The 143,484-nt window shown below is 44.1% G+C and overlaps 4 protein-coding genes and 1 pseudogene across 4 annotated transcripts; 3 read left to right on the plus strand and 2 right to left on the minus strand.

Moving 5' to 3' along the window:
* Positions 1–4,950: 4,950 nt before the first annotated feature.
* On the plus strand, positions 4,951–5,650 carry LOC119821554 (annotated as a pseudogene).
* Positions 5,651–8,072: 2,422 nt separating this feature from the next.
* On the plus strand, positions 8,073–15,030 carry Nudt19 (nudix hydrolase 19). The gene is made up of 3 exons (XM_038340797.1): positions 8,073–8,877; positions 10,468–10,675; positions 13,705–15,030. The coding sequence occupies exons 1-3, from the start codon at positions 8,194–8,196 to the stop codon at positions 13,914–13,916; spliced, it is 1,104 nt and encodes a 367-aa protein (XP_038196725.1). The 5' UTR covers positions 8,073–8,193; the 3' UTR covers positions 13,917–15,030.
* A 9,860-nt stretch (positions 15,031–24,890) lies between these two features.
* Tdrd12 (tudor domain containing 12) lies at positions 24,891–94,772 on the plus strand. The gene is given in 35 exon segments (XM_042055614.1): positions 24,891–24,914; positions 33,037–33,069; positions 33,071–33,152; positions 33,155–33,195; positions 36,481–36,617; positions 38,439–38,558; positions 43,915–44,099; positions 46,802–46,923; positions 49,193–49,216; positions 49,218–49,250; positions 49,252–49,384; positions 53,409–53,503; positions 54,039–54,115; positions 55,840–55,920; positions 63,138–63,198; positions 63,535–63,642; positions 67,084–67,269; positions 69,140–69,296; positions 69,724–69,851; positions 71,658–71,849; positions 71,989–72,117; positions 72,854–72,971; positions 73,621–73,760; positions 73,919–74,139; positions 80,845–80,944; positions 82,052–82,239; positions 82,898–83,108; positions 85,994–86,086; positions 87,874–88,046; positions 91,587–91,696; positions 93,235–93,298; positions 93,379–93,492; positions 93,579–93,732; positions 93,816–93,882; positions 94,511–94,772. Coding segments are annotated over 35 exon segments (3,996 nt in total). The 3' UTR covers positions 94,606–94,772.
* A 2,426-nt stretch (positions 94,773–97,198) lies between these two features.
* On the minus strand, positions 97,199–116,187 carry Slc7a9 (solute carrier family 7 member 9). Its single transcript, XM_038340072.1, has 13 exons — positions 116,149–116,187; positions 115,673–115,784; positions 112,946–113,093; positions 112,402–112,644; positions 111,866–111,991; positions 111,415–111,514; positions 110,402–110,446; positions 109,744–109,867; positions 108,708–108,811; positions 101,800–101,896; positions 100,769–100,918; positions 98,989–99,163; positions 97,199–97,263 (listed from the first exon to the last, which is right to left on the minus strand). Exons 2-13 carry the CDS (start codon positions 115,757–115,759, stop codon positions 97,199–97,201), a joined length of 1,464 nt encoding a protein of 487 aa, XP_038196000.1. The 5' UTR covers positions 115,760–115,784; positions 116,149–116,187.
* An 8,204-nt stretch (positions 116,188–124,391) lies between these two features.
* On the minus strand, positions 124,392–124,801 carry LOC119821478 (40S ribosomal protein S25). Its single transcript, XM_038340527.1, has one exon. The coding sequence runs from the start codon at positions 124,785–124,787 to the stop codon at positions 124,410–124,412; it is 378 nt and encodes a 125-aa protein (XP_038196455.1). The 5' UTR covers positions 124,788–124,801; the 3' UTR covers positions 124,392–124,409.
* Positions 124,802–143,484: the final 18,683 nt, after the last annotated feature.

Genomic DNA, 143,484 nt, shown 5'->3' on the forward strand with positions numbered 1-143,484 from the left:
CACAAAGGTCCTTGCCTTAACCAATAGCACTAGGGGAAATAGAAATGTTAACCAGGCGAGGAAAACATGTATAGCCTGTTTTCTACCCAGAAACCTGGGAATGGAGGTAGCTAATAACCCCGGTAATCCCCGGTGCTAGCTGTAGGATCCTTCAACCAGGACAGGAGGTGGATAATAGTCTAGGTGACCTCTGCATTATCTCTGTGGCCAAGGGCTCCCCCAAGCAGGGAGAGATCGTTAATGTCCTAAGTGGACCCCAGTGACCTCTGTGCTATCTGTATGACCAGGGCCACACCAGATTCCCTGTAGGCCTGTTGAGATAACACATATAGCCTGTCTCTAGACCCCATCTGGAGGGACGAAGCAGCTGTACTTTTGAGAAGAGTTTTTGATGTAATTAGGCCTCCTCATGCCCAGGGGATGGTTGGTCACAGCAGGAAACTTGTTTGTCTAGATTGTACTTTACTTAAATATGCCTAAATAAACTGGCCAGTGTTTAGACTCTGTAAGTTTGAACCGACACCAGCTACTGCGTCATTGTTAAACTGGATTGCCTTCTTGCCACATGCAGATGTTACTGTAGCCATGGCGTTTGTAGGAACCCCCACAACAATAACAGAAATGTCTGTGGGCTTGGTTCAACTTGGGGCTGAAAGAAGGCTCACGTGGACCTACGGAAACAGCAGCATGGCCTGATTGAATTCTTTCCTGCTTTCTTATCAGAGTTTTATGAATGTTCAAATAGTCAAATAGGACCATTTTTCATTGTGGGGGGAAGTTGGGAAGATCATTGGAACAGAATGAACAATCCAGTAGTAATTTTAACTGTGAGGTGAGCAACTGTTGTAAACAAAGCCACTCGCTCCCTGGTGACCTACTGGCATACAATTAACAGTAACGATCATAAAGAGTTCCTGTGTGTACCTATTGTTGGGCCCTCAGATGCTGGCAGCCAGCCGTCACACTGCTGAGCAGGGTCGGACACTCTGGGAAAGTGTGGTTAGGTGGTGTGGGAGGTTCTTCTATGTATGTGTTGCTTTTATTGGTTAATGAATAAAGAACTGCTCTGAGCATATGGCAAGAGCAGGGAAAGCTAGGCTGTATGCTGGGAGAAAGAGGGCAAAGTCAGAGAAAAGCCACAGAGCCACTGGAGACAGATGCTGGGAACTTTACCCAGTAAGCTACAGACATGTGGTGATTACACAGATTAATAGAAATGGGTTAAATTAATATGTAAGGAGTAGCCAATAAGAAGCAAGAGCTAATGGGACAAGAAGTGATTTAATTAATACAGTTTCTGTGTGATTATTTTGGGTCTAAGTTAGCCATGCGGCTGGGAACCAACAAGTAGCCTTCCTCCAACAGTTAGGTGTGGAGACAGATTCAAACACTTGCCAGGCTTCTGACCCTAAGGAAACCATGGTGATCTGTCTTTTCTTTTCTGGAGTTTTCCCTTGAAGCCATAGGTTTTCCCTCTACTTTTCCTGAATTCAAATACTTCATAACAAACATCCATATTTGCTAGTTTGTTGTATCAACTTTACTGCTAGGGTTATTTTGGGGTTTTGTTCATAACAGTTATGTATATAGAATTCCAAGTTGATCAAACATCTACATTATTGCACTTAAATGTTGAGCCAAGTGTTACAGAGTCTTTAATGTTTTCTTATTGTTCTTAGATAACGGTTATGGCTGGGGTTCTAGCTCAGTGGTAGGATTCTTGCCTAGCATTTGGGAAGCTCTGGGTTTAAACCCCATTGTTGAGAGTAATAAGCTAGACAGTCTCATTGTTTTTAATCCACTGTGGTAGCCAGCTTCAAGGATATGACCTGGATAGCTCCATCTTTCCTGCCTTTTCTGGATCTGACCAGTATAACCAGGTGGAGAGAAGGAGTGTGGCTCCTGAGGCTCTTAAAGGCATCAGAGCCAATGAGTCCCCAAGACAGCCAATCAGCCAAATGGAAGGACGAATGTGTTAAGAAAACTGAGTCTTCAACAGTCATTGAGTTACCAAAGAATGAGACCCAGGCCGGACCTGGATGACCATGCTGATCATTCTCATAGAGGTTATACTGAGTGGGAACACTCAACCAAATGTTCTCAGATCCTTACCCACAGAAGGTTTAACAAATGCTTATGGCTTTTGTTGTTGTTGTGTTCAAGACAGGGCTTCTCTGCAACTGCCCTGGCGTCCTGGAACTCACTTTGTAGACCAGGCTGGCATTGAATTTAGAGATCTGCCACTTCAGTCTACCACGTGCTGGATTAAAGCTGTACTGGTTCAGATCTGATGTCTGGGTTGAAGGCTCACTAGTAAATGTATTTGTTGCTTCTTATAGATGACCTAAGTTCAGTTCCCAGAATAATCCACTTTGGACAGTTCACAATTGCCTGTGATTTCAGGTCCTTGGAGATCAGATATCTCTTCTGGCCTCCGAAGGTACATGCACTATGTGCAATTCACACACACACACACACACACACACACACACACACACAATGATTTTTAAAACCCCCAGCTTGACTGTGCTGGTGTACATCTGCAACTCTGTAACTTCAGAGACTGACGTGGGACGATCCTGGCCTACATGACAAGATATTGTCTCTGAAAACCACAGGCCAGCAATGCAGTATAGAGGCAGAACACTGCCCAGCATGGCCAAGGTCATGGGGAGGACCCCTAAAACAACTAAAATAAATACATAAACATCACTTCTGCTGCTTGGCTCAGTACTCCAGGGCTTGCTGAACTTGCTCTGGAGTGACTGGAATCTGGGAAAAACCAGCTGGTATCAGAACAAACATTAAGAGCCACGAAACCACAGAGCCATTTTAGTGAATGTGCCCTTTCTTAAAACACTTATTCCCTTGTACAAAAGATTAGTCACCTGTAGTAATCACTTTCTACCTTATTGGCTTTGGCAAGTATGACACAAGGAAACCGACGAAGTTTTCAGTGTCTCACACATAACGTTGTACACTTGAAGAAAGGTCACCTCAGTCCCTTCTGTCCTCTCCTTTGATTGGCATAGTCAATCAATCATCACGCTGTGTGTCACGCCTGTTTCCGAAACGTACTTTAAATCATTTCCTTATTTCCTATTCTACCATTCTGCTCACTGAGGCGGGTCTCTTATCTAGCATGGTCTGTGGGCCTAGCCAACTGAGTCACCGGGCATTTCTCAGTATGGCTGTTTTAAAGACGCTGGTGCCATCCAGCTACCACAAGAACTTTTTCTTCTTCTCTAAATGCAGGGGGCTGGTGAGATGGCTCAGGATGGGTAACAGCACTTGTGGCCAAACCTGATGACGTCAGGACCCACACCATGGAAGGAGAGAACTCACTCCTGCAAGGTGTCCTCTGGGCTCCACATGCACTCAGTGGCACTTGCGAATATAAATAAGTAATAAATGCAAAAGAACATAAAGTTCCCACACCACCTGGATTCTACGATAGATTAAGAAATGACTTTCAGCCGGGCGGTGGTGGTGCACGCCTTTAATCCCAGCACTCGGGAGGCAGAGGCAGGCGGATCTCTGTGAGTTCGAGACCAGCCTGGTCAACAAGAGCTAGTTCCAGGACAGGCTCCAAAGCCACAAAGAAACCCTGTCTCGAAAAACCAAAAAAAAAAAAAAAAAAAAAAAAAAAAAAAAAAAAAAAAAAAAAAAAAAAAAAAAAGAAATGACTTCAGATTAAAATTCCTGCAGCAGTGCCAAGAGCATCAGTTTAGACTTGGGTAGGCTGTTGACTAAAAAGCAGACGGCAGATGGCAGGGGTCCTTCCTTCCTCCCCTAGCGTGCCTTTTAACCTGTGGCCCCATTTTTCTGTTTCTGGAGATGCAGGTGAAGGAGCAGGACGAACTCCATTTTGAGAAAGAACTCCATTTTAGACAGGGCCTCACTAGGGAATGAATCCAGCTCAGCAAAGTCATAAACATTCCCAAGAAACTGTGCCAGCCCTGGTCAAAGTGCCTCACAAGGGTGTCCAAATAACATCTTGCTTCAAACGCCCGTGGAGGTATCTTATTAACCTCTGTTTTTAAAATTCTTGTCTGCTGACTGTCACTGTTTTGAAATTCCCCTATACCCCAACCAACGAATTCAAAAGTTGTATACTTTTACCCAATCCTGAAACGCCAAGGCTTGTGCCACTCTGATTGTGTTTTTTTCCCTTTAAAAAGCCCTTATCCTGAAGCCTAGAGGCCTTTCATCCCCACCTGATGTGTCTGAGTGTCAGATTAAAGTCCGAGGTAGCTAGTTTGTAATCAGTTAACCCCAATGTGTTTGTATCCATACTGGCTCTGTGATGGCCTTATTTGGGAGTCCCACGAAATGGGCACAACACAGTCAGTACACAGGTACCTGCATCTTTAGATGTGATGTTAACAACAAGTTAACTTTAAAATAATGGCAGTCGTGCACACCTTTAATCCCAGAGTTTGGGAGGCAGATCTCTGTGAGTTCAAGGCCAGCTACAAAGCTGAGTTCCATGAAACCCATGGCTATATAATGATACTTCTTCTCAAACAAACCCTAAACCAAAAAGATAAAAAAAACAAATAAACAAATGAAAAACCATCATTAAGCCGGGCAGCGGTTGACGCTTGCCTTTAATTCCAGCCCTTGGAAGGCAGAGGCAGGCAGATCTTTGTGAGTTTGAGGTCAGCCTGGTCTACAGAGCAAGTTCCAGGACAGCTAGGACTGTTACACAAAAAAAACCCTGTCTTGAAAAACCAAACCCAGAGAGTGAGAGGCTCTTTTGTTCGGCTGAGGGGAGGGCGCTCAGCTTGGCGTTCGACTGCGGCCGCATGGCTTTCTGCTCCTCTGGGCGCTACTCCCTCGGGCCGCCCGACGCCACGCGCTAAGAGCACCGGTACCAATTCTTCTCGGACTCTCGGGCGCTGCTACGAGCAGTAGTTTACCCTTTACACAGGAAAGCTGGCTGGTGCTATGGGAGAAAAACAGAACAAGAAGAAAGTGGAGGAAGTACTAGAAGAAGAGGAAGAGAAATATGTAGTGGAAGAAGTTCTCGATCGACGATGTTGTCAAGGGCAAAGTGGGATATCTTCTAAAGTGGAAGGGGTTTCTCAGATGAGGACAAATACATGGGAGCCATTAGAGAAGCTGGACTGCCCTGACCTTATTGCTGAGTTTCTACTAGTCACAGAAAACAGCTCACGAGACAGACAAATCAGAGGGAGGCAAACGCAAAGCTGATTCTGATTCTGAAGATGAGGGGGAAGAAAGCAAACCAATGAAGAAGAAAGAAGAGTCAGAAAAGCCACGAGGCTTTGCCCGGGGGTTTGGAGCCTGAGCGGATTATTGGAGCTACTGACTCCAGTGGAGAACTCATGTTCCTGATGAAATGGAAGAACTCTGGTGAGGCTGACCGGGTCCCTGCCAAGAAGCCACTGTCAAGTGCCCACAGGTTGTCATATCCTTCTGTGAGGAAAGGCTCACGTGGCATTCCTACCCCTCAGGGGATGATGACAAAAAAGACGACAAGAATTAGCCCTCTTGAGTGCCAGCCCCTGTCACCTTCGACTGTGGGTTCCAAGTGGGGAGGGAAGGAGTTCTACTTGTCTTGACACCATAGAGGTGGCTTGAGAAGATGTCCTTTGAAGAGCCAGCATAGTTTCTGTGCCCTGCCGCAGCCCAAGTGCTTTAACTCGTTTCAAGCTGTATAGTTTGCACACCCATCCCAGTGGAGGGGAAGGGGTGTTTCAAGGCAACCCCGTTCTGTGCTTTGCTAAGAAAGCGGAGGGCCTTCCATGAAGGACAAAACCTGCAGAACTGGGGTGTGGGAGAGCAAAGATAGTGTCTGTCTTCAAAGGGCATCTCCACAACCCACAGCCTTCTTCCCAATAGTGTTAACTGCATTTTTACAGCCTAGCATGTGTGTAGTTTTTGGCTATTACTGGTATATTCATTAGGGGTGGGAGGGTTGGGGCAGGGAGGAAGGGAGATGGGTAGAATCATTTTGGTTAAAATTTGGGACCTGATTGGGGAAATGGTGAAACAGTAGAAAGAACAGCTAACTAATCATTTGGTTCTATGTCAATATTTTGCCTTTTCAAAAATTACATTGGCACCATTAATGAGGATTGAGAGACTTAAAAAATCTGTGAATGCTGAAACCTACAGCCAAGGTGCTCCCTACCTGAGCTCATTGTGGCCCACAAAGGACAAAGCCAGTTCCCAAGTTACCAAAGCTGCCATTGGAAGATGGAAACTGACTGAGGAGGGACAGTTTTATTGGAGAGTATAAGCAGGCATTCTGCCTTAGAGGTGCTAATTCCTGAAATTGGAGAAAAAGAACTTTCTCCAATTACGAAGTTACAATATCAGTTTGTCCATCCAAGCCACTGGCTCAAGTATTGCAGAAGGGCCTATGGGAGATGGGAGCATAGGGCCTGCACTCTTAGGGTGGAAACTCTTGGAGCCTCTGTTTTTTGGTGTGGTTTTTTTTTGTTGTTGTTGTTGTTTTGTCTTTGTTTTTTTGGGTTTTTTTTTTTTTGGTTTTTGGTTTTTTTTTCCTCAGCTTTGAACCCTGAAACTGCTTGTGGCAGGTTCAGTTACTGACAGCACAAATTCCACTGAGTCAAGGGTTGAATGACTTCACAAGCCCTGGTCTCAGGAGATTAACTTTCATATTGGGGTAGTGGTTCATTTGAAAATACAAGATCTTCAGATTAACTGATGTCCAAGATCCTGTCTTGAATCATGAGATCCATCAATTTCTAGTATTGTCCAGACCTGCATTTAGAACTACATTGTAAAATCTTTTAAAGCATGTGTTAGATATATGTGAAAATTTTGTTTAAATGTAAACTTCATACCATACTGTCAGTTTTGTTTTAATAAAACTATAGATTTATATTTAAAAAAAGAAAAACCAAACCAACCAAACAACCAAAAAAAACCCATCATCAGCAACAACAACAACCCCACTGTAGACAGGCATGATGGTTCACATTTTTAATTTGTGTAGCCTTGGCTCTCCTAGAACTCTCTGTGTAGATCAGGCTGGCCTGGAACTCACAAGAGATCTGCTTGCCTGTCTCCCCAGTGCTGGGATTAACAGCAGACACCACCATTGCCAGGCTGATTACATTTGTAATTCCAGCACTTGGGAGAGTTCAAGACCAAGTTGGGCTATTTACCCATTCCAAGCCAGTCCCTAGGTAAGTAAACGTTTCTAAGACACTCAGCAGGAGAAAAACCTTTTTTAAAGAGTTACTTATTCTTATTTTTTTGTGGGTGCCTGCCTGTCTGTTCTTGCATTATGTGGCTGCAGTGCCCACAGAGGTCAGAAAAGGTCGTAAGATCCTTTAGAACTGGAGTCACACTGCTGGGAGCTGAACTCAGGAGCATCAAGTGCACTTGGCTGAGCCCTCTCTCTAGACCTCCAAAACCAATAAATCTGTGATCAGTTAGGATGGCATTTGCAAGAGCTGATGACTGAGGAGATGTAAAAGGGGAGAAACAAGCTGTTTCCAGAAAGTAGCCATGCTGTTCTTAGGAGTGCAAGTCTTTCGGCCAATTAAAAGTTAGAAAGGAGGGGAAATATTGCTAGGCTAGGATTCAACATCTCCCATGAAAAGGCAACTAATCACACTATCTAAGATGCTTTCCCCAGGTCCTCGGGAGCCCTGGCAATACAAGCAAGCATCCATAACTGAAGACAAACTGCCCGAAAGGACAGGGACTCACCAATGACATTAAAACCTACACAACAGCAAATTCCTAACTAGGCATCTGGTCCACCCACTAGTTTCTTATTTGTATGCTTCCCATGAATTTGCCAACACCGATCTGTTCCTGGAACTTCCTATTCCAATGCTATACAGGCAACAGACCAGATTATCAGGGGACAAAGTTGTAGTCACTAGAGTTTAGTGGGAAAGATTCATTGCTAGATTTTGGTTTCCATTCAACACCCTTCCGCACTCCTTCTCTCCGCTCCAGCGCCCTAGGATGATCACCCTGTCCTAGTCGCGGGCAGGTAATAGCAGCAGCTGTGGTCGGGTCGGACTGACCCTTTCTAACACTCTAGGTGGTGCTCTGGCGCGGGGATCATGCTCCTCCCACAAGCAGACGCGTGGGAGCCTGGAGGCCGTTCTTTCTTAAGCCGACGAGTTCATCGGGTTTCCGGAGAGCGCTCCGCGGTCTGGATCTGAAGGCCACCTGACCATGAACGTCCCGCTGCGATCCGGCCCGAGCTCCTGGCGGCGGGCAGGCACCGTTGTGCTGGCCGCCGCCCGGGGCGCGCGAGGTCCCGCCGCCCGTCAGTCCGCTGACGGCTTCCGGCTGCTGCTTCTCCAGCGCGCCCAGAACCAGCGCTTCATGCCGGGCGCGCACGTCTTCCCGGGAGGTGTGCTGCACGCCGCCGACAGCTCGGCCGACTGGCTGCGACTCTTCGCGCCTCGGCACACGCCGCCGCGTTTCGGCCTGGGCCCGGCGCCGCCTTCGCAACCCCCTTTTCCGGGACTGTTCCACGACGACGCCGGCGCCGGGGCGCTGCCTGATGATGTCGCGCTGCGCATCTGCGCCATCCGCGAGACCTTCGAGGAGGCTGGGGTGCTGCTGTTGAGACCGCGGAGCTCGCCGCCCGCTTCTCAGGAGCCTGGCCTGGCGCTGCCGCCTCCGCCAGGCCTGGGCGACTGGCGCTCGCGCGTGCGCAGTGACCCGCGCCACTTCCTCCAGCTGTGCGAGCACTTGGACTGCACGCCCGACATCTGGGCTCTGCGCAACTGGGGCGGCTGGCTCACGCCGATCGGGAGCGGCAGTCGCCGCTTCGACACCTCCTTCTACCTGTGCTGCCTGCGCGAGACCCCGCGCGTGGAGCCCGACCTGACCGAGGTGGTGGGCTACAAGGTAGGGGCCGCGAAACCCGCGGGCTGCCCTGAGCATCACCGCAGACCAAAGGCGTGACCTTGACGGAGATGTTCAAGGATTCAGCTCTCACCCTGTGGGGTTCTCAATGCGGGGACACTCTGGCTGATCTTCCTCTGCCTGTTCTGCAAACTTCACAATGATTCATTCGCTTCAGTCCCTAATCGTTGTAATTCGGTTTCTAGAACATATTACAAGATTTCAGCCCCATCAACTTTCTACTCTCCTCTGCCCCCGCCCCCATTTGTATCCCTAGCACCAGGCACAGTTAAGTTTCAGGCGTCTTTCTTGCATTTGACATGTCTTGGAGTTTTTGATTACATGTTAGCATTTTTTTAAAGTTGTTGACTGCTGAGTTTTGTTCTGTTCTTTTAAATAGTGTTGCACTTTTTCCGGCACGCAGTTAAGTTATTAGAGATTATCCTTTTAAGGTATGTTTTAAATGGTCTGGGGGGGGGGGTGGGACTACAGTATATTCTAGAGCTAATTTAGCTACACTTCCATTATGTGACCCTCTTCTGGCCCCTTGAGTGCCCCAGTGCTGGCGACATTTAATTAAGGCTTTCCCGCTGTGGGCAATACGCTGCTGGAGAAAATTGGAAAAAAAATCTTGGCTCCAGGTAAGCATGAAGTTTAGTCGGGAACCCCCCCAGGTGGCTGCTCCTTCCTCAGAAGTAACCATCGTCTCGGCTATCATATGGTTCTACTCTGTGCACTAAAATGTAATAGAGTTTTGGGGTTCAATTTTGTGTAGACCTCCTCAGGCACACTGCTCACCCAACACTACCCCACGTGATCCTCCAGATTCTGATCTGTGTCTGCTTGAGTCAATAAGACTTAGATGTTGCTCGGGTTCCCCCACTGTTCTGTGGTCTGGGATGACTTTACACAGAAGCCCTAGGCGAGTGGTAGGTCTCACTAGATTCTCTTATTCATTTGCTTACAGTTCGGCAGTTTTTGGTGTTTGGCAATAAATTTTATTAAGTTGTCATGTGGTGCATGAGTTTCGTTCTCAGGGCTGAAAGGATTTTTTTCAATTATTTTTTACTAATTACCAGCATTCTAACTCTCATTTAATAATTATTAATGTTTTTAATATTGTTATTATTTTGCCCTTCAGCATGCCTGCAGCTGACCATGGAGGCCAGAAGAGGGGGTTGAATTGTCTAGGGTTTGAGTTATGGGTGGTCGTGAGTTGCCCAGTGTGGTGCTGGGAACCCACCATTCTGTTCCTCTGGAAAGGCAGCGGCTGCTTTTTTTTTAGTCACTGAACCATCTCTCCAGCCACCAATTCTTTCTTTCTGAGACAGGACCTCACTATGTTGCCCAGGCAGGCCTTCATCTTCTGGACTCAGGCAATTTTCCTGCTTCCACCTCCTGATTAAGCTGGCCAGTAGGGACTTGGCAGCGTCCAGGCCTCAGAATGTCCTCAGGCTCCCTGAGAGATCTAGCAAGGCCTCCGGAGGATACGTTAGTTTTCCCATCTAATAGGTCTCATATACCCATCTAGCAACCTCAGACCCGGCCAGTGGTGGGGGAAGACTCACAAAGCTGCTTCCTCTGTCCCTACAGTGGTTGTCTCCATCAGAGGCAACGGAGTGTTTCCTGTCCAAAGAAATCTGGCTGGCGCCACCGCAGTTCTATGAGATGAGAAGACTTGACACTTTTGCCTCTCTCTCCGCTCTGTACAGCTTTTCCTCAGCTCGCCCCTTCGACATAACTGAGAAATGGCTGCCGATAATCCTCTCCACTGCTGATGGCTCTGTCATGCTCTTCCCAGGTGAGGCGGGAAGTGCCAGTGCTCTTGTTAGTGCCCACGTTTGCTCCAGCCAGGCTGCCAGCAGAGGTGGGGGGATGCCTGTTTCACAGCCTATGCCTGTGGGTGTGGCCAACATTTGGCTTACAGGCGACATGTATCCCCTGATAATTAGCGTGCAATCCAACACAAAATCATAAGCTTCTTTAAACCATTGAGTTTTTTGATTTTTAAACTTTTTGTTTTGTAATTTAGCTGTGTGGTTCTCAGACATAAGCTTTGTAATATCAAGAGGTTTGCCATGCTTGGTGGAATATTAATTAAAAGAAGGGGAAAGTCCTAACATACACATATTATCTAGTTTCGTTCTGTTTCTATGACAAATATGATGACCAAAAGCAATTATGGGGAAGTAGGGGTTTATTTCGGATTATGGGTTATGGTTCATCATTGAAAGAGGCGAAGGGAGAAGCCTGAAGACAGGCTTCCAAGCATTACACAGAGCATTGCTTTCGACCAAGGAACGCGCTTCACAGCCAGAGAGGAGCATCGGGGACCCTGGAGAATTCAACTGACTAGCTGGCTCACAAAGGACTCTGGTTAGCGAGATTTATTATTCCATCTGGGACTCCCTGACTAAGGGATGGTGCTGCCCACAGTGGGCTGGCCTCATCTACATGAAATAACATTCAGGACAATCCTCCTCAGGACAGTATGATCTTGGCAGTCCTTCAGTTAAGACTCTTTCTCAGGTGACCATAGGAAGTACGGTTTTTGATAATTAAAGCTAACTGTAGGACACATAGTGTTTATTTTTTTATTTATTTTTGAGACAAGGTCTAACTATAGATCTTAGGCTGACGTAGATCTTCCTGTGTATCCCAGGATAGCCTCAAACTTATAATTCTCCTGGGATCAAGGATGTGTCAGTGTGTACAAACCCATGTTTATTATAACGAGGAAGTCTGAATTTATAAGCTTGCATATATATATATATAACTCATGGGTTATCTCACTTTAACTTTGGTTTTCTGAGACAGTGTTTCTCTGCTTAGCCCTGGCTGTCCTGGAACTCACTCTGTAGACCAGGCTAGTGCCAAGTCACTTTTACATTTTTATTTCAATTATGAGAACTTGTAAACTGTTAGCTCATTTGAATCAGGAGATTTGTTGATGGTCAGTTACAGCTTGGCAGACACTGATTCGTGTTGTAGCAGGCAGGCACTATGTGACTGTCATATTTCATATATGCCTCTTCAGTTTCAGATAATACCGATGAGATTTGTCACTCACCCTACAGAGGGACAGTTTAGCAGCTTTGAAAAACAAAGACTTATTTTTATCTGGTATATCAGTGTTGCCTACATGTATGCATGTATGCACAGCACCTGTGTGCCTAGTATCTGCAAAGGTCAGAGGAGGACATCAGATCCCCTGGACCTGGAGTCGTGCGTGGTAATGAGCTGCAAATGTGGGTGCTAGGAACTGAGCCCAGGTGCTCAGAAGAGCACCTAGTTTTCCTAACCCCTGAGCCATCTCTCCAGGCACTAGCAGTTTTCCTATAAGGAGCCATGGACTCTAACCTGAAAAACCTATGATGCAGCTAGGTCAGGCCAACTCCATGGTTCCCTGATCCCTGAATCAAAAACTAATGTGGAGCTGGGTGGGGGTGGTGCAGCCTTTAGTCCCGGCACTCGGGAGGCAGAGGCAGGAAGATCTTTGTGAGTTCAAGGCCAGCCTGCTCTACGGAGCTAGTTCCTGGACAGCTAGAGCTGTTACGCAGAGAAACGCTATATCGAAAAACCATTAAAAACAAAAACATCCCAAAACACCTAAGGTGGAGAGTGATTGAGAAAGACCTCCACACCTGTATACACACACAAGTAAATAGAGGAAAATTTTTAAAATGAGCAAAAAATAGATTAACCTTATCAGATCATCCCATATCAAAACATCAAAAATGTTATTAAGGCCAACATTATATTTAATAGGCTAAAGAGAGTCATGAAGTAATCCAGAACTTAGAGGGCTCATGGCTGGGCATGTGACTTGGTGGAGTACTTGCCTAGCTTGCGTCAAGGCCTCGGTTTTTATTCCCAGTGCTGCTGAAATATGTGATAAAATAATTATGGTTTACAACAGAAACACTTAGAGCCATCCATTGTGATGTGCCCCAAGAAAATGCTTGTCTCAGGGGTATGCATGAGTAGGGATATTAAAATCCTACCAAGAGTTTGAATCCCCTGAACCGGGACGAAGAGCCAGGCATGGTGGCAGGCACCTGTAACCCCAGCATTGGAATGGTGGGTGGGAGGCAGAGACAGGCAGATCTGTGCCTAGCTTGTGATGTTCCAGGCCAGTAAGAAACCCCATCTGAAACGAAAGGTGGAAAGTTCTGAAGGAACAATCCCTGAAGTTGTCCTCTGGCCTTCACGAGATCTCACGTTCCTGAAATCGCGCATGCTCACTTGGTGGAGGGAGAGACCCAACTCTGGCAGGCTGGTCTCTGACCTCTACTTGTGTGAATACACATACCCACATGTGCACACATGCACAAGCGCACACACACCTCTCTCTCCCTTTTTCTTTCTTTCTCTCTCAAATGTAATAAAAACCTGAAACTGGGTAAGAAAGAATCTCAGCAGTTCGAGGCTATGCTGGCTGGATCTGGGTTTGGTTTCCAGCACTCATGTCTGACGTTGCATGCACACACACACACACACACACACACACACACCATGGATTAACAGTAATCACAGAATCTGGTTCAGCTCCCAATACCCACGTCAGGCAGTACACATACATGGGTTAATAATAATCAGAGGATCTGGGTTTGGTTCCCAGGATCAGGCAGAGCACACACACACATACCATGGATTAATCATAAATTTAAAAGTAAATTAAAAGTAGCAACAAGAAAAACTAACTAAAAAAAAACCTAACTAAAAAGCTTCAACATGAAATACATACAAAAGACACTGGTTCGTGTCGTTGATATATTGGGGTAATTTATGAGGCGGTGTTTGTGGAAGTGAAGTTTTGCTGTTTTTCAGGCGATGAACTGTACGTGAAGGATGCGGCTTTCTTAGAAAACCCGATGTCTACTGACAAGAAGACGGAAGAGATCTTGAAGGGAGGCAAAGTAGTTAACCGACTGGTGCGCCGCAGTCTCCATCTCTATGAGCTCTACGTGTCCCTCCTGTCAAATGAGCGCGTGTACCCTGAGAACTTTGCAGCGGACGCGAGCCTAACCGCCCGTTTGTAAAGCTGCTTGACTTGCGAGGGTCGCCTGAACTTGCCTAAAGCAGAAGGGACGTGCCTGTGAACGGGACATCGAGGTGTTGCCTGTGTCACGCGTGTTGTGGGCTCCCCTGCCAGTCCTCAGGCTACACAGCAAGCCGTGTATGAAATGTATGAACTATTAACAGCCTTGTTACTAAGATCAATGCTTTCTGTCTTATTAGCTTAAACATTTAAAAAGGGGGTCTCCTGCTGTCGCCTTTTGTTGTTGTTGTTTTTGCTTTTCCGAGGCAAGGTTTCTCTATATAATAGCCCTGGCTGTCCTGGAACTCACTCTGTAGACCAGGCTGGCCTTGAACTCCCAGATCTGCCTGCCTTTGCCTCCTGAGTGCTGAGATTAAAGGCGTGCCACCACTGCCTTCCCGTTCTCCTTCTGTCTTTTGACTGCCCCACGTGTTAGCAAGTTTCCTGATGTGCGGTAGAGATTGAGTCCTGGATCTCTTAGACTCTGGGTAGAAATTAATTCAGGGGTACCTAATTAGATGCCATTATGGTTCGAATGTGGGACTTCTGCACATGGTTCATAGCTGGTAGCACTGTTTTGGTAGGTTGTGAACACCGAGGGGCAGGCTTTAACCAGAAAAAGTGGGCTGCTGGCACGGGTGGGTCTTGAAGGATTGAGTCCCACCTCTGTTCCAGAAGAATTCCTGCTTTCTAGTCTGAGGAGATGTGAGCAGGCTGCCTCTGGTCTCCGCTTCCATGAATGTCGCATTGCCTTCAGCACCATGACACCGGCTGAAATAAACCCCTGCTCTCTAAATTGTCTCTGTGAGGCATGTGATCATAGCAAGGAAAGCAGTAATGGAAATAAACAGTGGTTGAGGCATCCTTCAAGAGTGAGGTCATGCTCTCGCCATGTATTTAACTTGATATTTAACATACAGGCCCGCACCTTAATCCCAGCACTGGGGAGGCAGAGGCAGATGGATCTCTGTGAGTTCAAGGCCAGCCTGGTCTAACAAGCAAGTTCCAGGACTGTTATAGAGAAACCCTGTCTCTAAAAAAACCAACCAAACAAACAAAGAAAAACCCATACAGTATTTGTCTTAAAACCAAGTAGCATTCATTTTGACATCTAACATTTTGACATTTGACATTTTGACAACTTTTCCAAGTTGTCCCCTGCCTCCACACATGTGCCGTGGCATGTGTGCCCTCACACACATCATGCACACACAAACACACACCGTAAGACCAGCCTTTGTGCACTTAGGAAGTGGTTAATGAATTCAGGAGGTTGGAGAGAGAATGCTAATTTCACCGGGTTTTAATGTGTGTTTAATGTGGGTGATTTCTTTTTGACTTTGTTAAAGATGAATGATCTTTACTGACTAAAGGCAATAAATGATAGTTAAGGCACAATCTGTTTTGTTGTTGTTGTTGTTTGCTTTGCTTTGTTTTTTTTTTAAAGACAGAGTCTCTACAAAACCCTGGCTGTCCTGGAACCCACTGTGTAGGCCAGATGGCTTCAAACTGACCAGAGATAACACCTACTTTATTTTATTTTTTTATTAAACTTCTTTCTATGCTGGTGCACACACATGAGTTTGTGCCACGGAACAGTGGGGAGGGCAGAGGGCACACACACGTGTGCATGCCCTGGAGGGCAGAGAACAACTTACAAAAGCCTTTCTTCTTTCCCGCTGGGTGTGGATCTGTCTGATTAAGCTCAGGTCCCACACTCTTGCCAGGCCATCTTCCTGATCCCCTGTCTCCCAAATTTTAAAGACTTAGGAACCATACAGAACACAGGCTGATGCCATGGTCCAGCAGGTCAAGGCACTAAACCGCACATGCTCAGTGACCTGCTTTTGGTTCCCAGAACCCACGTAAAGGCGTGAAGAGGGGACCTACTTTTCCAAGTTGTCCCCTGCCTCCACACATGTGCCGTGGCATGTGTGCCCTCACACACATCATGCACACACAAACACACACCGTAAGACCAGCCTTTGTGCACTTAGGAAGTGGTTAATGAATTCAGGAGGTTGGAGAGAGAATGCTAATTTCACCGGGTTTTAATGTGTGTTTAATGTGGGTGATTTCTTTTTGACTTTGTTAAAGATGAATGATCTTTACTGACTAAAGGCAATAAATGATAGTTAAGGCACAATCTGTTTTGTTGTTGTTGTTGTTTGCTTTGCTTTGTTTTTTTTTTAAAGACAGAGTCTCTACAAAACCCTGGCTGTCCTGGAACCCACTGTGTAGGCCAGATGGCTTCAAACTGACCAGAGATAACACCTACTTTAGCCTCCTGAGTGTTATGATTAAAGGTGTGTGCACCACACCCTGGCAGGACACTGTTTCTGTTGGTAGATCTTTGTGTTATATGTCGTGGTAGATTTAAATTTTCACAAAATGTCTTGATTTTCCTGCTAACACAATAAAGGCCAATAATAACTAAAGCTTTTTAAAATAGTGTTTTGTTCCTAAGGATGTGTGTGTGCACACACGCGTGTGCACATATGTGTCTGTCTGCATAAATTTATGTTTATGACATGGAGGCCAGAAGAGAGCACTGGATCCCCTGGAACTGGAGTTACTGATGCAGGCCGCCAAACCCAAGTCCTCTGGTGTGGGGACACAAACCCAGGTCCTCTGCAAGAGCAGTAAATACTCTTAACGGTCAAACCATCTCTCCAGCCGTTTCTCTGTGTTGCTTAACCCCTGTTAGAGGAATAAGAGAGAAGAAGAGCATCGAGTCTAAGCTTGTTCCACACGTTCTTAGCTTGTTCAAGTCTGGAAAGGTTTTCAGTTGTCGCCACTGAGGAGAGGGTGATACTGCCAACTAGTGGACAGAAAGTGCAGGTACCGTAGGATAGACTGCCGTGTACAGGAGAGTGCCCCGCAAGAGGTAAATTACCAGACCGGGAGTAAAATCTGATAGGCCTGGTGCTACAGATCTGTGATCCTAACTACTTGAAAGGCTGTGGCAAGGAATCAAAAGTTCAAGGTTTGCCTAGGTTACAAAGTGAGTTCAATGGATCTACACAGGAAGGTGAAAAAGACAAGATCTGAGTAAATCGGGAGCGTGGGAGTCACGGGAGAGGGGAGGAAGAAAGGAGGGGAGGGGATAAAAATGCATAGTTCGATAAAAACAATTTTTTAAAAAAAGTGATTTGAAGACCGACTTTGACAACCTAATGGCCTTGCCTCAAAAGTGTAACAGACGGCTGAGAAGCTTGCCCATAATGTGCGAGGCTCTGATTTTGTTTGTTTGGTTTTTTTTTTTTTTTTTTTTTTTTTGAGACAGGGTTTCTCTGTGTATCCCTGGCACTCCTGGAACTCTTGTAGACCAGGCTGGCCTCGAACTCAGATCCGCCTGCCTCTGCCTCCCGAGTGCTGGGCTAAAGGTGTGCGCCAGCACTACACGGCTCACCAGGCTCTAACTTGAATATGCGGCACTGAGAAAAAGAAAAATGTCAAATCTATGGTTTTTTGTTTTTTTTAATAGAGTCTCTTTACAGAGCCCTGGCTGTCCTGGAAGTTGATATGTAGACCAAACTGGTCTTGAACTCACAGGGCTGCCTGCTTTTGCCTCCCAAGCGCTAGAATTAAATTTGTATGTTTTAACTCAGTGTTGTGTTTGTGCATATATGTCTCTATTGGTGTATGTGTGCGTGAGCGGAGTTCCCCACAGACCCAGAAGAGGGCGTTGGATCCCCCTGCTGAGTTTTTGGAGGCTGTGAACCATTCCATGGGGATGTTGGGAACTGAATTCAGGTCCCCTGGTCCTCTTAACTGCCAAGCCATCTCTGCAGTCCCAAATTTATTTTTTTAAGTAAGTGGTCCCAATATGTAAATTTGAGATCCATAGATAATAATGTTCTAAGTGGCTTTGCAGTCTACAAAAGTTCTTCTGATTGGTGGCCTTGAGCACAGTGTTCACGAAGGGAGTAGGCAGAGTGCCTTGGCCTAGCACAGCCATTTTGACTTCAGACTCCATTTTACCTGTAGAGTAAAATAAAGTTTAGGCTCCCAAGCCCTAGGGGAGCTGAGAACTTTCCAATGGCTGACCAACCTCCTCTCTAAACTATAAAAATAGTTGTCATGCATCTTTAGTTCTTAAGAAACATGACTCTTCCAAGCCACAGAAGGAACAAATGAATCTGGTTGGGCTGAAAGGCTTGCATTGTATATGGGTTGACAATGATGGAGCACACAAGGAAGCCCCTAATCTCTAGATCCTGATTGGTAGAATTTTTAACTGTAACTTGGCAGCACATGTTGGTAGATTTTATACTTATAGACCCCACTTCTGCCCCTACTCAGGGCTGCCAGGAGAAACGAGGTGGTGATTTGCTAATGTGGCCAATTATTGGTCTTTGGAATCCACAAGTGTTGTCTCTCTTCCTCCTCGTGTCCTGTAATGGGCCAGGTGTAACAGTTCATTCTCAGGGAGCGTTACTCCTGGAAGGGACCTCAGTGAGTTCCATCATTCTGTCATTCTGTAGTGGGGAAGTCGAGAAACAGATGCATATAGCCAGTTTCCACCCTGTCTGAGAAGAACTTGTATAGTAGCCCAGGCCTATTTGTGAAGTCACTGTCTTCCCTGGTAATTTTAGTTGCCCAAGAAAACTACAACTGGCTTTGCTCATAGAAAAGATATATAGGTGTGCTTGTTTCTTGATAGAAGGACTCCCTATGCGACCCAGGCTGTCCTCGAACTCCCAGACTCCAGAGTGTCCTCCTGCCTCTGCCCCTGAGATCTGGTGTCACAAGAGTGTGCATCACGCCTGAGGTCTCCTGTTATGTCACAGTCTTGTGTAGCCCAGGCTGACCTTGAAGTTGCTACGTAGCCAAGAATGGCCTTGGATTCCTGATCCTCTTGCCTCGGCCTCCTGAGCGCTGGGATTACAGGTCTGTGCCATTGCTTGCTGAACTCATTTTGTTTAATCTGAAGGAAACTTGTTTCCTACAAGGAGTCATTCTCAGAAGCTCACACAACTTCCTACGTGCAGAAACTGCCTTCTCCAGCGGCCTCAAATAGCAGCTGCCGTTTTAGAATCCAGATCATGTTCATTACTCTTATTATTCATAGTTCTCTTTCCCCGCCTTGCTCTCACAGAGCTGCACCTGCCTCTGCCTCTAGAGTGTTGGAATTAAAGGTGTGCGCCATCAAGCTGGGTCTCAGTTGGTCTTTCTTATCCAGTCGGCTGCCTGGACCTTGCCCTGGTGGATTCTAGGCAGATGCTCTACCACTGAGCTACATCACCAGACCTCTTTACTTTTTCTTTAGAAAACTTCTTGAGAAACGCTCTCATTTTGCAACCTTGGCAGGTCTGGAACTCAACAGGTAGACCAGGCTGGCCCCAAATGCACAGAGATCTGCTTGCCTCTGCTTCTCAAGTGTTGAGACTGAAGGAATTGCACCATCAGACCCAACAACAACAAATTATGTGTTTGTGTGTACACGTGTCTGTTGATGTGTCTGTGTGTATATATGTTTACACATGTCTGCTGATGCATGTGTATGTGTCCATGAGTCTGTCAGTATGTGTGTGTGCCTGTGTGCACACGCGCACTTGTCTGCCGATTTGTAGAATCCAGAGGTTGATGTTAGCTATCTTTCTCAATTACTCTCCGCTTTACTTTTTGAGACAGAGTTTCTCACGGAACCAGTACCACTCACCAAGACTGGCTGACCAGCAAGCTCCAGAGATCTCTGCCTGTCTCCACCTCCCCAGCGCTGGGGTTATAGGCACTGGCCACCGCATCCAGATTTTTACACATGCTGGGGGTCCAAACTCAAGTCCTTATGTTTTTCATTCTGGGACAGGGCTCAGCAAATTGTCTGGGCTGGACTTGAACTCATTCTGTAGCCCATGCAGACTTGGAAGTGCTCATCTCCCTGACCCAGCCTCCTGAAGAGCTGAGATACAGTACTTTGCCATCAGGTCCAGCTTGGTACCATACGTCTATGGTTGATAATCTCATAGGTAAGAATTGGGAAGATGGCCCAGTGCTTACTTTAAAATCCTTATTGTACAACCACGAGGACCTGAGTTCATATCCCCAGAACTCCTGTAGAAGTTGGACAACTTGGTCTCCTGTAAATCTCCATGCTGGGAGGTAGAGACAGGCAGATCATGGGGACCAGTTTAACACTAGCCCATGTAGCCGAGGTAGTGACTACTAGGTTCAGTGAGAGACCCTGTCTCCTAAAGTAAGGTGGGTTACCCTGGCTCAGCCTTGCCGTTTGAGATTAGTACAGTCTCCAGCTTTTGTCAGAGAAACCTCTTATTGCAGAGACCCCCAGCTGGCCAACGCACAGAGAAAAGGGGATGATGGAGAACTTGGTCCTCAATGGAACCTTTATCTTACCCTCTCCCCGGCTCGAACACTGTAGAAGAGGGGGCAGAGAGAATGCAAGAATCTACAGCTGGGGCAATGTGCAGCCAAACAATGTCCTTTGAACCTGACATCGCCGTCATATTTGTGAACTCAGTGCAGCTGTGGTTATCTGCTCACAACTGGGCCTGCCGGCATCTCCTCATGGGTGGGTGGAGGGCCTTCCTGAGGGACTATTGGCAATCAGTGGTCGCTGGGTGATGTGGCGTCATTTTCCCCAGTGGCGTAGCGTGCTCCAGTAAATACCTCGCACCCACAATTGTGCAAATAATTAACTCAGTGGGCCACACACAAAAAGCCAGGAAAGTGGGATGGGAGTATGGGTTCAGATGACTAAAATTCATTGTCTATGTGGTGGTGGCAAATCTTGGTTGTCAACTTGACAGACCTGGGAGAAGGGAACCGCAGCTGAGGAACTGCCTTTATCTTGTTGGCCTATAGGCATGTTGGTGGGACTCTCTCAATGGGTTGTTGATGGATGAGGGCTCAGCCCACTGTTGACAGTGCTACCTGGAGCACCTAGTCCCGGGTTATGTAAGAAAACTAGGTGAGCGGCCTGGGGAAGCAAGTCACTAAGGAGTGTTCCTCCATGGTCTCTGCTTCCATTCCTGAGTCGAGTTCCTGCTTTGACTTCCCTCAGTGATGGACTGTGGAACTTGTGAGGCAAATAATTCCCTTCCTCCACAAGTTGCTTTTGGTCATGTTGTCTATGACAGCGACAGAGAGAAGACTAGAATGGACATGGGGAAAAGGGTCAAATAACAAAAGATATGGAAAAAAGCAGGAAGTGATAAGAGGAAGACAATCCGATGTCAATCTCTGGCTGCCATGCACACACGCATGTGCACGCGCAAGCGCGCGCACACACACACACACACACACAATGTGCCAGGTGATTGTATGGTGATTATACAATTCTACCTATAGTTTCAGAACCTACGAGACTCAGCTCAAAAGGATGCTGAGTTTGAGGCTAACTTGGTCTACATAGTAATTTCAAAGCCAGGCTGGGATAGTGAGACCTTGCCCTAATAATAAAATAACCAGATTTAAGGAATGAAAAGAGACGTTACAAATGTCCAAAATCAGAAATGGAAAAGCTAGACAATATATGTAAAATGCTGATGGGGGAAGGGTGTATATACTTAATTATCAGTTTCATGTAAAAGCTATAGATATATCCTTTGTATGTGGGCTCTGAAGATTCTCTATTGTAGCATGAATGATAAAAACCCAGAGACAGATACTGGGGTTCAAGCTGAAGATCAGAAAATCAAAGCAGTCAAGCCACTGGAGAGTTCTTACCTCTACCAAGGCTCAAGGGGGCAATCCTGTCCTCAATGTGACTGCAGATTTTGCAATATCTTCACCAAACCTCAGTCTGTCCTGAGTTCTTTTCTCCTCCTGCCTTATATTCCTCTCTCTGCCCAGACACATCACTCCTGTCTCCCTAGTGCTAGGATTAAAGGCCTGTGACTCCCTAGTGCTGGGAACACCTTTGTGTGAGTTCTGTTTCTCTTTTTAGACAGATACAATCTCGTGCAGCCCAGGGCGGATTTGAGTCCTGGGATTAAAGGTGTGTGCCACCACTCCCTGGCCTCCAGTGACTTAGTCTGCACTCCGATCTTCAGGGAAGCTTTGTTTTTTAAAAACACAAATAAAATATTACTCTATCTCAAAAAAAAAAAGTCATGGATAGAAATTCCACAGATAGCTGAAGGATTAATCAAACAAAAGCTCTTTTAATAAGACATTTATATTTTTATGTGTATGTGTTTACGTGCACCGTGTGTGTGTGTGTTGGGGGGGGGGTACCCAGAAGGAGACACTGGATCCCTTACCACGAGTTACAGGTGTCTGAGAGCAATCTGATGTGGGTGCTGGGATCCTGACTTGGGGCCTCTGAATGGGCAGTAACCATTCTTAACCACTGAAGCATCTATGCAACCCATTCAAACTCCTGCAATAGAAATGTGCATGCAGTAGAAACCCTGATAACAAGCATAGAGATCAATCAAATAGAATCAGTAAGTCCGAATAACTATGGATGGCTAGAAACCACTGCAACTATTTAAAAGAACTGAACCATTAGCCGGTTTTTAAAAGAGCTCAGATTTTTCTCTCATAACTCATTCTAGATTGCATTTTTATTGAGTGTCTATGACAGGGACAGGAAAGGGTTTGAGAGGAAAGAGTTGATACTTTCATAGAATGTTGATGTTACACAGAACAGAAAAATACATGGGCACGGTGTGATGCAGACAGTGGAGAACTAGTGACTGGATCCCCAGGGTCAGCTCCCTCTATGATACTCTTTTTAAATTTCTATTATGATCCCAGGCATGGTGGCACACACCTTTAATCTTAACGCTTGCCGAGGGAGGCAGAAGCAGGTAGGTCTCTGTGAGTTCGAGGCCAGGCAGGGCTGTGCCGTGAGACCCTGTCTCAAAAAGACAAAGAGGAATTGTTGTTATTGTTGCTGTTGTTTTGAAACAGGGTTTCACGGACTTGCCCTGGTTGGCCTAGAACTACCCAAGAGACGCAGGTGAGCCTTGGATTCACAATCTTCCTGCCTCGGCCTCTGGAGTGCTGAGATTACAGAAGTGTGTCTTCACAGGCAGCTTGCAGTTGTCTTGACCGTTCAGGGTCATGTGCATATAAATTTAGCTTGGATAAGTCATGTGGAAAAAAACTGTAAAGCATAATCCCATAGCAGGGGACCTGGTCAAAGGAGAAAGCCAGTAACCTGTGCTGTAAACAGAGAGGCCGTTTGTTTTCCCCCACCTTCCTGAGCCTTTAAATACATGTGTGTGGGTCCTTCTGAAATCCACCACAGCAAACTGTTGGGCCCTTCCCCCTGGGATGTCTGTTTATTCCCTGCTGACCTTTGCTAGCAAGTACATCTTGCACCTCCTGGCCTAACCAAAAGCTTCTTGTTCTGTTTAGTTGTTTACTGATTCAGCCCTTCAATACCACGAACTTCCAAACCCTGGGTTTTTCCACAGTGCTGCAAGCACGTATGTATAGACCACGTTCACCCTTCAATAAATGGCATTCTCTTAGCACGAATGACCTGTTGTATGATGTTTCTCAAAATCCTTAGCTCCTCGCTCACAACTCTGTATTGCAGTAGCGCTGGTGCTACAGCAAACCATGTGTGTTACTTTTTTTTTTTTTTTTTGAATCAGGTTCTTCTTATTACGCTCCAGCTGACCTCAAACCTGCAATCCGGCCTCATTCTTCTGCTGCTGGGATTATAGTTGTAAGCCACCGTGCCTGGCATATTTGTTCCTGTGTGCCTGTACTTGCAGATGGCAGACGAAAACCTTGTGTCATCCCTTGGTAGACATCCACCTTGGTTTTGCACATGTATGTGTGCACATGTGCAATGTGCACACACACATGTGAACACAAGGAAGCCAGCACACACTAATTGTAGTCCCTCAAGATGGGGTCTCTCCTGCCTGCCTCTGTGCCCCCCCCATCTCCCTCCCATAGGGGAGCTAGAATTAAAGGCGTGCGCCACCACCCCAGGCTGGCTCCCCAAGTTTACTTCTGAAACTGGATGCCAAACACGACTCCCCCCCCCTCCTCCAATTTCCACACCTTCTTGAAACCAAGTCTCTTTGCCATCTTGATTCTCTTACCAGAAGATGAATACGATTGAATACGATCTGAAAGAATTTTGTTTTCCAGCAATCAACCATCAAAGAATTCTTTTGTAAAACCAATTGGGTCTGCCACCTCTTGAGAGTCGTGGTTCCTCTCATCTCATCATTCCACTTCCTTTTGTTTGTTGGGGATGTCCGAGAGAGCATTCATTGATAGTTAACCTTCCCTGTGCTGTTGGGTGTCCCTTGTTTCACAGTGTGATTGATCACATTGAACTCAACGCTGTATCTACCCATTCTAAAATGAGATGAGAAATTGGGAGTTTAAAGAAGCCCCGTGTTACCACAACAGTGAAATACAGGTGTGGGCAGACCCCGGCTCAGGTGGTGGGGCCTTTTCCGGAATGTGGTCAGGTGGAAAGGATGCCAGGAAGCCACAAGACCTGATTAGAAAAGCCCGCCCTGGCTGCAAGCCCAAATCAGGTGTTGACATAGGAGAGATCCAACAGAAGCTCTGTGATGGAGGATAGAAGCTGTCCCAAATGGAGTGGAGCTCAGGCCTTCCTGGCAGGCAGTACTGCTAAAGACTTGGCTTGTATGCAGCCAATCCTTCCTGGGTGTAGGGGAGGGGGCCAAGAAAGACTGCAGGTTTCACTGGAGCAGAGGGACCGCCTGGTCTTCCTAACCTTGCAGTTTCACCGCCCCTCCTCAGGGCGGCGCTGTACGTAGACAGGCCGTTATCCAGGCCGTTGGCGCGCAGGTGCTTTCTATCCCTCTGGAGGCTTGTGCGCAGGCGCAGGGTGAGCAGCACGGGCCGTTAAAGGTGCGTGCGCGGACTTCGTCTAGTGCAGAAGTCCCCAGGCCGCGTTCAAGTGTGCTTGTTTTCCTTGGTGAGCTGTTCCCCTCAAAGAACTGCCTTGCCAGCCTGTGTGGTTGGTGTAAGCGACTCTGCAAGAGAAGGACGAGGAGGCGTCGGCGGGATGCTGGAGGTCCTGGTGCTAAAGGTGAGGAGCACCCGCCGCCTTCCTCGAGGCGCGTTTCCACGTGTGGCTGACATCTTACCTCCCCCTCCCCCCAGCCCAGGTGCCCGAGGCTCACTTTCAGATAAGCAAGTGATGCAGTTGCACCCCCCCACACACACCCGTAATGTAGGTTGCAGATGTGGCGGCAAATGCTAATAGCTTTGAGCTATCCAGTTTATGAACTGGTGGAGCACGCAGGAAAATCACAGGACGTTCCAGGCCAGCCTGGGCTACATACTGAGAACCTATCACATAGACACTACCTCCCCCAAATTAAATATTCACTGGTGATCTGCTCTGTTACAACTAAATTTTTTATGTAAACTTTGACCGTCTAACCAAGGTATATTCACGTATTAACATTTGTGGTTATTGCCTATGTGGGTGTGTATGTGCCATGGTTCACATTTAGAGGTCAAAGGACAAGTGACCCAAGGGTTGAACTCGGGTAGTCAAAGGTGCCTTTTATTGGATCATCTTACCGGCCTTGCTTATTTTATTAATTTGTTTTGGGGTCTTAGTCTGTAGCCCTGGTTTGCTGGGTACTCCCTACATAGACCAAGATAGCCTTGAACTTAGATCCACCTGCGTTTGCCCCTCCAGTGCTCGGATCAAAGTCGTGCACTACCACCCCCAGTCATCTTTAAAAATCTATTTTTTATTATGTGTCTGGATGTGTACACATTGAGTGCAGGCACCTTAAGAGCTGGAGTTCCAGGCAGCCATGAGTCACCCGATGTGGGTGCTGGGAACTGCCGAGAATTGAATTTGGGTTCTCTGCAAGAGCAACCAACCAACTACTCACTTTTAACCATGGAGCCATCTCTGCAGCCCATCAGGCATCTTTTCACGGGATGAATTGGCCACCTTACTGGGTTCAGAGGGAAAAGGCCGTTTCAGGCCCTCGGTTTTTTTTTTTAAAGTGGTTCAAGCTTATGGTGTGGTGGTTGATTGAGTCTTAGAAACCCTCTTTACACTCTGAAGGTCAGTCCCTTTCCTGCTAAGTGATTTGCAGGTTTTTTTCTCCCATTTCATGGTGTGCTGGTTACTTATAATTGACACAGCCTAGAATCATCTGGGGAGAGTTTCTCAATGAGAAGTTACCGAGGTCAGGTTGGCCTGTGGGCACGTGAGTGTGATTGTTTTGATTGCTGGTTAATGCGGGAAGCCCCATCCCACTGTGGGCCTCTGCATTCGCTGGACCTGGCATCCTGGATTGTATGATCAAGAAAGTTAGCTGAGCCAGGCGGTGGTGGCGCACGCCTTTAATCCCAGCACTTGGGAGGCAGAGGCAGGCGGATCTCTGTGAGTTTGAGACCAGCCTGGTCTACAAGAGCTAGCTCCAGGACAGGCTCTAAAGCTGCAGAGAAACCCTGTCTCAAAAAAAAAAAAACCAAAAAAAAAAAAAAAAAGTTAGCTGAGCAGAAGCAAGCAAGGACCCAGTCGCACGTTCTCACTCTGCTCTTGACTGGATGTGATGATCCAGCTCCTTCTGAGTTCCTGCCCTGTCTTCACTTCCTGCATAACGAGCCGCAGAAGAAACCCTTTCCTCCCCTACATTGTTTTAGGTCAGGACCATTTATCACAGCCACAGAAAGGAAACTAAGACGTATGGACTATTTATTGATGGACTTCCTGGAGGCAGAATATACAATTTTGATCAGTTATTTTCCTTTTGTTGCTGTTTCATATCCAAGTAGCCAAATATAACATGAAGCTTTTGTATTGTTTCCATCTAAGAGTTTATAGTCATACATCTCATAATTAGGCCTTTGATAACATTTTGAGTTTTCTTTCTTTTTTACATTTTTTATTGTGTGGGTGCATTCATTTTCATTATGAGGAGGCACATGCCATGGTGTATGTGACAAACTTTTTTTATTTATTTTATTATGTATACAATTTCTGTCTGCCTGTATGCCTGTAGTCCAGAAGAGGGTACCAGACCTCATTACAGATGGTTGTGAGCCACCATGTGGTTGCTGGGAATTGAACTCAGGACCTTTGGAAGAACAGGCAATGCTCTTAACCACTGAGCCATCTTTCCAGCCCCTGTGACAAACTTGTAGAGCTAATTCTCCTCTTCCATGTTTGCATGGGTTTCAGAGATTGAACTCAGGTGCCAGGCTTCCCCAGCAAGTGCCTACATCTACTGAACCTTCCTGCCTGTCCCTTGAACTAATGTTTTTATATGGTGCTCATAACATCATTCTTTGGCATGAAATATTCAGTTTCCCAATAATGTTTTTGGAAAGACTGTCATTTCCCCATAGAATGATTTTGGTACCTTTCATCAACTATTATTGGACCACATTGTACAGGAGTTCATCCTGGGCTTTTTATCCTTCTGGTGTGTATGTCTATAATTGTAACAGCACCACACTGTTTGATTATTGTAGTGTTGTAGTAAACTTTGAAAGCAGGTGTGAGTCCTTCTAGCTAGTTTGGCTTTGATACAGTGCTTCCAGGTAGGACTGGCTTCTACCTGCTTCAGTAGCCTAATCCTGCCCACCACCCCATGTGTGCTGTGGCTACAGGCATGCACTACCACGTTCCGTCTTATGTAGTGCTGGAGATTGAACCTAGGACTTCATACATAGGTAGGCAAGCATTCTACTAGTTGAGCTACGTCCCCACCACTTAAGCTTTGTTGTTTTTAGAGGTTTGTTGGCTACTTAGGGTCCCTTAAAATTTTATAAAAAATAAATAAAAAGCCATTACGATTTCATAATAAGAATTGAATCTGTAGTCAATTAACATTTTAATTTATATCAATGTTAAATCTTCCAGTCGACAAGTGTGGATGTGTTCTCATGGTTTTTTAAATTATTTTTTATTTTATGTACATTGGTGTTTTGCCTGCATGTATGTTGTCTATGTGAGGGTGTCTGATCCCCTGGAACTGGAGTTACAGACAGTTGTAAGATTGCCATAAGGGTGCTGGAAATTGGACCCCAATCCTCTGGAAGAGCAACCAATGCTCTTAACCACTGATCCATCTCTCTAGCCCCAATTTTTTTTTTGCTGAGTCAGGGCTTCTCTGTGGCTTTGGAGCCTGTCCTGGAGCTAGCTCTTGTAGACCAGGCTGGCCTCGAACTCAGAGATCCGCCTGCTTCTGCCTCCCAAGTGCTGGGATTAAAGGCGTACACCGCAGCCCTCATTTTTTAAAGAAAGGATCTCACTCTGTACCCCTGGCTTGCCAAGAACTCATTCTGTAGAGCAGACTGGCCTTGAAGTTAAGGAGATGTCTCCCTCCTCGGAGTGCTGGGACTAAAGACGTCTTCTGCCTCCCCTGTGTTTTTGTGACTGTCTCTTTCATCATTGTTTTATTGTTTTCATAGTAGTTGTAATATAGCTTTTATAGAATCCTTAGGATTTTCTATGTAGACAGTCATACTTACAGAAAGTGGCAAGTTTATTTTTAGTTTTTTGGTAGTCTTGTCTTACAGTATTATCTAGCAGACTCCAGCCAATGTTGAATGAAATAGTATGTACACCACTATTAGATTTTTATTTCCTATATTTTACTTTCTGTCCTTTGATATAGATCCCATTGGTAAATACAGCTGGATGCCCTGGCACACTCTTGTAAGCCTAGCACTTAGGAGATAGAGATCACTCTGCTGTAGCTAGTTTGAGGCTAGCTTGGGCTAAGGGAGATCCTGTCTCAAAAGCCAAAACACAACAAAGTCCCATTTCATAACTAAGCTTCTTTAGACACTAGCTATTGTCTGGTCCTTAAGTTCTTGAGCAGACTTGTAAGCTACTTTCAAGTCCTTGCCATTAAATATCTAGGTGGCGGGGTGTCCTCCCTCTGTTCCTTTCTAGGAACAGAGCTCTGGACCTTGAGGGATTAGGCAAGTCGCTGTCTAGTGACTTTTTCTTGGCCATGTGTTATAGTTTCATTCTTCATATGTGTAATACCTGGCTTTACTGGATTTTGTTTTGTCCCTTATTATATTAAGCATGAAGGTGACAGTTTTGCTATTAATTATATAACTATAGACTAATCTGCAAATACCAAAATCAAAAGGACTGCTGTCTTCACCCCCAGTTTTATAAAAAACCTCAAACAGCCAACTATAGTGGCACACACCTTTAATCCTAGCACTCAGGTGGATATAGAGGCAGGTAGATCTTTGTGACTTAGGGGCCAGCCTATTCCACATGGCCAGCTCCAGGCCAGTCAGGATGCATAGTGAAATCTAGTCTTAAAATAAATCCTTCACCAACCCCACATCGGACATAGGACTGATCTCCAAAATATACAAAACTCAAGGAACTTGATAGCAAAAGAACAAATAATCCATTAAAAAGAATGGGGTACAGACCTAAACATAAAAGTCTCAAAAGACGAATCTCAAAGGGTTGAAAGACACATAAGGAAATGCTCAACATCCTTAGCCATCAAAGAAAATGCAAGTCAAAACAACTCTGAGATACCATTTTACACCTGTAATAATGGCCAAGATCAAAAACAATATTGACAGCTTATGCTGGAGAGGATGTGGAGTAAAGGGAACAGTCTTCCATTGATTTTGGGAGTGCAAAGTGGTACAGCTGCTTTGGAATCAGTATGGTGATTTCTCAGAAAATTGGAAAACAATCTACCTCATGACTCAGAAATACTGCTATTGTGTATATACCCAAAGAATACTCAATTGTATCACAAGGACATGTGCTCAACTATGTTCATAGCAGCATTATTTGTCATAGCCAGAACCTGGAAACAACCTAGATGCCCCTTTACTGAAGAATGGATAAAGAAAATTTGGTACATTTACATAATGGAGTACTACACAGCAGTAAAAAATGACATCTTGAAATTTGCAGGCAAGTGGATGAATCTAGAAAAAACATATTAAGTGAGGTAAACCAGACAAGAAAGACAAATATAATATTTACACATAAGTGGCTTTTAGACTTAAAGCAAAGAAAAATCAGCCTACAGTCTACAATCCCAGAGAAACTAGACAACAAAGAGGACCCTGAGAGAGACATACATAGATCTACATAGGAAGGTAAAAAAGATGAGATCTCTGAGTAAATTGGGAGCTTGGGGTCATGGGAGAAGGTAGAAGGGGAGAGGGAAGGAAGAGGGAGAGTGGAAAAAATGTATAGCTCAATAAAAACAATAAAAAAGGAAAAAGATCAGCTTAGTGGTAGTGGTGTTACACACTTTTAATCCTAGCACTTAGGAGGCAGAGACATGCGGATCTGAGTTTCAGGCCAGCCTGGTCTACTAAGTGAGTTCCAGGACCGATGTCAAAGCAACAGAGAACCCTGTCTTGAAAACAAAAAAAAAAGTAAAATAAAATGTTCAGAAGAGTAGAAACAACTAAAACTTATATCTATGCTCTCTGGTGTGTAAAGATTCAGAGTTGTGGTGTCTTGTTGCTTCTAGTCCCTCTCAGTAGACAAAGGTGGGACATGCATTAAAAAATCAATGGTGGTTTTAATCGGTTGTTTTTAATTGAAATTATAACTTTTTCCAGTTTTCTAGCTTATCTCTAAAAAATACTTTGTGCAGTTTTTAATTTTCATTTGTATGAATGGCTGTTTGAATAAGGATGGCTTCCATAGGCTCATAGATTTGAATGCATCGTCACTAGGCATTATTTGAAAGATTAGGAGGTATCGCCTTGTTGGAGGAAGTGTGTCACTGGGGATGGACTTTGAAGTTTTCAAAAACCCAAGCCAGGTCCAGTGGCTCTCTTCCTGCATCCTATGGCTCAAGATGTAGAACTCTCAGCTTCCTTCTCTATCACTGTGCCTGTGTGCCATCATCCTCCTGCCCTGGCCCTGATGATAGTGGTCTAAACCACTGAACTGTAAGCCAGCCAGATTAAATGTTTCCTTTCCAAGATTTGCTATGCTCATGGTGTCTCTTCACAGCAATAGAACACTAAGATAGTATGTATCTGGGTGTATACTGTGTGTGATGGTGTCCTTGGAAGCTGGAAGATGGCATCAGATCACCTGTAAGTTACAGGTGGTTTTGAACTTCCTGGCTTGGGGTCTGGGAATGAACTCAGTCCCCTGGAAGAGGATCAAGTGGTCTCAGCTGCTGCTTTCTCTCCAGCCTCTTGTAGGTCTTTTTAATTCCATTTTAATTTATTTTGTGCATATGTGTGCTGCAGCAGGCATATGGAGGTCAGAGGACAACTTAACAACTTGTGGAGGTTTCTCCTACTTTTGAGTTCCAGGGATCAAACAACTCAGGTCTTCAACCTTGGCAGGAGACACCTTTATTGGCAGAGCCATCTCACTGGCCTGGTTTTTAAAAATGATAATATATAGCAAGGCATATTTAGATAGCTCTGACTTGAATCTTCTACTCTACTCTTCCTTTCCCCAGGTAATAATTTATATTTGTTTTGATTTATGTTATCCTTCCCCAGCTTTTCTTGAGTGTGGCGGGGCATCATGTTAAGACTGGGGTCCAGGGCCTTGCCCATGTTAGGTGCTTGCTACCACTGAGCATTCCTCGTCTCTCTCCTCTCTCCCTCTAGCCCACTTTCAAGATATGGAATCGTAGCTCAGACTAGCTCTTGAACTCACCGTGTTGTAGGTACAAATGATGTTTAACCCCTGATCCTCCTGAGTGCTGGGATTACAGGTCTATTGCCAACACATCCCATTTTATGACATGCTGGAGATTAAACGAAAATGACATGCATGCTAGGCAAGTGTTACCAACTGGGCTACATCTCCAGCCCCTATTTCCCTGTTGAATAAATAAATGTTCACATGCAGTGCATCTTATGTGACTTTGGACTTAGCATGACTGCGGTGACGACGGAATGAAGAAAGGATAAAGACACATGAATGTAAAGACTGAGATATGGTGGGCTGTGTGCACTCTGAAGGAGCATCACCAAGTATGCAGTGAGTTCATTGAGTGCAGCAGGAGCATGAGGGGTTAGCTAGTCTCAAAGGAATCTTTGTATCAGAGCCATCTTGAGTTGCAGTCATGAAGAAGCTGTAGTTGCTAGTTTTATACGCACTGCCACATCCACAGTCCAGCCAGAGGAAGGCTTTGCTGATTCTCATGACTCTGAGGCATTGGTGTCCTTGGCATGCCTGTGCCCATGTCAGCCATACACATTCACATAGGACTTCTCTGCTCCTTACAGACTCACTCAGCTTCCTTGGCTCCGCAACACTTACGGTCTTTTTTTTGTGGTTGTTTATGTTTTAATTTTTATTTTCTTGGTTGTTGTGCAGGTTTTTTTTTTGAATTTTCTTTTTTTTTCTCATGGTTTATTTTTTAATATTAAAAATTTCCATCTCCTTCCCTCCTCCTCCCCCCTCCCTCCCCTCCTCCTCCCCCTTCCCTCCCCTCCTTCTCCCCCTTCCCTCCCCTCCCCCTCCACCCATACCTCCCCGTTGCATGTTTTTTTTGAGACAGGATGTCTACATAGCCTGCCTGTCCTAGAACATCATTCGTAGACTAGGCATGGTCTCAAACTCACTGATCTACCTCTGCCTCCTGAATTCTGGGGTTAAGGTGTGCTACACCACCACCTCCAAGCAGGTTTTTCCTTTCTTAAAAAGGGGTTATAAATATGTCAATAGCTTGCTTATGTATATCATGTATATTTTTGAAATATTAGAATAAGGGCATCTGTTTTGCCTTTTAGGGGGGGTAGAGTTTGAAAAAGGTGTTAGATTCATAGTCCTCGATTGGCTTCAAACTTGTGATCCCCCTACCTCGGTTTCCTAAGTCCTACATGTGTGTTGCCATGCTCAGTATCCTATTTGGTTTTTTAATTGTACACATAATTAAGAATTTCTTACCTGTGCTTGTTTGTGTTTGGGGATTTTATCTTCAGTCTGACGGGGTTTTTTTTGTTTTGTTTATATATATATATATATATTTTAAGACAAGGTCTCATTATATGGCTCTGGTTGTTCTGAAACTTACTGCGTAGACCAGGCTGGCATCAAACACCAGCTTCAGACTAACCATTTAAGACAAAGGTGCTTGTCCAGAATTAGTTAGACCACTTAAGGTTAGACACAGTTACTGTAATTTAAGGGTTTGTATCACATGGCTCTACTTCTAAATCATACATTATTTTGTCTTCTTAAAATACTACAGATTGAAGATCCAGGTTGCTTTTGGGTAATTATAAAAAGGATGTAGTCAATTTTTAGAACAAGAAGTCGACTATCAAAAACTGAACAGTGCCATGAATGACTTCTATAGCAGCATGTGTCAGACATAGAAATAAAGCCGTTAATGCTGGAAGAAGGGCAGGTATGTGCTTTTCTTACTGTTGCCAAGACCTACATGTGCCTTGACCTCAGTGGTTTAAAACAGCATTCAAAATGCAGTGTTCTGGACCTAGCTGGTGAACTGCCTTAGCAACTCGTATCGTCATTTGGTGTTTGTTTGTTTTGTGCAAGGTAGAACCTAGTCTGGAAGAGGATGGTTAGGCCAGGTTGTCCTGCTGTGTGAGCTCCCGGGATCCAAACTCCATTGGCCTTGGCAGCAGGGACTTGACTAGCAGAGCTGTCTCCCCGACTGACTTTAGAAGCGCGTGGTGTGAGACAACACAGGCTGTCTTCCTAGGACCGGACACCAGAGTGTTCTAGACCCACATAACAGGCAGACACATGCTCAGCATACAGGACATGGGATTTTAGTTACTGTTGGTGCTTCCTTTTCTCTTTTCTTTATTTTTTGTTACCTAGACTTGGGCAACTTGAGTTCTTCATTCTACTTGTTCCATGTTGTGGCCCCTTCTGTGTTTCATACAACATAAACTCCATTGTACACAGTCTGGCCCTCTCGTCGGGCCTTTTTCAGGAAAGTGGACTTTTATAATACATGATAGGAACACATTTATAAGCTTGTTTTGAGTAAAAAAACTAGAAAACATTTGCGTCCCCCCCTTATTAGTAATGATGATGTCTATTTTTCATGTAACACTAAATGCTAGCTTCAGAAATGAAGCTAGATCAGTTGGTCTTAAGATGTGTGTGCGCGCGCATGTGCATCTGTATTAACTTCCCCTTTTGTCCTTTGTTTGGTGTGGGCCGATAGCATAGTTAAATGTTTTGGATAGATTTGATCTCTTTCCCTCAATAGCATTTCTATTGTGCACTTCCTGTTGTGTTAATTTGGGAGATGAGGACTGACTTGGGAGGTGTTGAGATGCCGTAGATGGATACCGTCAGCCTGGTCCCCATGGCACTGCCCAGTGTCTCACTCGCCCAGCTCTCACCAGCAGCGGCCAGCACTGCCTACACCTGCTCTTTCATTCGTGTTTTGACATAAGATTTTTCCCATTCTCTCTGCATTCTGAATTAGGCTTCATGAAGCCAAAAGTAGAAACTTTTCCTTGTTTATAACTAATATGAATAGTTAACTGGGTGTAGTGGTACACACCTTTAATCCCAACACTTGGGGGAGAGGGGAGGCAGAGGCTCTCTGAGTTCAAGGCCAGAGAGCCAGGGCTAGAGAGACCCTGCCTCAACAACAACAAAAGAGAAAATAAACAATTTGTAGTGTAAACACTTAATGAAGTTTTTTTTAAATGTATGAGTGATATACAACTTTATGCCAGAAGAGGGCACCAGATCCCATTACAGGGTTTGTGAGTCACCATGTGGTTGTTGGGAATGTGAACGCAAGACCCCCCTTAAGAATGAATCTTATTCTTAAAAATTTTTCATCTTAGTGATTGGTGCCAGTTACCATCCCCTTTGCTATTGAGTCTTCTCTATATTTCACTTAACTTTATTTTTGTGCTAGGGATTGGAAACCAGAGCTCCATGCATGCTCTGAACGTCACCCCCCCAGCTCCTCTGTAACTTTACAGTACCATTTGATCTCTGTGGCTTCTTAGTGCTTCCTTTTCTTTTTAAAAGCAAATGTGTCTATTAGAAGCCCCTTGATCCAGGGGCTTCGGTGCCACTTCCCCCAGAAGGCACGTGCTTCTGTTAAAGCTGCTTCTCTGCATGTGGGCTGACAGAAGAATAGGGCAGCAAGGCAGCAGACAAGAGTACAATTTGTGTATGGCTCAAGACATGGTAATCTTACAGGATCCTGGCATTTCACATCCATGAAATAGGATAGGAGCCCAACTCAGGCTGCCTCATGTGTTTCTCTAGAAGAGGCATGAAGAAGGCATGTTTTTATAGGGAGGTTGTCACCACCATAAAGGTGTGTTTTGGATACAAGGATTGAAGCTGGGTTTCTGCATATAGATATATTATTGAGCTACAACCGGCTCATTTGTGGTCAGTGTTATTCTTGGTAGATTGCTGTAGAATAACAGTTTCAAATTTCCCTGGCTGTGGAAGTTAACTGTGCCTTAGATTTTGACATTCAATAGAAGTGCCCTTCATTCTTTGTCAGAATTTCTCTCCAGCCACTGATGTTTGAACTGTATGAAGTTCTTGTGGAATACTGTACTGTTTTCAAACTTCAGTTTGCAGGGTGGCTTTGTGAAAGCCTGTGCTTAGCATATGGTTTGCCTGGCTGTGGGCTGCCAGTCAAGTAGCCTGTGGCTTGGTGATAAGGGCTGTCACTTTATCAACGGTGATTCCTTTAAGAGCAGCTGCAGGCATTCAGAAAGTAGTTTTTGAAGACTCAGTATATGGTAGGCAATGTACATTGACCAAACACCAGAAGACAAAGTTCATATGGGTCGTAGATCTAGGGACTGTTATGCAAGTCAAAACCAGACATTAAGATGTGTGAGGCCACGAGGAAAAAGAACCTGGGGTTGAAGTTTCCAAGAGCCATTTGTAGGCTTTGTTCTCTGACTGAAGAAAGAGCAGTGCATTTTAACTTGCATGTTGTACAGACAGCCTGGTCAATGAGCTGCCCTGCTAAGACCCCAGTGGAGAGCTGAGTTACTGCAGAGTTTAATTTACAAGTTAGGTCTAGGAATTATTGGCAACAATAATAAGCTAACATCATGACAATATACTACAATAAAAATCCACTCTAGGGCTATTTTTAGGTGATATGAAGGATGTTTGAACCAAGTGCTTCAGTCCTATGACAGCAGGCCTGATGTCCAAGACAGGATGACTTCTAAGTAATTAAGAGGCCAGTACTGTGGCACACACCTTTGATCCAGCACTCAGGAAGCAGAGGCAGGCGGATCTGTGAGTTAGAGGCCAGCATGGTCTACAGAGGGAGTTCCAAGATAGCTCCAAAACTACAGAGAAACCCTGTCTCAACCCCCCTTCCCCAAAAAAGAGACCGGTACTATTTACATAGTAGGTTTTGGGGCAAGTGAGCACTTCATGTTCTAGGCTCAATGGCGCAAGATGATATAAAATTTCCTTATGGTACTTGGTGCAGAGGATAATTAAAATTATGAATTGTTTACTTCTGGAACTTTCATTATTGGACCACAGTTAACTGTGAGCCACAGAACTGTTATGAAAAGGAAGTACTGTAGTAAGAAAACATTTCCTGAAGTCTTTCCTGACAGATGGAGACCCCTGCAGCTCTCTGCTGTAATGATCTGAGGGACTTTTTGATGTGTCTCATATGTGACTGAGATTTGCTTTCGTTTTGCAGGTGTGTGTGGTATACTGTCAGGAGCTGAAGTGCTGGTGCAGGGCTGTGATTAAGTCAATCGTCTCTTCCGCAGACCATTACCTGGCAGAGTGTTTCCTTGTGGATTTTGCCAAGTGCATTCCAGTAAAATCCAAAAAGTACATATCTGTTAATCTTGCCTCATCTACCTTAAGGAGACAGATAGCAGTCTTAAAGGAAAATGTCAGCAAAGAAAATACATGAATATTTTTTTTTAAAGAATTTTAAAGCTATGTTTCAATTATGAGTACATGTGTGGTTGTGTATGTCTGTGTGTGTGCACCAGAAGACCATTGGGTCCTTGGAGCTGGAGTTCCGGGCAGTTGTGAGCCACCTAATGTGCGTGATGGAACCAAATTCAGGACCTCTGCCAGAGCAGCGCATGCTCTTACCTGCTAAGCTATCTCTCCATCAAAGTCAGTGTCAGTTTTTAAAGGAAGGAGAGACTTGGAAGCACAGGTGGTCAGAATGGGGCTCTTAGGAGGCTTCTGTTCTGAAAGCATAAGGCAAGCCTTTGTCTCTGCATCTCTTGGTGCCTATGCCAACTCCTAGTCTGTTCCCTTAGCTTGCTCATGGACACAGGAGGTTCTTAGAGGGAGAGAGATGACTCAAGAATGAAGCTGCCAAGAGGTAAAAACTTTTTGTCTCATAGAAGAGAAGGATGTAGACCAATGTAAGGGTACACAGGGCAGAGTATGCATGCATACATTCATGGTTAGCCTGCATAACACAGGGAGGGCATGACCATCTCTTCGGGTACAACACAGGAGCCAAAGGTCTACTGGGCCGGCTGCTCCAAGTCTGGGACTGATTGTTATAGTTTACTAAAACTAATAGGCCAGTCTTTGTATTTGTGCCAACCTTTCCAATTTCCATCCCAGAGTAAAAGTGGTCAGTTAAGTAAATATAAGGGCCCTCTTCCCATGAATAGGGCGCTTAACAAAGGAGGCTAGAGTTACATCAGTGGCATGCGACAAATGGGACATGAGGTTTACAGAGCACAGGAAGAAAGCAGCTTGTGTCCACAGCTTTACAACTTTGATGGTTTTGTTTGGTTTTTATTTAGGACAAGAGAATTACATGATGAAAGAGCCATGTCATTCAGCAAAGCCACCATTTTCCCATCTCCCTAGATAATAAGCCTGTGTGTTTGTCTATGAAGGGAATGAATGGTGGGGACCAGAAAGAGAGCCAGTTGATATTTGAAATGTCATAGGATGTGACCAGTAGTTTGCCTGAAGAAAAATGGAGTAAAGATAATTTATCAAACCCCAGCCTCCAGCTCTAGTGGCGTCAGTGTCTGTTTACAGAGATTTGTGTGTGTACGTTGGGGTTGATGGCTAAGCCACAGTGCACACAGGGAGGCTAGGGGACTGCTCACAGGATCGGTGCTCTCCTTCCTTCTGAGACCATGCGGGTGTCTCAGGCTTGGCAGCAGGTGTGTTGGCCCTCTGATGTACCCCACCTGCCTTATGGTATTTTAAAATCTGAAATAGCCAGGCATGGTGACGGTGACACATGCCTGTAATCCTAACACTTGGGATATGGAAGCAGGCCTGTCTGAACTATGTGAGACCTTGTATAAAAGAATAAAAATAAAAATTCTATGTAAAGTTCTTCCCAGGTTCAGTCGTTGTTCAGTATTCCTCACCGTTTGTAGCCTCACTGGACATGTTTTTTTTGTTTTTGTTTTTTTTTTTTTGCCTAAACCTCCTGTATCATGGAACTTTAACAGATTATTTATGTATAATATTTAGGACATATTAAAAACTCCTGCTCCTTAGGGAACAGCTTAAGGCCCCTGGTCAGGTGTCTCTAAGATTGTTTCTATATAAGAAAAGGAATAATTGTTTCCTATATAAAGTATATTATGTAAGTGCACTAAATAAATTATGTATGATTTTTACTTATAATAGAATTATTTGTATTTTACTTTTAAGCATCCGAGTCGCAGTAGAATCCTTTATGCAGCTTCCTTATAGAGCAAAAAAGTTCAGACTTTATTGTACCAAGCCTGTGACATTGCACATTGACTTCTGTGAGGACAGCGCTGAGATTATGTAAGTACAGCGTTTTTTTGACCACTTAAAATGTTGACACCCCTTTAGTTCTGTTTCCACCATTTGTTATGAAGAACACAATCAGAGAAAGTAAAATCTAGTTAACTAAAAATCAATTCCATAGCCGGACGGACAGTGGTGGTGCACGCCTTTAATTCCCAGCACTCAGTAAGCAGAGGCAGGCATATCTCTGAGTTTGAGGCCAGTCTGGTCTGCAGAGCAAGTTCCAGGACAGACCTCAAAGCTACACAGAGAAAACGCTATGTTAAAAAAAAAAAACCAAATTGATTCCACTACTTGCATCCGTGTTTGAGCCAATAGCTCTGTAATACCATGGGTGTGTGGCATTGTGAAGTCACTGTTTTGCCTCCAGATTAAATCTTAACTAAACGATCGTGACAGAAGACAGGCTTATTGAATAAGGGGATAGGATCTGATGTCTTGGGTATCTTAGAAATAAAAGACAACAGCCTGCCACAAAAATACTTGAATTTTTTACACTTTCCCTCCCAGTATGCAACATGGGAAATGAGATAGAAGGCAATGAAACATCATGAAAGAACGAACTTGTGCTGATTTCAGGTGTTTGAGTGTAAGGATGATAGCAGTTTATTTCATATTCAAACAAATTGACAGTAATTTTACAGAGCACTCTGGTTGTTTCGGGGATGAATAAAGTAGGCTGTTCTAATGCACAGTTTTTGTATGTGGGGGGCTCTCCAGTCACTTTCCTTTCTTTTGAGTGGATTTGGATACCACTTAGCTTCATTTGCCAACAAGGTGAGTTATAAGTTGCTTTATCTCTATGAATTTTTTCTAAAATTAAAAACAGGGAAATTAGGATGTTGTGATAATTAAAGGAAATATAATAAGCCACGTGTGGTGGCATATTCCTGTAATCACATTCTCAAGGCTGATGCGAGAGGACTGCTTGTTGCCTTGGTGATACTGTGAGATTTGGTCTTAAAAAAAAGCAGAAACAATACAAAACATAAGAGAATTCACTGTAAGTTCTGGTAACTGCAGTAGTGAAAATGAGTATTTTCTATTGTTATCATTTTTTATTATGAGAATTTTATGAGACCTTGTTACCAAATTAAACCAAACTGCTTTGAAAATGACCAAGCCTCCTTGAATGGTATTTTTTCCCACTTTTACTGAAAATAGAGTTTTTTTCTCACAATACATCCCAATTAGAGTTTCTCGGTTTCTCCTCTCATCCCCTCTATCCAGATTGTAGCGAGAATTCTATTGGGTCTTAATAATAAAAACCCTGAGTCAGATACTAGGGGATAAATGCTGAAAGATCAGAGAAGCAGGAGTAGCCAGCCCCTAATTTTACCCCTACTGATCCTCAGACCAAATGGGCAATCCCTTTCCTAGGAATCCTTAGACTGAATGCAGGAGAGCCTGTCTCTACTTCTCTAGTGCTGGATTAAAGTTGTGTGCCTCCCAAGTGCTGGGACCAAAGGTATGAGAATGACCCAAGGCTGTTTAATCGTTCATTGGAATCCTGTGGAAATGTTAGATTAGGAGATTTAAGGAAGTGATAGTCTCATATGGCATGCATTCACCTTTTGTAAAGCAGGTATTAAACTGCTTGATGTTGTTCACGTTGGTTATAGAAGGAAAAGTAGGACATGGTTTACAATTTTCTTGTTTGTTGCTAAGTGATGGAAAAATCATTTTTTTAACCTATGTTATTGACATGGTGTTTTTTATGAAATTTTGAGGACTGAAGAACAGTTTCCTATTAATAACGGATTAATTTCATCATTAACCTTTATTAGAGGATCTGGCAGAACCGTATGGGATCTGATGTGATACACACACCACACACACACACACACACACAACACACTTGTATGGGATCCGATATGTGATATATATGTGATAATTCCTATTTCCAATTATTTCTTCCCTAGCTGTGGAACAGGAATTTCAAAGCACCGCACCTGAAGTGGGTGGTGGGCCAAGTGGGCCGGCTGTAGACTGTTGGGGTCGTCCCAAATGTTGATGCCAATTGTAGGTAGAAGTATGTAAATCCATGAGAGCCTGAATAAAAGACTATCGATGGAGGTTGATTTTGGGGGTTAAGCTCATTAAACCTCTCAGTGTCCAGAGCAGGATGTCTGGCCAGGGAGAGGAATCTGCAGTGTAGAACAAGCTGGCTGTCTCAAGCATGTTTCCTTTTGCATGTTTCTTTATTCCTTGGGGGAAGAAGAAAGAAAAGGCCATTCTCACAAGGCTTTCAGTTTGTATAGATATACAGGGCAAGTTAGCAACTTCATATGTGATTACAGTAATATCAAGCATGCATTTCAGAGTCCCAAAAGCAGGTAAAGGAGGCCTCTTACATCTCAGAGGGAGGGGGAGGCATGGCTGTAAAGCTCCACGGGAGATATGGGGAGGATTAATTAAGGATGGGACTTTAAAACACTACAGAACTCTAAGAAGTTTTCATGCACTTAGGGTGTAGCTAAAGTTTATGATTAACTGTAAAAATGCAGCAGCACTGCCATACTTTCTGAGCATTTCTCTTTCTTCCCTGGTGGCTGGGTAATCCAGCAGGGTAGACATAGCAACCTGTTTTGACTCCAGCAGGGTGCCTGCCAGTACCCAAGTGAGAATTTTTCTCTGAGGCTGGTTTATCTTCTTCTGCGACTCAGGCCCCTTTCCTGTGTCTCTAGGGGGTAAAGGTATAGGCAGTTAATTTCCTGGGCTATGGTCTTATGTTAACTGAAACCAGGTGAAGGGTAAATACAGAATATTTTTTTTGCCAGCAAATCATAACAGGATTTATTACTCAAATTGTCCCCTTTTGTTTCATTCTTAAGCAATACATTTACAATTTGAAAAGATAATATTTTACTGATGTTAATATTCAACTCATCTTGTTTGAGCATCAGTGAGATGGCTCAGTATGAAATGTCTGGGTGTGCACACTAGAACCTTCTCCATGGTCACCATATGAAGATGGCCAAAAGAAAAGATCCCATAAAATTGTCTTCTAGTCTCCATACATCTGCCATGGCCCACAAACCCAGAGTCACCTTACAGACACATAGAAAAGAATTTTTTTTAACATAAAATTCATTGCTGCTCTATTATCTGGAATCAACGTATAGTATGTTTAGAAGGCAGTACTTCAAGATGAAGTGACCAAATGAAAAGTCATGGAGACAGGAACAAGAAAATAGAACAGTAAATAATATATACATATCTATAGCACTTCAAGCTATGTTATGAGATATAGAGGTTGATTGCTGATTATTCTATTTTAGTACATATCAACCAAAGAAATCATGCTTTGAATATGCATATGAGGTTATTTACGTTTCAGATTCTCTAGTATTAAGTCTTTTCACATTAATGTCATTAAAACATGTTATATCACAACATAAATGACACAAATTCACATCCATAAACTTTTACAGCTGGATTAAGATATTCAATGTAATTGAAGAGCAGTGTGAAATCTCACAGGGTTCCATCATTATTTAAATTTGTAGAACTTTACTTCATGCGTTTGCAGTACAAAGTAAAAGGCACTATAATCTACGGGCAGATGCTGATACTGGCAGCATTTCTTCTCCATAATCAATACTCGTGTAACTTAATAATGGATGTTCACTGAAGATGTTGCCAAATTCTTTATAGTTAGAATCTTTTCAGTGTTTTTGCACTTCCTCAAAGACTACTGTAATATGAAATTGTGTAGTAAAAGCTTATTCTTGTAGAAAAACTACCATAAAATAAAAAAACATGCCACACTGACTCTAAGGTGTCTGTACAGTATATTTTCTTCTCATGAATTTGAAGACTTCTGATACATGCAAAGGCTTTTCAACATTAGTTACATTTATAGAGTTTCTTTCCTCTGTGTGTTCCTTTATATTTTTGAAGATTACTGTGAAAGGCATTACTACACTGATTTCATTCCACAAGGTTTTTCTCCACTATGTGTTCTTTTATGCCTTAGAGGACTACTGTGATATATAAGGCTTTATCACATTGATTGCATTGATAATTTTTCTCTCCATATGTGTTTTTATTTATTTGGAGAAGATTCTGGTATTAAAAGGCTTTACCACACTGATTACATTCATAGGGTTTCTCTCCAGTGTGTTTCTTTCATGAATTAGAACATTATGATATGCAAAAGCTTTACCACACTGGTTACATTTGTAGGGTTTCTCTCCAGTGTGTGTTCTTGCATGTATTTGAAGATGACTGGGACGTGTAAAATCTTCACCACCTGATTACATTCATAGGGTTTTTTTTTTTCCAGTGTGTGTTCTTTACTGTTGGGAGCAGTGAGACCCCAGATCCTGAATTTCTTGTAATCCCCTGATCTAAATGCCTACAGCTGCTCTGAGCACGAGACCTTCAGGAGTTCCTGATGACAGGAGAATGGTTTCTGGTGGGTTTGACTGGGGCATGGCTATCTCTATATAATCTGCCCATGAACACAATAAAGGGGCATTCTTGGGAAATTCAAGGATGACCCCTGTCGCTGTCTCTCTGTCTGTGTGTGTCTGTGTATTTTACCCTCCAGCCCCTTGCCGAATCTCGCAAACTGGGTGCCAGCGCAACCAAACACAGACATGGGAAATGACTCCTTTTGGGAGAGGGGAACCAACGTCACAAAGTTCCTAAGGAAATGCTAGCTTTTATCTAACCACCAGAAATCTTCCTACAGTCCTGGTTGGGCCCATTTTTGGATATTTGGACTGCTTTATGGAGTTTGGGAAATTGGAGTTTCCTCTGGAAGCAACAGGAATGAGCTTTTTTTTTGTTCTTTCTAAGCCCCCCCTTTGTCCGACTTTTGCAGTGCCTATATATCTTTCTCCAGCATTCTTTGTGAGAAGTATACTAAAGATGTAGACTGAGCAAGCTGGTAGAGATGAAAACCAACTGGGGCCAGGGTAACTAGAGCCTGGAGTGAGGGCCACCCAGAGAGTGTAGCTGACTTTTCCAGGGCTGACTCTGGGGTTGGTTGATCAGTGTGTGGTGCCATTCTCTATGGCAGCCAATGATGGATGGTGCCACACTTGGCTTTCTCACCAAAGAACTTGGACTGTGTTTGGGGGAAATGGGTTTGTTTGCAGGTAACTCGGGACAGTGGTTGGTGATAGGAGGTGTCATACGTTGGAATGGGGGGGGTGTCATCTCAGGCAGAGCTGTGAAGATGGCATTGTCATACATATCTGGAATCTATACCCTGAAGCAGAACTGGTATAAGCTCCTTGTATGCTTGATTGTGTGGGAAACACCCATCATCCAACAATAAATGGCAGTGGTATATTAGCATAGGCTTTTTACTTAATGAAATCACACCTGTTTTGCTGTCCAGACCTGCCACAAAATGGGACAGTGCAGCTATCCAGTACTTTCAGAACATTCTAAGAGGTAAGGCCAGGGGTGTTACACACTGCTTTGAGTTGATACATGTGGTAGCTTACACTTCTGTTGCCAGATGTCTGAAGATCCACATGCATGGGTGTGACCCCCTTCATGGTGCTCCTGAAGTTACATTGAGTATGCCCCTATAATTTTACAGGTGGGATTTGGATGTCAGTAATTGTCAGTTGAAATTAAAACAACAACAAAAAACAAACTGGCTGGTTGGTTAGAGCACCCTCTCAAAGTAACAGTCCCTGCCTCTCAAGAGTGCTTTTAAATGCTGAGGGCATACAAAGTGAATGTGTGCATATTTTCTTGATCCAGCAGTTATGAAAAGCCGGCTTCTTTCACTGAGCAAGGGATTAAGTGTACTTTTGTTTAACAATTATTGTTGCTAACTTAAGCATGTTTGTCGACGGGACCTTTGCAGATCTGTCAGCAAAACCTGGGATTTGAAGACCTTAAAGAATGGGGTGGACTACAGTCTTAATGCTATAAACACCTTACTTCAGTTTCAGTATACATTTATACACAAATGTAGCAAAGAAACCAGTAACCCAAGGAAGATTTCTGCTCAGAAAAACATAATCAGAAAAGCATGCAGATAATCTCCAGTGAACTTTCATACTGAATTTTAACAGAGCAGCCCTTTTCCCAGAACTTCCTCAGCACAGACCAATTTAGACACAGTTGCCTGGCACATACCATAGATTGTATCTGGGAAAGCACAAAAGCAAGCTGAAAGCCATATCCAGATTTAGGGTACACTGACCAGATGGGGTTCTATAGCTCTGTTCTGACATCCAACAAAATGTTTTATAAATTGAATGTGAATGTCTCAGAACAGTTCAGGGAACAGATGCACCTGAGGTAAAGGCTCTGCCCCTTTCCCTGGCGTCTCTCCCAGTTCCCCAAGGCATGCCTACATGGGTCATCCTTTTGACTGTGCTCTGACACTGTTTATGTTGTCCTAACTCATGTCAGCATCCTGTGCTGGGCCTACCTTTTAGGACTGTTCGGAAGTCTACGTGCCTGTGAAAAGCATGTTACTGGTTACCTAATGAAACTGTGCTTGCCTTAACAAAACTTAATGTCAGCTCACTTGTATGTCTATTTATTGCTGTTTAGAAACTACCCAAGTGGGAAGCAAAACTTTGTGCTGTGGAAGAAGAACCTTGAGGTTACCTTTATGCAACAATAAAAAATGAAAAAGTAAGTAAAAAATTTGGGGAGGACAGGGTTGCATTCTGGTTTTAGTTTTTGATGATAGTCTTATATAACCCAGGCTAGCCTTGAACTTTCATTGTTGCTGAGGATGATCTTAATTTTTTTTGTTATTTTAACCATTGGAATTGGACAAACAAACAGAGGGAAAGAGCCCCGAGAGAAGGTACATGAAACAGAGACTCACTTGTTCCCCACGCTCAGAATCCCAAAACCTTAAACTAGAAGTAATAATATATATGCAAAGGAACTGGTACAGACCTATGCAGGCCCTGTGCATGCTGCCTTAGATCGTGAGTTTTGCTTATGTCTGAATTTTAGAGGGCCTTGTTTTCTTGGTGCCTTCCATCCCCTCTGGCTCCCTTATACTCTTTCTGCCTTCCTTCCTCAGGGTGCCTAGAGGGGAGAGGCTTGTTCCAGGTCTGTCCTCACTCTTCTGCAGAGTAGCCAGCTGAGTCGTGTATTCCTCTCCAGCAGGAGGAAGCTTCTCAGATGGTGTTGAGCAAGGCACTGACCTATGAGTAAAGCAGAATATCACTAGAGTCATTTGTTGCAATTTTAAAAAGACACACTAGCATTTGGTTTTCCCTAGATCCTTAGGCTATCTAGTGTCAGGTTCTTGGTCACCCAAGCACTGGATGACTTTATACTCTTCATTTTGCCTCTACCCCCAAGTGCTGGGCATTACAGGTATGGGGCCATCATAGCTGGCAAGATTTGTATTTTGAAAATGTTTATCCTTATTTAAAACTTTACTTTAAATAGCACAGTGGGAGTTGTTTTAACCTTTGAAGGTCTATCTTACAATATAAACTGGTAGGACTGTTCCTTCAGTCATTCATCCCATGTCTTTGTATATGCACTAGTGAGGGACAGACAGACACCTGGGGGGGGGGGCTTGCAGGGGCTAGTACTCATCTACCTTTCAGCTGCATTCCTAGCCTCTTCTGCTGATTATTAAAAACATTGACCTAAAGCCTGGTAGTGGTGGCATATATTTAATCCCAGCACTCTGGAAGCAGAGGCAGCGAGATCTGAGTTCAAGGCCTGCCTGGTCTCTAGACTCCAAGACAGTCAGGGCTATACAGAGTAACGCTGTGTTCGAAAAAGCAAACAAACAAAATTGACCTAATCATTTTTTAGACAGCATTTTTAGTTCTTTATTTAGCGTGTGTGTTCATCGTGCTTGTTCATGACTGTATATGGAGGCCAGAAGTCAGTGTTGTTTTACCCTGTTGCTAGCCTGTTCTGTTTGTTCAAAACAGGGTTTCACTGTATCCTGGCTGTTCTGGAACTCACTATGTAGATTAGACTGGTCTTGAAGTTACCGAGACCTGCTAGTGCCTGCTCTCTGCCTCCAGAGGCTGGAATTAAAGGCGTGTGCTGCCACATCCAGCTGGAATTGTTCTTCTTCAGTGTCTTACAGTTTTCATTATGGAGGTCTCTTCATCTCCCTTGTTAGGTTTTCTCCTAGGTTTTTGTTTGTTTACTAATGAGACCCCCCCATTTCTTGGTGAGCTTGTTTTAAATACATAAAATGTTACTTGTTTATTAGTTGGTTTTTGTGTGTGTATGGTGTGCATGTTTGGATGTACAAGCATACCTGTGTGCAGGTCCATGTGTGTATCCATGTGATTGTAGGCCCAGTGATACTGTCTTTGTCGCTCTCCACTCTGTGAGGCAGGGTCTTACACTGAGTCCTTGGTTCATTCATTCTGGAGAGTCTAGCAGCCAGGTGGGCTTGAGGATCTCTGCTGGGGTCACAAGTGGCCGCCATGCCTGCCTAGCTTCCACTTGGATTCTAGGACTCTGACCTTCTGGTCCTGAGCTCGTATGGTAAACATCTTATTCACTGAGCTCTCTCCCAGCACCTGCCCAAGTATGAGATTCAAGAGTTTTTGGTGGAATCATTTAAGGTTTTTATTTTTTTAAAAATATTTATTTATTTATTATGTATAAAATTTCTGTCTGTGTACATGCCTGCAGGCCAGAAGAGCATGCTTGCTCTTCCAAAGGTCCTGAGTTAAGGTTTTTATTTTAAGTATAGGATCATTCCATCTGAAAACAGGGATAATTTTCCTATATGTATCTTTTATTTTGGCCTTTCTGCATCCTTTTTTCTCTTGTTTTATTGCTGTGTCAGAGTATTCTAGGGCTACCACCTTTTTTTTTTTTTTTTTTTTTTTTTTTTTTTGCATATTGAGACAAGGTCTCATTTTGTAGCCCTGGATGACTGGGAACTCCTAGAGGATCTGCCTGCCTTTGACTCCTAATGCTGGAATTGAAGGCGTGAGCACTCCATCAGCCTTTCCTTTTTTTTTTTTTTTTTTTTGAGACAGGGTTTCTCTGTAGCTTTGGAGCCAGTCCTGGAACTAGCTCTTGTAGCTCAGGCTGGCCTCGAACTCACAGAGATCCGCCTGCCTCTGCCTCCCAAGTGCTGGATTAAAGGTGTGCGCCACACCGCCCGGTTGCCTTCCTTATTCTTACACAACTATCTCTGAACTGTGAGGAAATTATTCTTCATAGTCATGGTGCAGCTATTTTTATCAATGCCAGTATCTGTCCACAGGGATTACCACAATTACTAATCTGCATTCCTGTGGGAAAGAAACTTGTTAGTACAGCCCAGATAGAGTTCTCAAGAGCTGCTCAGTTAGTCTCGTCCTCCTACTACTCCTTCCCTGTATCTGACTGAGTTCACTAGTGACCTTCCTTTGCTTATTTTATATCCTGGTAACCAGTTGTTTTAATTTAAAAATCTATGCAAAGAGAAGTCATGCCATACAACAGGACTCACATAGGAGGTTTATTGGAAGAGGAGAGAGAAAGGGCAGGGATAGGGTGCGTGGGGTTGGGGGGGGAGGGTAGAAAGAGAGATTCAGGAGATGGGCAGGGCCCACTTTAAAAGGGAGCATAGCGAATGTGCACAGGAGGTGCTCTTAGTAGCTACAGCTGAGGACATATCCTGTCAGGACCCCAAGGGCAGGCCAGTACGGATGCCTGAATATTAACATCAGTCTCATAATACATTTTTAGAATACATTCTCTAGCCCGGCAGTGGTGGCACACACCTTTAAATCCCACTTTAATGGGAGGCAGAGGCAGGCGGATCTCTTAAGTTGGAGGCCAGGCTGGTCTACAGAGTGAGTTCCAGTGACAGCCGAGGCTACACAGAGAAACCCTGTCTCAAAACAACACTCTCTATTAACTTGCTTTCTTCTTGCGTTTAAGAGCAGGCCCCTCTTCTGTACCATGTATTGTAGTCTGGTAGCTGACTCTGACTTTGAGTGGTGAGGTGAGGTGATAGGGGTCCATCCGTAGCAGAGGGTGTTTAGTAGATGCACATGGTCACAATTGCTCAGAGATGCGAGCCAGCAAACGCGTCTCGGGTTCCAAAGGGAGCACAGTGATCCTATCCTTTCACTCGGGTACAGTAATTCACGACACATCCGAGTCGCTGCATCTCAGTCCCCTGTCCCTCATAAAGACTCTTCCTCTGTGGCGACTTGTGAGAGCTTACTAATGCAATGTCCTTTTCATTTGTCTGTTTGGTTTTTGTTTTGTTTGTTTTTGAGACAGGGTTTCTCTGTGTAGCCAGGCTGTCCTGGAACTATCTCTGTAGACCAGGCCTGCTTCTGCCTCTCAGGTATTGGGATTAAAGGTCTGCGCCACCACTGCCAGGCTAAGCATTCAGTTTTGATGGGATCTAGTTTTTCAGTTTTCCCCTTGTGTGCTTAGTGTCCTCCCACCAAATCTGTACCTGGCCAGATGGAGTTAGCTCCCTTTTCCTCCACAGTACATCTGATCTCATGCAACTTCTTACTATTTTCTCATGAAAATCATTAGGTCATAGCTAACATAGCAGGAACCAAGAGCTGTTTCTGTCAGATTATGCTCCATAAAACATTTTTCAGGAATTTGGAGCTGAGTCTGAAATACTAACTTTGTGTACATTGACTACCCCCATTCGAATGGTAATTCATGGAATGTTTACATTTTTATAGGTTTGTGTAAATGATGATCTTGTCCGCAAAGAACTTTGCTTATTATGTGTCACCCATGGGGAAATAAAAGCCTCAATACGTTGGAGAAGCCCAGACCCAGTCTCAATTCGGTGCCCTGCTCCAGTAAGCTCAGCCCATCACTTACTCTGTGGCCAATGCTTATGCAAGGGAAAGACCGTCGTGGAATGGAAAGTGAGTATTTCATGTTGCTTATCCTTAGCATACCACGTTCTGTCTAAGCCCTTTCCTACTTGGAGACAGACTTAGACTCAGTTTAATAATCAAATTTATTACTTAGCCTCCAACAGGCATTGTGGTCCTGGAGCTGCTACTGTTTGTATTTAGGAGACCAGGAAATTCTGACGGTTCTGTTAATGTTGGGCTACATTTTCAAGAAGTCCAGACAGGATGTTGGTTTAAAGAGCTCAGTAAAGTGAGGTTCTGAATAGTTCTCAGACACTTCAGAGAGTTTTTATTACAAATGATGCTTAGTGTGGTTCATGGATGCAGTTTTAAATGCTCCACTTCTGCATTAGATTTTAATACCTCAGACTGCCATCTCTTGCTAGGTCTCCTATAATTTTACTGCATGAACAAGAGCAGAAGTAAATAATAAGGGCTCCGCTTTATTTCATGTTTTAGTTTTGAAATATAGTATGTTCTTTCAGACTCACAGGGCTTAGATTTTCTGGCACAGTCTCTCCGGCATACATGGTGTAAGAATGTTGTCAGTGACCTAGGGCCACCTGCTGCAGGACTAGGTGAGTCCTCCCCGTTTGGTTTCTCTCATAGGCAGCACAGAATGATACTCCGAGTGCCCTGAGAGTGAGCCCAGGCCTCACTGTGCTCTGCCACCGAGCTTTATAACCTCGGCCCATCTTTGTCTATTTCACGTAGGCTCTTTGCTTTGGGCCTTAAGTGTTCTCCATCTGCTTTGGTAATAGTCTTTTACCAAATGTATCTTTTGCAGTTATTTTCTTCTAGTGTGTGGCTTGTTTTCTATATTTAGTGACATCTATATATAGTTTTGTTGATTTGTCAATGTTTTGAAAGGATTTTAAATCTGTGTTCGTAAGACATAGAGGGCCTTCATTCTCTTGAAATGCTTTCTGGTTCAGGCATCAGAACAGTGAGGTCTTGTAGGATGAACTGGAAGTGTTTTGCTTTGCTTCTGTCTTCTAAAAGAGCATGTGGGTTGGTGACATTTCTTCCTGATATGCTTGGTGGAATTTTTCAGTGAACCCACCTCAATTTAGTTCCCTTTTTTGGAACATTCCTAATAATTCAATTTCTTCAAGGCCTACTATCCTTATTCCCTTTTCTGTTTTGTTTGGGAGTTTTGGAAAAGTTGTGTCTTTAAGGAATCTTCATCTATAGATTAGTGATTCTCAATCTGTGGGTCCCTACCACTTTGGGAGTCGAGACCCTTTCACAGGGGTCACATATCATATATCCTGCATATCAGATATTTAGATTACAATTCATAACAGTTGCGAAAATTACAGTTATGAAGTAGCATTGAAATAACTATATGGTTGGGTCACCATAACATGAACTGTATTAAAGGATCCTAGCATTAGGAAGGTTGAGAACCGCTGATTAAGATTATCAAACTGTAAGCACAGAGTTGTTCATTTCACTATCTTTACATTTCTTGATATGCTCATAAACACATGGACTATCCTTTATTAGCCTCTAGATGTCCATGAATCAGTAGGCATGGCCCTGCTTTCATTTCTCTTCCTTCTTTCCCTGCTTCTCTCTTAATCTCCCTTCCTTTACTCCCTTGGTTAAGAGTCTTAGTAATTTTGTTTCCTCTTTTCAAAAACTATGTTGTGGGTTGAGTTCTGTGTCCTCAGAACTCATGCTGCAGGCCTGCCCTCATGTGGCCGTGTCTGCAGGCAGGGTCTTCAGGAGACGCCCTGTGATGCCATGAGGGGAGGGTCGGACTCCGATAGACTAAAAGAGCCCTTAGAAGAGAAAGAACCAGAGCTGACTTCTCCAGCACTTGAAACACCAGGAAGACATCACCCCAGGATTCCGATTGGCCAACACTTTGATCTTGGACTTGCAAGCTCCAGAAATAAAATAAAATTTCTGTTTTAAGCGACTCACTCAAACTGATACAAATAGCTCTTGGAAATTTCTGTTTAAACAGGTTTTTTTTTCTTCTGTTTGCTTTTCCACTTTGGGAATTTTCTATGCCAGTCTGTGGGATGGGAATATAGATTCTGTCTTTTAGTGAGAGCCAGTTACATTGCATAAGAATTAAATTTGTAAAAGCAATAAAAGACAAGAGTTTAGGTAACGTCAGTAGCTAGAGAAGCTTTAATCAACCTGAAAGATGACATCTCAGATCCTGCACACTGACAATGCAGAGTATAAGCAAATGTATTACAGCTCCCAATAAGGCTTTCCTACTTATCGGGAAGCCAAGTTATACCTAGAGCCACAATAGGACAGCTCTAAAGGGGACAGCCGCAATAGGACAGCTCAGCCTGGGAGGGAAAGGTGTCCTGACTTGTGGGGAAGCCAGGCTACCTGAAACTGGGGTATGATGGGGGATGGCCTCCTTACAGGATATAGCAATCCTACTCTTATCAAGAGAGCTGCTACAGCTGAGCTCTGCTCTTTTCCCCTAAGGAAACGTCCTAGCAGAGCTATCTGCTTCTTCTGGGGCCAAAGATGTTATTTCTTTTGCTACACTTGGCTAAAGGCGAAGCCCTTGCAGAAATGTAGCAGTCTCCTCCAACTTGGGGAAAAGTTACTACTTTTTTCTGCTCTGCCTTGCACGCATGTGTAGGGGGACAATCTATCTCAGTAAGGTTCTTCTTTTCTGCTCAATCTTGCTCAGGCCCCCTAAGGGAACATCTCAGCAAGGTTTTTCTGCTCAGCCACCTAGGGACATCCCAGCAAGGTTTCTTCTATTCTACACAGCAAATGAAGATCTTCACCCAAGACTCTTTTGAGAAAGAGTTATTGGAGGAGAGTGGGTGCCTCTGCCAGGGTGGGAAAGGACAGCCACAACTGAACAGGCAGAGGGGCTTCTATAGGTCTTACTAGGCTTGAGTTTTCCCAGGGAGTTTTCCTGCTCAGGGATTGGTTAGTTTAGTTGGTCAGGGTCAGAGAGCACTCAGACTTCAGGGCCAAACTGTGTTTCTTTCAGTTGTTTCACTGGTCCTTTTTAGCCTTTTGGCTCTAATTTTAGGACCAGGGCATATTCCTTTCACTGGCTCTGATTCTAGGGACAAAGTGTGTTTGACACTGGTTTCAGAGTCAGTGTGTTTCTTTAGTTCTGGGTTCAGGGGTAAAATGTTTCTTTCACTGACTCAGGTTTCAGATCCTGGGCGTATTTCGTTCACTAGCTCTGGGTTCAAAGTCAGGGTGCTCAGGGATTGATTGGTTTCCTGCTCAGGGATTGTCAGTTTTCCTTGACTGGCTCTTCTATCCTATACAGAGTATAGGTTTCAAGCTGGGGCTTCTGTAGCTAAGGATAGGAAAGGGGAAGGGGTTTTATTAGGGGCAGAATGGGCAGTTAGCTGTTTTCCTTAGACATCTGTGTTTGATACTGCAGGGTCTGTTGTCTCTCTACAGCCAGCTGGCTGATTGCTTCTGCAATCTCCAGGAGTTTGGGGTCAAGGGCAGCTGCTTTTTTTTTTAATTCCCAAATAGCTGGCTTCTTGAAAATTTGAGCTCAGTTTGCCTTCCTTCTTTCCCCCTACTCTCCCTGGGTGGGGTGGTATTGTCCTATACATTGTAGGAAGAGCATGTGTATTGGATACATAATTGTGGCCTCCTTTGGAAAGTACAGTCTACCCAATTGGGGAAAATTATTTTATCCTAGTAAGCTGGTGTATGAATTTCTACCACATTTAAAAAGAAAAGATTGACGCAAAATGTTTGGATTGTATTTATTAGCGTGTATGTGTGCATGTGAATGGGTATACTATGCCATGGAGTGCCGTGGAGGATAGAGACCATCCTCCCTGCATGTAGGACCCGGGGACCAAACGCAGGTCACAGGCTTGGCAGCAAGTGCCTTTACCTATTGAGCTGTCTTGTCAGTCCCAAAGCAGATTTTTAATTTTAATCCCTACAAGTTTAATATAAACCTGTTTGATAATAATTCATGTGTTGCGATCTTATGTGTTTGGTTTTTGTTATTTTGTCTGATTTTATATAGTTTACAGGGTAGCTTTTTATCTTCATTTTGCAGATAAAGCTGAAAAATACAAGGATTCCTTGAGAGACTCACCTAAAGTTCTGTTTGAGAAGAAGCAGCAGTGCCCCCCTTTAAAACACATGAACGAGGTTGTATGTTTGATGCTCACTGAATATAAAGTTCATGTGACATGAATATTCTATTATGAACAAAAAGTGTGTTTCATATGTAGAAATTCATGAAGAATGTAGTTGTGTGTTTGATGGAACAAGGTAGCTGCTCCCCCTTGTTGAGCTTCTGTTTCTGCTGAGTTGTAACTACTCTCGAAAAGGTGGTGTTCTGCTCCTTGAACACAGATATGTGACTGTCTAGATTTGGGGAACATTCACATAATTTCACTTCTAATGTGCCTTTCAGTTCTTTCGACAAAGACAAATGAAAGTAATTGTAAGACATTTTAAACACTCATGTAAATGCCGACCGATTACCTGCTGTTTGACATTTTGATCTAATGATTATAGTGATGGCATAACCATCCAGCTTTGATTCTCCGTGTGTATGTGCACGCGCGTGCATAGAAACTCTGGAATGATTGTGATGAAAATAATTTCCGTTATATTTTGATTCCAAAAATATAAATCATCCGCCCCCTCCCTCCTTTTCCCCTTCCCTCCATTCTTACAGTGTATTGAATCTTCAGCATACTGGCCAACTAAAAGAGGCATAACTATATATGCTGATCCAGATATTCCAGCAGCAAGGTATGTTTTGAAAATTCAGTTTAGCAAACTAGAGCCTTAGGATGGTACATAGTCAACATGTTAGCCTTGGGAGCTCAGTTCTAGGACTGCTGAGAATATCACACTGCGTGTGCTCAAATCCAGATTTTAAAGTGGCATGATGGTTTTATGTAACTATCACACATTTTCATGTTTAAGTCATCTTTAGATGGCTTCTAATACCTACCCAATGCAATGTAAATACTATATAAGTCGTTGTTATTCTGTATTGTTTGGGGGAATAATGTCAAGGAAAAATATCTGCTTGTTTAATGCATGCAGTTGTTTTTGCCAAATATTTCCAGTTGTTGGTTGGCTGGTTGATTGCACAACTGTAAGTCCACAAATATAGAAGGTCACATGTACAGTAAGTATGTAAAAGGTTGATAGACATACCACACCCCCCCAAAAAGAAGGTGATCTGGGAAATTTTGGCTCAAAATACACTACTTTAAAGGAAAAAATATCTTTTTACAGTTGATTAGCTGGCAACAGAGTGGACTAAAAACTGGCAGTAGGTCTAGAATCCCTTTGTTGCCTGGTTGCGCACTGTTTTAACTGTAAGGCACCTCTAGTGAGCAGCACAGAGGGGCTGTGTGAAGGATGAGTAAGTGTGGGGCACAGCAACATAGCCTGGCAGGTCACAAATCTGGAGAAAGCCAAGGATGGATGGCTCCTTGTCTTCTCCCAAGTCTCCAGCTGTAACCCCGTCCTCAAGATGCACACGGTAATATCAGTGACATTACAGGAAAGGGTCTCACTTTCTGTGGCTGGCTGCAGTGCCAGGTCTTTGTAGGACATTGGTGAGTGGCTCTGGGACTGGCGTGCTTGTGCTCAGCCAGGGACTCCTGAGCTCAGTTGATGGGTTTTCTTTTGTGACTTAGGACACTGCTGATAGCTGCAGTGTTGGAGTTACCAAGATTGAATGTGGCCCTGGGGTAGGACCATGAGTGCTGGAGGCACTCCAAGGCAGGAATGAGTCCCTATGACTGGAAACTTGCTGAATGTGTGTAGTGTGAAAGCCTTAGTTTGTCCTTGCCAAGTCTAGAAGACAGACTGATGAGTGAGCCAGCTGGGAGTTGAACTCTGAAGTCTGCAGGTTTCTTACTCTTAAGGGAAAAGGAGTCCCTAGGGTCTTCTCCTCTCCCTCTTTAAGCTCCTACAACTACACTGGTTTCAAAGCCTTCTGGGTCTTGATTGGATGTGGGAGATGAGAAATAGGACCATCAGGAAAGAGATGGTGGAGGGAGGGGGAAGAAGTCTGAGCCCACAACAATATTTGCAAGAAGTCTACAGTCAGGTACTCTCTGCCTTTGCAGGGGTCAGGAAACTAGTAAAGAAATTGCTGTTCATTCCTGGTTACCACGGCAGTCTTTGCAGGCTGCCTGTTCCTTTTGGGTTGCTTTGTTCCACCAAGAATTGCACTCTGCCTAGTTTGGGTTGTTTTTGTTTTGTTTTGTTTTTGTTTGTTTGTTTTTTTTTGCTAAAGGCCAGCTGCCAGCTGTCAGGAAGCTTCATGGGGTGGGTGCACGGGGCACAAAGACAAGGACAGGAACCTGACCTCCAGCAGTTTCTGTGTCTTGCAAGTGAGACCTGTAGTTTCCTCATCAGCAGGGTCTTATCTAGGCTCTAGTGGGCGACCAATAGCAGTAGCAGTTGCCTCTATTAACTTGTGAATTAATCTTTTCATGTGTTTTGGTTTCCAGTGGGTTTAGCCAGAAACCCAATGTGAAGCTGCCGCGGTTGACGGAGAAGAGAGACTGTGATGAGAAGAACGGCTGTGTGAAGTAAGGCCCCGCTTGCGCGCTCACTTGGCTGGAATTGGTGTGTTTGCTTTAGTATTCCCCTGACTTGAATTGGTCTTTGAAATAATTGTATAAAAAAGAAGCAGGAAGAATATACCTCTATTTTTACTTCAAATTTCCATTCTCATAAAACAGTAAATATCCAGGAAGTCCCCTGTAGCTGTGTCAGGGTGGGGGCATGTTAAATCTTGGTTCTGTTGTAATGGGTCGTTCTCACCCTGGTTCCTTCAGCCAGGTGGACAGTTTTTAAACTGTTAGGTACAGTTGTATACTTTTTATGGCCATTGATTTTGGTGGGGTGATGTTTGGTTTCCTTCCTGGTTTTCTGATGTTCTCTAACAACAGAGTAACCTCATTTGATGCTTGTTAAATACACAAAACTGAGACCATGCTTCTGACTTTTTCCCTAGACTCTACCAGCTGAAACAGTTTACCTGTGAGAACCTGCCTGCTCTGTAATTAGCAGACTGACAGCTTAGCATGGTGACCATGCTGTCTCTGTTCGTTAGCAATGATAGCCTGCTGACACCTTCCAGAGTCACTTATGCCCTGTATGGCCTCTGACTAGCACAAGCACCTCAGAATTCAGGAGTCAAATGTGTTGAAGGCTGGTGTGGGGTTCACCGTGGGGCTGGTAGTTAATATTCCCTCCCAGAGAATCTCTCCTTGCCTCATGCCTGACATTTTTACTGCTCTAAGTGACTGTTTTCCGTGGGACAAGTAACTTTTTAGAAATTGTAATTTAGTTTGAGCTGATAATTGAGTGAGCTCTGACAAACTCTATTCTCCTTCATGCCTCTATTGTAAAGCCTTGTCTTCTTTACTATCTTGCTCAGTGCTCTTTGCTTAGTCCTGATTGGTAGGAAGTACAGTGGTGACTTGGGTGACTTGTCAGCTGTACATTCCAGGGAGCCTGCAGGTAAGAGATCTGAAGAAAGTCAGTGTCCTAGTTAGGGCTTCTGTTGCTCTGATGAAACACCATGACCAAAAGCAATTTGGGGAGGAAAGGATCTGTTTGGCTTCTTACTCTTCCACATTATAGTCCATCACTGCAGGAAGTCAGGACAGGCTTACAAAGATTATTGCAGCCGGGTGGTGGTGGTGGTGGTGGCGCACGCCTTTAATCCCAGCATTTAGGAAGCAGAGCAGGCGGATCTCTGTGAGTTTGAGGCCAGCCTGATATACAAGAGCTAGTTCCAGGACAGGCTCAAAACTATAGAGAAACCCTGTCTCGAAAAGCCAGAACCAAGATTATTACAAAACTATTGGCCTAAAACCCAACTGGAGCAAGGGTTATTCAAGAGAAACAGTCGCTCTTGAGTCCCTAAACCTATGAGGGTGACAGAAGAGGGCAGGTGGAATGGCTCAGTGGGTAAAGGTGCCACCAAGCAATCATGAATTCAGTCCCTGGCTCCTCCATCATGGAAGGGGAGAGCCGATTGCTTCAAGTAGTTCTTTGATTTCTGTACTTTCATAGATAAACATGTACAACAATAATACATGTGGGGTTTTTGTTGCTGTTAAAAACATGAGCTTAAAGAGGACAGAGACCTCCTTGTAGAGCAGAAAGGCAAAAGCTCATTTTTTTTTTTTTTTTTTTTTTGGTTTTTCGAGACAGGGTTTCCCTGTAGTTTCTAGAGCCTGTCCTGGAACTAGCTCTTGTAGACCAGGCTGAAAAGCTCACTTTTGATCTTGATTTTCAGTATGAACATATATCTTGAAAGCTGGGCCTCCTTTCTCTCTGTTCAGAAGACTGGACTTATATAGATTATAGATGTTTTTAGCACAAAGAGAAGCACTTTTAAGTCTATACTTAGACAACCAAAGGAAATTTAAAATCTTGAGCTTGAGACTGATAATAGTCATCGGCACTTAGCAGAGGTAGATGAGCAGCTTATCAGAACTCCATTGATTGATGTTAGAACGCTGAATACAATGCTGGCATATGGAGGGAAAGAAATCGGAAGCATTTTTCATTCATTTTATTAAATCACTTTCTCATAACTTAAGCTTTCATGTCCTCGGACCTTATATGACTTACATTTACACACCTTAAAACAACTTCTTAGATCTTAAAACATTTTCTTAGATCCTGTAGTGGTTTGAATAGGTCCAGCCCTGTGGACTCATGAATGCTTGGCCTATAGGGAGTAGTACTATTAGGAGGTGAGGCCTTGTTGGAGGGAGTGTGTCACTGTGGGGGGGTGGGCTTTAAAGTCTCATATGGCCAAGCAGTGCCCAGCGTGGGACAATGTTCACTTCTGTTGCCTGCAGATCAAGATGTAGAGCTCTCAGTTACTTCTCCAGCATCACGTCTGCCTGCATGCTGCCATACTTCTCATGAGAATTACAGACTAAACCTCTGAAACTGTAACCAGCCCCGATGAAATGTTTTTCTGTATAAGAATTGCAGTGGTCACAGTGTCTCTTCACAGCAGTTAGAAACCCTAAGACAGATCCTTACAGCTTAAACTTGAAACTTCGCACCTTTTATTTATCCAGTCATTCATCAGGAGACACAGGTGGTTGATTACTGAGCACAGTCATTGTACAACAAATTCCTTCAAATAAAGGAATAGTAAAAAGTTACCTTGAAGTCTGTTTTGTGAGTTTATCTCTTTTTGGAGTCTGGTAGCAAGGTAAACGCTCTAGACATAGTAGTAGCTCTAGGAAAGTAAAGACGATGGCCTGATTTTTACACCAGACCAAAACAGGGCTTCAAGCAAAGGAAAAAGAAATAGGGAATGGCAATTCTTTTTTTCGTTTCAATTGCTTGCAGTATTTGTTAAGGATCCTAGATAATAATGGAATCTAGGGTACTGTTAGTCGGCCACATTGGGATTACTTATCGAAGGGGTATTGAGGCCAGAGTCAACTGCAAGACAAATAAGTTTCGAGACCCTTAATTTGGGCATTAGGTGTAAAGTAAGGAACATCTCCAGAAGACAGACAGGTAGAAAGAGAGGTCCAAGGTTTGAAGTCCATGGCATCCCAAGACTTAGGGAGGAACAAATGAAGGAGAATCTGAACAGTGGGTTGTCCACACATGCTTCAAGGGCTAGGGCTAAAAGCCCAAGGAAACATAGGTGCCTGGTGCCAGGACTTTTGAATGAAACCAGAAGGCAAAAACCAAGCCTTGCCCAAGGGAAATGGTCAGAGGTAGGTACCTACACCTCCAAGAGTACCAGAGACTCAGGGAGGATTTAAGATAACTGCAAAGGATCATTCACCAATTGCCACTGATAGATGGAAGGCCACGTGATTGGTGGCCCAGAAGGTGGATCGATCTATTGCAGGTTGACTGGTAAAAAGGGATAGGTTTTCTCAGTGTGGCTTAGACCCCATAGTGGGAGCACTGAGACACCAGGAGAGCCTTCTGAATCTCAGCAGCAGTGTTAGGATTTAGCAGTAGGTAGCTTGGCAGGTCTGGGACAAAGTTTGCTGCAAAGGCCACATCATACAGCAGATTTCATGGAAGAAGAAACTTATGACCAAAATAACAGTTCTGTTTCAAAGAAGAAAAGTACAAGGATGCTATCTAGTTCTAAGCAAATCTCTGGCAATACCTGCCCTCAAGAAGTGCTAGCAGCTGGTGAACATCCTGAAAGCAAGAATGGCTGGCCTACATCAACCCAGACTTTCCTTTGAAAGAAGGAAGAACAAGGCTACAAATGCTTCCAGAAGACACTACTCTTAGGACATGAAGCCCTGTATAGAAGCCATAAAATAACCAAAGAAGTGCCAAATAGTACAACTAAGCTGCCTTCTCATGAGGCCCTTGAACTTGAGCTAATGTATAAGGGCTTCGATGAATATATCCAGAAGGAGCCAACCTTCATCCAGGGTTACAGCTGGTCTTGGCTCCATTTCAGAACCTTTTAAAAAGCTCTCTCAGGTTTTATGTGGAAATTCTTGTGAAACATTTGGATGCCAGTGTAGCTGCAGGTTTCTCTGTCCCATTGTCCACCTGGACCAGTTTCTTTCCTGCTGGGTCCCCACAGCCACTTATGAAATAACCAGACTCAATAGCAATTACAGTTGTTTGGCCAATGGCTCAGGCTTCTTACTGGCCAGCTCTACCTATAAATTAACCCATTTCTGTTAATCTGTGTATCAACACATGGCTGTGGCTTACTGGTAATGCTCTGGCATGTTACTCCTTCCGTGACTACATAACTCAGGATTCTGTTGACATGAGACCCCACTGCTCCTGGCAGCGCCAGTCTATTCCAGGGAGAATGTTGGGCACCAAAAACACTCCACATGGAGCTTCTTTGCTTCTTGGCAAAACTGGCCTTTTGGATAAAGAATGCCCTTGACTTGACTGCTGACAATATGCTGGACAAACAGGATATAAGCAAAAATGACTACTGAACCTTGCCAAGACAGGGCAGGACAGTCTTTTGAATTTCCTGCTTCTGAAAATGGTTTGTAAGATACTCTAGGCCTTAGCCAAAGTTGGTTGCCCTAATATTACAGTGAGATGTTTCTGTCATATCTTGTACCTTTTGGAAGTTACTTGCTTGTACTTCCTGCTTACTCAGTAATTTTCCTTCCAGGTCTTTGTTGAGGTTGAAGACTAGATAGTCACAGCTACTCCTCTTATATATTAGCTAAGATATTTCAGGTACAAGACTTAGACTCCTCAAGATAGGACAGCTATTGGAGTAATCTGTTATTTGCCTATTACCTATAGACTGGACATTTAGTGTGTTTCTTGCTTGATGTTGTTCATGTCGGCTGTAGTTCTATTTTTTGTTTATGTTTTTACCTTTTCTTTCTCCTGGACAATACTTGATATTTGTTCTTATTGTATATAGTTTTGTGTTAGGTTTAAAACCTTTTTATTTAGACAAAAGGGAGAAGTGTTATGGGAACTCCTTTCTGCCAACAGCTTTTTGGGTACCAGCTTTACATCATGGCTTCTGTGTGTAGATGTGATCTCTTATAAGGGAGTGGAAGGGTCTTGCTTACAATCTTGGGAGGCTGTAGCAGAATCAAGCTTGTGTAGTTGTTCATATCTCCCTGGGGCAGAGCAGCGAGACACAGTGGCTTCCACCTTGTCCTGTATTCTGTGAGTCTGTGTTTCCCTCTGAATCCCATTTCCTTCCGTGAGTCTGTTTCCCTCTGAATCCCATTTCCTTTTGTCTCCCCACAGTAAAGGCATTCCGCAATTTGTAGTTCTCACATCACTTCTCGCTTTATCATTCTAGCTTATTTATGCTTGGGGAGGGGATCCAACTGTATCTGGTCAGTGTCAAGGAATTCCTGAAGCTTTTGAGTTGTTACTTTATGAATTGTGTCCATATGGTTTGAAAAATGACCCCCAAAGGGAGTTACACTATTAGGAACTATGGCTTTGTTGGAGTAGATGTGGCCTTGTTGGAAGAAGTATATCACTGTAGTGGGTAGACATTGACGTCTCGTATGGTCAAACTTCGTTCACTGTGACACTCCTATTGCTTTTAGATGAAGATGTAAGAACTCTCGGCTCCAGCACCATGTCTGCTGTTATGCTGCCTTGCTTCCTGCCATGATGGCAATAGATTAATAAACAAACCTCTGAACTGTAAGAGAGCACCACAATTAAATGTCTTCTTTATAAGACTTACCGTGGTCTTGTCTCTTCACAGCAGTGAAACCCTAAGACAGTCCCTGAAAGATGGAGTGTTTCAGCTTCCCAGAGAACACCCTTTCGTTTTATCTACCTGTAAAAATTCTGTGTCCTGAAGCTTCCTCCCTGTTGTTTCAACTCCCTGTAACCTCTTATATCTTAATAAACTTTCTTCCAAGATGAACATTTTAGTCTGTAAGAAACTGCAACACAATGGACAGCTCTCTTTTAGGGATTTTTAGGTGTTGATTAGAACCCACTCTGTTCCTCTGAGGGTGTCCCTTGATGCCAGGAACCTTAAATTAGGTTTAAAGCATAATTTCTTTCCAACTTCATCTGCCACACTTAGATACATGTGGAATGAGATTCTACTCAGTTTTGTTGGTAGTGGCTCCCTGTAGCATCTTTTTAAAGAATATTTTGACATTGAGACCAGATTACTGAGGATTACTTTGATAATTGGTTAAGGTATCTGGTATGGGTGTCGGAGAGTGGATGGTTCACCTTATTCACAGACATCCATCTCACTCTGCCTCCTGAGTGCTGGTATTAAAAACTGTGCACCACCACTGCCTGGCCTCTGTGGCTAACTAGTGGCTTAGCTCTGCACTCTCATCTTCAGCCAAGCTTTATTTGTTAGAGCATAAGCAAAAATATTACCACGATTACCTACATTTAGGGTATATCTACCCTCCTTAGTTGCAGTTCAGTATGCTGATTGCATCAAAATGCCTTCATAGACACATCAGTTTCTTAGCTATGCAGGCAATCCCAGGTCTCTTCTTTGAGGTCTTTGAGAACAGCAGCCTTAGAAGCAGTACTTGCTGTTAGCTGCTGAGTCCAGGAGGCCTGAAGATTTTTCTGTGGGGATGGGGGAGGATTTTGTCTACCTGTCTTGGCAGGATGAGACAATCATACCCTGGTGTAGCGTCCAGGAAGCTGATGAGGTGGAAGGCTGCTTTTTGCTGTGTGGGTGGCTTTGCCATATGCAAAGGCAAGCCTCTAGTTAGAAGGTCTTTTGCAACCATGCATCTTCTTGGAGGAGCTATAGGATGCTGCAGGAGCTGGCATGTCTCTGTGTTAGAAGTTCTTTTGTTAAACACCATACTCTCAGATCTGTAAAGGCACTTGAGAATTGGGTACTATTACCTGTTCGTTATATTTAAATTAGACATATATGTTAAATTTAGACATGTATTTTACCCAATTAGTTACAGCTTAAAATGGTGTGACTTCCCTGATGCTGACACCACTCGTCTACCCATATGAGGAGGGACAGGTCTGGGATAATGAAGAGCACCTTCAAGTTCCTTCTCTGCATGAGCAGACTTTAGCTGGGCCCCTTTCAGACAGCTGTACAGGATGTTGGTGGTAGGGGTGGTAGCCCAGATGCCAGCCCAAGTTTTGGGTGGGAAGCAGGAAACTGGTGTGATCTCCATGGCCCTTGAACCTTAGGCCATCAAGATAGTGTTTTCACAGATAAGCCTTGGGGTGGACAACCACTGTTTCTCTCCACAGGGAAGAGTTAAAACAGGGAAAATGTAATGACTTTCTTCTTCAAATTGACCTTTTACCTGCTTTACAGATTACTACAGTTTTTAAACCCTGATCCTTTGAGAGCTGATGAGATCTCTGACCTGCAGCAGGTATTACAAACCCTAAAAATGAAAGGTCAAATAAGACAGACACTTAGTGTTATTAAGCTTCCTTCCTCCCTCAGACTTTTGTCTTCCTTAGATGGGGCTTTCCCAAGTCATGGCTTTAGCAGAATCTATAGAGCTATGGCTGTAGTGGGTGTTTTATTTGGGGAACAGATAATCTTTAATTTGTGTGGGAGGGGTTATGCGTTTTCCAGGAAGCATGTATTCCTAGGTTTTTACATGATGACCTTGTATTTTCCTCTTGGGAAAAAGCCCTTAATACTCTACTTCCCACTCCAGAAAGACCTGGGGCTATGGTTGTCTGATGTCTGTGTTGGTTAGTTGCAGAAGGTGAAGCTGGGCACACTGCAGCCTGGTGTGGTACTCCGGAACAGGATCGAGCCCTGTCTGACCCTGGAGAAATCCCCTCTGTCAGCAGATCTGAAGAAGGTGAATGTGTTGTTAGAGCCAGACTCCTGAAGGAAGCCCAGCCTTTCTGACACAGGAGGCTCGCTTTGTTTTCCTCTGTTCTGTTCTAAGAGCGATGGGCTGGAACCCAGAGTTTCGTGCATTCTAGGCATGCATTTTATCAATATTTCCCAATCCCATAGGAGGATTTTGAATAAACAGTTCTAAGGCTGCATTGCTTAATTCTTGCCTCTGAAGTTCTCTTGAAATCTTTGTGATTTATTTCTCATGTATTTGTAAGTCCAGATTTCTTTTGTAGAAAATCCTGTTGTGAAATTGTCAGTCTGTTTCTAAAATAAGTGTTTTTGGGTTTTTTGAGACAAGGTTTCTCTGTGTAGCCCTGGATGTCTTGGAACTCGTTTTGTAGACCAGATTGGCTTTGAACTCAGAGATCCACCTGCTTTTGCCTCCTGAGTGCTGGGATTAAAGGTGTGAACCACCACCATGCCCAGTTTTTCTAAAGTAAGTTTTTATTTTCTTTCATTCATTCATTCATTTATTGGTTTTTCGAGGCATTGCTTCTCTGTGTAGCTTTGCAGCCTGTTCTGGAACTTGCCCTGTAGACCAGGTTGGCCTCTAACTCACAGAGATCTGCCTTCCTCTGTCTTCCGAGTGCTGGGATTAAAGGTGTGTACCACCAGCACCCAGCTGAAGTAAGTTTTCAAATGGGAGCTTAGAACACATTGCCAGGTCAGAGTAATAATTTTTTTTATCCATCCTTTGCCAAATTTTTTTTAATAATCCTTAGATTTCACTTGGCAAATTACATACACTTATGTTTCCATCCTGACTTTAAAAAAGGCTAAGGTTTGGTTTTGAAGAATAGAAAGCCAAACCTCAAGGATGGATGGACTGCTGGAAGGTTGTGAGGTCTGGAGCAGGGGAAAGGTGGACAGGTGGCAGCATGGCTGACTAAGGCAGGAAGGGCAGGTGGACAGTAAACATCCCCAACCTGCTTCTTGACTGTGCACTACCAGTTTGTATTGTTCTGAGGGGGGTGGGCGGCTCGAGTCACTGCCCCAGTCAGAATGCCTGCTTGCCACCCTCTCTTCCTGCAGTAGCCTGATGACAAGATTTGTCTCACCCTTTGAGCTGCTTGCCGACTTTAGTGTCTCTCTTCCATGTGAACAAACTGGTGATCATAGATAGGTTGATAATAATCCTTCACCTAGAAAACCAAATGCAGTTCAGGGAGAAGAGACTGCCAGAAAGTTCACATCTCTGGGTGCAGCGCTGTGGCCTGCAGTCTAGGAACTTGGCAGGATGGGACACAGAGGAGTCCTTGAGCTCAGAACTTTGAAATCAGCATGATGAGACTTGATTTCTGGAACAGAAAACTACCCCCAGGACAGAAGATACTGCCTCCATTTCACAGTAATGAAGTTTTGTTTGTGTTTCTGTTCTTGGAGGTGGGCTTTCCCTTCAACTGGACCTAGGATCTTGCTGTAGTTGGCCATAGTGACAGACACAAAAGGAGAGGAGGATCACTTGCTTGCTGGATGTGTCCCCAGGCCTTCTAGGGAACTGAACTGTTACTCCCTCCCTATATGTTCTCCAGGTCCCCCAGGAAGCATGTAGCTGTTCCTTTGGCCATATACATGCAAATCTACAAATAGGGTGATACTGTAGACATCAAGGGAAGGGGTACTGTTCAAAAAGGAATGCCCCGTAAGTACTAGTGCAGCAAACCAGGAAGCTGCAGGGTCGCTCAGCATGCTGTTGGCACTGTTGTAAACAAGCACAGTTCGTGTCAATATGTGTCCTGAACATAGTAAGCATTCTGGAGAGCTGATTGGTTCCTGAAACAAGTACAGGAAAATGAAGTGGGGAGTGGAAGCCAGCAAGAATATCTGGGTTCAGCTGGGCTCCAGCCTGCTCCCCCTGCAGAAGTAGCTTGTGAGAGATAATAGAAAAGAGCTGAGCTCCTCGATCCATTCCTATGAATTCATGGCTTAACGTACAAGAAGTAAAACACTTACACTTTAAGGGGGGACTGATGTCATCTCAGTTCTTGGGAGGTAGAGACAGGAAGAACAGAAATTCATGGATAGCTTGAGTTACATGAAACTGTCTCAAAATACAAAGTTAGAATGAAAGGAAGATTCAGAAAATAAAGAGTGAGAATATTTTTATAACTAGTAGGTGTGAGGTATAAAATGCAGGCGAACTGAAAGAACAAGGATGAAAGTAGAATAAAGTTTAGGGTTTAACTTGGCCCGGTAAGTGGAAATCGGAACGCAGGGAAAAAGGCAGACGGAAGGAGATTCTCTGAGTGGCAGTGACATGACTCCTCATGCTGACAGTCAAATCGGGCTGGGCAGAATGAGCAGAGTGGTTAACCAAGTGGCTGTCACTCAGCGGAACTCAGATACAGAGGTCATGAGAGCTGTTAAGAAGTGGTTCCACCCCAGCTCATGTTTCAGAATGACCTCAGACTTGCACCCAGCAGCTCTGGGGACTTTGGACTTGAGCATGCAATCCTTCCAGCCCTACAGACAGGTCTACACTTGTGCTCTCTGTGAGCTATCTGGGCAGAAAGGTGTTTGCAGGTTTTCAGAGTCTCATTTCCTTCACCTCATGTCTAAAAGCTACTCAAGTCTTTTCTCCACAAGACTATCAAGAATGAAGATCACGTGAGCTGCCGGCAAAGGAGCAAGTTGCCACAGGTGCCTTCAGCTCTGCTGGAAACTCAGGACCTTGGGGAGGAGAACACACAGCACTCAGTGCCTTTAGAAAGTTGTATTTGGTTACAGACTTCTGCTGAAACATTTCAGGTTTTAGTGATAGGTGAAGAGATTATGTCAATAAAAGCATGTTTCTTTTTAAATATTAAGGTAGGTGGGGTGGGTGGCATGCGTCTGTAATCCCTGCCCCTGGGAAACTGTGGTAGGAAGGTCAAGAGTTTGGGGCTGGAGAGCTTGTTGCTCTTGCAGATCGAGTTTGGTTTCCAGCACCCTCTTCTGACCTACACAGGCACTACGTGAACATGCTGCACAAACAGTACATGCAGCCAAAACGATACACATGAAATGAGAAAACAAAAACAAACGGAGAGTTTGGGGCCTGCCTGGCTATTTAACAAGACCTTATCTCAAAAATCAAATGAGGAATAGTTTTTACAAGTGAGGCAGATGGGCTGGCAGAATATGAAGAGAATAAGGAGACAGCCACCTTCTTGTGTGTGCTTTAGTCCTCCAGTCAGAGACTCAGTAGATACTTTAGTGTGTTCAGAGAACCAATAGTCTGAACACAGGAAGTCGGTGCTTGGGAAAAAAATCACTCAGAACCTAAAGTAGGTCTTGGGAGCACAGCAGGGTAAGCCCCATAAGCTGTGTACTATGTCCTGGGGCGGGGGGCTATGAGATGGAGGGATGTCTTTGCTGTCATTCATCTTTCTCTTCCCCATTCCTGTTTTCTGTGTAGGCTCTTCAAAGAAACAAGTTCCCGGGACCCAGCCACACTGCATCTTACTCTTGGCCCCCTGTTGCGCGTGGCTGTGACGTGGTGGTCATCTCTCACTGTGGAAATGACCCTTCATTGTACCTGCCACCGCTGCTTACGGTTTTGCAGATGGGGGGCTGCTACAAGTCATTACCAAGTAGAAATGGAGTAAGTTGGAAATCATTTTGAAATGGATTAAATGTTTCTTTTCAAATAACACTTTTTTGTGGGTTTTTTGTTGTTGTTTTGCTTTGTTTTTCTTTTTTTTGTAAAGCTGAAGTTTTATTACTCAGTTTTTTCCCACACTGATAGTCTAGAAGCTGGATGGACTGTCAGGCTGGCTTGGTGACACAGGCCTATCTGTATTCCTGGTACTTGGGACACTGAGGCAATAAGGTCACAAGTTTGAGGCCAGCCTGGGCTATGTTGTAGGTGTGAGTTCAGCCTCAGGCACACCTTAAGACCACATTGGAAGAAGACAAAGTGTGGAGTGCTAGAAAATATCCTTTGCTTCCTCAGTGTCAGAACCAGACGACTCTTGCTGTGATTTCCATCTGTGGCCCTAGCTGGGCAGAAGAGTCGTGGCTTTTAGAGATGATGATAGTTTGTACGGTGATCTTACCTTAATTCATAAAATTGCCACATCACCGAGATAAGATGGTCCGGCCATGTCTTGTTGTTGTCTCCTGTGAGAACAGTTAGTACAGGGAGACTGTTGGGAATGTGTGATTAGAAATTCAATCTCTGCTGTCTTATCCCACGTTCTTTTGTTCCATTGCACCTCCCACTGCTTAATAGTCTTTCCCCAGGGACAAGAAAGAAGAGGGAAATGAGACATAAGGACAGAATGGCAGCGAGTGGCTTGCTGCGTTCGGTCCTGCAGAATAGTCATTATAAAACTTCCATCCCTGATCATGGCACAAAGGTTGCAGTATAGAGGGTCCACCATGCACCATAAAGCAAGTGTGGCAAGGAAACTTGCTTAGGGTGTGAAGGGGTCCTGGGGTTTATTTTTTCCTAACCCAGCCATGCAGTGTGCTGACTTGTCTTTGGAATCTGCACTAGTCATGCACTGACTTGAATGTGTGCATTTATACCCTTCATTAGGTTCAGCAGCTGAGCCCAGCTGATGGTGGAGGTGCCACTTTGTGCTGAGAGCCCTTCCTGAGGCAGAAAGTGACATCCAGTCCTTACTTGTGTCACCACTGCTTTCCCCTTGCTGCCATGGCAGCCTGCTTTCAGGCCCGTGGAGAAGCTGGCACTTGTCTGAACCTTCCTAGAGGAAGGAGGCGACCAGGCTCATCTCAGTAAAAAACAAATGTCCATGAAATGTTGGCAGGCAGATCACCTTCTAGGGAGTCTCCGGACTGATGGGCGCTAATTCAGAGGCAGTCTTAGGAAAGAGTCAGTGGTCATTTTAAGGTTCTTTCAGAGGTGACCACTCTTTTAAGGCATTCATTCATCCTGATGCTTAGGAGCAGGAAATGGAGCCAGACATCTGGGCTCTCTTTTTTTTACTGATGTATTAGCTGCACAGCCTTGAGGAGTGACTTCACCTCTGTGCCTCAGAGTCTTCCTGGGAAATGAGGAATACTTAAAAAATAAATAAAATTTAAAAAGAAAAGAAACTTTCTAAGCCGTGCGATGGTGGCGCTTGCCTCTAATCCCAGCACTTGGGAGGCAGAGGGAGGCCGATCTCTGGGAGTTCAAGGCCAGACAGCCTGGTCTAAGAGCTAATTCCAGGACAGGCTCCAAAGCCACAGAGATACCATGTCTCAAAAAACCAAAAAAGAAGAATACTTGGCCCTACCCCGTAAGAGTGTGTTAAGGTTAAATGTCTTAGGGAATGTTTTACCTTGGCTTAAGAACTGGATCAGTGTTTCTAAATCCACTCTAATGAAGTTATATTTTCACTTTTCTCATCTGTATGATAGCTAAAGACTAATTCTATGCCAGGAGATGGTCTGGATGTTTCGCATACGTTATGTTTGATTCCTAACAACTGTCCAAAATTATTTGAATCTGTTTGTCTTTGCAGCCTCTTGCAGTCATCGTGTGTCCTGGGTGGAAAAAGGCCCAGTTTATTTTTGAGTTATTGGGAGACTATAGCATGTCCTCCAGGCCTCTTCATCCTGTGTTACTAACAATTGGACTTCACAAAGATGAAGCCAAAAATATGAAGCTTCCAAGGGGGTGTAAGCATCCTTTCCAAGCTGTTTGGTTTTCTTTGCAGACGACAGTGAGCTTGCCTAGGCACCTGGGACCTCAGTTACTGGCCACTGGCTCTGACTTGACTTCCTACAGTGGGAGTCCGTGGTGAAGGCTCAGTCTTGACTCACATCTGAGAAAGCTGCATGATTTCATTCAGTTGTCATGTGCTACTAACCGTTCACTGTCAGATGCTGAGCCCAGAGTTGAGGAAATCTGCCTTTCAGGCAAGCAGCCTGTGGCAGCTGGGGGTGTGGTCAGATACCGCAGGCTAAGACAGGGTGGATGAAGGCTTGCTTGCCTTGCTCACCCAGTAGGGAAGTGGCTGCTGAGAAGGAAGTGAATCGTGGTGAAGGGAGTATTGGAGAAACTTGTAGAAACCCTAAAATGTTGATTGTTTTTTTCTAAATGTAGGTGATGTGATTGTCACAACTCCACACAGCCTCTTGAGACTTCTCACGTACCGAAGCCTGTTGTTTCTTAGACTCTGCCACCTGGTTCTGGATGAAGTGCAAGTATTGTTCTTTGAAGCTAATGAGCAAGTGAGTATGGACACACTGGGTGCCACTGCTATCCATTATAATAGCTTGTGTGTATCTGAAATGTGTCAGCTCTTCAGGGCCTGAAGCAATCAGAATATACAGTTGACAAATCAATTCAATTGGTTTGTATCTATAATTTAGAAGAGTGTGTTTACCTGAAATTTCCTTCCTAATGGTAAATCTCCCTTTGAAGAACAGAAATTCCCAAGAAAATTTGTTACGTATTTCATTACTATTTCTCCAATTATAGAAGGGACATTCTTAAAAGAAAATTTTAAAATATTAAAAAAAAAATAGAGGAGCACTTGAAAGCAGATCCACCATCCCTTGTCTTGTACTCAGAGGTAGTCTTTCTTTTAAATGGCTTTTGTTGATAAATATACTTAATAGCAAGAGCCATTTAGTACTGATTCAGAACTTAAACTTTGCGGTTAATAGTTGTTGTCAGGGGTTTCTTTTCTGCCTGGTTCCTGCAATCATTATGTCTCAAAGAATCACACAGAGGTCTACATTAGTTATAAACTGATTGGCCTAGTATCTCAGGCTTCTTATTAACTCTTACAGCTTATATTAGCCCATTATTCTTATCTGTGTTAGCCATATTCAGCAGGGCAGTCACATCCTGCTTCTTCTGTGTCCGGATCAGGACTGCAGAGGAGTAGGCTTCCTCCTTCCCAGAATTCTCCTGTTCTCATTGATCAGCCTCTACTTCCTGTCTGGTTGTCCCCGCCTATACTTCCTGCCTACTACTGACCAATCAGCATTTATCTAAAATATAATTGACAGAATATAGACCATTCTTGCACAGCAAATAGTGTTGTGCTGTTCTGCGGCATGATGGTTGTTGCTCATGGGCATAACAACTTAGAGTAAGCCTGTGCCTTGTACCTGTAGGGAAGTGCCCTCCTGCTGAGCCACATGCCTTTATTTTTTTATCTTACTGATTTTATTGAGCTCTACATTTTTCTCTGCTTCCCTCCCTGCCTCTCCCCTCCCCTTCAACCCTCTCCCAAGGTCCCCATGCTTCCAATTTACTCAGGAGATCTTGTCTTTTCTACTTCCCATGTAGATTAGATCCATGTAAGTCTCTCTTAAGTCCTCATTGTTGTCTAGGTTCTCTGGGATCGCAGCCACATACCTTTAAAACAGAGTTTTTGTGAATCACGTGTTGGAAACAGTGTGGCATGCTGACCAAAATTGTTATTTGGGAGTGTTGGTAGCCCCCAGGTAAAGCGCAGGCTTGTTTCTTAGTGATTGTATGGGCTCCTTAGTGATTGTTACCACGCTGATAGCTGGAGAGCAGCTCTGTACCGTGGCTTTTCTGAGACCAGTTGGCAGTCTGTTGCTGTCGCCAGCGTGTTGTCACATCAGGCATATGGCCTACCTGCCATGTGGAGGCCTGAGCCTGGCTTGTGTTTTGTTTTCTATGCCAACTGGTAAACAGTGGGTTCCTATTTCCTTGACTAATTAGGTTGAAAATTAATGCAAATTGATCATTGTTTCTGCTCTTCCTGTGTGTTGCTTGTTTTTAATTGATGGGGTTATCTTTCCTATAATTGAGTTTTGAAGTCTTTCATATAAGCATCATTGGTACAAACATTATACACCAGGATGCTGTTTGTGACTTTATTCTGTCCCAGTGGAATTTTACTGTTTATTGACAAACATTTTCTTTTTATTTTTTTCCTTTTTTAATCTTTGGAAAGGCTTTCCCCACACTAAAAACATCAAATGGATAGTCCCTGAATTTTATGTTCCAGCTAATTCTTTATTTTGAAACAAAGATTAAATTTACTAATTTTTCAGATGCTTGCCATATTAGATAACTTTAAAAAAAACGTTGAAGTGGAAGAGCGGGAGTCTGCACCACACCAGATTGTGGCAGTGGGTGTTCACTGGAACAGACACATCGACCATCTAGTCAGAGAGTTCATGAAGGATCCCTATGTCGTGATCACCGCCCTGGAGGAGGCTGCCCTCTATGGCAATGTCCAGCAGGTGATGGGGAGGGGCTGGTGAGCACACACAAGTAACTAGTATCTGTTAGATGGTAGCTGTGGTTTCGTCCACAGATCTGGAAGAGGTGCTGCTGGGAAGCCTTACCCCAGAAAGCACCTGTTTCTCTGCTCCCCGGCAGGTGGTGCACCTGTGCCTGGAGTGTGAGAAAACCTCGACTTTACTTCAGGTTCTTGATTTTGTTCCAAGTCAGGCCCAGAAGACCTTGATCTTCACCTGCTCTGTGGCTGAAACAGAAACTGTGTGTAAGGTAAGCCTGTCCTCAGGCCAGCACGTTCTCATCAGTGGTAGGAGCCGTAGCTGAGTCTGCTGGTCAGAAATGGACAGGGGGAGGGAGGGAGGGAGGGAGGGAGGGAGGGAGGGAGGGAGGGAGGGAGGGAGGGAGCTGCAATCTCACAGTGTAACTCCAGGCTCTGGAGGAGGGGCTGTGTTGGGAAGACTGAAAACAGAGACCTGTCACAGTGCTATGTGACTGTGTCATGTGAAGTGTAAAAGACTTGGTTGGTGAAAAACACCACATTTGCACTCTTAAGAAAACCAAGAAGATAATAATGAGGTAATATCACAGAGTCTTCATTGTAGACAGAAGAGCCAAGCAAATTATCTTAAGATGTATGCCGCTTAATCTAATTCTGTAAACACTTCATGCTAAAATAACAAAGAAACAAAGCCAAATACAAGATTAAAAACTCAGAACCCTGCCTTCCTCTACAGCATACAACAGCAGCACATGTAATTGATGTAGGCACATACATATGTAAGCACACACACATGAACGTTATTTAAAAGAAAGGGAAGTAGTGTTTAACTTACAGTAGATCTTTAGATGAAGACTACAGAACCGTGGGGATGTTTCAGCCTCATTCTCAAAATGTACTGCTTTATTATCTTGCTGATAATTAAAGTTGACATGGGCAGTTCACAGACCCACTACCCGAGCTTCTGTGATCATGGTGGTGAGCTGATGGCTTTGATTTCCTCTTTAGGTAGTGGAAAGCAATTCAATATTTTGCTTGAAAATGCATAAAGAGATGGCTTTTAACTTAAAAAGTATTTTAGAACAGTGGAAGAAGAAGCTAAGTCCTGGCTCTCACGTTGTATTAAGTAAGTATTTTGATTTCTGCTTGTATTTAGACAAGGCTGAGCTAGGAGGGATCATTTCTTCATTTTTATATCATACTTAGACTTTTCATTTTTAAGGTTTCAGCATTCATGAGAAATCTTCATTTCAGATGAAAATTGGCCTTTCTTATAAGGTGAATCCAGGCACTCCAGGGCTCTCAGCTTAGCAAGCAGGTTCTTTATGGAACTCCAGTTTGGGTTCATCTATGTAGAAAGTCTGTGTTGGTCTATGCGTCTGTCTATCCAGTCATCCACTCATGCATGCACCTGTAATGATACTAAGCTTAATAACAGAAATATGAAGCTCAAAACTTAAGGAGCAAATGAAAAATCTGTGGGCAGTCTGATTTATGGTAGAGGAAGACATTTTTTGAGCTAAGAGATCACTGTCCTCTGGAATTTTATCATTAGGCTGTAACATTTGCCAGGGGGAAGAGAAAGGTCTTACTTTGCATATATAAAGTATGATGCAGTGACTTAGTTTGAGCCTTTGCCTAGCTTGTGTGAGGCCTGAGTTCAGCCTGAGCACTTCAAATAAAGATGTAAAATGCAGTACAGAAACATGCTGTGGTGTGGGTGCTAGGCCTGCTTATGGGAGTTCATGGGACCTTGTGGACATTCTTTTCTCCAGCCTTAACAGACGACTGCATACCCCTCCTGGCTATCACCGACGCCACATGTGTAGTTCACTTCAGCTTTCCTTCTTCCCCAAAAGTGTTTGGTGGACGCCTGTACTGCATGTCTGATCATTTTCAGAGTGTAACTGAACAGGTTTGATCAATTTTTATTTTATTTCCTGTTTCTCTCTCTCTCTCTCTCTCTCTCTCTCTCGTGTGTGTGTGTATTGGTAAATTCTGAGCTTACAAAGTTTTGAGTGAAATCAGATTGGTATGGATGATCTACCTCTTTTATTCACCCTCAATTTTAAGGGTTCTCCTGCAGAGCAGGGAGATAAAAAAACCAAATCTGTCTTGTTGCTGACGGAGAGAAATGCAAGCCAAGCTGTTGGTGTCCTGCGATACTTGGAACGAGCAGATGCCAAAATCCCATCAGAGCTGTATGAGTTTACTGCTGGGGTCCTGGAAGCCAAAGAAGATAAGAAGGCCAGAAGACCTCTTTGTTCATATCTTAAGAGTTTTGGCTTTTGCAAGTAAGTCAATGCTTTTTAAAATTGAGTAGTAACATGGATTAAAATTAATAGGAAATAAATTTGCCCCTTGATGAAAATCTCACATACCTATGTCCTGGTGTTAATCCACTCAATGCAAAAGGAGCAGAAAGAGGTTCCCACATGGCCTTCCAGAAATGACTGCCTTCTCATAACTGTTAGCACTGGCAAACTCTGCGTTTTTTTAAATGGCACATATTAATTGTACATATTAGTGGGATGCATTGTGCTATTTCCATACCCTTCCTAGCACTCGCGTTCTCCTTTCTGCTTGACCTGATTTGAAGTTTCCACCTGTAAGAGAACATGCAGTGCTTGTTTTTCTGTGGCTGGGTGTCGAGGCCCTTGTGGGCTCCAACATAGATAACTATTTTTTCTAACTAGATTGGAACAGAGTCGCGAGGAATAATCGGACATAAGTTAAGTCAAGTCTCCCTGCAGCAAAGCGAGTTGTAGGTCCAGATCAGGCTCCTCTCTGTGGGCTGGGTTATTGGATTCCTTTTGGAGCTCTTCTCTGTAGTAAGAAGTGGCGGGCTGTGTCCCGCCACCCGGCTAGCTTTGCCCAAAATAATTACACGGAAACTGTATTCTTTTAAACACTGCCTGGCCCATAGTTTCAGCCTCTTATCGGCTAATTTTCACATCTTCCTTTAACCCATATTTAGTAATCCGTGTAGCACCACGAGGTGTGGCTTACCAGGAGAGATCTTAACCTGCATCCATCTCGGAGAGGAGAAGCATGGAGACTCCCTATGGAGACTGCCTGAAGCGTCTCCCCAACTCTACTTCCTTGTTCCCACAATTCTGTTCTGTCTACTCCACCTACCTAATTTTCTGTCTCTTAAAGGGCCAAAGCAGTTTTCTTTATTAATTAACCAATGAAAGAAACATAGACAGATAACTCTCCTCCATCACTTCTCATTCCAATCCTTTTGCTGGGCAGTTGTCAGCTAAGCTGTCCTCAGGTCTGTTGTCCTTCTGCTGAGTGTATCGAATTAGTCACTCTGGAAGCCATCTGGCTTGATTTTCTTTTTTTTTTTTTTTAAATATTTATTTATTCATTTATTTATTATGTATACAATATTCTGTCTGTGTGTATGCCTGCAGGCCAGAAGAGGGCACCAGACCCCATTACAGATGGTTGTGAGCCACCATGTGGTTGCCGGGAATTGAACTCAGGACCTTTGGAAGAGCAGGCAATGCTCTTAACCTCTGAGCCATCTCTCCAGCCCTGGCTTGATTTTCATCCTGTGAGATTAGGATGGGATCGGGTCCTTTCCAAATTCCAGAGCAAGGATCCTTCCACCTTGCTTTAGCAAATGTGGTTTTTGTACCATTATGCCACAATCTGTCTGCAGCTGATCGCTCATGGACATCCGTATTTAGAAAGTTTAGTGTAAACAATGCATGATTTAACACATTGTGTGGTGTCTGAGGATACAACTCCCCTGTGTTTAATTTTTGGAGTTGTGTTTTCAAGTACCTATGTGTACGTTCCACAATTCCTTGTCCTTGAGGATTATATGGAATACCAGTCTTATGAACAATATTCCATTGAGTACAAAACCTTTGAAAAGCTTTGTTAACATATCCGGAAGCATTATTTGTCTTTATTACCTTTGGGGTTCCCATGCATGAAAAGCATTTTAACTCAGTAATGTGAGTTACATCCATTTGCCATATATAGTTAGGAAGCAGTCCTCGGGGATTTACCCCCAAATGAGGCACAGGTAGATATTGTAGGCATCTTTCATATTGCTTAACAATTTGATGAGCAGCTTTTCTGGTCACCTTAAATTGCTTTCTTAAACTTGAGCTGTTTTGATGGTGCAAAGCATGTGACGGCTGTGCAAGTTCAACCTGAGATATAGCAATTATTTTTGTAAGTTCGTCAGCTAGAGCATTACCTTCAGCTAATGGACCAGGAAGACTTGAATGTGCTCTGATAACATAAAACATGGCAATTTTCTACATTGTATTGCTTCCTGAATCTGCTGAAACAATATTTTAACTTGTTCATTGCTAGTTCCTATATGGCATTGTTTCCAAAATTTGCAATGTATCATAAATATATTGGCTATCAGTATATAGATTAAAAGCCTTATTATCAAAATTATCAAAATATCAGAGCTACAGGCCGCAGCTCAACTATTTGAGCTGAAGCTGGTTCTGTCTGTACCATGTGTCCTTTGCCATTGACTACATAAGCAGCTTTTTCATTAGATGAGCCATCAGTGAAAATCAACAAAGCATCCTTTAAGGGATTCTTTGCTACTATTTTAGGAAAAATGAATGAATGCTGTTGAGCAAACTGCAATAACCAGTCAGCTGGGAAAAGATTAATCTGACCTTGAAACTGAGCAAATGCAATTGCCCATGAGTCATTATTTTGAAATAACCATTTAATTTGCTGCTTAGTGTAAGGAACATTGATTACAGCTGGTTCTTTGCCAAAATATTTTCTAGATTCCATTCTGCTTTTTTGTGCTAAACATGCTACTGCTTCAAAATAAGGATTTAATACTTTTACTGGTGATACAGGCAGATGCAGCCATAAAAGTGGTCCGTTCTGCCATAAGACTGCTGTAGGAGCCAGTCTTGTAGGTAAAATACACGCTTGCCATGTTTGGCTGTAATCAATATAGCACACCTGCTGTTCCTGTATAGCCTGCTCTATCTGCGAGAGTCTGTCTGGCAGCTTCTGAAAGCTGCCTGCTAGAATTTGGATCACTGTCTCCTTTAAGGATTTCATTTAAAGGCTCAAGGTCTCTGTAGGAAGCCTTAAATAAGGCCTCAGCCATTGTATATTTCCTAACAGCCTTTGAAAGTCATTAAGAGTTTTTAGTCATCCTTTCTAATTTCTATCTTTTGAGGCTTAATTTCTTTGGGGTACAATATATGACCTAGATATTGAAAAGGCAGGTGCCTCCGCACCTTCCTAGGAGCAATAATCAACCCTGCATGGCCTAGGCTCTGCTGCAACAATCCACGTCTCCAGTAAAGTATCCTCATCTCCATGAGCCAGCAGAATGCCATCCATGCAATGAACAACACAGACCTGTGGAAACTGATTTCTAACTTTTTGTATAGGTTGGGCTACCAATTTCTGGCATCAAGTAGCACTATTTAACATGCCCAGAGGCAAAACATCCCAGTTATATCTCCTCTAACCAAAATGCATCAGATGAACCAAATCCATCTTCTCCTCTCTTTTCTTTTTAATACCTCAACATAAAACCAACATTTAACCTCATAGAAGAAAAATTTAGAATTAACATTTGAATGCATTGGCACAACTCTAACATAGCCTCATTGGCATACGCATTGAGAGAAACAATATATAAGATCTCTTGAACTGAGAAGCTTCTGTATAGCAAAGGACATAATCAACAAGACATAATAGCCTGTAGAATTGGGAAATATCTTTATTAATTACTAATCATTATCCATTTTATTAATCATTAATCCATTTCAAAAACATACAAAGAACTCAGGAAATTAGTCACCAAGAGAACAATTAATCCAATAAAATATATGCAACAGAACAAAACTGAAAACTCTCAAGAGATGAACTTAAAATGACTGAAAGACATTTTAAAAATTTCTCAAGTATAACATCCTTTAACCATTGGAGAAATGGAAATCAAAACAATTTTGAGGCTCCATCTTATCTCTGTAATATGACCAAGATCAAAAACATTGTTCACAACTTATGCTTAAGAGAAACTCCTCCATTGCTGTCGATTTCTCAGAAAGTTAGGCACCAAACTACTTCAAAACTCAGCTATACCTCTTCTGGGCCTATATACAAAAGATGCTCAACCACGCCACAAGGATACGTGCTCAACCATGTTCACAGCAGAATTACTTTATCATACACAGAATCTGAAAACAACCCAAATGTACCTCTTCTACATACATCATAAATGAGATAGCCATAAATACCATAAATATCTTTGAGTAACTCTAATCACACGAATTGAAAAACCTGTATAACAAAAACTTTAAATCTTTGAAGAAATTTAAGCCATCAGAAAATGGAAAAATCTCCTATTCTCTTGTAAAGATAGCACCAAAATAACAAAATTGACAATTCTACTGAAAGCAATCTATAGATTTAATGCAAATGCCCATTAAACTTATAACAGAATTCTTTAGACTTCAAAAAAACAATCCTCAACCTTAAGAGAAAAGACAAAGATTCAGGGTAGCCTAAACAATCTTAAAATCCTGTACAATCAAGGAACTTCTGAATGCATTACAATCTCTGACTTTAAACTTTATTACAGAGCCATAGTACTGAAATCAATCCACTTTGAATATAAATTTTCCTGTCTACAAACAGCGGACTTTTGACAAAGAAGCAAAATTGTGAAATGGAAAAGAAGCATTTTAACTTGCTTATCTCAGAGGCTACCTTAATTTAAACCTGCCTTTTTTCCTTCAGTTGAAGCTGCGCTGCATGGCAGGGAGTAGGACACAGGCTCACCTTATCTGTTAGATTGCCTTCCCTGAGCTCAGGCGGGCGGATTTTTAACTATCTTTTTTATTTTAACTCGTAAATCATAAAATTAGAAGAATCTTTGAGTCCTCTCCTCTGTTCTATAGACTGTGTGAGGTTAAATTTGCTCTCTAAACTTATTTTTGCTTCTGCTTGCCTTTTACCCGCAGGTGGGTCAGATTAACTGGCTACTGTGAGCACATGGCTCCTCAATCTCAGCGGTAACTTGGTGATTCTTGGGCCAAAAGTCATTTTTCCTTCACCTTTCCTACTCATTTAGCAAGCAATAAAAGTTGCAACTCTGCGTCTATCACGCTTACAGATTTTTAATAACTCTGCCATTGTTCCTGCTCTATTCTCACTCCCTTTAGTTAACAACATATATAACTGAATACTTTTTCCTTATCCCATATATAACTTATTTACAAATTTTTACTCCCAAATTAAATTTTATCCCGCTTTTTTACATTTCTGCCTCTATTCTATATCTCTGTTTCTGAGCGCTCACTACTCACGCATCCGATTTTTTTCTCGCGGGTTCCTCACATCTGGTCATCTTTCTTGCTTTTTGGGGAGCGACGATCAGCCTCACCTTCTCCTCCATCCTTTCTCCGATTTCTCTTGGGGTTTAGCAGACAGCATTCAGAGTCTTCCATCGTCGTCTCCTTTCTCTGGCTTTTCATGGAGTTCAGCGGTCAGCACCACGTTCTTTTTCGTACTTCTTTCTCCGGCATTCGTCTCAGGGTTTAGTAGTCAGCACCACATTGTCTTTAATCTCAGGGTTCAGTGGTCAGCCCCACATTGGGCGCCATTATGTCGAGGCCTGTGTGGGCTCCAACATAGATAACTATTTTCCCTAACTAGACTGGAACAGAGTCAGGAGGAATAATCAGACATAACTTACACGGTCATCCTTGAAGGGTAAGATTCCTCGTTTATTCTCCAAACAGTTTATATATCATCCCATCAATTGAGCGGGAAAACACATTAGGCTGTCTCCTAGGTAACCAGGTGAATGGCCTTTTGTCACGTCCACATCCACCTGTTTGCGAGTATGCTAGCTGTCACCTAGGCCATGAATTAGCATCTCTGTAAGACATCCTCCAAATTACGAAAGGAAGGAGCACCAAACATCTTGATCAGTTTTAGCCAACATCTCTCCTCAGGTGATCTATATTAATAACAAAAGAAAGTAGGAGCAACACATCCAGGCTGTTGTTAGGCTGAGACAGCTTGTCTGCAAAGCTATGTGACCACCTCAGGCCGGGCCTATGGCTCTTGTGCCATACTGAAATATGGGCCTACAGCTGGGTTATTTTATTTACTTTCTCCATTTCCACCCATTTGCTACAAATGATAGGACTTGATTTTTCTTCATAGTTGAATATTAATGTGCTCTCTATGTGCGCCCCATTTTTCCATTAATTTATTGATAAGCTTTGTCTTAGTTTGCTTTTTTTGTTGGTATTATAAAACACTGAGCAAAAGCAACTTAAGGGAGGAACAAGCTTATTTCAATATTTTACTTTATGGCTTCGTATTCTGTTCTTTGATATATTGCCATGTGTGCATCCACTTTTAGTTAATGGGCTTGTGGCAGTTTGTGGTTGGGGCTGTTATGTATGGTACTGGTCTAAAATGTTTTCATGAGACATGTCTTTTCTAGGGACTATGTGTATGTGTTCAGTCCTTTGGGTGACAATAGTTAAGAAGAAAGAGGCTTCTGTCTTAGAGGGTAATTGACTTTTGTTGCAGAGCATGGTGATGTGTCTTGAGCGGCTGGAGAGACGCCCCCAAGACTGCTCACAATCATCTATTACTCCACTTCCAGGGGATCTGATATCTTCTTCTGGCCTTTTTGGGCACCAGGCATGCATGTCATTCACAGACATACATGCAGGCAAAAGCACCCATACGCATAAAATAAAAATAAAAATGTAAAGACTGACAGTGTCTCTAGGGATAGTAAAGAACTTTGTCCTTTGAACTCATCCAGTGTTGACTGAACCGTGGAAGCTCTTCCTGCGTATGCGTTGTTGGTATACTCTGCAGCCTAGAGCTAAAAGTTTCCTGATTGTAGCTGAAGGTCAGTTTCCTGGAGATGTCTTGACACTTTGTGTTAACTACCTTTCTTCTTGGTTTAAAATCTGGCCTTTTTTTTTTTTTTTTTTTTTTTTTTTTTTAAGAGACAAAAGGATCTGCCCTGACCGGCACCACATTAATCCGGAAATGGATATCCCAAGGAAGTTATCCAGCGAAGCTCTGCCAGTGTCTGGACACGTTAGGGTGAGTTCTGCTGGCCTCCTTTGTCTGCTGAAGAGTCATTTCCATGAAGACCTTTTGTCTGTTTTAACTTCTTAGTAGTCTTTTTTGCGGGGCGTGGGGGGGGGTGTACAATGTATTTTGATCATATTTATTCATCTCCTTCCAGGTCCACCTCCTTACCCAAACAACTTTTTGTCCTCTTAAAAAACAAAACTGGAGAGTCCAGTTTGTGCTGCCCACATGATCTTGGATGTGTGTCCATCCACTGGAGTGTGGTGTCTGCCAGGGGCTGCACTCCAGAGAAAACAGAGCTGGTTTTAAAGGCAGGGAAAAAAATGAATCCCTGTCGGGCTAGCTTACTAGAGTTGCTGTAACTCAGCACTGCGGACGCTGACTTACCACCCAGCTACATTCTCACAATTTATAGCCAGCCAGTGCAGGAGAGCCTGTGCTTGTCCTTGTCTCCCAGCCTCTCCTGCCTCTTGACCCCATCCCCATCACTACCTCCTCCTGACCAGCTCCCTACTCCCCCTCCTGACCTCTGCTGCCTCTAGGGGAACAAAGGGCATAAACAGAAGGGAGGCAAGGCAAGAAAAGGTTGGGTGGGGATTGGGATGTGTGGGGGTTAATATGTTCAACATATTATATATACCTTTACAAAAACTTTAACACAAAGTTTTTTAAGTAGATGTATAAAGAGTTCAGTTAAAAAGTGAACAACGGAACATGTAGCTAAAATGAATGTGTATTTATTGTGTGTATGCATTGGAGTGCACCAGTATGGGTCAGAGATGAGAGCATTCTGCCGTGTTTGGGACCTGAGCTCCAAGATTCCATCTCAGGTTGTCAGGGATATGCGCAAGTATTTCTTCTAGCTGAGCCATCTTTCTGACCCTAAAATGAGTTTTTAATGATGGAATTTTCTCTAAGATATCCTGTTAATCTTAAAATGAGACTGGTTATTTATATGGTATTCTGTTTTGGCTCAGTGTTTGGACTGCTTCCTGGCTTACCCTGTCCTTTTGTGTATATCTTGGGTTCTCAGTATGTTTGGTGGTTTCTGTAGACATCACTTGTGCGAGTTTTATTTCAACTGTCTTCTACATATGTTCGCTGTATTTATTTCAGATAATACCCTTTTACGTTTCAAATGCAACCAATTACTTTGGTCGTATAATTGATAAACACTTGGATCTTTATGCAACTCTCAATGCGGAAATGAGTGAATATTTTAAGGATCCCAGTAACAAAACAGCTGCTGAAAAGGTGGAGAGTTTGGGGTTGTATGGATTAGAAGAGAAAACACTTTTCCAGAGGTAAACTATCTGTAATCTCTCTACAGTTGTAAGACATGACTAATTTAAGCAGTTTTGAATGCTTATTCTCACTATTGTCTGTTGTCGGAGTGTGTGTACCCTGAGCCTGGCCACCTCCCAGAAAGGTGGTGCTTGCACACTGTGCTCAGAACACCTGGAGCAGATGTGCATGGAACATCTAACTCCTGAGCAGAGGACAGTGACTGGATTCCTCCAAATATTTACTAATCCATCACTGTGTGTAGCACACACACTCCTTGGTAACAGTGAGTTTCTCTCAGATTCTTATAAAAAAGGCTTTGTTCTCACTTTACAGAAAAGCAAACATATCTGTGGCCTTGATGAGGAAGTTGTCTAAGGCTAGCTCACTGGGTGGCAGAATTAGTGTCCCAGTCTGACCACCCAGCCCACGTGCTTATTTGTACCTACCTTTCTGAATCCACTGTTGATGTTAGCCTCATCTCAGAAGTAGGATCTTTACTTTGTGTGTTGCCCTTGCTCATTCATCAGCTACAGGGTTTGTTCTGTTGAGAAGGGCTACCTGTTCCGCACCTTAGACAGTCCGTCATGTAAGGACTCCAGCTGTGGAGTCAAACTGCAGTGTGCAGAGTAAGGTGCCTTCCTTTTTGGATTCCCTGATGTCTCTGTTGTTCTTTAGGGTTCAAGTATTGGAGGTGAGCCAGAAGGAAGATAACTGGGGTTTGGCGAGTGTCTTGGTGAAATTCATAGATGAAGGCAGGACCAAGCTCATCGCGAGAGACAAGCTGCTGCTGCTCCCAGAGAAATTCCACACTCTGCCCCCTCAGGCTGTGGAGTTCATTGTTTGTAGGGTGAGACCAGCTGACAGTGAAATTGAATGGAACCCAAAGGTGGGTTACTTTAGCCGTTTATGTTTTATTGACTTACGCAGTGCATTTAACCCAGAATATACTAAGAGCTGTGCTTATTTTAAGTGTTTATATGTAGAGGGATTTTTTTAACATGGGCTTTCACTGTGTTGCCAAGGATAGTCATGAACTCCTGGATTCAAACAGTGTTTTTTGGGTCAGCTTAGTAAGCAGTAGAGACTACAGTTCCTGGTATTTATTAGAGTCTTAAATCCAAACCTTCGCTTTAAAGTTTAGGTCATTAAAAGCATGATTTACTGAGGTCTTTACTGTTGCAAGACAGTACTGTGTCACTGTAAGTGGACTTTAGCACCTGTGATAGAGGTACCAAGCTCCCTGGCATAGTAGGGGGAGAACCAAAGTTAAGTTCTATGTTTTAATTACTGTGCCTAAGAGATCCATGAAACAAAAATGCCTCTAAACTTGCCCAAAAACAGATATCCCTGAAATGCTGGAGGCTATTGTTTACCAGAGATAAAAAGCCATATGTCTCGATCATCTAAGCAAGTTTGTTTAACCCAGCTGCATTGGATGTGCTTGATCACACGTGAGCGGGAGGTAGGCAGGAAATATGTCGGAAATATGTCAGACTTGATTGGAAATACTGTGGCCTTATAGATTTGCCTTGTTAAGCCTCTGCAAAATGTGACTTATTGCCATTTCATGTGAACCCAGGAGTGGACTTGCCAGAGTCTGTCTTCCTAGCCAGTATTTAATTAAAGCTTGCTTTAAATTTGGCCCAAAACTGTGGCAATGGACTTATTCTTACCTGGCAGGATTAGCAGTAGCCATTGTCATTAGTGCTGTCTTAGAGTGTATAACATATGGATCATGGTTTAAAAAAAATGGCTTCAGTTGGACAAAGAAAACAGTGTGAGGAGTTCCTGAGAAAATAGGGGCACAGGTTATGGATGTTCATTGGGAGGCCAAGCGATTCTGTCAGGGTTGGGAGGACTGGTTAAAAAAAAAGAGAGATGCCAGAACAGGCCATTTCCTCTGGACCCTGTGGGGTCACTAAAACGTCATCAGTCAGATAGGATATCAACAACAGAGAAAAATCACTGCTCCATGCAACATAACACAGAAGGCCACCCCACTGTGGCAGTCTGAGATGGGTGGAGGGCCTGACAGACTGTCCTTTTCATTGCCAGAGCAACGGTTCACAATAATGCACCTGTTTTAGAAGGTTAAGTTTGGAAGCTGGCTAGTGGGAGATGAGATACGCCATTGTAATGAGGAAGTTGTAAACTGACTGGGTTTTCAACAGGATTAAATACTACCTAGAAAGAAAATCAGTATCAGTGATAAAGGTGCAAACTTGATGTTTCAAATTTAATTTAGAATAGCTTTTTTTCAGCTGGAAACTTTTCTCCCTTGTTCTAATAAGAACTTACTGAGTGTCCATTGTGTGTGAGGGGCTGTGCGGAGTTCTGCAGCCATCAGCTGGAAAGCCATAGTCCTTGTCCTTTAGGTCTGTAAAGATGACTCTCATTGACAGACAGGCTTAGTGTAGAAATGGGATGTCAGCTGGGCAGTGATGGCGCACGCCTTTAATCCCAGCACTCGGGAGGCAGAGGCAGGCGGATCTCTGGAAGTTTGAGGCCAGCCTGGTCTGCAAGAGCTAGTTCCAGGACAGGCTCCAAAGCTACAGAGAAACCTTGTCTCGAAAAAAAAACAAAAAACAAAAAAAGAAAGAAAAGAAAAAAGAAAAGAAATGTGATGTCCTAGTTAGATTTTCCATTACTGTGATGAAAATATGACCAGAAGCAAGTTCTGGGGGAAAGGGCGTATGGTTTATGTGACTTACACTTCCATACTGTAGTCTGTCACTGGAGGAAACGGGGCTGGAACCTGGAGGCAGAAGGTGATGCAGAGGCCATGGAGGGGTTTGTCTGGTTTTTATATATATATATAAAACCAGACCACCAGGTCAGGGATGGTACCACAGACAATGGACTGGACCTTCCCCATCAATCACTAATTAGCAAAATGCCCTACAAGCTGAATCTTTTAGAGGTATTTCTCAGTTGTGGTTCCTTCCTTTCAGATAACTCTAGCTTGTGTCAAATTGATATAAAGCTAGCCAGAATGTCAGGTGGCGGGAGTGCATGCCTTTAATCGTAGCACTCAGGAGGTAGAGATAGGTGGATCTCTGTGAGTTTGAGGCCAACCTAGTCTACAAAGTGAGTTCCAGGACAGCCAGAGCTACACAGAGAAACCCTGTCTAGGAAAGGGGGGGGAACACCTAAAACAACAAAACTAGCCAGCACATGGGGCAAGTTCTCTTGTGTTGTTGTTCCCAGTTCACTCATTGTCCCAAGGGCACCAAAACACTCAGGACAAGGGCCAGCTCTCTCCTGTCCTGCATTATAGGGTTTCAGATAGGTGAGAGAGAACGCAGACATGCGTCGTCTGCTGTGGTCTCTCCAGGGAGGTAGTGGTAGTGGGCCTGTGAACGAGCAGGCCCTCAGTCGTGTGGCATTGCTTAGAGAGGTTTGCGGCCATGTGATGCCTTCTGGAAAAGCAAGCAGAGCCTCACTTCACTTACTGAGCTGTCAAGGAAGGAAACTTCCAGATGCTGATGGCTTTCTGTGGGTTGATGGTGGAGATGGGTTCACCAGCCATAGTGAGAAAGAACATTACAGGTCCAAAGGCATGGATCCTCACCAGTTTTCAGAATTTACATGAGGTCTTGGGGAAGTTCCTGCATCTTTGGAAAGAAAGGGGGCTGATGCCTACCTAGCCTCATGGAGTTGTTGAGAAGCAGGTACAATGTGTAGCATCTACTATGTTCCATACAGTTTATGCTGGATGAGATGCTTGCTTGAAGCGTCAGTTGAATAACAAAAGTGAGGTTTTTTTTCCAGGTTACTAGATACATTCATCATAAGATTGTTGGGAAAATGCATGATGCCAAAGTGGTTCTAGCCTTGGGAAATACGCTTTGGATTGATCCGATGGTAAGTGTTCAGTTTTCTCCAAAAGAATCTGCTTGGATGACCCCAAAAAAATGATATAAAGGACCCTAGTCTGTTGTTCGAAATGAAGGTTTATTTGGGGTTCTATGCTAGGAGAGATGCTTTTAATGTTTGGTCATAGGTTTGGTATAGGTTTTGGTTTTGTCTGGGTTTTGTTTACATGGTGACTGTCAAGCAGGCATTATGTGTAATACACGTCTGTAACATAACTGATGTTCATGAATCTTTACTGCATGTGGCATTTTCCAGAATTTATAGTGGTATTTCATTTTACCCTTGAGTTATAAATCACAAACCGTTATGGGGACTTCTGAGCCCACTGTCCAACCTGTTTGAGAAGTCACAGGTCAGTGTCTGCTGCCACAGTTCCTGCCTTTCCTAGTTCCTAAAGCCCTGGGGCATGCTCAGTAGTTAGCATGAGGAGTGCAGTCCTTGGCGCTCAGCCGTGTTCAGTGTCGGCCTCATGTCTTCACTGGGCATTTGCTGTGCTCCATGGTGCTAAGGCTGGAGTGCGCCCTTGAGTTCCATGTTTGGGAAAAGAGCAGATGAGGCTTCTCTGGGGTCAGCATGGAGAGAAAGTGTGACACAGTGGTGTGTGGCTCAGGCCTGTATGTCCCTGCTGACACTGTCCCTTCCTCCTTGCAACTCAAGGATTCTTCACAGTTCTTCTGTGTTAGACAAGCCTTATTCATTATTATTTATAATATTTAAAGGAATTCAGTTCCCATCTTGTTCAAAGTAAAATGCACAAGGATAAAAAAGCTTAACACATTCAAGTGGGAAATTGGAGTATAAGATTTATGAATAAGAAAAAAAAGTCATTTTTAGGAACAGAAAGTATCAATTACCAGAGCAGGTAGGTAGGCACTTAGGAGTTTTAAGTAGTATCGTCATAGCTCAGACTGGAGTTGTTCTTTATTAGAGAAAAAGGAAGCTTTATTAAGCAGAGGGTTTTTTTTTAATGCCATCACAATATGAAGTAAAAAAGAAAACCCTCTTGGCAAACATGTTTCCACAGCTGCAAAGTGTATGACAGTGTCTACTGACACACTGGGGGCATGAGGAGAGCAGCACCCCAGCTTGGCTTCCCTTCCCAGAGCAACTCTCCCCATCACTCTGAGTGAAGGCAGATTCTTCTGTGTATCCCTCAGCTGCAGTGTGTGTGCCCAGGGTTCATTAGGAACATGTGCAGCAGGACCAGCCTGTTTCCATCCCTGCCCTTCCACAGAAAGGCACCTGACCTGTGTCCACACCTCTGCACAGAGGAATCCACTGTTGCAGATTTTCATAGCTTGCTGAAATTGCACAAATTGAAATGCGTTGGCTAGAGAAAAGGTAGGTAGGTAGAGAGAGAGAGAGAGAGAGAGAGAGAGAGAGAGAGAGAGAGAGAGAGAGAGAGAGAGAGAGATAAAAACAGTGTAGAACACAGGACTTGACTGGAGGAGTCCTTCAAGACACATGAGAACTCTGAGCCTTGTCAGAGAATCCAAAGAAGGGTATCTGACTACAGCATCCTAGGTTGCTGTATACTAGGGTGTCATACTAGGGTTCTGCCCATAGCTCTCCACAGTGTGGGGTGGGACTTAGAGGATTCTACCATCATCTTAGTGATAAAGTAACTGGCTGCTGCAGTAAGAAGCCCTTGCATACTGAGACATGTATCCAAGTGCATCTGACTTGCAGGAAGTCTTGAGAGGTTGTGAGAGTGCTTGTGATCCAGTCAAGATGCCAATGTGACTCTTACAAATGTTTCCCCCCTTTGATTGAAGGTGCATGTTACAAAACTATCAAATCTAAAAACCTCTATCATTGATTATAATGTTCGAGCTGAAATTTTGTCCATGGGAATGGGTATTGATAATTCAGAACATATAGAACAACTGAAAAAACTATGCAAAGAAGCCAAACTTCCAGCTTTCGAGGACCTTCTGGGCCAGACCTCGTAAGTGCATTTCTGTTTCCATTTGTAAAAGCTATGTTAGGTTAGAGGAATCTCCGTGCTCTAGACTCAGCTTTAAGAGCTTTCAGGGCTCACCAGCTTACCCCCTAGTGTTGCTGGAACAGTATAAACAAATCTCAGGCATGTTGTTTTGTTTCTTTTACAGAACGGACTTTTGTTGACATTTTATTTGCAGATAGCACAGTGTGCCATTTGATAGTCCACTTGGGACACGGGGTGGGGGCGGGGCGGTGACAAACTGAGATGGAACTCCCTGGATTTGTACTTGGCTTGAGGACACATGTGCTTTGTTTGCTCTGGCTGTAGTACCTGACACTGAGTATACATTCATCTGTTATGTGTGTAGAACTGTAGAACTAACTGTGCACTTAGTGTCCTTTGAGTTTGTCATGATGCTTACCTACTGTGCTATTGGCTAGGAAGATGTCAGTCAGGACACAGTGCCCTCCCCTGCACATGTGCTGCTGTGATTCAGGATGGTTTCCGACAGGTGGGATTGAGTTGTGCTTACTGCTATTGCCCACTAGTTTTTCTTCTGTATTAGCATGTGTTGCAGGGAATAATGGGTCTCATTGTGACATTTTCATATATGCACATAATGTTCTTTGATCATATTGCCATTGCCCTTCTATCCCTTCTCCATCTTGTCTCTCCTCCTCCTCCTCCCCTTTTCTACTTTGACATCTTTTAAAAAAATCTAGATTCTGCATATGAGAAAAATACAGTATTTTTCTGAGTCTGGCTTCTTTCTCTTCATACAATGATTTTTAGTTCTATTTTTTTATTTTCCCACAAATGACATGATTTAAGTTTTATAGACAAGTAAAACTCCATTGTGTGTATTCTCCACATTTTCTCTATCCATTCACCACTGGTGGGCAGCTAGCCTGATTGCATGACTTGGCTATTGCAGATAATATTGAGGTATCACACCATGCTGGCTGTGGACTGGCAGGATGGCTCAGGGGATAAGGACACTTGCTGCCAAGCCTGATGCCCTTAAGTTGATTGACAGAACTTACATGTTGGAACAAGAAAATCAACTCTGATCTCCATCTGTGTGCTATGAGATGTAATGCCCCCCACTACATACAAAATATAATAAATATAAATATTTTCCAGTGGGCAGAGCAATTTTGAATAGTAACCATGTAGTGAAGTCACTGTGAGAAGTGATTGTCACCTTGATGGGTTATGGAATCACTTAGGAGACAAGCCCCTGGGCATGCATCCAAGGGTCTTTTGAGATTGTGTTGGGTTGAGATGGAAAGATTTGCCTACATGTGGGAGCACCGTCATATAGGCGGGGCCCCAGACAACAAAGAGAGTGAGCTGAATACCAGCTTTCATGCTGCCCCTTGCACCCATGCCTTCCCCCACAATGGACTGAACCCTCAAAGGTGAGTCAGAAAATAAACCTTTCCATACATTGATTGTATCAGTATTTTGTAACATAAATGAGAAAAGTAACTAGCACAGTATACTAGCAGCCTCGGAGGGAAGATAGACACAGCTTGTATGAGCTCCAAAGGGTTTGTACCTAGCTGGGCATGCTGGCACTTGTCTGTAATCCCAGGGTTTAGAAAACTGAGACAGGAGGATTGCTGTACCTTTGAAGCCAGTCGTGGCTCATGGATGAAGTTGTATCTCAAGGAAAAGGAGAGAAGAGTGTGGTTGTATGAAAAGTTTATCAGAGAGAAAAGTGTGGACACCAACTAGAGATAGAACCAAAGCCTGGAGTCTCCACTTGACAGTGTGCAGTTACAAGATGAAAGGGGCCTGGGATCAGCTTATTTGTTAGTAAGAATGAGCAAGTAAGAACTGTGGGATCTGACTGGAGGGAGGGCTCCGTGGTTAAGAGTGCCCGCTGTTCTTGCAGAGGACCTAAATCTAGTTCTGAGCACCTCTGACCTGATTCCCATCCCATAGATGCCTACCCTTAGGAACCACATCCTCACCAGAATTTTTCTTGTCTTCTCTTGTCTTTTTTTCTGGGTTTTTTTTTTTTGAGACAGGTTTTTCTGTAGCTTTGGAACTAGTTCTTGTAGACCAAGTTGGCCTCAAACTCAGAGATCCGCCTGCCTCTGCCTCCTGAGGATTAAAGGCATGCGCCACCACCTACTGCTGCCATTGTTTTCATAACAATAGTTATTCTGATGGGGCGACATGGAATATCAAAGCATTTTTAATTGGCATTTCTCTGACCTCTAAGGATGAATTCTTTTTCCCAAGTATTTATTAATCATTTGTATTTCTTCTTTTGAGGATTTGTCTATTCAGTTCATCAACCCATTTATTATTGACTGGATAATTTTTCTTTGTGCTTAATTTTGTTTCAATTTTATTTTTATTTTATGTGCATTGGTGTTTTGCCTGCATGTATGTCAGATCTTGGAGTTACAGATAGTTGCTAACTGTCATGTCGGTGCTGGGAATTGAACTCAGTCGCCATGTAGCTGTGGCATTACCTTAAGTGTTCTGGCCTCCTGTTCTCACCGGCATCTCTCTTGACCTGCCTTTCTTTTTCCCTAAATTTAGTTTGGCTTTCCTCCCTGTCTCTATTCTGTCTTGCCATAGGCCAAAGCAACTTCTTTATTAACCAATGAGAGGAATACATATTCACATATGTATACAGAAGGACATACAGAAGGACATTCCTACATCACACCACCACTCTTGACTGTAATATATATGTGTGTGTGTGTGTATATATATATATATATATATATATATATATATATATATATATATAGAGAGAGAGAGAGAGAGAGAGAGAGAGAGAGAGCTCTTTCTATAGATAATATATTTATATAGAGAGAGGTCTATAGATCTATATATACCTGTTTATGTCTATTACCTATATATGTGTATAGACCAATATATAGATCTTTATATCTAGATAGATAGATATAGAGGGGGGCAGACACAGTCACCTGAATGAAATAATCTATGGGTAGCTAATAGGAAAAATCAGAGGGTGTTGTGTTAGATGTAATAGGCTTCTGTGTGCATAAAAAAAGATGTAAATGGATTTTTTAAAGCCACATCTTAGTCTTAACCTCTCAACCACCTCATCCCACCTCGGAACTGGAGAGTCACCGGCCTGCCCCTACCTCAGTGATACTTCCTTTTATATGAACAGTATTTCTAGAAGTTGGCCCAAACTGGTAACACAGACTCTGGGAATACATCCTAGGAGACCGGTGGGGAGGGTGTTGAGCTAGCTTTGCACTTAGGCTCTTCTGTTTAGTGGGAACGGCACAGCCCTTCTTCCCAGAGGTTCAGTGAGCTGGAAGGAAAGTCTGGTTGAGTAAATGAGAGCGTGCCTTCCTCTGCTCACGTGTGCTTACTTGGAACAAGGGCACACTGGGCAAAACTAACCGGTCCTGCACTGCCATTGCCCATTAAGTCACAGAGGCTCCGTGGAGGTCCGACTCCAGGTTGACAAGCAGGTTGTTTAGTGTCTATGTCCTCTTTTGCCAGTCTCCTTAAGTCCAGTTAACCTCTGGCTCTTTTATCCAGGACACCTACCACAGTGGAAGATGCCATGTGTCTGCAGGGCACTCAGCAGGGAGATGGAGACACAGAAAAAAGTGCTGCTTCCAAGGTGGACTTGGACACCCAGAAGGCTGGTTAGTGCTACATTTAAGATACCTAACTCCAAGTCGAGATTTTCCCATATTTAGGCTTTCCTTTTGAAATGGCTCTAGCAGGCCTGAGCTGGCAAACATACCTCTGGCAGGTCTTGTCCTCCCCCATTGCCTCTGTCTTACCAAACTGTTAGACTATATTCCTAAAGCTAGCCACTAAGCCCATTCCCATCTTTGACTACTTCTTCCTCCTGAGACTGACTACCAAGGTCCAGTATTGAAGTCCCACAATAAAACATCCCTTTTGGGCTACCCTAGTTTGCATGCCCTATCAAAACAAACCACCTCAGGGGTTTCCCCCTTTCCCTTTATAGACTGCCATTTGCCATTTGCCTATGGGTCTGTCTGTCTATCGAGAGGCAGTCCTTTGTCCCTCTGGGGCAAATATCCCTCCCCTCGTTCTTTTCTCCTTCTCCCTTGTCCTCTGTTTCCTGTCTTTGTCTCGTATTCCCTCCCTACCTCTGGGGCAAATAAATCTCCTTTGTTTTTGAAACCTTGGTCTTGGTGAGTCCTGTGCCCACTCTGGTCTTTCCACCTTTTCCTGTGAGGTGCGGAGCACAGTGCTGTCCGCTTTCTCTGTAGCTAGTGTCTAATGAGTGAATAATTGGATAGGGCTTCGGGTTTGTCTCTGTGCGTGTGCCTCGGTTGGATGTTTCCAGAGCCCTCCCTAGTGATCAGCTCTTCTTATTCCTGTCCCTATCAGTTTTGCTGAGTTCAAAGCCTGTGGTTTCCTCCAGTCATTAGCATTATAGCCAGAGTTGGTTTTGTTTTTGTTTTCGTTTTTGTTTTAGTTGTTAGGTTATAGTCTATAATTTGAATATACCAGAGTTTATTGGGAAACACTAAGGTTGTTTCTCAGGAGGGTATATTGTGATGAAAGCTGCTTAACCCTTACTTTTTGCATTGCTGTGACTGAAACCTAGAGCCTTTTTTTAAGTTTTGAATGATAATTTTAAATATTTTAGGTAGAGAAGGCTAAATTCCATTGTCTTAGAAAATGTTTGCTCAGCAGTAGTTCCGTCCGTGTGTTGAGCTGCTCTGGAAGCCTGCAGGTTGAGGGAGCATAGGAAGCCTGGGTTTCTGTGTGCACACCGCCTGCAGTGGGGCACAGGTCCTCTTCCACAGAGCGCTTTACTCTCCCAGAAACTTGACTGTTTGGAAGTCTATTATATGTTAGATAGTGTTTCCTAAATGATGTGCATTTTAGTTTCTTCTGATCATTATTTGCTACTAGATACCTAAGTTTTTTATGACATTTATACTCTTTTTGTTTGCTTTTTGAGACAGGGTCTCTACATATCTCTGGGTGTCCTGAATCTCACTATGTAGACCAGGCTGGCCTCCAACTCACAAAAATTGGCCTGCTTCTTCATGCTAAGATTAAAGGTGTGGGCCACCACATCCAGCTGAAATTTATACTCTTAACATAAATTCTTCATGTAAAAGTTTCCTTGGGTATTGAAAAAGTGTGCATTATAATATAAATAACCTGTGGAAATTTTAACATTGATTTTATACAGAAGTTTTATCTGAAGACACTGGCAGTGACTCCATCAGCAGAACTCCACAACCACACCTGAGGAGGTATGTGATGTGCTCCTGCGCCTGGCCCTCCCTAGATGCTGCGGTGAGCTAACAAGTACAACCCCTTTCTTTCCTTCTAGCTTTCACCCACAGGTAAAGTGGTTCCAGAAAGATGATGTGCTCATCTTAAAGATAAAGATAAGGAATGTCAAAGATTATAAGTGTAAATTCTTTACAGACAGAGTCATTTTCAGGTAGGTCTGTGTGTGTGTGATAAAGTAAAATTGAAATCACACACTACATTTTAGATGGCCAACTTTATTTCTTTTTGTAAACCCAGTGCCTGGGTAGGAGACAAGTTTTACTTGGCTGATATGGAGCTGCAAGGTGACATAAGGAAAGATGACTGCAAGTGTGTAATTAAAGACGATGAACCACTAATCACACTTGCAAAGGAAAAGAGGGCACGCTGGCGCGGCCTGCTCAAGCAGAGGGTGAGTTGGCATGCCTGTGACTGGCCGCGCCTGGCCCTGAGCTCTTTGCACTTACTGACCTGCGTCCACTGTTTGTCACACAGCATCCTAATGTGGCTTTTGACTTTGATCACTGGGAGGAATGTGAAGAGGACAGCCCCTTCTCCAAGGGTGAGATGGGCAGCCCTGCTCCTGGGCTTGGGGGCTGGGGCAGTGAAAGTGGGTTGACACACCAGCTGTGCTTAGGGGTTCTGCCTTTGTAGAAATAGGCTGGTAATTTAAGTCCCCAAAAATTGGAGTTGATTTTGGTGCCAAATGTTCTGGTATGGGTACATAATGATATTTAGTGATAAATATGCTTCTCTTTTTTTTTTTGGTTTTTCGAGACAGGGTTTCTCTGCAGCTCTTTTAGAGCCTGTCCTGGAACTAGCTCCTGTAGACCAGGCTGGCCTCGAACTCACAGAGATCCTCCTGCCTCTGCCTCCTGAGTGCTGGGATTAAAGGCGTGCGCCACCACCGCCTGGCATAAATATGCTTCTTTAAATACTTGGAGTGCAGAGGATGGTAGGAAGCTCAATGGAACTATACCATCAGGTCTTAAACACACCCGAGAAACTCTTACGATAGCCTTTCTAGAAGAACTACTTGCTTAAGAGCAGACGCATTTTACCTGTCATTGCTTGCTTAAATAATTTGAGGAAAACAGAGCTAGACCTATGGGACATTTGCTGCACTGACCAAAATGATGGAGGTAGGCAGTTCACCTATACTAAACCATTTTTAATACCAAATCTTCTAGTTGTAAATTCTAAAAACCTGTCCTGCAAAGTGGCAGTGTTGGCTGAGAACAGCGGCACCTCTTCCGACACTACTGGTGGGAGTGACAGCGAGTGAGCCTGTGAGAGAAAGCCGAACAGAGGCGGACATCGCTGTGTGACTGAGCCACGGAAACAAATCGTGAAGCTTTTCACCTGGAGAGTGAATCGTCACTGTACTGTGTGGTGCTGGGGTGGGTGGGGATGAGAAGTTCTTAACTGAAGGAAAGCAGGCAAACATAGGTTATGATAAGATTGTCAAAGGAGAGTCCAGGAAGGGACACAGAACACTGGGGACACTTTTCATCTCAGCACTCAAGAGATTGGGGCAGAGGATTACAAGCTTGTCCAGCGTGTCCTCTCGTTGACTCTTAGCTCACCCTGACGCCCAGTATAGTGACAGAGCGCAGGCTGTGACGTTAGTAAGATTGTGTTATACGGACTAGTCTCCTCATTTGCCATGTAGACCTGCTGTGACACTGCTCAAACTTGTTACCCGCAGAAGCTGGTTTCCACCTTACAAATGTGCACCCAGCTGCTGCTTGCCGCCCCTTTCCCCATGACATAGATGGATTCGCTGCCACCACACAAATACTCCTTAAGTTTTCCAGACTTAGAGCTACTGAGAAGTAAACTGACTTCTTTTCCCAAAGGTAATATAGACTTGATTCAGCTCAGTGGGATCAATGGCCTGCAGGAACCTTGGCAAACTTGGCAGAACTTTCTTTCAGAAATGTTAAGGGGACCTGTATCTATGTAGTATATAGTTAACCTTGAGAAAACCCAGATAAGGTGAGTCCTGAAAATACTAGTGGCAACCTTGAATGAGGCTGGACCGCCAAGGCGTGTGTAGTTACCATTTAAACATCACTGAAATGGTTGGGAAGGTGAGCCAATTCTGTGCATAGCATTTCTGTATCAGTTCCTCCTGGAAGTGAGACAGGCATGGGGGAAACAGCACTGTTGAGAGCGACTGCCCCCACGAATTTATTCCTTTTTATATCAAAAATACAGTGAAGATGGGCATGGTGGCCCAGCATTTGAGAGGTAGAAACGGGGACCAGGAAGTTTCAGGTCAGCCTGGACTTTATAAGACCCAATGTCATAAAACTAAACTAAAAATAGAAACAGCTGTCCAGACTTCTGTAGTCCCCTGTTGCTGTGCCAAGAGCAGGGCTGGGCCCATGCTGGCTCTTGGTTTTCTCATCTGTAAAATAAGACCTGAGCACATGCAGCGCCAAAGAGGCTGTGTAGGGTGGGCACCTGACTTTCACAGCAACTGTGCAGAGGGGCGGACCTGTGCCCAGCCTGGGCAACTGCCAGGAACACATCCTTTCTGCCGCTGTGACTCTCGGGTTGATTGGCAAATATCAGAATGGCCATAAAGCAAAGAGGCTCTTGAGACAGCAGAAAGCATGGTGTCTTGCCAGAACAATTCAGCAGTGGGGCTGGGCTGTGCCGCCGTCCATTTGTATTTGTACGGATGCAGATCCACCCAGCTGGTGGGGGCGGTGGTAGCACTGGATACGCTGAGTGCAAGTAGCAGGCTATCTCAGAAGATCCAGGGAAATGGTGGGGACAGCTGTTTAAATCATTTCTTTTTTCACATGGTCAAATTTTCCAATATTTAAACCTCTGAGCAATATTTTGTGGCACATCGGAGGCTGGCTATGCAAACAATCAGTTCTTTTCTGTATTATATTAAAATGTACTGTTTGGGGCAAATTTTTGAAATATGAGGTGGAAATACTTGAGTCTGTGCTCTAGAGTCGCTCCTATGTGATATGAGCATGAGTATTATCATTATTATTATGTGGTGGATCATCAATAAAGCCCCAGTGTTCTACAGAAATGTGTTGTTCAGTGTTTTGCTCTGTGTCAAATTCAAAATAACATTCTATTCACACTTTGTAGAAAGCACAGTGCCTGTGAAGGTAGTAGTAAGTTGGGGTGTGGGTGACACTGACGCCAACAGCGTCCCTTGGACAGTTGCAGTGGGCAGAGACCAGCTGTGCACGGCACATGGTAAAACATGGGAGCGACAGCACTCTGGGGGGCGGGGGGCAGGATAAAAGCACATCTAAAACCCTGCCAGTGACTGTGTCGAGCTGAGCAAAAATAGCAGCAGCTTTATATAAGGGCGGATGGGACAGGTTAGGGGCTGCCTGTGGTTACTGTTCTCTGCTCTGACAGGCACAGAGCCTTGCATGTGGTAGGCAAGCGCTAACTCCTGAGCTTCCTCCGCGGCTTCTCCGTTGTTCAGTTGAGTGGGATGTACTGTAATAGGGATGCTGTTCTGCAGCCCCTCCTTCGCCACCAGTCCTCTTAGGTAATGCCTCCTGCTAACTCGTGGGTTTTTGTTTATTTCTGAGACAAGGTCCTGGCTGGCCTGGAACACTCATTGTAGACCAGGCTGGTCTCAAAATCACAGAGGTCTACCTGCTTTTGCCTCCTGGTTGTGCGTCCGCAGCTAGCACTCCTGATAATGTCTGGAAACATCTCTTACCTCTACTTAAGAACCGTAACACAGAGAATTAAGGATAGCTAAGAATAATATTAAACAAATAGCTGAATACATGTTTTCATTAAGAAAAACACCAGGAAGAAATAACCACAAATAGTTGCTTACAAAAATAAATTGATTGCTGGTTTGGGCTATGTGTGATGGACTTTTACTCCGGGTCCTTCTCTGGTGGGACAACTTCCATCAGCAACTGCAGGTGCTTGGTGACCGGCCCTGGAACAGAAGCCAAGGCAAAAATGCAGTTAGAACAGTGTGGTCACAGGCTTCCCTTTTCTGACTCTGGTGATGTGCCTTCCGTCTCCTGAGAGCCTGCCCTGAGGGACAACTGAGGGTCGGAACCTCCCCACTCACTGCATCAGCTTTCAGGTTGGTTATTTCCCCACCAAGAAGTAGGAACTCGCAGTTTTATTTTCTCCCTGACAATTCACACTGCAGGGAGAACAAGACGCAGTTGCGTGCTTGCAGCTAAGCTCTAATGAATCTGAGGTAACCAGGACTACATTTTGTTTAAAATACAAATTGTTTTGCTTTACTTTCACCAGCTTAAGCCACTTCAGTGGGTTTTGTGCTTTGTTGGAGACAGGGTCTTGCTGTGTAGCCCAGGCATGGTGCCCCGGTGCAGCCTCCTGAGAGCCGTGGTTATAGGTGTTTGCCGTCGAACCCTAACAGTTCCTAGAGGAGCAGCTTGGCTCCCTAGGTTGCCAGTTATCCTGTCCGGATGCACTCTGGCGTCCGCAGCTTCCTGCAGCCTTTACTCTCTTTGAAGAGGTTTGGGGCTAGTGAGTCAGGAAGGAGATCACCATAGTTTGGTCAATAGGAAATTAATTTTCCTCCTTAATTCTTGTATCGCTGAGAGGTAAGTGAGGTGCCAGCTTTCCCAGCTGACTTTGGTAAGTGGAGTTTCTTGTTACGTAATCTGTTTATGGCAAAAAAGCACTGGATGTGATACAGTGAGACTTTACCGGAAAGGCACAGCTGAGTTCGTGACACCTGGAACCCCAGAACTAGTGAGGCTGAGGCAGGAAGACCTAGAGTTGGGGTACCAGCCAACCCAAAACCAGGTACAATTCAGGCTGTTCGTGCTGCCTGGCACCAACTTTCCATCTAGAAATGAGGGAGCTAATGCAACTAGCCAAATAGCTTTTTTCTTTCTTTTTTGTTTTTCTTTTTGGTTTCTGAGACAGGGTTTCTCTGTAGCTTTCAAGCCTGTCCTGGAACTCACAGAGATCACCTACTTCTGCCTCCCAAGTGCTGGGATTAAAGCCGTCCACCACTGCCTGGCTTACAACTAGCTTTTTAAAGCACTCCAGCTGGGTGTGGTGGTACACTCCTTTAATCCCATCACCTCCGAAGCAGAGGCAAGTGGCTATCTGTGAGTTCGAGGTCAGCCTGGTCTACAAAATGAGTTTCAGGACAGCCAGGGGTACATAGGGAAACCCTGTCTGCAAAAAACAAAACACTTATCCAAACAGCTGAGAATCAGGACAGCAGAACACACCTGTGGCCTCAGTGTAGGGGGACTCAGGCCCTTGTCCCATTTTTCTAGCTATAACTTTGGGATGTCTTTGGGCTGTTACTGAGCCTCTTAGATGTCTGCCATGGGTCTCTCAAAAGAAAGCAGTGACCAGGGCTACACTGGGATCCTGCCTCAAAACAACAGAAGCTGGTCTTCCTGAGAGAGCCCATCTGATGAGATGCTGCAGATGCTGCTGAGCTATGCCCTCAGGGCGTCCTAATGGTAAATTGTTATCAGCTAGTGTGTACTTTGCAATACAAAATAAAATGGTACTTTCCCCTCCTCCTTGTAGTATAGAGGGGAAAGAGGGACACCAAATGTGGGCCCAGAAGGTGACACTGGGCAGTGCAGTGCTGAAGGAGTGCTGTGCTGGAAGTGAAAGCCAGAGGCACTTGGCTTCCAGACCTTCTGTCGGCACTTACTGGAGATTCTCTGGGCCCATCCGAACTTGTAGTGAACAAACAGGAAGTAGAATATGAGTCCACTCAGTATGAACAGTACACAGTAGAGATACTCCCAGGCTGGCTTACTGATGATCGGGGCCAACACCAAAAAAATGGAGACAAGAATCACCAAGATAGGGATGACAATGGGCACCTGCAAGCAAGAGCATCAGCATGTCAGCCGCACGGCCCTCGTTCCCTTTGAAACTGAGAAACCACACGTGTGGACTGAGCTCAGCACCTTTGCCCATCTTTTCACCCCTCCCAACGCTGGCTTGTCTCTGCTAGAATCTAAAAGAGCAGATGTTTCATCTGAACTACAAAGAAAGTGTGCACCTCTAGCAGATTAAGGCTTCCTGCTTTCAACTTCCATATTTCCTCCCTCCCTTTGCCTCTCTTGTCTTGGAGAAACTGGATGACTGACAGCATGCAGTGTCTGGCTGTAGCTTTGGGGGATATTTTCCTCCACAGGTTAACTCTCATTTCCTGAAAACAGGTGATTGACGGTGAAGGAAGGAACACACACCTGACCGTCCACATGCCTCTTAGATGTTCAGAGCCTGATGTGAGTCTAAGCTTTGGACCCAGGCTGCTTACCACTTCTCTTTAGTCTTCAGATCAGACCTCAGTTTATATTCTTAGTATGGATCTGAACCTGATACAGGCTGAAGGAGGTGTTTTCACGTCACCTGTTAGTGTGTTTGATTCTGTTTCTCCTGCAGCTTTGTGAACACCGTTGCTGGGAAATCGGTGAGTAGGTTTCCTAGCTATTAACTCAGTTGTCATTTCTGGCTTTTAGCAACGCATTGTCTTTTTTTCATTTTTTTTAAAATTTATCTATTTGTTTATTTATTTATTTATTATGTATACAATATTCTGTCTGTGTGTATGCCTGCAGGCCAGAAGAGGGCACCAGACCCCATTACAGATGGTTTGAGCCACCATGTGGTTGCTGGGAATTGAACTCAGGACCTTTAGAAGAGCAGGCAATGCTCTTAACCTCTGAGCCATCTCTCCAGCCCCCCTCATCTTTGTCATAAGTGCTGTTTTGAGTTGTTTTGAAAGAAAATTGCTCCCCAAAGGGAATGACACGATTCGGGAGCTGTGACCTTGTTTAGAGGAAGTGTGTGCTGTAGAGATGGTTTTTAAGGTCTCAGATATGCTCAAGCCACACCCAGTGAGGCAGAAACATCCTGTTTGCTTTGGATCAAGTTGTAGACTCTGAGCTCCAACACCTGCCGCACTCATAGCTCCCCGCCATGGTGATAATGAACTGAACCTCTGAAACTGTAAGCCACCAACTCAATTGAATGTTTTTCCTTTATAACAGTTGCCATGGTCACAGTGTTTTTCTTCACAGCAATAGAAATCTTACTAAGATACCTGATACTTCTCCCTCTCCCCTGTCATGACTCCCTTCACCCCAAGACAAGGTCTCATATGAAAGATGTATCCCTTGCTGGCCTAAGCTTGTAGCAGTCTTTCCTCCTCTGTTACTGAGTGCTGAGGTTGTAGGAAGGTCGGTTTCCAAAGTCCCCATCATTGTGTAAGCATGTCAGAACCGGGTAGAGGTGGGATGCAGATCCTCCCTGCAGCCTGATGCGTGAGTTCACCAGCAGCTGTGTGGACCATAAGCTGTCCTTTGAAATGAGCAGAAGGAGGCTCAAGAGCAGAGCAGGCAGGATGGCATCAGAAATGACTGCCTCCCATTTTTTCCCCCAGAAACCGAAGCTGCTGTGACATTCAAACACAGACTTACCTTGATGGGCCTTTCTAGGTCTTTCCTTGTGAATCTCATCACCACGAGTCCTAGAATTGTCATCCCATAAAACAGCCATGCAGCAAAACTGAAATAATTGACTAGGGAGTTGATGTCACCGGGGATGATGTAAATAATGGCTATGATGCCCTAGTAGAAAGAAGAGTGACATTCTAGGTCCTCGGTGTAAACAGACATTGTCCTTGTCCTCACAGAAGACAGAAGCAACAGCTTCCACTATGTGGCGCCTGCCTCTGCCTCCCACCAGGCTGGCTCAGCCTGACTGTGTTGTTCTCAAGGCTCTACAAGAAGAGCTTGGACACCTTTTGAGTCTATAAAGTTGCGCCCTTCCATGTGTACACTCGCATGCATGTGCGTGCATGCACATGTATACACACAGTCTCTACAGCCCAAGCTAGCCTGGAACTTGTGATCTTCCCACCTCAGCCTCCTGAGTGCTGGGATTGAGGATATGGACCACCATGTCTGACCTAAAGTCATGATGTTAAGAAGAACAACAAACTCTACACACACTTTGTGCACCAGTTTTATAAGGCTGACTTGACTTGGGGAGAGTTTTCACTACAGGTTGTCACCTGGTGAAACTCAGGTCCAGTTGGGACTGCATTTGTAGCCTGGGATGCCAGTTTCTGGGACAGTTTGCTCATCTTCAGAGTGGGGAAATGGATATCACTGTAGTCCTTTGGCCCTAAGCCTAAGAAACCACAGCCAAGTTAACAGGCTGAAGTCAGGCCATTAGCTGCCAGGACATGCCTTATTGCCCACCCTGATGCTATAGGCCTTCATATCGCATGCCTCAGAACAGGTAAGTCCATACATGTAAGAAGCAGAGTGCATAAGCTTGGAAGATTCTGGGTTGTCTCGGGGAATGAGGGAGCCTGGCTCACTCAGAAAGGCCTGGGCTCGAGAGCGCAGGTCTACTCTTCCACTCCAGAGAGAGATGGCGGCCTGCTTTAAAGCCGCGGCTGCTGCGGCTCCAGCTGGTGTCGTCAGGCAGCGCTCATACTTACATAAAATATGAGGGCAGGGGCGGGTGTGAGGCGCTTGACGCTGACGTACGAGAGCACTTTGAGCATGTGGCCCTCTCGGCCTGCCACGTAGATGAGTCTGAAAGAACAACGCGGGAACACTGAGGACGCACCTCCGAGGTCACCTCTGAGGTCGCTGGCGAGGACGTGCTAGCGTGTCCTCCAGAAGGGGCTGCAGGGTATGGTGGCTACTGCACTGTGAGGAGCTCATCCTAGCTCTGTGGAAGTCATTAGGGCGGGGAGGGGGCATGGTTTATGAGTAAGATACTTGCCCGACTCCCAAAGTTTATTGCAAGAAGAAAAAAAAGCATAAGCTGGTCCAGGGTGTGGAACCCAGTCGGGGCAAGGAAGCAAACACAACCCTCGTCCCTGGGGCTCTCCGTGTTCTAAAGGACACTAGGGGCCTGAACAGACACAAGTGACAGACCCCTTTCCCAAATTCCTCCTCATCCAGCAAACAGACTGTTTAAAATGTGACGCAGAGATAGATGAAAGCTCTAAAATATGTAAGAACATTACCATGCTCAGAACTCGAGAGCACTTGCTGATCTTCCAGAGGACCCGAGCTCAGTTTCCAGTCCATGGCAGGTGACTCCTAATTGTCTGTGACTCTAGTTCAAGGGAATCTGACACCTTTGGCACCCCATATGCTCTCGCAGAATAAGATGGAGGCTATAAAGATGGCTCAGTAAAGGTGCATTGCTCCTCTTGCAATAGGACCCACTGAATTGCCAGTATGTATGCTGGGCAGGTCACAAATGCCTGTAACTCCAGCTCAGGGGTCTTGATGCCTCTGGCTTCTGTGGTTATCCCACTCACATGCACATACTAACCATAGCACATAAAATTGACCATAAAATCTAAACAAAATATTTCTCAAGTATTTATGTCAGTAACGTTTAGTTGGAAGCTCTGCTCTAGCCTCTTAACCCAGGCCAAACTCCGCCCAGATGTTCCGCTAGAACCAGGCCCCGCTCCTCCATTGCAGACCCTGCCCCAGAGAAAGCCTGCCAAGGGTCAGCTCCTCCCTTGGAGCTTCTCAGACGCCATCCTACAGGGTATTTAAGGCCAATCCTAGACCTGCTAGGTAATTTCTCTCCTGCCTTTCCATAGTCACCCGGGAGTTGCACTGTTATGTTTATTAAAACCTGGTCTTATTAATTTGACCTGGATTTGGTTTGATTCCATTGGCAGAGAAACGACAAAACCGAGGATTTTTCAAAAAATACTTATCAATAAAGACTACAGTTTCTAGCTACAGTGTAGTAAAATTACATAGGCCAAAGACATCTCCCAGAACACCTTGGCAGCCTCTCTGAAAGAGCCATGATTTCAGGAGAGGCACTGGCTGCGTAAGGGCACATGTTCCATTAAGTCTTTTCTTAAGGGAAATGTCTACAACATAATTTTCATAATTTTGTAAGCAACTAAAGAAATCAGACAGGTCTTATTTGATAGACTGGTCCTTTTTCATTATTGTTCGGGGATGAAATCAGGCCCGGGCACAGGCTGAGCACAGTTCTGCCGCTGAGCCACATCCCACCAGTACTGCAGCTTTAGCATCATAAACGTGGGACCCACTTCCTCTCCCAAATACACACTGGAGAAGGACTTAAAATTTAGTGTCAGCTGATACTTGGAGTTTCTACAATCTAGATACACTTGTAGGTTTCATGTTAAGCAAAAATATAAAAGTTTGTTTAGATTGTTAGAACAACGCTCAGCAACTTTCGCTTAGAAAAATCCTTCCAGCAGAAAACCAGGGTAGTTCAAGGCCAGCCTGATCTACAGAGCAAGTTCCCAGGCAGCCAGGACTTCGCAGAGAAACCCTGTCTCAGAAAACCAAAAAATAAAATAGATAAAAATTCAAGTTATTGTGTAAGCTAGCAATTTTATTCCTAGGAATTTATCCAAGATGAAAATATGCTCCACATAAAAAATACATACATGAAAAAACAGATTAATTTCATAACAATATTAAGCTTAAAGCTCAAAATAAAAATAACACAAAGTTCAACTGGTGATAAGCATTGTTTACCATACAGTGGCATGCTATCCCTCAGGGAAAGAAATGCACTGATACACTGCAGTTTGGATGGACTCAATCACATGCTATCTTGAAAGAATCAGCTGCAAACATCATTTAGATGAAAGATACAGAACAAGCACAGCTATTGAAGCAGGAGCAGTCTACCCAAGGGGGCAGATGGAAGGAATAACAGATCAAGTAGAAGGAAACGCCTAGGGACGTTGGATGTATGGTAGAACTGGGTTATGGATGATGCCTGCATGACTATGTTTACCACATGTTGTAAAATTACAAAAGCAAAGTCTGAGGGAACTTATGATACAGATGTCAGATTTTTATCTGTGAACTAGGTGTGGTGGTGTACACCTTTAATTCCAGCACTGGGCAGGAGGGCAGATGTAGGCGGATCTCTGAGAGAGGCTATCCTGATCTAAATAGTGTCAGGTCAGCTTGGGCTACAAAGTAAGACTCTCAGAATATTTGTACTTATTTACACTGCCAAGAAACTATTGGAAATATTTAAAATCTACATGACAAGCTAGCATGAAATAAGCAGTGCTTTGGAACAAATACAACGAAAGATGCTCAAGAACTATATACTGAAAACTCAAAAAACCTGAGGGGGTTCGCAGTCTGTGCCCATGAGTTAGAAGACTTAGTGTTCACAAGACGTCAGTCTCCCCGTGTGCATTGAAAGAGGCAAAAGAGAAGCACCAATTCCTCTATCACAGGAGACCCATCAAAACCATAGGAGGTTTCTCAACAGCAATTTTAAAAGTCAGGAGGAGTGGGCAAAGGACCCTGCTTCCAAGCCTGTCAACCAGAATTTGGGCCACGGAAACCACATGGACAGAACTAACTTCCAAACACTCTCCTCCGCCCCCCCCCCCCCCGTGTGTGTGAGATGTGTGCACCCACCCTCAAGACCCATTACAGTAATTTTATAAAGCAAAGAGTCTTGAAATGAGAGACTTCTCATGCCCACATGACTACATGCCAGCAAAGGTATATAATAGGAGAAGAAAAACTTCCGATAAAAACAGTTTAAAGGAATTCATTACCACTAAACTGACTCTAGTAAGATACTTGAATAAGCTGGGCCGGTGGTGGCACATGCCTTTTAATCCTAGCACTCGGGGAGGCAGAAGCAGGTGGATTTCTACGAGTTCGAGGCCAGCCTGGTCTACAAGAGCTAGTTCCAGGACAGTTAACACAGAGAAACCCTGACTCGAAAAACAAAAAAACAAAACAAAGAGGGAAAAAAGATACTTGAAGGAATCTTTCAGAAGGAAGTGGAAAATGGCAGCATCCATGAGGCTACGGGAAAGAATAATCTATGCTAGAATAATAAAACTAGGAAAACCTCAAACACTCCAAAATCAGAAAATGACAGGTACCAATGCACACATTTCAATAACAATATATATGGTCTTAATTTTCTGACTTAAAACACACAGGCTAGCAGATTGACTCAGAAGGGGATCATGCTGGACATGCTGGTGCATGCCGTTAACTCAGGCAGAGGCAGGTGCTGTGAGTTCCAAGACAGCAGGCAATGTGGAGAGACCCTGACTCAAATAATTAAACAAAAGTGGGCCTTATTCAACTGTTGCCTCTGAGAAATCCATCTCACCAGAAAAGACACCATAGAAAAATGGTATTTTTAAGCAAATGGCATGGGCAATAAGCAGGTGTTGCTGTTCTAATATATAACAAAATAGTCTTCAAACTAAAATTAGGAGGTCACTTAACACTGATTAAGGAAGCCCATAAATCAACAGCAAGAAAAAAAAGCATAGAATATACACAGACACATGAACTTCCCACTATACACTCAGGCGACCACATGACATCTACAGCAACATAGATTAGCTGGAGTTACCTCTGCCCTACACAGAGACTCATATTTATGTGCAAAAGATGCTGCAGAAAGATGATAAGAACGTGAGATGTCAGGACCTCCCTTCTTAAAAAAGTTAGCTCATGCAGAAGCCCTGTGATGTCTTTTGACCAAAGAACAAAAGGAGGCCAGGATTAGACATACAAATTCTATGAAGATATAGGATGTAGATATGCCAGAATTTGAATAATAACTGTAGCATCTCCGACCTGAAAATTTTTCTTGGGCACTCTGACCGCTAAGAATTAATAATACTGGCCAGGTGGTAATGGTTCATTAATCCCAGCACTTGGGAGGCAGAGGCAGGTGGATCTCAGTGAGTTCAAGGCCAGCCTGGTCTATAAAGTGAGTTCCAGGACAGCCAGGACTATTACACAGAAAAAAGGTGTCTCAAAAAACCAAAAAAACAAAAACAACAACAACAAAAAAAGAGTTAACCATACACAGCTTGGGACATGGCAATCTACCCGGCTGGCTTGGAGATTTTCTTTTGGTCTAGCATCCTTGAGGCCACAAAAACTCCTCGTCTGAGAACAGAGCAAGCTGTCATATGCCTCTAGATTCTTAAAGATTGGGCTATGGGGTTAATGATTAAAAGTGATTATAAATGATGACTAAACTTAGGGAAAATTATTTAAAAGATAACTGTCTGGGTGGTGGTGATACACACCTTTAATCCCAGCACTAGAGGGTGGAGGCAGGTGGATCTCTTGAGTTTGATGTCAGCCTTGTCTACATAGTGAATTCAAAGCCAGTCTGATCTACAGAGCAAGTTCTAGGACAGCCAGAGCTACACAGAGAAACCCTGTCTCAAAAAAAGAAAAAAGATAACTCTATTCTGTCAGTTTATCAATTATGACCAAAAGATATGCAAGAGGAAGTGAAACACGTGTCCAAAACAAAAAATGATATGACCTATGCTTTGTAACAACATGAATCTATCCCTGCTTATTGAATTCTATATAAATAAACAGTCTGGCTGCTAGTCAGTCAGGCTGCAAATTCTCCCAACCATCATGCCTGGCTCATCTTTCTCTTGCTGACTCCTTACCCCCTCTCCTGGACCTGTCTACTGCCGGGTGGCCCCTGGTATACACTGACCTCTACGTGGGCATTATAGCACTTGCACACTCATAGACACACATGCATATACACAAATAAGTGATAAAACAATTTCAAGTTTTAATATGGAAAAAAGTGTTCCACATCTTTAGCCTCTGGAAATTATTTTGAGATTCTGTTCACCCTAGTCAAAATGTCAACTATCTATCTAGAAAACTAATGTCAACAAGTGCTGGCAAAGGTGTGTGCAGGAAAGAGGACCCTTAGTCACTGTCAGTGGGATTGTAAACTAAAAAAATCAGCATGAGGCTCCTCAGAAAACCCAAACCAGATCGTTCATCTAGTCCAGCTTAATGCTCATGGGTAGAAGAAACCCAAAGGACTCTTAACTCCAACTGCAAAGATATGTCTACATATATGACTACTGCTGTTTAATTGATGAGTATTTCAAAACTGCTAAGAATTTATGTGAAATATTCTCACCAGAAACACACGCTAAGCATGGGGACGATGGATAGGTTAATGTGCTCATTCTACAATACACACAGGTATCGAAACATCACATTGTAGCTCAGAAACACATGATGTTATTTGCTAATTAGAAAGCAAAACTTACATTTATCAGCAAAGCATGCTTTTCTTGTCCTTTGTGTCTCCCTCCCCTTCCTCACTCCCTTCTTTCCTTGCTAGAGATGGAACAAAGGACCTGGAGCATGCTCAGCAAGCGGCACACCATTGATCCATGGCCTGAGCCCAGAATGCTTTGGGAAAAGTTGGGGCCAGGACCTATACACACTTCACTATGGCTTTAGCAGAAGAATTATTTTTGGGTGTATTCATTTCTAACGTTGATATTTGGCAACACCACTTGGAAATCTATTCATTCAGAGCAACTACCCTGAGCAAAGAAGTGTCCAGAATGTTCCCTCAGCAGTGTTCATAGAACAAGTCCGTACTTGGCCCATCCAAGTTTACTTAAATTGTTTATGAATTGTTCTTTATTTAGAACAAAAGGGGAAGGTGATGGAGAAACCTCGTCAGCCAATGACCTTTCAAGAGGCTTGGACCACGACTAGGGTGTGGCCTTTTGCGCGTAAGGTACCACAGAGGAAAACCACGGCCCTCTGCCAAGCTCACTTGCTCTTGTTCCCGCGATTTACACACCTTGCGGTTGGACTCTCTACTCTGTTCCGGGAGTTTTCCCCCTTACAATAAGATAATAACTGAAGTCTTTTAGAGTTAGCTGAGATAATTCAGCTCGCGTCCTCACCCCCACCTTCCGTCACGCATCCGGCTACACAGAGGCTTTGTTAAAGCATGTGCCTCACAAAGAGAAACAGCACAGCTGTTAACTGTCCGCACCGTGAGAACTGGAGTGGCTGACGACACCTGTCCATGGCGCTGACCCACAGCTGCCCAGAGCTTCAGAGAGTTCAGCTGTAACAGAGACTGACGCGGCCTACAGCGGCAACAGCTGGCCATTCGCAGGAAAGCCTGTCAGTTCTCCGTCAAGTTTGTGCGTGTGCTAGCATGACAGAATGTTCAGGAAGGACCATCCGGGGAGAACATTCTACAGAGCGCCGCACGGAAGCTAAGCCTGTTCATCTGGTGACCCTTCCCTCTGCCTGGCCCTAACGGGGCGGCATTCCCCGGTTTAGAGCCCAGGCGCACCGGACTGCACGAGCCAGGCCCAAGGCTGTCCACCCTTGGCTACTTTACTTTGAGGTTCAAGCCGCAACCCCTTGTCTGTTCTTCAGAGTTTGTACACATACACCCAGCATGCTCTGGGCTCAGCCCCAGTGGGGTTTCATGTGGCAGAGCCCTCCTGATGCAGGGGGTCCCTTACTGGCTTGGTTGTTCCCCACCCACCCCGAGAGAGTGACAAGATGGGTTTCCTACCTGCCTGCTGTAAAGCAGGTTCCATTAGCAGCACCAATGGTTGAAAAGGCCACGAACAGGGGGACCACCCAGGATGCGGGATAGAGAACGCGGTCGCCGAAGGTCTGGAGCAAAGCAGAGTGCAATCCTGAGAGCTCCCCCTGGGCACCCGCGTCCCCATGTTATGTCACTGTGTCACCGTGCACAGCCTTTGGGGCCCTCTGCTGGAGACGAGGGAGAAGCCTTCAGAGCCACCCAGTCTCTTGGTGACAGGACTCTGGTCCACCCCTGCCATCATTCTCAGTCATTTCCTGGCCCTACCTCATCTCGGTCACCTCATTTTCAAGCTCCACCTCCTCTTACCTCACCTCCTGAACATAGCTTCTCATTTATGGTATTTCTTGGCCCTGGCTTACCTTACTCACTTCGTGACCCTACCTCACCTTAGCTACCTCACGTTCCTGGATCCTACCTAACCTCAGTAGTACCTCACTTCCTGGATCTACCTCACCTTTAGTACCTCACTTCCTGGATCTCCCTCAACCTCAGTTACCTCACTTCCTGGATCTACCTCACCTTAGTTACCTCACTTCCTGGATCTACCTCACCTTAGCTACCTCACTTCCTGGATCTACCTCACCTTAATTACCTCACTTCCTGGCCACACCTTGACTTAATTACCTCACTTCCTGGCTCTACTTTGTTTTACTTTACTTCTTACTCCTTGATCCCCCTCACTGGGTCATGACTTGCTTTTTAACCACCAGCCTCAGGGTTCATGGACTTTTCTACCATCCTCGGTGCCCTGGTGCCCTTACTCTGCTTCAATCCCGTCACTAAAATCACCTCCTTCAGCTCACTTGTGCCCTTCTCCTTCCTCTGTGGACTCCGGCTCAGGGCCCTCAGCCCTGAGGGCCTGGGAGGGAGGCTAAGGACCCGGGAGCCACAGCCCACTGCATGCTGTCTTACTACTTTTGGCCCCCAGCCTAGCTATGTACCCAGCCTTCCTGCTCTCTGAGTCCCCCTCCTTCTAAAGGTCACAGCCTTAGCGACTTACCACAGCCACAGCCTGGGACTGCAGGAGCTCTGTTGGAGTCATCACCGTGAAGTAGGAAATATTCATGAGGATATAACACACTGTCACCAGAGGAATGCCAATGACAATGGCCATGGGCAGGTTTCTGAGAGGGACAAAGACACGAGTCCAGAGTCACCCCAGAGCATCCTGTTAAAGTGCTGAGATGGACATCTCCTCCCTGCAGGCAGCCCTGCTTCTGCTCTGTGCTGCACTGGGGTCCCAGATGCCCTTCTTGGGGCTACCAGGCAGGGGATCTGTGATAAAGTGGCCCCAGCAAAGACAAGAGTCATTTCCCCAGGGCTGGAGAACTGAGTGGTTTCCAGCAAAGTAAGGCAGAGATAAAGGAAGTCAGTGTTCTTCCTTCCAGTTACCAGCCATGCCACTGCCCAGCAAAGACAAACCGATGGGGATGACGAGCACACAGGGGACCTTGGTTTACCCAGGGCCGGGTCCGTGGCCCAGTGGAGGGCACTTGCCCAGCGTGCTCAAGGCCCTGGGTTCCATGCCCATGGGGTGGGGGTGGAAGAGGAACAGGAAATAGCGGAGCAGTGGAAGGATGCTGCAGCGCCACCCAGTGCCCCACAGGGGAGAAACACTCCGTAGGAGCATAAACCCCTGCCCCATGCCATGCTCTTACCTGTAAGGGTTTCTAAGCTCCTCGGTTATATAGTTGAGTTGATTCCTGGACAAAGAAGAAAGGGTTGACTCATTTTAAGATTTCTACTGTAGGAGCTAAAGGCATAATTCAGCATAAGGGTGTCTACCTAGAATCCCCCAGAGAGAGGCAGGGGATGGCTCATAGATGGAATGTTTTCCAAGCACTGGGCAATGGTAGCGCACGCCTTTAATCCCAGCACTCGGGAGCCAGAGGTGGGTGGATCTCTGTGGGTTCAAGGCCAGCCTGATCTACAGAGCGAGTTCCGGGACCGGCTCCAAAGCTACACAGAAAAAAACCTGTCTCAAAAGACTTAAAAATAAATAAATAAAAAGGAATGCTTTCCTAGCCTGTGCAAAACCCTGGGTCCCATCCCCAACATTAAAAATAGAACAAAATAAAAATAATGCAAGGAGTGGTAAGTACTGAATAAAGAGACCACAGAGAGCTTCCCTAGACCAACACAGGGGGACCTCTACACCACAGGTCCCGGTGGTGACAGACCTCACAACTGTCAAGCGCCAGGTGTCTGTCAGGTGCTAGGTCTTTGCCCTCTGTGGAAATCCTGTGAACTTTCAAAAATATTCAGGATACTTTGAAAAGATGGAAAGAGTTTGAAAGAAGGATGAAGCCTATACCCATGGCACAGGGGTGGGGATGGGGGCAGCATCAACCTGGCCATGCTGCAGCCTAGAGGCTGGCAGGCATCATCCTTCTGGTGTTTGCAGTGCCTCTCTTGGGCTCAGATGGGTTCTCCTGGTGCAGACTCTAAACAAGGCCTCCCCAACTACCCCTTCACAGTTCCAGGCTAGGAAAGGGGCAAAGGTCTGAACCCCATGACTCATCCACAGAGTAGGAGGGACATGGGAAGATAAGGGTCTGGGCACTTCACACAAAGGAACCATGAAGGTGACGTTAAGGGTGCCATCTTTGTTTTCTGTAGGAGCTCAGATGAAGACACCCTAAAGACCCCACTCATAGACAGAAGAGCTTACCACCCATCATAGGCCCAGAGTCCATTGTAAAATGCCAGGCTGATGGCGCCCACAGAGTTCTGCGCACCCTCAAAAGAATTCTGAAAGTTCTTCGTGCTTCCTGAAATTAAGTCAGATAACGAAGAGTGAATGTCAGCTGGCCAGATGCTGGCTTTAGCCCCTTCTCTGCCAGAGGGTTATGTATGACTTGTGACCCCAGCCCATTAAAGGAACCGAAACTCTAAGTCTGTCTGTCGTCCCAGCACTCAGCACACTGATGATCTAACTGGATCATCTCCAGTTAGAGACAAGCCTGGGCTGTATAGTGAGTTGCTGTATCAAAAATAAACAAATAAAAACCAACAAACAGGCACAAATACATAAAACACACGTGCGCACAGGCAAGACTGCTGCAGAAGACAAGAAGTCCCACACCAGCTGGAGCCTGCCATCCAATCCTGCTGCAGCTCACCTTGGGCCAGGAAGACCAGTCCGCTGATGATGATGATGGCGACGATTACCAGCTTGGCTGCCGTGAAGAAGTTCTGGACATAGCTCCCAAGCCGCACGCTCAGCGCGTTCACTGTAGTGATGAGCACTGGGAAGGCCCAAGCGGGGTAACATTCTATAGCCGTGGTTTTCCCAAGGTCCTGGAAATCTCTTTTCTAGTCCTCCACCCCCGTCCACCTCACATCCTTAATGAGGGGAACAGAACTAAACAAGCTTGCCTCAGCACCTTTAAAGAGCTCACAGTGCTGATCCTTGAAATCCTGCCCAGTCTCAGACTGTGAAGGGGAAGCAGCCAGGCCCTGAACAAGGAAGCCCCTCATTGCACTGCCACAGGCCTGGGGTTTTGCCTCAACACACTGCCAGAAGAACAACCCTGGCCCACTTCACCAGGACCCTTACTGTGCTCTCTCTGGGGAAGTGTGGGAGGCCAAGGTCAGAGTACCAGAACACCAACCATGCACCTTCCCTGCCTTCTGGGGCCTGAGGCTGGGTACTCACTAATGGCGGCAGCAGCCAGGAGTTTCACGACCACATTAGGAGGGTTGCAGCCTGAGTAAAAAGCTGCACACACATACTCCGAGAAGCTGAGGCAAATGATGGCGAAGGAGGAGGGCTTCATGACGATCAGGCTGGTCCAGGAGAAAAGGTAGGCGGGGATGGGGCCAAAGGCCTCCATCAGGTAAGGGTACTCACCCCCCGACTTGGTGATCATTGTGCCGAGCTCTGCAAAGCACAGAGCACCTGGAACACAGAAGAAGGGACCCCATCCCTGGTGAAGCTTCAGCCTATCCACAGCCTTCCTCCTTTGAGGGCTCACGTTCTGAATCGCCCAGTTCCGGCTGCTGGACCTTTAATCACAGCCAGATTCGCCCTTATTTACCACACACCCATTGGGAGACACCCAGTTGGGAATGGTGGTACCCCAACACTCAGGAAGACAGAAAGTTGGAGACCCGCCCGGGCTACAGAAAGAGACCCTGTGCTTGTGTGGCTTGTCTCCACACTGGAAGGCGAGGGGTCACTAGGGAGTCACCTCCCTTACCCAGAGTAGCCAGGATTCCACAGGCTGCCCATATGATGAGACAGGGCCCCACAGATTCTGTGTTGGCCAGCACAGACTTGGGAGAGATGAAGATCCCGGAGCCGATGATGGTGCCCACAATGATGCAGATGCCACTGATGAGGCCCACCTGCGTGTGCAAGGACGGAGCTAATTCTATCAGCAAGGAGTTCGCGGGACCAGAAGTGGTGGTCCCCCAAGCTCCAGGGTGGCCAGAACGAGCCAAACTGACTCATGTCCCAGGCGCGTCCACTCTGTGCTGCTATAAGACCATCAGAGCCCTTTCCTGACACGGAGACCTCAGAACTGCCACATGTTTTGACTAATCCCTATCACACCCATTTCACCGGTAGGAGAACTGAGGCCCAGAGGCCGAAGGCAAGGCTTCTTTCCATGTAAACCACTGATTTAGTGAACAGGCTTTCAGAAACGGCCTGTAGAAAATGCCTCTGTCGGTCAGAGCAGCAGAAAAGAGTTCTTCATGGGCATGACAAGGGACATGGAGAATCCCTGGGAAGCTGAGGCCAGCCTAGGCTGCATACTGACACTCTCTTTAAAAAAGAGAGTGCCATGGAGCAATCTTTGTAGGCTGTAAATATGTATTACTCTCATTGGTTAATAAAAGAGATGACTGACAGAGGATGGGCAGGACTTGCAGACAAAAAGAGAGAGTGGGGAAGAACTCGGGGATCAAGAGTCACGAACAGAAGCAGAGAGATGCAAGATGAACTTGCTATGTAAACAAAAAAAAAAGGTAAGCCAGGCGGTGGTGGCGCACGCCTTTAATCCCAGCACTCGGGAGGCAGAGACAGGCGGATCTTTGTGAGTTCGAAGCCAGTCTGGTCTACAGAGTGAGTTCCAGGACTGGCTCCATAGCTATTGGGAAAGAGTACAGATAAGAAATATAGGTTAATTTATGTTGTAAGAGCTAGTTAGTAACAAGCATAAGCTATCAGCCGAGCATTTATAATAATAAGTCTCTGTGTGGTTTTGCGGTTATTTGGGAGCCGACAGTCAAGAAAGAAAAAAAAAACTCCACCTATGAGAGAAAGAGAGAGAGAGAGTTTTCCACCATCCAGACAAGATTCAAGGACTCAGTGTGCTGGCCAGAAGCTCCAGCTCAACAGCAGGGAGCCCACTGTGACAGTGACAGAGTTTCTGTGGTGAGTGCTGCAGGTGCCTGAGCTTTCTAAGGAAAAACAAAACAGGTGTGGAAGGCAACCAGAGGGCTCAGGCAGGAGGATCAGGAGCTCACGGGCATCCTTGCCTACGGGCATCCTTGCCTACGCTGTGAGATTGGAGCTTTCCTACAAAAGAAAGAAAAAGCTGGCTCAGGTCTGTACTTAATACCTCTGCCCAGGGCTTTGCAAACACACATGGAAAATGTGGGGAGCAAGACCAGCTTCCCCCCAGCTTTAGGCTGGGCAAGGCTGCCTGGGCTTCCTTTCCTTCCTTGAGGCCCCTCCCTGCCCAGGGTTCGGGCTTGGGTCATGTCATCTGGAGGCCTCCAGAACCTTCCTCCTGCAGAAGAAGTGTCCAAATTCGGGACCAGTAACCTGTATGGGGCAGCACCAGGGTCCCAAGGTCCCAAGAAGAAACTGCTAGAATCAGGACTCTGACGGAGAGGACAGTGTCACTGCCCAAGGCCTGACTGCTGGGGACAAAGACTCCATACTGACCCATGGTTGGAAGGGATTATTCCCCATCAGGCCACAAAGCTTCCCAGCATCTCTCTCCAGTTCCTCCACTCGTCAGACAATGGGTCCCAGTGGTCCCACTCAGACCTCAGTCCTCCCATGTCGCCCATGGAGCTGTCTGGAGCTCAGAGCCTATCTCTGGGGCTCTGGTTCCTCATCCATGAGCCTGACAGCCTCTTGGCCCTTCTGGTCTGGCTCTTGCTCTGCCTACGGACCTGGGACAGGCACAGAGAGGTGCGTCCAGTTGAAATCTACCTCCACTCTTACCCTGGAACCCCCTCCCTTCAGCCCAGCCAGGCAACACCTCAGGGCATGCAGCGGTCCCATCCCTTAGCTCCTTGCTGCTAGCTTGGGCTCTTTGATGCCATGGCAACAAGGACGCTGGTGGTTCAGCATCCCCAGCACCACAGCAGGGACAGAAGAGGACCAGCTGTTGTGAAGAGGCTAGAGTCCTAGCCGAGCCAGCCATCAGCAGCCTCTCTAACCCTTTTTAAAAACACCATGGGTTTACAGGCTTCCAGGGCCCTCACGATAGATAGATTACTGACATAGAAACACATACAGGGACTTCAAGTATGTATACACAAACTTCAAAAGGGGTTGCTAAATTCACTGGTGAGTGTGCCAGATCAGGTAAGGCAAGTCCAGATAAGTGTTCCTTTTTAATGTATTTTATAAAAGTCAGCCAGGGTGCTAGAGGGTTGGGTCTGCAGTTAAGATCGGTGGGTACTGCTTTTGCAGAGGACCAAAGTTCTATTCACCATGTGGGTACATGGTGACTCATAACTGCCCTGTAGCTTACAGCTCCAAGATGATCTGACACAGACTGAAAAAGAAAACCATCACAGCCTGTCATCCCGATACTTAGAAGGCGGAGGCTAAGGATCTTTAGCTCCAGGCCAGAGCTACATAGCGAAGGGCCATGGTTCAGTAAACAAGCAATCCTGTCCTGTGCCAGTGGAGCCAATACTGCCCAGCACTGTTGGTCAACCCTAGCCCCGCCGCTTCCCACCTCTTTCTGGAGACTTGTGGTCTTGGGTTCATTGCTCTGGATGGATTTCTCGTCCTCTCTCCGTCTCCTCAAGTTTGTCTCCTCCATCGTTCCCCACTGCTAGTTCCAGCGCCTAGAGAGAGAGCATCGGCCTAAACCCCAGTCATCAGAACAATACACAAATACAACATACAAAGGGGCTTCCTCAAGATCTCTCTCAAGCTTGCGCATGGAGGTGGCTGCCACCAGCTCCAAAAGTAAGGAGCTGTTCCCTGGGGGAGAGCTCAGGCCTTGGTCCCCTGAGGACACTCTGCTGCACTCCAGGAGAAAAGGCAGACAGGAATGCCATCCAGGCTCCCGTGTCCCTTCCAATGTTACTTTGTGTCCTCCTCCCTGCCCCAGCACATTTAAAACACACTTTACATCTATGACCCTGGGTCACTATTTTTCAAAACTAAAAAGAGATTGTTGCACCTTACATACATAACAGCACACACCTGTTCTCCCAGCACTGGGGATGTAAAGTTCAAGGCCAGCCTGGGCTACCTAGCGAGTCAAGTCAGCCTGGGATACATAGAAAGACTGTCAAAAAAGAAAAAGAAATAATGTTAAATAAAATAAACCTAAAATGGAAACACATTGAAATGTACTAAGGCCTGAAGGGTTTGCTGGAGTAAACAGGCTCAAGGTACAGCTAAGTGATGGTGGTACCCTCTCTAAATCTCTCTACATCCCATTTCCACCTAGGCCCCAGGCCAGGCAGAAGTGGGCCTTCCCACCATGAGGGTCTTACCTTGACGATGCTCGCTCAGCTGACCACCACCCAGCCTGCAACTGCAAGGATGAACCCCAGGAAGGCCATGTCTTGTGCCCAGGCGTGGAGGAAGCCAGAAGGTACAGAGGTCAACAAAGGTAATTATTAAACACCCACCTCTGCCCCCCTTTTTTCCTTCCAAGCAACAAAACATAGACAGATACCACTGTACACCCAGAAAAGGGCCAGACCAGCCCAGCTTCTCCCAGAAATTTTTCGATTTTGATTATCTGTGCCTAGATCGTTTTTGTAAATGAATGGATGTCTCCAGATCAGCGACTTTCTATGAGGAGCACTGTCTGCAGGAACGGGGATCATTCTGGGAAATCATGACGGACAAACTTTGGAACCAGCCTCTCACTATCTCACTGGAGTGCTGAGTGTGTAACTTCACTTCCCAGTTGTTTTTCTTCCTCAGCCAGGAATTTCCTTCAGGGAGTCCAGGTGCCCCAGAGGGAGCAGGCAGGAGGTTGGCTGAGGTCTTTCCTTGGGTGAGGCCTTTCCATCAAAGCAGAGGATTCACACAGGGTGCTCCATTTCCTCCAGGACTCTAGCCAAGTGCTCTCACATTCCCATCACATGCTGTCCAAGGAGCCAGGACTCAGTCGCTGGGCCGTAGAGGGGAAAACAGAGCACAGGGATGACATCTGTTCTGTCTTCGCTTCCCCCCAGTGGGGAAATTGAGACCCAGAGAGAACCAGCAACAGGAGGCTCTAGGGTCCAGTCCTTTACCTCAGATCTGAGTGGGAGGAGCCAGAGGCTCCCCGGCTGGGTTCAAAGGGACTCTTGGCAATTGGTCCCCACCACAATCATCCTCAATCGCCCCCTCTCACATCAGGCACTGGAGTCAAAGCTGCAGCCTTTATCAGAAAGGCGGGAGCCAGCAAGGGGTCCTCTATCTCCAGCCCCAAAGCACCTCATTTAAAAGTGATAGCATCCCCCAGGGTGGCATAGGAACAAAGGGCAGGGTAGGAGCCTGCGGGAGGAGGGCGAATTTCTCAGTCCTCTGGAGAACAAGGAATGCTAGTTGTCCCAGAGCCAGGGAATTGGCTGAGAAGTTCAGGGTTTGTTTGTTTTTGTTGTTTTTTTTTTCCCCTCTTTTTTTCTGTTTTAAATGCTGGGAATTTAAACTCCCCGAGCCCCTCCCTTGATGCAATCGTCTGCACCCTCCCTGCTAGCCGGCCCTTGGAGGTCAAAGTATAACAACTGAACTTTCTTCTCTTTCTGTGCCCTTCGCTGGACACCAGCTGAATTCTGTCTGCTTTCTAGACACTTGTCACTGTCTCTGAAGTACCCCCCTGTCACCCTACCCTTTCCCAGTGCAGTGAATCTTAGGCTTTTACCTCCGACCCTGTCTACTCACCCTCCATTTCTTTTTGTTATAAACTTGAACGTTGTGGACCACGAGAGTGCGGCCAGAGGTCAGCCTCAGCCTTGGGGGGTTTTGTTGAGGGTATTTGCATACCCCACGTGGGGAGAGTCAAGTTGCTCGGCAAGGAAGGGCACTTGCCACCAAGCCTGACAACCTTGAGTTCAATCCCTGGGACCCCACTTTGTTGTAGAATTTTTATTTTTATTTTTGGTTTTGTTTTGTTTTGAGACAGGGTTTCTTGCTGATCTGCTCTTGCAATGAGGCTAGGCCAGCTGGTAGAGTCCCGGGCTCCACCTGCTTTCTGCTCCCCCAGCCCCTCGCACCTGGGGGCAAAGCAGCTTAAGTTCTCTGACTTCCAACTCAACACAACTTTCTCCAGTTCAACCCTGCACCATTGTGAGAGCTCCATTTCCGTCTTTCTCTCTAAGCCCCATGGCTCAGAACAAAGGGAAGGCACCAAAAAGCCCAGTTCTGCATTCTTAGCAACTATTGCAGCTTCCTCCCAGAAGTTGCCAGCTGCCCAAGTCCTTGACTAAGCCCTCAGCTTTTTTTTTTTATTGATTTTATTGAGCTCTACATTTTTCTCTGCTCCCCTCCCTGCCTCTCATTCCCACTTCAACCCTCTCCCATGTTCCCCATGCATCCAATTTACTCAGGAGATCTTGTCTTTTTCTACTTCCCATGTAGATTAGATCCATGTATGTCTCTCTTAGGGTCCTCATTATTGTCTAGGTTCTCTGGGATTGTGGTCTGTAGGCTGGCTTTCTTTGCTTTATGTTTAAAAACCACTTATGAGTGAGTACATATGATAATTGTCTTTCTGGGTCTGGGTTACCTCACTCAAAATAATGTTTTCTAGCTCCATCCATTTGCCAGCAAATTTCAAGATTTTTTTTTCTACTCTGTAGTATTCCATTGTGTAAATGTATCACATTTTCCTTATCCATTCTTCAGTCAAGGGGCATTTAGGTTGTTTCCAGGTTGACAAACAATGCAGTTTCTTTATTCACTAATGGTAATCACAGCATACAGAGGGAAATCCCATATCACCTCCCCTTTTCTGTTTAAATAAAAAGGAAGGTTTTAACTTTAACATAGTAAAATTACATATAACAAAACAGTTATCAAGCAAAAATTATAGTTACAATATTTTTAATATCTACTTTATCTTTTGTCATAACTAAGGAAAACTATAAACTATCAATTCTCTTCAACTCAATCAAAGACTCCAGGAATGACTATTACTAGTACCTAAGTAAACAGGAAGTACATTGTAAGCAACTTCCAAAACTCTAGAATTGACAGAGACATCTCACTACCTGGACAGTCACCCAAAGTTCATCTATACCATTGGGGCATCCATCTTCAGCCTACAGGCCCATAGTATCCAGAAGACTTTTCCACGAAGCAGGAAATTTCAAAGACAGTTCTGCCTATACTGGCAGTTTGTCAGTCACTTTTTTCTGTATCCTAAGCCAGGAATGCCTCACAGACCCTTTCATGATGCAGGAACCCCAAAGTACAGTCTCACCTTTAGCAAAGTTCAGCAGTCATTTCTCTGTGGGTTATGCACATCCAGTTCGTTAAGCAGTCCAAGCAAGACCAGTTTCTTGCCCAAATGGCTAACCAACTCCATAAGGAGTCTCTTTGATGTCCATCTTCCTCTTGAAGTAAATGGTGCTTCCAGGAGCAGATGTATCTCACTGTCATAAAAAGTCCTAAATTCTTAAACATTTTAAATGCCATATTCTGAAGGTCTCTGAAGGATTTGAAGAATACCTAACTATGGTAATGTGGGATTTCCCTCTGTATGCTGTGATTACCATTGATAAATAAAAGAACTGCTTTGGGCCTATAGCAGAGCTATAGGGGAACAGAGGTAGGTGGGGAAAACTAAGATCAATCCTGGGAGAAAGGAGGTGGAGTCAAGAGAAGCCATATAGCCCTGCTGGAGACAGACGCTGGAACTTTAGCCGGGAAGCCACAGCCACATGGCAATACACAGATTAATAGAAATGGGTTAAATTAATGTGTAAGAGTTAGCCAATAAGAAGTTAGAGCTAATAGGTCAATAAATGTTTTAATTAACACAGTTTCTGTGTAATTATTTTGGGGCTAAGCAGCTGGGAACTAACTAGCAGCCTACTTCCTTACTACAGGGCTGGCCTTGAACTCACAGAGATCTGCCTGCTTTTCCTCCTGAGTGCAAGGATTAAAGGTGTTTGTCACTGCCACCCAGTCTGGGATTACTTTTTGATGCCAGTTTTCAATCTACTTCCACCCCATATTATAGTTAACCAGATATGGGTCATGTCACCTGAAATCATATGGATTTGGTTTTTAAAAACAAAAACATTCCCAGTTTTTTTTCAAGCCCGAATAACTGGCTGACACATATTCCCATAGGTCTTAGGAACCAAGAAAACACTCCTCTATCTGTCTCTAGGCAGGCCCATCCACATGCAGATATGCCACATACAAGTACCAGCATGATGACCAACCCCATCACATACATCTTGAACAAATATATGTCTATTGCTATGAAGAGACACCGTGACCACAGCAACTCTTATAAAGGAAAACATTCAATTAGGGTGGTTCACTTACGGTTTCAGTGGTTCAATCCACTATCAACATGGCAGTGTGCAGGCAGAAATGGTGCTGGAGAAGGAGCTGAGAGTTCCACTTCTTGATCTATTAGCAACAGGAAGTGAACTGTATTATTGGATGAAGCTTGAGCATAGGAGACCTCAAAACCCACCTCCATAATGATATACTTCCTTCAAGAATGCTATACCTACTCCAACAAGGCCACACCTCCTAATAGTGCCACCCCTATGGGGACCATTTTCTTTCAAGCCACCACAATATACCTATGTGGACCAGTCACACATATGTAAAGAACGACAGTCTTGGAAGAAAAACAACACTTCATGAATTATAATTACTGGGTAAATATAAAAATTATGGTAAAATCATCAATTAGTACTAAAAAAAATCTGTACCATGTGGCTTAGTTCATTTTATATTCAGCCGTGGTTGATGTTGAAGGAGCAGAACAAACTCCATTTTGAGAAAACTCCATTTTGGACAGGATCTAACTAGGAGGAAAATGAATGCAGTCCAGTAAAAATCATAAATGTTCCCAAGAAACTGTGCCAGCCCTGGTCAAAGTGAGTCACCAGGGTGTCCACACAACGTCTGCTTGCTTCAAATGTCCTTGTAGGGGTCTGATTAACTGCTGTTTTGAAATTCTTGTCTGCTGACAGTCACTGTTTTGAAATTCCCCTATACCAATAAATTCAAAAGTTGTCTACTTTTACCCAATCCAAATGCCAAGGTTTGTGCAACCCTGCTTGCAGTTTTTCCCTTTAAAATTCTCTTAGCCTGGTCTACAAGAGCCAGTTCCAGAACAGGCTCCAAAGATGCAGAGAAACCCTGTCTTGAAAAACCTTTAAGGGGCTGGAGAGATGGCTCAGAGGTTAAGAGCACTGACTGCTCTTCCAGAGGTCCTGAGTTCAATTCCCAGCAACCACATGGTGGCTCACAACCATCTATAGTGAGATCTGGTGCCCTTTTCTAGCATACAAACATACATGGAAGGAATGTTGTATACATAATAAATAAATAAATCTTTAAAAAAAAAAAAAGAAAAAAAAAGAAAAACCTTTAAAAAAAATAAAAAGCCGGGCGGTGGTGGCGCACGCCTTTAATCCCAGCACTCGGGAGGCAGAGGCAGGCGGATCTCTGTGAGTTCGAGACCAGCCTGGTCTACAAGAGCTAGTTCCAGGACAGGCTCCAAAGCTACAGAGAAACCCTGTCTCGAAAAACCAAAAAAAAAAAAAAATAAAAAAATAAAAAAATAAAAAGAATTCCCTTATCCTGAGGGCTTGGGGTCATTTTCCCCCACCAGTCCAAGCTAGCTTGAATATCACCCCCTCCCCCGCAGTGTGTTTGCAGCAGATAAAGGTTCTGTGGTTGTAACCCACAGGGTCAGCTATTCAGGGTTCTCTGAAGGGAAGCTAACCTGCAAGACATGGGCTGAAGCAGAGGAAGGAGACCAAGCAAGATTCTATTGTCAAGGTCTCCATTTATTGGGGTGAAAGTTACAGCTTATATACCCTTGAATGGGGTGGAGGTAGGGGTAGGCAGGAACTCTGCCAAGGTAAATGAAGGTCATCAGCCAGCACCTGGTGTAAGCCGAAGCATGTGATTCATTAACATTGGAGTAAGGGGCGGGTTCCGTTAACAGATGTGATCCATTAGCATTGGAGTAAGGGGTGGGTTCCGTTAACAGAATGTCCTCAAGAAGTTGGGATGAGGGGTGGGTTCTCCGTAAACATCCTTAGGGCAATGACCTCCGCTATCCCTGTAAAGATGATGGTCCCTGACAAATCTATCCTTAGGAAAATGGTCCCTGACAAATCCCCCTTCCTTTTATTAAGGAAGGCAGCTAATAAGTGGAGAGCACTGGTCAGAATCTGACCACATTGTCAGACCTATAGAAGGTACTGGGGCAAGGAGGACCCTTCTCTCGAGTGGAGTCTCCTATCCTCTCCTGGGAACAGAGGGGTGTCTTAATTATATATTTTTTTATTTTGGCCCTTAATTATGGCCTGCGATGAGGGCTCTAGTCTTAGGTCGAGTGGGGACCAGGTTTTTCTCCCCATTACCCGGCATAGGGTTCCCAGGGCCCTGTCTTAGGTTGGGGGCGGTCCCGCCATCAGTTGCTCATGCTCGAAGCTTCTCAAAAAGGTATCTAGCAAGACCAAAGTAAGCAGGTCTTTGACTGCAGGGTCCCTGTCTTAGGCTATGTGGAGGGCAATCCTCATCCCCTGACATCATGCCATGTTGAGCCGGCCTGTACGGCCTCTGTATGATGTGCTGTTCAGGGGAGGGCTCCACAATATTCCCGTCACTGGGCCTCTGCGTGGATATTAATGAAAGGACTGCGAGGAGCTTCTAAAACAAAAGGTATAAAAGATATAATTTGGACACCAATGACTCCATCTCTGGACAAGAAGAAAGGGTACCTTCCAAACCCAGTATTCACCTTTTAGTCTGACCTATGGTATAAACTCCTTCCTAAGTGCCTACTCCAATATAAGATTACGAGTGCTGCTTGCCAAAAATTTTTTTTCAGGGATCCCAAGGTCTAAAGGGTTTGGAGTCTGTAACAAGGGTAGAGAGACAGAATGCATGGTCCTCTCCCTGCAGTACTTTGCCTCGCACCCTTTTTGCTGGTGTCTATGCCTATCGTGGACAGGCACACATATCTCTGGGTTTTATGTGGCAAAATCTAAAAATTTTTAACATATGCATTAAACCCAAACATTTTTACAGGGTGTGTCAAACTTTTCCCAATATCTAAAAGCAGTTACAAATATCATTAGGTCAATTCCAGTAAGAGTACAATGACAGACATTGTTATATCAAAACACCATCAGTTCCAGTCTCTGAGCAACAGTTAAAATCCCACTCTTTCCCCTTCTTAAGTGAAGAGGAGTTAAGATTTTAATCAAAATGAATTTTGTGTCCCAAAGATTAAAACAGTCAGATGTTTAGTCTGCATCTTAGCTCCAAAGCAAACAGAATTCAAACTGTAGAAAATTGTAGTCAACAATGGTCAGGTCATCTCAGCAGGGCATCTGTGTCTGCGTCTCAGGTCTGGAAGCATCTCAGCGTTTGTGCTTCAGGGCAGGTGGGATTCCTGGGTGGGGTGAGCTGGATTCAGCTACCTGAAGCACACCTTGGCAATTATCTCAGCTGAATCTCTGGAGGCAGGATGTGTAGAGTGGCATAGCAGGTCCTGCTATCAGGCACTTCTCTCCATGGGGGCAGGGAAGACTGGATGAGGATTTCCTCCAACTCGTCTCTCCTCGAACTCCTCCATGGGGTGTCCGCAGCTATGACATCATCAGGTCCAGCTTTATTTTCTTTCTGTGAAACAAGGCACAAACATATCCTTGACCCCAAATATATATAGGTCGGGTTTTTCTTATAATGCATTGCAAGGGCTTTTTTACCTTGCGTTAGTAAAGATCAGCTTGATGTTATCATGTCAGATCTGTTCGCATCAGGATCTGTTTGCAACTTTTTAAGTTGCTTTCAAGGAGCCTTGTTATCATAAATACATGCATGGCCTTTTCCCCAAATAAGCACAGGGTCAGGGCCAGCCCAGACTCCCAACAGGGGGTCCTTCCATAGGGCTTGTGTATAAGTAGATTGGGTAGAAGGGTGTCACAATCTGTCCGCAGCGGACTGCCCTTGATTGTCCAAAGTTAGGAAATTGAGCACAAAGAGAGCATGGGCCAATATTGTCTTGGCATTGCCTTTTATGGGGTAAAGGGTCTCTTGTGCCATTAATTTAGAGATGGTATGCTTCACTAAAAAGGGATAGAAGGGCAAAACCTTGGATGAGGTAGCAGGCGCATGTATCCAAAGAAGCGGCTGCTCCTCTTGCCACAGGAGCCCTGAAGGCATATAATCAGTGGCAAATGTCAATAGATAAAGGATTTTTTTTTGATTTAATAAAGTTTTATTTTTCTAAATGTACAGCTGATTGAACCTGTTCATGCATCTTCACCAGCAGCTGGGGCATCTCCACCCTTTGTGTTTCTGGTGTAAATTACTTGGGCTCTGTGCTTTGAAACCAGCTTGATAAGCCCTTTACTAAGGAGCTCCTGAAGGGCTGCCCTGGCCAAGGAACCACGAATCTTCAGTCTCTCAGAGACCACGGCTGGAGTAATAAGTTTATAGTTGGGAACTTCCTTACAGAGTTTGTCGTATGTAGCCTTGTCAAACAGGACTAGATTGTTGAGCTTGTCCCGAACTTTGCCTTTGGACCACTTCTTCTTTTTGGCCTTGCCACCGGACTTATTTACTGGGTCTTTGTCTTTTTTGGCCGACTTTCCGGCATCTTTCTTCTTCTTATCATCCTTGGGCGGCATGATGAAGCTCGGAGAGTGGCCGATAAAGGATTTTTTCAGGATCAAAATATCCTAAGCCTTGCCGGGCGGTGGTGGCGCACGCCTTTAATCCCAGCACTCGGGAGGCAGAGGCAGGCGGATCTCTGTGAGTTCGAAGCCAGCCTGGTCTACAAGAGCTAGTTCCAGGACAGGCTCTAAAAAAGCTGCAGAGAAACCCTGTCTCGAAAAACCAAAAAAAGAAAAAAGAAAAAAAAAAATATCCTAAGCCTTGCTGGGAGGTAGCTTTTTTTTACCCTTATAAGTGCGGCTTCTGCCTCTAATTTAAGCCTTTAATATCTTAACTGGCAAAACTGGGAAGGTTTACCCAAAAGCAGCATTTTGCTTTTTCATAAAACTGTTGTAGAGTAAGTTTTACACTTAATACACACATTTGCCCTAGCTGTAATATACTGTACTTATACATTATTGTACACTTTACCTGTTTGAGTACCTGTTAGGCAGCTTCTTTAATCTTTCTATTGGAAATTGGCTCATTGTTTTTTGTAAGAATTTCACCTATTGGCTCAATATCTCTCATAAGAATATTATAACTAGGGCTTTAACCATTGTATATCTAATTAAAAGTTTGTAAGCTATCCTCCTTTTAAGTTGTAAGTCTGCCTAGCAGATAGGAAAATGGAAAAAAGGAAGCATTTTAACTAATGATCGACATGTAGAAGAATAAAAATAGATCCACATCTATCTCCATGTACAAAACTCAAGTTTAAATGAGTCAAAGGCCTCAACATATAAAAATTACATTGAACCTCACAGAGAAAAAATTAGAAGTACACTTTGCCACATCTTAAACACAGCCTCAGTGGCACAAACATTGGAAGAAACAATAAATTATATCTCCTGAATTGAGAAACTTTTGTATAACAAACATAATATCAGCATATAGAATGGGAAAAGATTTTTATTTATCATAAACCCATTTCAAAAATATATGAATACTCAGGAAATTAGTTATCAAAAAATTAATCCAATAAAAATATTTGTTACAGACTGTTATTCTTTTGGTCCCCGCCCCTTTCCACGCCCACTCCCAGCGACCTCTGGTCTCTTGGAGTCATCTTGAATCTCTTTTCTCTCTCTCTTCTCACTGCCCCCCTTTTTGCGTGTGCACACGCGCCCTCTCTCTCTCTCCCTCTCTCTCTCTTGCTCTCTCTCTCTCTCTTTCTCTCTATCCTCTCTTTCTTGTTCCTCCCTCCCTTGACCCGCACTGTGGAGCACCCCCTTCCCTAATAAATAATCCTCCCACGCACGTGGTCGCGTCCTGGGTCTCCCTTCCTCCGGCTCCACGATACACCCCACGCCAAGAAAAGAAGAACATCACAGACATAAACTGAAAACTCAACAGACAAACTTAAAAATGACTGAGAGACACTTAAAAAATGCTCAAACATAACATCCTTTAGCCATCAGAGAAATGCAAATCAAAACTCTGAGATTTCATCTTATCCTTGTAAAAATGACCAAGATCAAAAATTATTACTAACAATTTATGCTTAAGAAAATGTGGATAAAGAAAAAACTCTATTACTGGAAGTGCAAACTAGCACAGCCGCTTTTGGATCATAGTATGGCTATTTTTTAAAATTAGGCAACTATCTACCTTGAAACTCAGCAATACCCCTTTTGGGCCTAAATACAAAAGTTGTTTAACCATACCAAAAGGACATGTGCTCAGCTATGCTTATAGCAGAATTACTTTATAATAGTCAGAATCGGAAAACAACCCAAATGTATCTTTTACACCTAGGATGAGACATCATCCTTTTAAATAGCCATAAATACCATAAAATATCTTGGAGTAACTCTAAGCAAGCAGGACAGAAGTTTGGATCCTGTCATCTCTGCTTGTGAAGGAGTAAATGTTTTTTATTTTTAACCATTACCACTTGTTAGAGTATAACTCTGGCCCTTGATAAATTAAACAAGAGGCCTGAGTCTCAGCAGTCCACCCTGAAGCAACACCTGGCAGCAGGAAAGGACCACAAGCTGAGATAACTGACTCCCACCCAAGAGCGGGCCATACAAATGGAAAAACTTGTATGATAAGAACTTTAACTCTTTTAAGAAAAAATTTAAGACATTAGAAAATAAAAAGATCTCCTATTTTCTTGGGAAAGTAGAAGAAACACAGCAAAAATGACAATCTCACTGAAAGCAATCTACAGATTCAGCGTAAATGTCCATTAAAAATTATAGCAACATTTCTCACAGAACTCACAAAAACTTAGGATAGCCTAAACAATCTTAAAATCCTGTACAATCAAGGAACTTCAGAATGCATTACAATCTCTGACTTTAAACTTTACCACAGAGCCACAGTACTGAAATCAATCCACCTTGGATACAAATTCACCTGCCTACAAACAGCAGATTTTTGACAAAGAAGCAAAATTGTGAAATGGAAAAGAAGCATTTTAACTTGCTTATCTCAGAGGCTACCTTAATTTAAACCTGTCTTTTTTTCTTTAGCTGAAGCTGCGCCGCACGGCAGGGGGTAGGACACAGGCTCACTTTGCCTGTTAGTATTAGTTAGACTGCCTTCCCGAGCTCTGGAGGGCGGATTTTTAACTATCTTTTTTATTTTAACTTGTAAATCATAAAGTTAGGAGAATTTTTGAATCCTCTCCTCTGTTCTATAGACTGTGTGAGGTTAAATTTGCTCTCTAAACTTACTCTTGCTTCTGCTTGTCTTTTACCCACAGGTGAGTTAGGTTAGCTGACTGTGTGCACGTGGCTCTTCACAAAAAGTTTTTCTTTACCTTTTTTACTCATTTAGCATGCAATAACAGTTGCAATTCTACATCTATCACGCTTACTGATTCTCAATAACTCTGCCATTGTTCCTGCTCCATTCTTACTCCCTTTAGTTACCAACATATATAACTGAATACTTTTTCCTTATCCCCATTATAACTTATTTACAAAGTTTTACTCCCTATTTAACTTTTGTCCCGCTTTTCTCCATTTCTTTCTCTATGCTACATCTCTAATAAGAGCCCAGTAACTGAGGACAGCCTCCAGCATGGGGTCTCCATTTTTTTTTTTTTTTAACATTTTACAAAGATTTTTTCCCCTGCCTTAGATCTTTCCCTACCTTGTCCCAAGTCTGGGGGTGAATTCCTGGGCTGGTTAAAATTAACCCGGGCATTTTTTTTATCTATAAAACAAAAGAATTCAGTTAAATCTCTCTTTTTTTTAACTCTTACTCCTCTCTCCCTAAGTGACTGTTGAAATTCCTCTACGAATTTCTCTTCCTTTGGAAGCGATTGTCCCATGTCCTATAGACGACAACGAACCTGCGCCTACCTCCGTCCTGCAGATCTGTCCGAGTATCACAGCTGGTCAGGACCTTATTTTCCTTCGTCCCAGGACTGCACCTCATCGTCCTGTTAGTTGGCCGTACTTCAGGGTCCCTGTTCAGGCGCCACTGTAACCCCCGCTTGGCGGGTCCTCTGAAGGGTCCTCTGAAGGGGCGCTAACTTGCAAGACATGGGCTGAAGCAGAGGAAGGAGACCAAGCAAGATTCTATTGTCAAGGTCTCCATTTATTGGGGTGAAAGTTACAGCTTATATACCCTTGAATGGGGTGGAAGTAGGGGTAGGCAGGAACTCTGCCGAGGTAAATGAAGGTCATCAGCCAGCACCTGGTGTAAGCCGAAGCATGTGATTCATTAACATTGGAGTAAGGGGCGGGTTCCGTTAACAGATGTGATCCATTAGCATTGGAGTAAGGGGTGGGTTCCGTTAACAGAATGTCCTCAAGAAGTTGGGATGAGGGGTGGGTTCTCCGTAAACATCCTTAGGGCAATGACCTCTGCTATCCCTGTAAGGATGATGGTCCCTGACAAATCTATCCTTAGGAAAATGGTCCCTGACATGTGGTGGTCTTGCTTGGGGGTTCCCTGTGATGCGGGCACAACACTGGTTCCCTGATCTGGAACCCCCCCATGACCCCTAGACCCTGGTCCCAGGGGTTTCTGACCAACCAGTAAGTCTCTTTGCTTGTCTTTGTTTCCGCCTCTGTCTTTGGCACTTTCGTTTTCTAAAGCGTGCAGAGTATTGATCAATCTAGGTCAGAGGCAAAATGGTTAGAGTCCCGCTCGGGTTGCTGAGACCAACTGACCCACGAGGACCCGGAAGCCGTTCTGGACCCTGTGGAGGGAGAGCATGGGTTTGAGTTCCACCTCCCTGTGAAGGGAGATCGTTGGTTCAAATCCCATCTCCCTGTGGAGGATTCTCCCAAGGTCCGTTTGATGGAGAACGGAGTGGGCCGGTTTTGGTGTAATTAAGCCAGGAGGGTCACTCCTACCTGAGAATGCCAGTCCCTCGCTTTTAGAACATTTTCTGTCGTCTTGTTGGGGCGAACTCTTCTTCTGTGTCCTTGGTCTTTTGTGATGTTTGTGTTTATCTGTATTCGTGTTTCTGACCGACTGACGCTATGGGACAATTTCCTCCACTTTCTCTTAACTCTCTTCCCGGACGTGAGCACTCGTGCTCACAATCTGCCAGTTCCACAGACTTGTCATCCTTTGCGGGTCAGAATAAATGGGCATGGCGGGTGAGACGCCATGTCCACAGAGCCGAAACGTAGAAACGTGGGAAAAGGGAGAGAAACACAACCGATGCCTCTTCAGAAGGAAGGCGTCGGGAGTGGAGAGCCTGGGAGAGGCTGGGAGAGGCTGGCGGCACCGGCCGGAGGGCAGCTGCAGCGCCGGAACCGGGCAGAGGAAGCCGGCGGGGACGGCGGGAGACGCCCACCCGCCCGACCGCCCCGACCGCCCCGACCAGGAGCCCTGAGTAGGTAGAGGAAGCTGGGCGGCGCCTAACTGCGGCTGAGAGCACACCTTAGAAGGCAAGCGATGGGACCAGACCACCCGGCCCGTGAGACTGCGGCGGCGGGCGGGCAGGTAAGGCCGGCAGGAGGATGGATGCTGCAACGGAGCGCAGCCTGGGCGGAGCGGGAGCCCAGGCAGGAGCCGCCCCAGACTCAGCCCCGGACCAGGCCGGCGCAGGGGGGCCTGCAGGGCCCAACTGCTTACAGCGGTGACACCAAGCACCCAGCTGCCAGAGCCCGGCGCAGGGACGCACAGACCCCGGCGGTGACAGCGCACCACCTGGGTGCAGCGAGCCTGGTGCTGTGCAGACACGCAGAGCCACTGCCTTGGCGTGACTGGCCATGGGACGGTGGCAGCGGATGCTGTGGCCGCCTGGCAGGGAGGCGGACCGGAGCAGCTTCCTTCACTCCCCACACCCCGGACTCCTCTCCCTGTACCTGGAGGGTTGCAAGCTTTTGAAGGAGGGAGGGATCTGCACACTCTGTGGCTGAGCGCTAAACTACTGAGGAACAAGAAAGTTTTTAATGGAAGTTTTTTTACTGAGGGCGGAGAGAAAAGGCAGGAGACTAAGGAGATGAGGACAGAGAAAGAAAAAAGGGAAATTGTCTATGTATGGCTAAACCAGAGGAGCGAAGACAGAGAGAGAGCCAGACTTGAAGAAAATTATAGAAGGTCTGTGGAAGGTTGTGAAACGCCAGAGGGTGTGAACTATGTTTGCTGCGGTTTCTCATACTTGCAAATACTAAATTTGAAAAGAAAACATAAAATAAGCTAAATATTTGACCATATTAGGTTAATTCTGGTTTTAAAACGTTTTGTTTGTCCTGTTAAAGAATTATGTCTACTTCTTGAGAAAAGTATATATGCTTGTTTTGTTGAAAATCTACACATGGATATTTTTAAAGAAATTATAAGGCATGATTCCATTTGGATTTTGGACTGCCATATTGCTAGAGTTCTTATAAAAGCTGCGCCTCAATGTTTTTATATACAAGAATGTACCTTGCTCTGGCAGCTAAACTTTGTAATCCAAGAGTCACCCAGGTGAAAGCGATAAAGGAACCACAGGGAACAGCTGCAGATGGAGTCCCAAAGACAGTCAGTTACAAGGATGGGCCTGAACAGTTTTAGCAATGCCAGTGCCGGGTGATAGTCACCAGAAGCATCAACTACAACGAAATAAAACAGGTTATGGAACATTTACGCTTATCAAATGTTTTATATTGTTAATGTTTAGATTGAAAAAAAAGTTAAAATTCAATGGTTTAAAAAATGTCTCTCCTTACTCAAGGTCTAACCAGGCTTTAAAATTTATGTCTAGGGGGCTGGAGAGATGGCTCAGAGGTTAAGAGCATTGCCTGCTCTTCCAAAGGTCCTGAGTTCAATTCCCAGCAACCACATGGTGGCTCACAACCATCTGTAATGGGGTCTGGTGCCCTCTTCTGGCCTGAAGGAATACACACAGACAGAATATTGTATACATAATAAATAAATATTTAAAAAAAATTTATGTCTAGCCTCATTGTCTTTCCTAACTTTGTTAAGTTTAAGCCATTTGAATAAACGTAGTCATATATACTAAAAGGAACTAGTGGTGCTTCCATTAATATATGGCAATATGATACAAACTTGTTCTGGCTTTGCCCTCGGAATGGCTAATTTGGTTTCTTTATTGGCTTCAATCCAAAATCATTAATTTAAAGGCTAAACCTGACAGAAATGTGACATGAAGTCCTGGCCTTATGAAAGCTGCAAACTCATTGTAAACTGTTAAGAAATACAAGTTAATAGTCAGTCATCCATAAAGTACTGATATCATTAGGTTTTTAAGGTCAAGCTTAAAACAAGTAACTAGAAATAAAGTTTGTCTAATCAGATATGCCTAGGCATCCCTAAAACACATCAGAGATCTGTGGAATGTGGCATTTAAAATGATGATTAAGAAGTTTATATCAGACAGAGTCTTCCAGATCCTAGCAGTAACCCAAGGTCTCCAAAGAAGATTATGGGAGACCATGATTTCTCCACCTGGATAATGATGACACTGACCGCTGGGTAAGATGCCCCAATGCATCACCTGGTGCCAGGACCCAGCCCAGACTGTGGACAAACAGGAGGACACTGAGAATTGGTGATATATAGCACCACTTTTGCATAGACAAAATTCACAAAGGAAAGTTCATTACTCTTTGCAGCACAAAATGGCTCGCATTGAATGTCAGATGGCCTCTAGAGGGAGCCTTTGATGCTTGTCTAATCAGGGTCATGGAGGACATGGTGTTCAGACCTCAAACTGGACACCCAAACCAGATATCTTCCATTGTAACCTGGAGAGGTCTGATAGAAGACCCTCTCTCTTGGGTTAAGGCTTTCATTCCCCCAACAGGTCAAGATACTGGCGGAAGAGAAGAAATATCCATCTGGCGGGGGCACCTCTGCTCCCTCAGCCCCACCCACACCCACAGTCTTGCAGGGTGGAAACACAGAGGAAGACATCTTCCCTTCCACTCTTTATACCCACCCCCCAGCCCTGGGTCACTGCCAGCAGCTGCCCAAGAGGAGCCTCCTATGCCCCTTGCAGGTCCCATGCAGGAGGAGGAACGAGGACCAGTGAGAAGCACTAGGAGACAAGAGGGGGAGCTCCTGATTCCACTGTGGTTCTCCCCTTGAGGGCCACTGGGCCCTCTGACAAAGATGGGAATCAACCCTTTCATTATTGACCCTTTGTCACCAGTGATCTCTATAACTGGAAGTTCCAAAATGCCCCCTTCTCTGTGAATTCTCGCCACTCGATTAACCTTGAGACTGTTCTTCCCATGCGTCAGCCATTCTAGGATGATTGCCAGCAGCTCTTACAAGCCCTGACCACTACAGAAGAGGGGGACTGGGTCCAAGTGGAAGCCTGGACCCACTGGAGCATCTACTACCAGCCAGACTCTCAGAGAAGCTACATTCCCTCTCACTTGCCCTGAGGGGGACCACAACATGGCAGCAGGTAAGGGCAGTCGCCTAGTCTATCGCCCAGACTCTGTTGGCAGGTCTCAACGCAGCTGCAAGGCGGCCTGCAAATTTGAGTAAGCTTTATGATGTCAGGCAGGAATGAGATGAGAGTCCAGCCTCATTCTTGGAGCGGCTACAGGAGGCTTTCAGAAGATATTCACCACATGACCCAGAGTCACAAGAAAGTGCAGCAGCTTTGACTTTGGCATCCATTAATCAGGCAGCTCTAGATCTCAAGAGGAAATTACAGAGGCTAGAATGCTTAGGAGAAAACAATATGAGAGTTAGTTGCAGTGTCAGAGAAAGTGTGGCATGGAAGGGAAAGTACATTGAGGAGGGGATGAAAAAGGAGCCCATCCCTGCCACTTTCCCTGCCATGCAGTGCTTTGGCACCTTCTGGTTTGTGTTTCCTGCCCACAAGCTCTGGGCTCCTTGCTCCATATATGAAACTGATTTAATTCCTCTTAATTTGTCAAGCAAAGCATATTTGTCATTATTTAACCAGGCACCAATGAGCAGAACCAAAGCAGCATGGGATTGTTCATGCAGCCACCAGTCGCATCTCTTGGCCATGCGGCTGCAACCACGACACCGACTGGCCAATAAAGATTATTACACCTACAACAAAGGTAACTATTTGATTAATAAATAAATCAATAAACTTGAAAGTTATATAATGGCAGACAATATTACCATCCAGAAATTTAATAACATTTTTGCTTATACTATGGATGGTATTCTGCAAGACTTCTATGGTTTTTCTGATACATCCATTTATTGAATAGTGGACTCGGTTTGTGTTTCATATTATATTCTTAAGAAAATGGTTTGATAACAGAGCCTAGAATCAGGCACTTTTAGAAATGATACAGTCTTTACAGACTAATAATGAACAGTTAGCTGACAGGATTAATATCATCAAAAATCAAAAGTTAGCTGAATTAATTCTCCTGTTCTTGCTGAGGCAAATATCAGATGTGAGAAAGTATCTATAGTGACATAGCTCAAATTCCCAAAAGATGGGATGTGAGTAACATCCATTTGCCAGAGGACATTAGTTTTAAGTCCCCTGGGATTAACCCCTAATTTTAAGGGATGATAGGTTTGAGGACAATTAGAACAATTCTTAACAATCTGTTTTGCTTGTTCTCTTGTGATGTTAAACATTCTCTTTAAAGCCAAGGCATTTTGCTGATGTAAGGCATGACTTCTTTCTGTCTCCACTACTGTGGAGACAACTGTTCTTGTTAATAAATCTGCCATAGCATTACCATGAGCAAAAGGTCCTGGCAGGTTGGTATGTCTTCTTATATGACCAATAAAGAATTTTTCAGACCTTTGATGAATAAGAGTTTGTAACCTTTTTAGCAATGGAAGAATGATAGAGTTTCCAGAAAGTAAAGCAGTTTCTATAGCTGAAAAAAGATTAATAACATATTTTGAGTCTGAATATAAATGGACCTTTTGAGGGAAAGTTTTAAAGGCTAAAATAAGTTTTAATTTCTGCTTGTTGAACAGAAGTCTCTTCTCCTTCCTCCATTAGTGGCTTCTGTCCTTCTACAAAGACAATAGTTCTTCCAGAGGAAGAACCATCGGTAAAAACTGTAAGAGCTTCTGATAATGGGTTAGGAGAGCAGAGCCTCGGAAAAATCAATTCAACATTTTTTGCAAATTCCATTAAGGGATGACGTGGGTAATGGAATAAAATTTGCCCCATATAGCCTTGAAGAGCTCCAATCATCATTATTCTGAATTAAATGTTCTATCTGTATTTTATTGTATGGCATTATTATTTCCCTAACATCTTTTCCAAACAGTTCCCGAGATCTCTGTCTTTCCTTAATTATTAACAAAAAACATATAAAAGGATAATCAGCTATCATCTTTGATTGAGTATGGGGTAAGTGTATCCATTCTAATATTCCCTCCTACCAAAGACAGGCAGTTGGTGTATATTTAGTAGAAAATATCAGCAAAGACCATTTTTGATTATAATTTATTTGTTTCAATTTGGCTGAACCTAAGGCCTTTTTTATAATTTTTAAGGCCTCAAGTGCTTCTATAGAAAAACTCCTTGCTGATTTAGGATCAGGACTTTCATGAAGGATATTAAATAAAGGACTTAAAGCACCAGTGGTAATTTTTTTTTTTTTTTTTTTTTGGTTTTTCGAGACAGGGTTTCTCTGCAGCTTTTTTAGAGCCTGTCCTGGAACTAGCTCTTATAGACCAGGCTGGCCTCGAACTCACAGAGATCCACCTGCCTCTGCCTCCCGAGTGCTGGGATTAAAGGCGTGCGCCACCACCTCCCGGCTTCCAGTGGTAATTTTTAAATAAGGTCTAATCTATCTCATCCAATAATTTTTGAAAATCATTTAATGTCTTAAGCTTATCCCTTCTAATAGTCATCTTTTGTGTGGTAATGAAATTATTTGAATCCATTGTCCTAAATAGCTTAATGGCCTAGCCATTAATACAATCAGAGATCTTAGAAGTATAAATAAATTATATTTAAGTACAGACAAAACAGAACAATGACAGAAACCATCCCAAATATAGACATACCCAGGTCTCCATAGCATCAGAGGCAGAAGGATCAGAACAGCAGGCTTTATGAGACACATAAGGTGATTGGTTTCGTGGAAGAGGGACACGGAAAAGACTGACGTTATTTTGTCTAGGCAAAAGTGGTGTAATCAATTTTCCAAGGTCCTGCTGTTTGTCCATAGTTTGGACCCGGTCCTGGCAGCTGGTGTTGCGCTGGGGGTCATCTTGCCCAGGGGTCAGTGTCGTTGTTATCCAGGTGGAGACATCGTGGTGTCTTCTTTGGGTCATTGTTAGGATCTTAGAGTTTCTGTTTGATATAAGCTTTTTAAAACTTTATTTTGAATGCCATTTTCTATAGTTTTGTTTTTTTTTTTTTTTTTTTTTTTGGTTTTTCGAGACAGGGTTTCTCTGCAGCTCTTTTAGAGCCTGTCCTGGACCTAGCTCTTGTAGACCAGGCTGGCCTCGAACTCACAGAGATCCGCCTGCCTCCGCCTCCCGAGTGCTGGGATTAAAGGCGTGCGCCACCACCGCCCGGCTATAGATTTTTTTAAGTATTTAGGGCTGTGCAGGTATCTCTGATTAGACAGACTTTATTATTTTAAATTATTTGCATTTATACCAGTATTTTGAGGATGACTGATTATTAATTGGTATTTTTAACAGACCAGAATTATACACCATATTTTTGTCAGATTGAACCTTTAGATTAATGATTTTAGCAAAGACAATGAGGCTAAAATCTAAAGATTAACAATATGAACATTTTATAAGAATCTATGTTTTATAACCTATTTTATTGTAGTTGGTGCTTTTGGTGATTATCATCTGGCCTTGGTGTTTTTTTTGTAACTGTTTTTTTCTTTGGGAGTCTAGTCCCAGCTATTTTTGGTGGTAACTGACATTGTTGTATATCAATAAAGAACAGCATAAAACAGTTTTAACATTATTTATATCAAAAAGACATCCAAATTTTTGTGAACCCAAATCTAATGACCAGAGCTCAGAGAAAAATTACAAGTACAAAGCTTACAATTACCAAAGCTTAATTTTTAACAAAACAAGCATATGTAATTTTTTTTAAAAGAAAAATAACCATGACCCTTTAACAAGGCAAACAAAACCAGAATTACCCATTAAACATTTAGGTACAGTAAACATCTTTTGGTCTTTTATAATTTTTTTATATACTTTTTGTGACCTTTTGTAATTTTTAGGTTTGGCTCTCTCTCATCTTTGTTTTATTGGTTAAGTCAGACATTTTTAGACAAACCATTATTATTATTATTATTATTATTATTATTATTTTAGTCTTCCACCTTTTCTGTTTTTTAGACATTATAAAAACCTCTATTAGAAACCTTTTTAAAAAAATTTTGACAATATGTAATGCATCTTTGACATTTATTTTAAAATTAGTGTTTTTTAAAGTTACAGGTTGGTATAATTTAACACTTTTTATAAGCAGTATTAGGACAGGAAAGAGTTAAGACAGAAAACTGCTGGCCAGCAGAAGAGACCTTGAGTGTTCTCACAGTGAAGAACTTAGCTCAGAAAAGAAAGGAGGCAATTGGAGAGTGTCCTTAGCCGCTAATGCTCCTTGTTTTAAAAAAAGTTTTTGTTAACTTTTCTCTGACCATGATCTCAGACTTTTTGTTTTATATTTGCCTAGAATTTTTTTAATATTAATATTAATTTTAATTTTTTATTCTTATCTAAGAGCGTTCCATCCTTATAGAATTTGGATTTACATTTATTTTTCCAGTGTCTCCCTTTTTGATATCTTGGACAATTACCTGGGGGAGGGCCTCTTTTGCCCTCCTTCCTTTCCCCAGGGCAATTCTTTTGTACATGACTTGATTCCCCACATTTATAACAAGTGGGAGCTGAGGGGTTCTTTTGACCTCCTCCATAGGTTTGCTTAACATGGGCACTGAATTTCTGTCCTCTCATGGCTGCAGCATAGGCCATACCCTGGACTATTGCTGGTGAGACATCTGTACAGGCTTTAATGTAGTCCTGTATGGTTCCTGTCTTTCTGATGGGTCTTATAAGGTCCTGGCATAGAGCATTGGCATTTTCCCATGCCAATTGTTTAAGGAGCATGTCTGTAAAGAAATCCCCCAAGACTGCTCCAATACTTTCAGTCCTCTACTTGCCATTATATGTTTACATACTGAGTAAAGCTTTCTTTTCTGCTTTGAGTCAGTGAGCCCCATGGTTGCCAAGATTACTTACACTTAACAGGTCAGCCTTTACCGGCGGGACTGCAGCTCCCTGGTAAGATCTGATCCTAGGTTCTGTAAAGAAAAGAAAGGAGGAAAAAGATTACCTGTCCTTCAAGTCCCTGTTCGGGTGCCACCTGCCGCGTACAGACTCTCTTGGAGATCGAAGACCGAGGGAGAACAGGGCTAGGAGAACCCGGGATTCGGCGAATGACAGACAGACACAACTCTAATGAGTTTTGAATCTGCTGTAAATTTACCAAAATTCAGTATCACTTTTATGAGATTACAGAAGGAAGTTGGCAAACACAAAAGCTTACATGAAAAAAAAATGATTACAGGCAATTGATTGTTTTCAGCATGTCTTGTGGTTAGGGCCAGGTGGGCAGAGCTTTTCTTTGAAATTCGTCTCACACCATTAACCAACTGCTAACTTTCTCATGGCCCTAAATCATATCTGTTCTCATGGTAACCCAAACACTATTCTTCAGGACTCCACCCCCAGGGTTTGCTCCAATATTGAATGGCTGGCTTTATATTGTCAAGAATAGCCTGCCTTTCTTTCCTATCTAAAATGCACCAGGCGTTTCTCATTCTGGCTAGCCTCTCCATAGATGATAACTCATGTCACTCCATACGTTTTTCTTCATAATTTACTCATCTTCTCTTATCATGAGCTCTTTCTGTTCTAGGGTATCCATAAGTTCCCCCAGAGAGTGAGCCGGAGTCTAAATCATAATATTAATGGCCTGAATTAAGGGAGGGAATTGACGCATCAGTTCCTCCGTATTCAAGGAGCCATTGGGAATGTTTCCTGGTTCCTTGAACAGATTAATTTTTTTGTAAGAGAAAAATAGGACAGAGAAAGAAAATAGCAGAGCCAATGCAAAGAACCATCGCCAGGAACAAAGTGAACGGGGTCGTTGAGGCCCATCAGGCACCACAACTCAAGCAGACTGCCATGGAGCCGCCAGGGGCCAAGCTCTGGGAAGCACAAGCTCCTCATTTTGAAACGGCCACCACCTGAGAAGCATTTTGCCACACAGGCGAGGCAGCCGTGGATGTGGCAAATCCTATTTCTGCCTTGATGATACAACTTGGATCACTCTTAGAAGGTAGGAAAGAAACCATATATACAACATCTCAGAGGACACCAAAACCTCCCTGGCCTCATTTCCCAAGGGAATGGTACTGCAGATGCTGCAGCTTCAGGGGCCTGTAGAAGGAAGCGGCGGGGCTGGGTCCCGCCACCCGGCAGCCGGCTAGCTTTACACCCGAAATAATTACACGGAAACTGTATTCTTTTAAAACACTGCCTGGTCCATTATCTGTAGCCTCTTATTGGTTAATTCTCACATCTTCCTTTAACCCATATTTAGTAATCCATGTAGCACCACGAGGTGTGGCTTACCAGGAGAGATCTTAACCTGCGTCCATCTTAGAGAGGAGAATCATGGCGACTCACTATGGAGACTGCCTGAATCATCTCCCCCTCTTTCCCAGAATTCTGTTCTGTCTACTCCGCCTACCTAATTTTCTGTTCTCTTAAAGGGCCAAGGCAGTTTTCTTTATTAATTAACCAATGAAAGTAACATAGACAGATAACTCTCCTCCATCAGTCTCAAGTCTGCCCATACAAAATGCTACTCAAAATGTTAACTCATGTCAACTGGAGAGGACTCAAATACCTATACCCCCAGATCCCCACAACAGAATTAAAGGGAATTGTTCATACATGTAAGACTTGCCAACAGTTTTTCCACACCCCCCTTTACAAGGCCCAGGAGTGAACCCAACAGAGTTAGGACCCAATATCATCTGGCAAACAGATATAACACATTACCCACCATTTGGCAAATTAAAATATATGTTTGTGACCATAGACATGTACTCAAAGGCATGCTGGGCTACCGCCCACTCAGGGAAAAAGGCACCCCATGCCAAAAGCCACTTCTTACAATGTTTTGCTACGTTCGGACTACCACAACAGGTCAAGACTGACAATGACCCCCTGTTTTATAAGTAAAACATTAAAAGAATTCTTCCAGACATGGAATATATTCCATATCACCAGGATCCCATACAACCCGCAGGGTCAAGCAATTGTCAGACGACCAATATCTCAAAGAGGTTCTTATAAAACAAAAAGCAGAAGTCTCCCCCTATCTACAAATGCAAAAGGTATTATTAACTATCAATATTTAAAATTTTCAAAAATAAGATGAACAAAATAGATTCCAGAAACATTAGGGATCCCTACCAATGAGGCCCTACCTAAAGGTTAGGTGGAAGGATCTTCTCACTAACCAATGGAAGGGGCCCAGATTCCTTGTTTTTTTTTTTTTTAAAAAAAAATATATTTATTTATTTATTATGTATACAATATTCTCTCTGCCTGAAGACCAGAACAGGGCACCAGACCTGATTACAGATGGTTGTGAGCCACCATGTGGTTGCTGGGAATTGAACTCAGGACCTTTGGAAGAGTAGGCAATGCTCTTAACCACTGAGCCATTTCTCCAGCCCCCCCCCCAGATTCCTTGTTGACATAGGGCCGAGGATATGGATGTGTCTTCCCAAACAGAGGGGAAATGCCTATATGGCTACCCACTCGTAACTTAAAATTTCTCCCATCTCCTCAGGACAATGGGGAAGACCAAGATGACCAATAAGGAAAGAAAGAGATTATGGTGGACAATTCAAACACAAGAAAAGAAAAATGACCACTGCCCAAGGGAGATTGACCCTTGAGGAAAGTGCTACCTGTTTATCTATTTCAGATGGCCCTCCCGGCAGTAATCAAGTTAATTCTTCTCATGTGGGGGGGGGGCAAGGTCCAGACAGCAAGCCCCCACAAACCACAGAAGGTGACGTGGGTCTTGTTGAACGCTGGCACTGGAGGGATCCTAAACCAGACTTCTCAGATGATGACGCCCTGGAAGTGGTGGCCTGACCTGATGTTTGACCTCTGCAATTTGGTGTGTGGGAGCTGGGACGTGGGAGACTGGATTCTGGGGATTGAAGGAAGACCTGAATGGGGAGGTTCTCAGGGGTGCACTCTACCCCAGGCTTCTGACCCTAATGAGCCTGAGTGTTCTCATGTCCTTAGGAGACATGCCCGCCTGCAGACACCCTTTTATGTATGCCCAGGAAGCAACTGGACTGATTCCGCTATTAGAAACCATATGTGTGTATGTGGGGGGGGGGTCTCCTGATTACTATTGTTCTTCCTGGGGATGTGAGCAGACTGGGTTGGACATAATTAGAAAAGACAGAGACTGCATTATGTTATTTACAAAAGTTTTTGAATTCCTTAGCAAGGGTAACCTTACAAAATAGGAGAGGCTTGGACTTGGTGTTTATGGAACAGGGAAGAATTTGCAGGGCACTTGGGGACGAATGTTGCTTCTATGAGGACCATTCTGGGATAGTTACAAGAACCCTAGATGAGTTAAGAAAGAATATTGATTCATTTAAATCAAGGACCACCTATGAGACCTGGTTTGATTGGTCCCCATGGCTTACCACACTCTTGTCTTCCCTAATTGGGCCAATATCTATTTGTTTATTGATCTGTCTGGTTTATTTGACCCATGCATTCTCCAAAGGCTGAAACAAGCATTCCAAAACAGATACAACAGGTACAACTCATGGCCCTTTGAATACGTTATGATAGGCTCAATACATCTCACCCCACAGATGAACTCTCAGTTTGAGGGCATCCAGTCCGAAATTCTGAATGAGGTGGCCCTGACGTGTACTCTCTCCCCAGTGGGATATTCTGGCTTGGTGGCCAGGGTAGGGGGTAGATATAAAACAAAGGGGGGAAATGTTGGGCCAAAATTATCTCAGGGCCTGTACCTCAAGGCCTGTAGTACAGAGAAAATCCTGGCTTGAGTTTGAAGTCTTAAGTCACCAAGGGGGGAATGACACAGCAAAATCTAGGTAGATGCCCCTCCAGCCAGAGGGAGGACTTGGTCATTTCTCATTGGCTGGAGGTACCCCACATCACATGATGTCTTAACCTATATAAGCTGACACTCACAGTAATAAACTTAGTTCCTGCTTTGACTTGACTTCCTATCATGTATGATTGTTCTGCATCATGGGGCTGTTGATCTGATTGTCCTGCATTGTGGGGCTGCAGAATGGGCAGATAGTGCACTCACCATTCCCTGGGGAATAAGGAGGCTAAGGAAGCCTAGCAGCCAGTACCTGTCAGAATCAAAGATGACTTACCCAGGGTTTTAGCTTCCTACCCTGTAATCACCTCTGAAAAATCATCAAAATCTAAATGGCCAAAAGGATCCAAAAAATGTAGATAGAGGCCGGGCGGTGGTGGCGCACGCCTTTAATCCCAGCACTCGGGAGGCAGAGGCAGGCGGATCTCTGAGTTCAAGGCCAGCCTGGTCTACAAGAGCTAGTTCCAGGACAGGCTCTAGAAACTACAGGGAAACCCTGTCTCGAAAAAACCAAAAAAAAAAAAAAAAAAAAATGTAGATAGAAACCTAAAGGTTCTAAAAGAATTTAAGCAAGCAGTAGTATCTTATGATTTGCATTCACCATTTATTAGGCAGATGGTAAAGTTTGTCCTTAGGGTTAGGGACATCAATTAGGGGTTGATTATAACTGGTATAGGGTGGGGGTTGGGGTGAAAATTATGTAGGTTCAGGGATATCTAAAAAAGGGGAAGAAAATTGGATGGAATAATAGGTAGATTCGTGTGAGCTTACTCATATTAATAATAATAGTGAGTAATAGAGTGAATATTTGTGAGCTATTATTTATAGGCATTTTACATTGGTATAGATTCTTGTACACTGATACAAATTCAAATTATATTGACTATGCTCCTATTTCTGTTTACAATATTTCTACACCTAGGCAAAGTTATTTTGTCATATTGTATACATGCATGCTTCTACCTCTACTTAAGACATTTTGCATATTGATAAATTTTAGGATATATTTATCATATTACAATACACATTTCTACCTATGATCAAGATACGTATACATTGTTTACATTTTGAGGTCATTGTTCTCATTTGCTATACAGTTGTTTAAAGATTGTTTAATATTATAATATGAAATCTTTAAGCTATATAGGTATTAAGAATTATAGGTCAATAGTCATCCATGTTTGTCCTACTTATAGTTAGACTAATCAGGTTCTTTAGATACACAGAGATTGTATTCCACTTAGATATGTAATCTTCAACCACTTCAAAGAACTGTAGAATATGGCATTTAAATAAATTAGGGTTCTGTTGGCATGAGACATAATTGCTCCTGGCAGCACCAATCTATTCCTGAGAGAATGTTGAGCACCAAAGACACGTCTTGGCCAAACTGGCCTTTGGGCAAGGAACTGCCCATGCCTTGACCACTGACAAAATGCATGGTGTCCAGATAGGACAAGCAGGATACAAGTAAAAAAAGACTGTCAAACTTGCCAAGACAGGGTAAAACAGTTTTGAAAATTTTCCTGCCTCTGAAAACGGTTTGTTAGTTACACTAGGTTTAGCCAAAGTTGGTTGCCCTAACATTGCAAATCAGACTTTGGGTGATTTCCCAGGTAGCTAGTTGTCTCTGTCATTTGTTACACATTTTGGAAGTTTCTTGATGGCACTTCCTGTTTGCTCAAGTAATATTATCGCCCTTCTCAGGTCTTCAGTGGGGTTGAAGACTAGATAGTTGTAGTTACTTTCCTCTCATGACTTGGCCAAGACTTAGACTCCTTAGGATAGGATAATTATCGAAACATTTAGCATATGTTTTTTGCTTGATATTGTTTATACTGGTTGTAATTCTAATTTTTATACTCGATATTTGTTCTTATTGTATATAGTTTTGTATTAGGGTGACCATGTTCTGCCATCTTTACTGAGGTATTCCCTGTCTGGCCCCCCAGTGCTGACTCTGTTGCATGTGTGTTTTGTGCAGTGGCATGCCTTTGGAAGAGCCCACCAAGAGCATCCATTTCACCCAATTCCTGTTTACTTTGTGTGTGTGTTCATACATGTAACTTAAATGTACCTAGGTTTACTGTTAAATGTTA

Source organism: Arvicola amphibius, chromosome 8 (assembly GCF_903992535.2).
Source record: "Arvicola amphibius chromosome 8, mArvAmp1.2, whole genome shotgun sequence".
NCBI lineage: Eukaryota > Metazoa > Chordata > Mammalia > Rodentia > Cricetidae > Arvicola > Arvicola amphibius.

Bases quoted from the DNA above. Each gene is read 5' to 3' on its own strand.
- Nudt19 (XM_038340797.1), top strand. From the start codon at position 8,194: ATGAACGTCCCGCTGCGATCCGGCCCGAGCTCCTGGCGGCGGGCAGGC. The intron at 8,878-10,467 runs GTAGGGGCCGCG...CTGTCCCTACAG, and splicing joins CCGAGGTGGTGGGCTACAAG to TGGTTGTCTCCATCAGAGGC. The intron at 10,676-13,704 runs GTGAGGCGGGAA...GCTGTTTTTCAG, and splicing joins CTCTGTCATGCTCTTCCCAG to GCGATGAACTGTACGTGAAG.
- Slc7a9 (XM_038340072.1), bottom strand. From the start codon at position 115,759: ATGGAGGAGACAAACTTGAGGAGACGGAGAGAGGACGAGAAATCCATC. The intron at 113,094-115,672 runs GTGGGAAGCGGC...TTGCACACGCAG, and splicing joins CCACAAGTCTCCAGAAAGAG to GTGGGCCTCATCAGTGGCAT. The intron at 101,897-108,707 runs GTAGGAAACCCA...TTGTTCTTTCAG, and splicing joins ACCTGCTTTACAGCAGGCAG to ACTCATCTACGTGGCAGGCC.
- LOC119821478 (XM_038340527.1), bottom strand. From the start codon at position 124,787: ATGCCGCCCAAGGATGATAAGAAGAAGAAAGATGCCGGAAAGTCGGCC.